The sequence below is a fragment of the Rhinolophus hipposideros genome (genome assembly GCF_964194185.1).
Source record: "Rhinolophus hipposideros genome assembly, chromosome: 21".
NCBI lineage: Eukaryota > Metazoa > Chordata > Mammalia > Chiroptera > Rhinolophidae > Rhinolophus > Rhinolophus hipposideros.
This window is the reverse complement of record NC_138067.1, coordinates 35,634,539-35,763,949: the sequence shown is the minus strand read 5'-3', so window position 1 is coordinate 35,763,949 and position 129,411 is coordinate 35,634,539. Positions and strand designations below refer to the sequence as shown.

Sequence of the window (129,411 nt, the reverse complement as noted above, 5' to 3'; positions counted from 1 at the left end):
TAATGGATGAGAAAACTGAAGCTCAGAAAAGAGGCGATTTTCCCAAGGGCACCCAGAGAGGAAGTAGCAGAGCCAAGTTTTCTCCCAAGTCTGAAGTTTTAACCATTTTAATTTCCTGTCTTCCTAAAACATGAAAAGCTCCCAGGTATTGGGCACTTACCATATATAAGATATGTGTTAAGTACTTTTCATTCACGTTCTTATTTAATTCTTATAGCTTTGTGAAGTAGGCAGTATTATCATGTTCATTTTACAGAAAGGAAAATAAAACTCAAAGGGGCAAAGCATGGCTGGGTTTAACTTTCTGTCACTAAAGTTTCTCATCAGGTTCCTGAATGATAAAACCAGGATTGAAGTACAAAGTTAATAAAATATGGTATATTCACCCAGTGCAAAGGTAGGTATCCAGCAGTGAAAATGAGATAGAGTTACATTTATCAACCAAACTGCATCTGAAAAACATAATGTTAAGTGAAAAAAGTCAACCCACAAAATGATAGCTAGTGTGAAACCATTTATGAAAATCGTAAAAATATGCAAAGTAATATTATGTTTGTAGGTACATCCATCTGCAATAAAAGTATAAAAACATGGATGGGAAAAAAAAATCCTTCACTAATTTGAGGATTGTGTTACCTCTAGAGAGGGAAGAAAATAGGATCAAGAAAGGGATGACCAGATCTTCAACTCTATTTGTAATATTTTAGTTCTTAAAACAAGTCTGAAGCAAATAGGTCAAAATGTTAAGATGGATAAAATTGGGGGATGTGTACACTAGGCTTTGTTAGTATGGTTTCTCATCTTTTTATGTATGTTTGAAATATTTCATAACAAAATATTTGAAAGCAACAGTAATAAAGACACCTTAATTTTAACCTGCCCAAAGCTACTCAGCCATGAGGGAATTCTGTGGCTGACACAGCACTCTTCAGGCTACCTCTTAAACACAGTCCTTTCTGATGGCCTGGTTCACATCATTACAAAGCCCAACAACGAGGACACTGTGGAGGCAGCCCGAGAACTTCAACAGATGAAATGTCCTTAGATGCTTCTGAGAACAGAACACACCGCCCTTGATTACTATCCTCCAATTAAGACCTCCCCCTGCATTTTTGGACACCCAACAGATGAACGTATGACATTCCTGGGTGCTCTCCTCCCCAAAACCAGTGACAACCCAAACAAGCAAAAAGCCCTCAGTCCTCTCTCACTAACAGACCTTTCACATTCTTCAGGGAAACCTGTCTCCCCGCCCCCTATTTGGTGACTTGAGGTAATGTTTCTCAGTGTCCCCTACTGCAACTGACCTCTTTCACGTCTATCCTTCTACCAGCCTCTCCATCACTTGGATACTTAGTCACTTCCCAGGACCTCTGAAAGCCCCCCCTTTTTTTTATGTTAAACCGGATCATGCCATCTTTCCACTCTTGAACCTTCGATGATTTCCAATTACTTCTACAATAAAACTCTATAGACTTTACCATGGGCCTGATCTCCTACCTCCCTTGACTACTTCGCTCACTTTGGTCCAGATACCCAGACTCCTTGGGGCTCCTCAAACAGGTGAAGCTTGCTCCCTTTGCTTGCCTGACTCATTCCTCCTTCCCTGTTCCCTCACTTCATTCAGGTCTCCTGCGATGATACCTTCTCAGTGAGGCCTTCCAGTCTGACCATCCTACCTAAAGCATTGCCTGCCCTTTTAATCTTCCGACCCTGCTTTATTTTTTGTTAAAGTATTTATCATTATCAGAAATATCTCTCTTAATTTGTTATCTTTATAGTATACTAGAGATGCACTTTCCAGTACAGTAGCCACGAGCCACATGTGACTATCCAGCACCTGAAATGTGACTAACCATAACTTAGATATGGGGCAAATGTAAAACTCACAAATCACATTTTAAAGATATTACCAAAAAAAAAAAAAAAAAGAAAAGAAAAGAAGCATAGAAATATCTCACTAATATTTTTTATATTACATGTTTAAATAATATTTTGGCTATATTGGGTTAAATAAAATATATCAAAATTTAAATTAATTCATCTTCTTTTCTTTTTTTTTCTTCTTTTTTTCTTTTTTAACATTTTTTATCAGGGAATGTTGGGGAACAATGTGTTTCTCCAGGATCCATCAGCTCCAAGTCAAATTGTTGTTTTTTAATCTAGTTGTGAAGGGTGCAGCTCACTGGCCCACGTGGGAATAGAATCGGCGACATTGGTGTTATGAGCACTGCGCTCTAACCAACTGGCCGCCTTTTTTCTTTCTCATAATTTGACTACTGAAAAATTTTAAATTACATATGTGGCTCACATTCTATTTCTGTTAGGTAGAACTGGTCTAGAACGTCAGTTCTATGAAGATGAGTGTGGGGACAAAGCCCCAAAAAACAGTTTCCAGGCTCTCGGCCTCACATAGAAAGGTGCTGGCTCGGGTAGTAAATGGCCATCAGCTGTGGCTAGTTGGCCGTCAGCTGTAACCCGTAAGCCATTGGCCACTAATATAACGGCTGTGGCTACGCTAGCAGAAAGAATGGGGGCTAGCAAGAAGATGGTGGCTGGCAAGCGCGGACTGCTGTTAGGCAGATTATGTAGATCCTGCTTCCTGTGTCTCCAGCCCAGCCGCCAGCGAGAATATATTGGTTTGACTCCCCTATCTATGGCTCCATGGGTGTTCCTTTTTGGCCTCACCGTGTCCTGCGTTCTAATGGGGGGAGCGGGAGCAGAGACCCCGCCGGACGCCCCGCATGACAAATGGCGCAGCGAGCAGGGTCCCCTGCACGACACATGGTGTAGTCGGCAGGATACGGTGCTGGCCAGAGCTCTCCGAAGGGCAGTGGAGCAGTTTGTGCGTATGAAAGCTCAGTCTGAGGAAGACCAGGAGGAGCAGCTGCCGAAGAGCTCGATCCCCGTGGAGGGGTGGAAAAATGTGGACGGTTCCCCAACCAGCAGAGGCCGGAGAAAGCGAAGGTTGTTGCCGCCCTGTGGGCTGGGAACTGCTTGCTGACGCAGCCTGGATGCGGGACTTGTCCCAGGAGGAAACGCTTGCTGAGTCCTCCTTGGGAGATGAGGGTGAGGTCAAGGTCATCCCTCACCCCCAGGACAGCCCTGGCGAATGACTATGGACTATGGGGAATTGCCTTCCATCCCTAATTTAATGGATGCTTGACTGTTTGGGAACATACCACCATGTAGTGGGGACTGGCGGATGTTTGCTTTTGTGTCTTGACTGGCCGCCATTGATAATATGTAAGCACCTTGATGTGAGCCGCTGTTGTTCCAGCACAGTACCCCGAGAGGCCCAGAGAGAGAGTGGCAGTGCCCTGAGAGGCCCTGGCTGTGTCCAGGAAGTCTGGCTGTGTCCAGAGAGAGTGGCAGTGCCCTTAGAGCCCTGGCTGTGTCCAGGAAGTCTGGCTGTGCCCAGAAGTACTGTGGTGGTGCCCTGAGAAACTCTGGCTGTGCCCGGGGAGACAGGTGGTACTCTAAGAAGCCCAGGAAGTCTGGCTGTGCCCAGAAGTACTGGTGGTGCCCTGAGAAACCTTGGCTGTGCTGGGAGGGATTGGTGGTACCCTAAGAAGCCAAGGAAGTCTGGCTGTGCCCAGAAGTACTGGGGTGGTGCCCTGAGAAACCCTGGCTGTGCCCGGGGAGACTGGTGGTACCCTAAGAAGCCCAGGATGTCTGGCTGTGCCCAGAAGTACTGGTGGTGCCCTGAGAAACCCTGGCTGTGCTCAGAGAGCCTGGCTGTGTCCAGGATATTGCATTCACCTCCATGCTCCTCGCACAGGGACCCTCGCGGAAGTCACTTGTCGCGTAGATTGTGAGGCGAGACCCTGTAGGGGTGGAGTGTGGGGACAAAGCCCCCAAAAACAGTTTCCAGGCTCTCGGCCTCACAATAGAAAGGTGCTGGCTCGGGTAGTAAATGGCCATCAACTGTGATCAGATGGCCAGCAGCTGTGGCTAGTTGGCCGTCAGCTGTAACCCGTAAGCCATTGGCCACTAATATAACTGCCGTGGCTACGCTAGCAAAAAAGGAGTGGGGGCTAGCAAGAAGATGGTGGCTGGCAAGCGTGGACTGCTGTTAGGCAGATTATGTAGATCCTGCTTCCTGTGTGCTCCGTGGGTGTTCCTTTTGGCCTCACCATGTCCTGCGTTCTTATGGGGTGAGCGGGAGCAGAGACCCCGCCTGACGCCCCACATGACAAATGGCGCAGCGAGCAGGGTCCCCTGCACGACAATGAGAACTCTTGTTTCCCACTGTATCCCCAGCACATAGTGCCTGGCTCAGAGCAGGCACTCCATAAACATTTGTGAACTGAATGAAGAACCAGTCCCCTTGTCCATGCCTAAGCCTACATAGGGCATTCACAATCAAGCCTCCATCAGAGAGTGCCAAACAATAACTTCCCTTCACACATTACTTCGAAGAGCCCCCTCTTTCAAGGCATAACACAATCCTGGCCCTACAACAAGGGCTCCAACATCTCCCATAGCATGACCTCCTTTTATACGATTCTCCAACTGGCAAAGGAACCCTATCTTAAACCAACCCCAGCACCTTTCACATTCCTGATATAATGTGTGGGTCACACAGTCTCTGTGACAGTCTCAGCCAGAAGCCCTCCCCAACCATGACAAACCTTACCCTACACACAACACCCCCCATTACTCATTCCCAAAGTAGCATCAGGGATCAACGTCCCTCCAGCCCTGGTGACCTGATGAAAAGATCCCTCAGGACTTCCATTTGTTACAGATCCCCCTTACAGCTTATTCTCAGGATAGCCCTCTTCACTAATTCCTAACAGAGCACCTGGGGTCCCTCCTTTACGGAAGCAGGATCCAGGGAGAGTAACTTTAAACTCCTTAAATGATCTCTGATTGTTATTATTCAGAGAGTAGCTGGAGCAAGCTGACTGGATTGAGAGGCCAAGTCTCATTTACTGTACAACTTAGTGTCCCATTACCAGGCCACCTTGTTATTTCTTATAAATCAAATTGTCTGCACAACCATAGTGCCCTGGATATGTTTTTTGTATAATTCATTCAATGTAAACCTTTAAACCATGGCACATTTGTAACGCATTTTACTTTGGCATTGATTCTCATTGTTTCTTGAGAATCCTCTCGAGAGGTTTATTGAGAAACCTCCCAAAGTCTCTCTTGACAGCAAAGAAGCTTTATCCAGCTCCCTCTCTGCAAAGACCCTGCCTAGGTATAAACCCTCCTCCCCTAAAGGCCCAAACTTACAGTTGTTACATCTTCAGAGGAGAAGTCAATTTCCAGTTCCAACTTGCCTTCACATACCAGCGCTAACTCCTCTTCGGGGTCCCTCAGCTAAATGTCTTGGGTGGGACTCCCAACTTTGAGCTTCATGGTCTGGGTCCACCGGCTTCTTGTCAAGAAGGCCGCCTCAGCATCCAGCGGTTGCGCACCACACTTCCCTTCTTTCCTTGTGCACTTCCAGTCTGAGCTAACCTGTGCGAGCTCCCTGGCTCTGGAGTTCCCTCTTACTCTTTCTTATCCACTTCCAGTGAAGACCCCTGCTGGCCCCTGGTACATTGCTGGCCCATTATCGCACCTGTTTTGGTTGGGCATCTGCACAGAAAAACATCTTCAGGCCTCAGTCATGGACTGCCTCCCACTTTCTAGTGATGCAGGCCTTGAAGGGCGCATGAACACTGAGAGACCGTAGAAAAGGCAGGCAATCTGAGACGCAGTTTGGGGAACACTGGGGCTTGGGCTTGAAGTGGGAGCCTGTGAATTCCCAAACTCTGAGACAGCCCTGAGCTGCTCAGGACCCAGAAGGCAGACAGGAAGATTTGAAGAGGAGTTTAAATAAAAACAGTAAAATTTCTCTTTTTAAATCAATTGCATGATGAGAAGATAATACTGAATATGTTGGGGGTAAATGAAATATATTATTAATGTAAATTTTATCTGTTTCTTTTTACTTCTTTTGATGTGGCTATTAGAAAATTTTAAATGGGGGTGGCTGGTTGGCTCAGTGGGTTAGAGCGCAGCGCCCATAACACCAAGGTCGCGGGTTTGATTCCCACCTGGGCCAGTGAGCTGCACCCTCCACAACTAGATTGAAAACAATGACTTCACTTGGAGCTGATGGGTCCTGGAAAAATACTATTCCCCAATAAAAACTAAAAAAAAAATTTTTTAATGGCTTACATTTTTGTTGGACAGCACTGGGGTTGATAGAAGGATACATTGCAAAGCTCTTAGCCCAGTGATTGACACATAATAAATATCTGATAAATTCTCCAAACATGCTTTTACAGATTGCTTCCCTGTGAAAAACTTTCTGCTGGTTATTGAGGATTCAGCTGTAAATAAAATAGAACTGCTCTGTGGCACTCAGCTCTGAGTGGGGAGATACAAAATAGGTAAGTGAACACAGAAAGACAGCACTTTCAGATTCATGATAAATTAGTACTGTAAAAGAAATAAAACAGGATCAGTGGAACAGCAGGTATTTGCAGTGTATCTTTAATTAAGAGATACACCTGGGAGCGCCTCTCTGAGCTGGTAGCATTTGAACTGAGACCTAAATGGCTAACAGAGGAAGCTGACCCTGGAGGGCCTGGAGATAGAGGTTCCAGGCAGAAGGAACAGCATTTGCAAAAGTCTTGAGGCAGGAATGAGGCTTCTATAAATGAGGAATAGAAAAGAGCTCTTGTGTTCGGGAAAACTGTTGTAGAAAATGAACCTGCAGAGGTGAAAGTGTGGTAGTATTTTACAAAGGCCTGGAGGACTCTGGTCATTGATAGTTGAAGTGTGACAGGAAATTTTTGCAGCTGTTTCCATCCAGTTCTTGCAGAGAATTAAGCCCTAACATTCAAAGGGATCCATTGCATGTAATGGATTAGGTCATCTCCCATTGTATTAGAGAATGGTGTTAGCTAGTATCATCCTTTGGAAAAGGGAGAAAACAGTCCCTCACACCATCCTCTGCAGGGCTTAATTCTCTCCCAAGACCCTAAGAGGATATTTAGCAAGAGATTTGAAAGAGATCATGTTGACTGCAGAGTGGAGAGTGGATGGGATGGGGCCAACGGGCGTGAGTGGAAACATGGAGATCAGTGAGGAGTCCTTCACAGTGACCCAGATAAGAGATGGCAGTGGCTTCCACTGGGGCTGCTGTAGCTGGATAGTGAGAAGTGAGTATGTATTTTGGAAGCTGGAACCAATTGGAATCAATGGATCAGATAGACTGGGAGAGGAAAAGGAAAGAGAAGGAGTCAAAGATAACTACTGAGTTTTGGGTCTGAGCAACTGGTGGATGTCAGTGCTATGTATGGTGACTTGAATTCTAGTCCCAATGCTGCTGGGTGACCCTGGACAAAAAGGTGACTTCCTTGCTGCTGAACCTCAGTTTCCTCATCAGCAAGATGGGGATTGCCATGGAGATTTGGTGAGATCATGCATGAAAAACATAGGCCTGGCCATAGTAAGCACTTAAACTCCTATTATTATCATTGCAATCGTTCCTGCACAACTAGCATACTGAAGTAGGTAAAATCATGGGCTCTGAAACCAGTCAGACCTGAGCTGAGTCCCTGCATTCTTATGTAACATTGGCAAGGTCAATTTACATCTCTGAGACTCAGGTTCCTCTTCTATAAAAAGGGTTAATGAGAATGCCTTCCATCCAGACATGGTTGTGAGGATTCAGTGAAATTTTGAATGTGAAGTGCTCAGCACTCAACAAAGTTCATAGTAAACAGAGTCTAAAAGCTAGAGTAATTGAGTCTTCCTCTGTCTGTGTATTTGGGGAGCAGAATTATTATGTATAATAAGGCTTTGTATTTTATTATGAAACAATACTTGCTCATTGGAAAAATGTAAACAGTACAGAATTTTGTAAAATAGAAGATGAAAGTTGGCCTACCTTGCCTTCCCCTAACTCCCTAAGTAACCCTTGTTGACTGTCGAATACCTTTCAGAATTTCACATATGCCTTTCTGTGTGCACGCATGTTAGTCTCTTCTTAGGGAAGCCGTGTAAGATAATGACTGAGAGTTCAGATTCCAGAGTCAGACAGACCCAGGTTCTAATCCTACCCTGCCACTTATTTGCCATGATACACTGGGCAAGTTATTTAACACTCACTCTAAGTCTCAATTTCCCTTTTAGTAAAAAGAAAAGTCATGACAGTACCAACACTGTGTTTTGGTAAAGAGTCACTGAATAGTGTGTGCAGAGGGATTAGCCCTGTGTCCACATGCCAAAGGTCTCAGGACACTTAGCTGCTATTAATATTATACACTCGTGTATACCTATTTTAACATTATGGACAATACTGTTTTCTTTATGCTCTTCTGCAACTGTTTTTGTAGCTTAATATGATGTCTTGAGCCTCTTTTCACACTAAGACTTCTCTTTGTTTGATGAAGGATTAAGGAGGTGGACCCCTTGCCAACTCCTCATCCCTAAGTTTCTTCTACTTCTGAGAGATTCCTGGCTGCATATGAGTAACAGAGGCCACACAGCCTCGGTGGTGCCTGGGCCGCCCAGGCCTTGCAGGTAGGTAATAACCTTATCTACCCACGAGGTGGCAGGCAGATTCCAAGAGAGGACAGAAAGTAGCACAAGGAAAGTGTGAGGCCCTTTATAGCCCTTTTTCTCTGTGACCTGTGCCCTTGGGACTTGGCGTGATTTCTGAGGTCACATTTTGTTTCCTTCAAGGGGGCCATGTACTCTGCTTTCACTTTTCATTTGGGAGGCCTCAGGCAGATTTCAGACCAAGCTCATCTTAGATCCTAAAATCTGAAGTTATTATTGTATAAAACCTGCTGTCTAGCGTATTTTGTAACTGGCTTTGTGCTTTGTGATTATATTGATTATATTACAGTTTTCCCTTTTTATTCCTTTTTTTTTTTTTTTGAGAGAGAGTTTACTGGTTATGGTAGATAATTATTTTCATCCCACCACTCATAGACTGCTTTTCAGTTCTGGGACTTATTCCCTCTCCTTCCAGAATCTAAACCCCCTCCCAGTACTAACCTCTTCTCTATGCTCTATTAATTCGGACAGTCCCACTTTTCTTTTTCTGCTCCAACCATGTCACAAAATTTAGACATCCTCTTTGCTCAAAGGCCCCTGTGTTACTTACCCACATCTGTACCTGTTTTCCTTTTTATGAGAGAGTGGGTCTTGGATTCTTGAGGACTACTTCCTCGAGAAATGACAAGTTTAAAAGTCCCATTTGCAGAGGAAGTGATGGGAGGGGCCAGGTAAATGGCAGTGGCATGGGATAAAAGGTCAGGAACAAGGTTGGTGATTGCGTTGGCACAGGATAGTTCTTGGCAAGGATCATAACTGTATTAGTGCCAACAGTAATTATTTTCCCATTTTGCCCATGTCTGTTGTCAGGATCAAATGAGATAAGATCCTGAAACCACTTTGTAACATGTAAAGCACTTTATGACTTGTTAAGTATCATTAGTGAACAAAATCACCCACATCCCATCTATGCTGTGGCAGGAAGGGCACTGGATGGAAAATTAGGACACCTGAGTCTCTTACCAGCTTGTTGATAGTGAGTAGCAAGTTTCCTTTGCCGTCAGATTGATTTACCTGTTGAATACCTACCTTTGCGAAGAATGGTTCTGTGTGCTGGGTATGTATAGGTGAACAAAATAGGCAAGTTATCCTGGAACCCACATTTAAGAGAGGAAGACAGACAATAAACAAGTAAACAAATAAATAATAATAATGAAGAAGTACTTGAGGCTAATGATGGTGGATTGAATACACCCATCTCCTTTTGGAAGCTGGAAAGCAGATGTAAGAGTGGTAACTGGTAACTGACTTGGCAGACCTATGAAAGTTGAATCTTGAGCCAGTAGTAGGAAAAGCCGAGATTCAATCAAATTTCTACTGCAGAGTCCACATAAGGCTCATGATGCAACAAGCACCTCTGGAAATGGAGGTGAAGGGCAAGCTAACATAAGGAAGATTGGTTAAAAGTTTATTTGAAAGGAATCCCCAGATCCCTTCCCCAATTTCGTGACGCAAGGCAACTGCTTCTCACCCAGGAAATGACTGGAAATGACAGGAGTTTTGTTTTCTGGAGAGGATAGCAGAGGGTCTTTGTAATGTGGGATACCAAACAGAATTGGAAGAGGGAGCAGTGTGATATAAATAGCAGATTCAAGAAATGCTGGATGTTGAGATTCCCTCCCCGCCAGCAATTTTTTCCATTTGACTCCTAAATTTCTAGCAGTCCAACTTTCACCCTCCAGGCAGGAGAACAGACGAGTTTTTTCTGGGAAATTTGATTAGCCCAAGAAGAAAAACCCTAATTATTGACATTGAAAGTTCTCCTAACTAAATGACCCAGAGGAATCACCCTTCAGTGAAGCCTAATTCATGTGTTCACAGCTTCCATTCATTATTTAGTACCTATGAAAGACAGCCTCCAAGATGGCTGCAGTGATCCCACCGCCTTGTATTCATGCGCTTGTATAATTCACTCTTTTTGAGAATGGGCTGAGCAAAAACGATGGAAGGTCACTTTGAAGATTAGGTTTATAAAAAGTCTGCCTTCCATCTTGTTCTCTCTTGCCTTCTTGCTTGCTTGCTCTGGTGGGAGCCAGCTGCCCTATGGAGAGGCCTACATGGGAAGGAACTGAGGGAGGCCTCCAGCCTACAGCCTGCGAGGAACCAAGGCCCTCAGTTCAACAGCCCTCAAAGAACTGAATCCTGCCAGCAATTGCATTTTTATTGTGAATATTTTCAAACATCAAAAGTAGAGGGAATAGTACAATAGAACCTAATTTATCCATCACCCAGATTCAACAGTTATCGAGATTTTTCCATATTTCCATTCCTTTCCTTTTCCTTTTCTGCCTTTAAAGCGAACTCTAGACATCATGTCATATTACCTTTATATACTTTTTATATATCTAAAAAAAAAAATTAGTCCCCTTCCTTCTCTTCAAGGTGAGCAACCAAGGATTACCAGATATCTGATCACAACTTCTAACATAAAGGATAGAGACCAAAAAAGGCAACAAAAAAGGCAACTCGGAGTAGGGAGGTGAGCATTCTTCAAAGAGATCAGAGTGGATATGACAACCGTAAAACAAGATTAAGAATAAAAAAAAGTGCTTGGAAATGAAAGGTGAGACACAAAGGAAAAATTAAATGGAAGGGCTGGAATATACGCTTGAGGAAATCTCACAGAAAGTAGAGCAAATGGATGGAGAGATGGAGAATGAGAGAAAAGGGAAAATTAGTTGGCCTGTCTAGGAGGTCCACTGTCTAGGAGTTCCAGAAAGAGAGAAGAGAGAAAAGGAAGGCAAGGAAATAATTACAACATGTTTTAAGAGAACTTCCCCAAACTGAAGAGTATTATTTTTCAGATTGATAGTCCATTGAGTGCCTAGCACAATGGATGAAATTTTACAATACTTGTGAGAAAGGTAAGGATCCTTCAAGCTTCCAGTGAGAAAAATATAGGCCACATACAAGGAATCAGAAATCAGAATATCTTGGGAATTTTCAACAAGCTAGAAGGCAATGTGGCAATCCCTTGAAAATTCTGAAGGATAATGATTTCCAGTCTAGAATTTCACACATTAACTGATACTGGGCTATTTATATAGCCTTTATATAAATATATTTATATAGCTATTTATATAGCCCAGTATCAGTTAAACATGAAGGTAGAATAAAGACGTTTTCTGACATGCAGAGTCTTGAAACATTTACTTTCTTTTTTTTGAAGTTTAGTGGGGTGACAATTAGTAAAGTTACATAGATTTCAGGTGTACAATTCTGTATTACATCATCTATGTATCACATTGTGTGTTCACCACCCAGAGTCAGTTCTCCTTCCATCACCATATATTTGATCCTCCTTACCCTCATCTACCACCCCTCTCCCCATTTACCCTCTGGTAACCACTAAACTATTGTCTGTGTCTATGAATTTTGTTTCTTCAATTGTTTGTCTTGTTCTTTTGTTGTTTTCAGTTTTATCTACCACATATCAGTGAAATCATATGGTTCTTAACTTTTTCTGTCTGACTTATTTCGCTCAGCATCATACTCTCAAGATCCAGCCATGTTGTTGCAAATGGTACTATTTCGTCTCATGGCAGAATTGCATTCCATTATGTATATATACCACAACTTCTTTATCCAATCATCTGTTGAAGGACACTTTGGTTGTTTCCATGTCTTAGCCACCATAAATAAAGCTGCAATGAACATTGGAGCACATATATCTTTATGAATAAATGTTTTCAGATTTTTTGGGTAGACACCCAGGAGAGAGATGAAACATTTACTTTCTAAAGAAGCTGCTAGAGGACATAAACCAAGGAAGAGAAATAAGAGCAGAAAAGCAAAAAGCCTCTCAAGAGCGTCCAGAGGCCAGCTGAATGCCTGGCATAAACTGCCACCTGTCCAGACTGGAGCAGGTCAAGAAGTAGTGGGAGAGATTTCTTCAGGAAGATGAAATCTGTATCCTACTAATATCTCTGAAGGTCTGGAGAGGAAATAAGACAATTGGCAAAGAGTTTGGGGAGGAATTAGTGGTAAGTATGTAGAAAATAAGCTAATGAAAAATAAGGTGATTATTAATTCTGGGGTAGGAGGAAAATTGTTCAGGGTAGAAAAAGTAATCATAGTTCACTATATAGAGCCCCTCTATTTACATAGCCACAATAATGCAAATATTGAGTATTGTTCTGACACAATTATGATATGAGTATATTATGAAGATACAGAGTGGGAAGGGTATGTGTGTTTATGTATTAGGGAGAGCTAAATCCTCATCTGCCATAGGGGAAAGTAACAGATAAAACCTGATATTGAAAAATGAAGGAGTACAGTAAAATAAGGAAGTTTCTTAAAGACGTGAAAGGATAAATATTTCGTTGAAAAGAGGTGAAAGCAGTTGTCTCCAGGAAGGGATAAATGACTGTAATTGGGCCAGAGGGTGAGGGATGCTGTTTTTCACAGCAAACCATTTGATTAATTAAACGAGGTGCAAGTATAACATTTATGAAAATAACAAGTAAGACAAAAATGATATCAGATAGTAATAAATGCAGTAAAGTCAGTGATTCAGGATAATGTGATTGCGTCAGAAGGAGGCAATTTGGGAGTAGGTTGAGGAGAAAGCCCTATGAGCAGATGAACTTTAAGTCACAGGTAGCCTGAAAGATGAGAATGTGGGGGAGGAGGGTTCCAGAAGAAGGGACCACCTAGTGCGCAGTGTCTCAGGCAAGAAGGAGCTTAGCAAGTTGTCGATAGCACAGAGGAGGGATGACGTGAGAAGGAGAGAGATGTAGGGGGAGATGGATGAGCCTGGGCAGGTGGACAAGTGTTAGATCATGTAGGGCCTTGCTGACTGGCCATGGAGAAGGCTTGAGATTTCATTCCTTGGGCCATGAGAAATATTTGGAGGCCTCTCAGCAGAAGAATGGAATCACAGTTCAAACAGATTGCCATCATGAATGTGTATAAACATCGGCAATGTGCTTGATACTGTTCTAAGTGTGTTATATGTACAGTATTGAGCTCATTTAATCCTCCTACTAGCAGGATGATGGAGGTGCGTTAGCCACCCCCACCCCCAGTTTTTTTTTTTTTTTCAGTGAGAAAATTAAAGCCCAGAGAAGTGAGTTGCAGCATGTAAGTCCAGATTCAGGTCCAGTCAGTACGCCGTGCTGCCTCCCTGGAGACCCCTCTGGCTGGTCCAGTGGAGGAGCAGGACTCGGTATGGTGATTGTCAACCCTCCAGGGTTCCCAAAACCCTGGAGAGCGGTAATGAAATAAAATGCCCAAATGCACTGGCATTTTTAGAAGCTTCTCAGGTGGCTCTGGAGTGCAGCCAGGGCTGAGAATCATCGGCTTGGAGGCTTTCTACGATTCCCCAGAGCGCCACGATTCTGTCCTCACACCGCCACTTCCGTTCCAGGCCAGTGGACACAGGGACAGCATGGGAGGGCTGCTGGTGACATCTCAGGCTTTTCTCAGAGCCCAGGCATCCCGCCTCTTCCCAGCCATGACATCTTGCCAGAACCTAGCTCCTCACTGGTCTCCTTCCTGCTCTCAGCACTCAGGTGTCTTGTTTCCCCTTTGCTTCCTTTCTTTCCTTAGAACTTCAAACGTCAGTCTCTACCTCCCTCAACAACTTTCTATATTAAACAACTGCACATTGCACGAATCACGTTTCCTGCCCTCCTTTTTCTGACATGTGGTAACAGATAGAGAGCGTGAGAGAGTGTGCACCTAGTTTTGAGAGGGAGTCTGGGGTCCTGGACTGGGAGTTAGAAGATCATCTCGATGAGGACTGGCACATGTCACTTTACATCTCTGAGCCTCTGCTTTTCTTGTTGTTAAGTAGGGAGAAGTTATGTGCTGTGCTTCTTATAACAAACCTTTAAGACCGCCTATGATTTGACCCCTGTTTGCTCTTCCCAGCAGTCATTAAGACCCAGTAGCCCTGGCCTTTCTCTTCCTGGTGCAAACTCAGCTTATTCAAGCCTCGTACTTGCCTTGAACCCTTTGCTGGAACATCCCCCCACTTTTTAGCATGCATGTTTCCTTTTTGTCTCTCTGGTAACAGCTCAAATGCCACATTTGAGAGGCCTTTTCAAGCCACTTATTCCAAAGTAACTGCCTACTCCCCCCACCTCAAGGTCATTTTTCACCCCTGTCTCTGCTTACTTGTGTTCACAACCCTTAGCACCACTTCAAAGTGTCTGTTTATTGATCTCCTTGTCTGCCTCTCTCACTGGATGTGAGCTGCATGAGAGCAGGGACCGTGCTGGGTCTTGAACACCTAGAACAGGGCCCAACACATAGTAGGCCTCAATAAACATTTGTGGATGCATGAATGCCTACATCTATGGATAGTTGAATGACGTAATGTCTGCTCTGGCACTTCCGAAACTCTCGACTGCTATAAACATGTATGGGTTTCTATCTAAAACCTCTAGATTTGGGAGCTGTATATTTACTTTCCTAACACTGTTTTCTTGAGGCTGATCATAGCTGGGCTGACATATGGCAGGGGACAACATTCAGGGAAAGGGAGCCTGAGATTATGATAGCGTTGTGGATAGCCCCTTCTTGGGGAAGCTGCCGGTGTACATCTGACCATGGCTGGCGTTTGCAGCATTGGCTCCCTACCCCCACCACTTGACCTCAGATTTTCTACTTTTCCAAATATTCAAAACGTTGCCAAGTGGGTCACTGGACTATTGCTTCTGAGGGCTCAGAGATCTTTGACCCAATTTCCTGGTTGATTGTGTAATTTGTAGATGAGAAATGTCCTCATTTCCTGTGACTAGAGAAAAAAGAATGAAAAGAAAAAAATGGGGTAAAAGTATCTAACCACATGAGGTAGAGAAAGCTGAAAAAAAAAAAAAGAAAAACAGAACTAACAGAAAACTGGAGCTAAGGGGTGGGGAAGTTTAAGGGAGTAGAGTTGGAATCTTGGCTGTGTGCTTTCCTTCAGATCCTCTCTGGGCTGGCTCGCCCCTGCCTTCTCTTACCACAGTGATCGCCACAAAACCACACTACCTCTGAGCTCTGGTCAGGTGAAAATTTCTGATGAAGGGGCAAAACAGCATTTTTTATAGAAAGGGGAAGTGAAATAGTCAATGCCAGGTTCCCTTTTCCTAGGTCAGGCTGAGCCAGCTCCCTCCACTCCTGTTGCCTGGTAGCAGCTCTAGGCTGCTGTCTGTGTTATTCATTAACCAGGCTCTAATATTTCTGTTTACCCATCCATCATCCTGCAGGGGATTCAGAGGAGTCCTGCAGTCTAACCAACCACCCAGATCCTCTTGGATCAGGCCCAGCCAGCTAGTGTTTATTGTGCCAGTGGCTTATACTCTATGTAGCCAGGGAGAGAAATTTTTCTCAAGTAGGATGTGATCTGTCTGCCAGTTCAGCATATGTGCTGGGAGTGCAGCTGGTGATGTTCTTGAGCTGAATTGCAAGAACTGATTATTAGCATCTCTTGAAAACCCCTGTTCAATGTCTTCACATTGGCAGAAATTGGTCTTGGTGGAATGTGTGTGCCACACAAATCAGCAAGTGTGACTACTCATGGCCTTCTGTAACCTCCACCCTCCGTGCTCCCCACCATCCTTCCCATCCCAGGAACTGGTTGTGAAACATTTTCTAGCACATCACTGGTGACATCTATTATCAAGTAGATGCATAACTTGTAAAGCCTCCTCCTTGCTATTTTGTCCTTAAATGGCCAATTCTAATAAAAAAGGAAACAGCCCCCACTTTCAGGGAACTACCAGACTGATGAAAACCCTGCATGTTTGCTAGAGTACTTTACGGTTTCTTAACTGTCATGTACATTATCTCATTAACCTAACAACCATCCCCTTCAGTGATAAGCACAGATGCCAGAGTGATTGTCTTAAAATGGAAATTAGATCATTCCACTCTCTTGCTTAAAACTCTTGAGTAGCATCCAAAGCTCTTGGAATAAATTCAAACTCCATCTGTGGCCTAAAAAACTTTGCATAGTCTGGTTTTTGATGACCTCCTTGACTTCATCTTCTATTGCTCTCTCTCCCCAGTTCACAGTATTCCAGCCCAGTGGTTCTCAAAAGTGTCGTCTCTGAACCACCAGCATCAGTGTCACTCAGGATTATTAGAAATACAAATTCTTGAGGATTTCTTGTCAAGATGGCAGAGTAGGTAAATGCTGTGCTTACCTCCTCCCACAAACACATTAAAATTACAACCAAATTATGGAACAATCAACCTGGAGAACCATCTGGAGACTAGTTGAACAGAAGTCCTATAACTAAGGATATAAAGAGGAAACCATGATGAGACTAGTAGGAGGAGTGGAGATGTGAAACACGCTTGTGCCACACCCACATATGGTGGTTGAGAATTAGGAGGGATATCTCAGCTGCGGAGGTAGCCCTGAAAAGTGAGGGGTCCCAGTCACACACCAGGCTCCCCAGCCAAGAGCACCAGTGCTGGGAAGAGGAGTTCCCACAACATCTCACTGTGAAAATCATCAGGGATTCTGTCTGTCCATCTGGGTGAGATGGAAGACTGCTGGAAACCCAGGCATTCTCTTAAAGGGCCCATGCACAGATTCACTTGCTCACAGGCACTCACCCTGGGCTCCAGTGGATGTACAGTGGCTCAGGAGGCACCACAGACATACAGGGAGAGACTCAAAGGTGAGGCTAGCTTAAGGGCAAGGGTTGGAGGGACAGCCACCTTTGTCCCTCTGTTGAGCCCTCATCCCGTGTAGCTGGTGGGTGGGTACCATCTTTCCTGTGTTGAGTCCTCTTGCCACATCAAATCGGAATCTGCATTGGCATGGTGAACTCCATTCACTCTACCCTGGTCACTCTCTGGGACCCTGCCCTACTCGCTCACCACAGGAGGCTCTTTCAGTGACAGGCAGTAGGCATTGGCCCGTGCTGCAATATTTCTTGGAGAATTCTTGGGGGTGGTCTGTAGGCCCCAGGCAGATGGCAGCTGGCCTTGGTGTGCTCTGTGCCTTTTGCTGAATGGACTCAAGCTCAGCACTGGCACCAAATCGGAATCTGCAGTAACCTGGTGAACACCACTGTCCCCACCCTGGTGACTTCCTGAGACCCTACCTCACCCAGCTCTTTCAGCGGCTGACTCTTATGGACAGCCAGCAGGCAGCAACCAGCAACAGGCCTCAGAGTGCCTTGAGCCTTTTGCTGAGCTGCCCCCGGAACTACCGCAGCTGCAGGAGAGGGAAGAACTCAGACTGCTAGAGCTCCGCTTATGGCCCACAGGGCTGAGGGGGCAGCATATAACACAGCTGAACAGCCAGCAGCCAGCAGCAGGCCTCAGAGTGCCCTGAGCCTTTTGCTGAGCTGCCCCAGGCCCAGTACTGTTGGCAGTACTGGGCAGAGACCTCGGAGCAAAGACTGAGGGAAGAAGGCTGAAAACAGTGGTTTAAGCCCTCACTGCCGAGCAGAGAATGGAAGCCTTAGGCACTAAGACTAGCCGCCCCCTCCCTACTCTCCCAGAGCTCACCCCGCTCCCACCTGCCCAGTGCTAGAAGCGGAACAGTAGCAGTGTCAGATCAAAAGAACAGGATATTTGCTGTTCTGAGAACTATGGACCGCAGACACAGATTGGCAGCCCAACTAGTTCCGGCAAAGGGGAGGGAGCTGTGGAAGCAGGACCGCCTGTGGTGGTGGTCGATGCCATTGCTCTGGGCCACCTCTCACAACTCACCTCGCACCTGGCCCCACCTATCTGGGCAGATCCCTGCAGGAGTAAACAGAACTGCTGAAACATATGGGTTCTGAATCTGGTGCAGGAAGAGCTTTGGAACTTCAAAAGCTCTCCTCATACCCACAAGGACACTGCGCCCTGTGACCCAGGCAAACTATTAACAGAGGAGAAGCCCGTCTCCCAGGGAATCCCCCCATTGTGTGAGAAGCTGGAATAGTGCAGAGAAAACATAGCAGTACCGTGTGAGAGAGAAAAAAAAGGCTGCAGTCAGAGAGAAAATAAAACATTCTACCAACAAGTACTGGAAAACAAAAGAAAGACCACTTCCTATCAACCTGTTGCAGAAGCCACTCCTGTAGATGTCTAGGAAGAGAAATAATAAATCAGTAATTGCCATGAATAACCAAGGCAACAAGACAGCTCAGAAAGAAAGTGAAAAGTCTCCAGAAAAGGAACTTAAAGATATGGAAATATGTGACTTAAATGACAGAGAATTCAAGATTGCAGTTCTGAAAAAACTCAACGAGACGCAAGAAAACACAGAAAGGCTGTTTAATGAACTAAGAAACACAATCAAAGAACAACATGAGCATTTTACGAAAGAGATTGAAATTTTATAAAAGAACCAAATAGAATTTCTGGAGATTAAGAACTCAATAGAAGGAAAAAAAAAAAAAGAACTCAATAGAAGAAATTAAGAATGAAATAACCAGCTTAGGTAGTAGAGTTGACCAGATGGAGGAAAGAATCAGTGATATCGAAGATAGAAACCTGGAAATTACACAGATGGAAGAAGAAAGAGACTTGAGACTTAAAAGAAATGAAAGAACTCTACAAGAACTTTCTGATTCCATCAGAAAGAGCAATATAAGGATAATGGGCATACCAGAAGGAGAAGAATAAGAGAAGGGAACGGAGAATATATTCAAACAAATTGTTGATGAGAACTTCCCAAACTTTTGGACAGAACTGGATCCTCGAATCGAATAAGCAAATAGAACACCTAATTACCTCAATCCCAACAGGCCTTCTCCAAGGCACATTGTATTGAAGCTGTCTAAAATCAACGACAAAAAAAGAATCCTCAAGGCAGCCAGGGAGAAGAAGATGGTAACCTACAAAGGAAAGCCCATTAGATTATCATTAGATTTTTCAGCAGAAACTCTACAAGCCAGGAGGGAGTGGAACCAGATATTCAAACTATTGAAAGAGAGAAATTATGAGCCAAGAGTAATATATCCAGCAAAGATAGCCTTTAGATATGAAGGAGGAAAAAAGACCTTTCCAGACATACAGAAGCTGAGGGAATTTTCTAATACACGACCTGCATTACAAGAAATACGAAAGGAGGCTATTCGATCACCATCAACAGGGACAATTTGTGGCAACCAAAACATAAAAAGGGGAGAGTAAAGGCCTGAACCGGAATATGGGAATGGAGAAAGTAAGCGTGCTGAAGAAAATGGAATACTCTAAATATCAAACTTTCTTTTACTTAAACTTAAGGGTAACGACTCAAAAAAAATCCAGAACTGAAATATATACTGTAACAAAAGAAGAAACAGAGGGAAACATCATAGAATACCACCACACAGAAATTATAGACAACAACGAAAAGACAAAGAAACAATGGAGACACAGTTTTACCAGAAAACTAAAGATAGAATGACAGGAAATCCTCACATATCAATAATCACCCTAAATGTAAATGGACTGAACTCACCAATAAAAAGGCACAGAGTAGCAGATTGGATAAAAAAAACTAAACCCAACCACATGCTATCTCCAAGAGACACATCTCAGCTACAAGGACAAGAATAGACTCAAAGTGAAAGGGTGGAAATTGACACTCCACGCAAATGATACCCAGAGAAAATCAGGTGTAGCCATAATGATATCAGATGAAACAGACTCCAGGGTGAAAAAGATAACAAGAGACAAAGATGGACATTTCATAATGGTAAAGGGGACTATACAACAAGAAGACATAACAGTCATCAATATTTATGCCCCCAATCAGGGAACACCGAAATATACCAAGCAACTACTAACAGAACTAAAGGGAGAAATTGACCAAAACACAATTATACTAGGGGACTTAAATGCATCATTGACAGCTATGGATAGATCATCCAAACAGAAGATAAATAACGAAATAGCAGCCTTAAATGACACATTAGATGAAATGGACATAATTGACATATATAGAGCACTTCATCCTAAAACATCAGACTATACATTCTTTTCTAGTGTACATGGAACATTCTCAAGGATAGACCATATATTGGGACATAAAATCAGCCTCAGCAAATTTAAGAAGATTGAAATCATACCAAGCATATTCTCGGATCACAAGGCTTTGAAATTGGATATCAACTGCAAAAAGAAAGCAGGAAAAAACACAAATACATGGAGATTAAACAACATACTTTTAAAGAACGACTGGGTCAAAGAAGAAATTAGAGGAGAGATCAAAAGATACATAGAAACAAATGACAATGAAAATACATCCTACCAAAATTTTTGGGATGCAGCGAAAGTAGTTTTAAGAGGGAAATTTATATCATTACAGACCTATCTCAAGAAACAAGAAAAATTCCAAATAAATAACCTCATGTTACACCTTAAAGAACTAGAAAAAGAAAAACAAGTGAAACCCAAGGTCAGCAGAAGAAAGGAAATAACAAAAATTAGAGCAGAACTAAATGAAATAGAGAACAAAAAGACAATAGAAAAAATTAATGTGACAAAGAGCTGGTTCTTTGAAAAGATTAACAAAATTGACAAACCCTCGGCTAGACTCACTAAGATAAAAAGAGAGAAGACACTAATTAACAAAATCAGAAATGAAAAAGGGGAAGTTATCACGGACACAACAGAAATACAAAGGATCATCCAAGAATACTATGAAGGACTATATGCCACCAAAATCAATAACCTAGAAGAAATGGACAAGTTCTTAGAAACATATAGCCTTCCAAAGCTGAACCACGAAGAACTGGAAAATCTAAAGAAACCGATCACCAGTAACAAAACTGAATCAGTCATCCAAAACCTTTCCAAAAGCAGAAGTCCGGGACCAGATGGCTTCACTAGTGAATTCTACCAAACCTTCAAAGAGGATCTAATACCAATCCTGCTCAAACTCTTCCAAAAAATTGAGGAAGAGACAGTACTCCCTAACTCATTTTATGAGGCCAACATTACCCTGATACCAAAACCTGGTAAGGACAACACAAAAAAAGAAAACTGCAGACCAATATCTGTGATGAATACAGATGCAAAAATCCTAAACAAAATTCTAGCAAATCAAACACAACAATGCATTAAAAAGATTATTCATCACGATCAAGTGGGGTTCATCCCCGGGGCACAAGGATGGTTCAACATCCGCAAATCCATCAATGTGATACATCATATAAACAAAATAAAGGACAAAAATCATATGATTATATCAATTGATGCAGAAAAAGCATTTGACAAGATACAACATCCATTTATGATTAAAACACTTAATAAAATAGGTATAGAAGGAAAATACCTTAACATAATAAAGACCATATATGACAAGCCCTCAGCTAACCTCATAATTAATGGTGAAAAACTGAAGCCCTTTGCTCTACGTTCAGGAACACGACAGGACTGTCCCCTATCACCTCTGCTTTTCAACATAGTGTTGGAAGTCCTTGCCAGAGCAATCAGGCAAGAGAAAGAAATAAAATGCATCCAAATTGGGAATGAAGAAGTTAAATTATCACTCTTTGCAGATGACATGATGCTATATATAGAAAACCCTAAAGACTCCACCAAAGAGCTATTAGAAACAATCAACGAATACAGTAAAGTTGCTGACTACAAAATCAACGTACAAAAGTCCATTGCATTCCTATATACTAACAATGAAATCTCAGAAAAAGAAATACAAAAAACAATTCCCTTTGCAATTGCAGCAAAAAGAATAAAATACCTAGGAATAAACTTAACCAAGGATGTGAAGGACCTATATGCTGAAAACTATAAGACATTTTTGAAAGAAATTGAAGAAGACACAAAGAAATGGAAAGACATTCTGTGCTCATGGATTGGAAGAATCAACATAGTTAAAATGGCCATATTACCCAAAGCAATATACAGATTTAATGCAATCCCCATCAAAATCCCAATGGCATTTTTTAAAGAAATAGGACAAAAAATCATCAGATTTGTTTGGAACCACAAAAGACCCCGAATAGCCAAAGCAATCTTAAGAAAAAAGAACAATACTGGAGGTATCGCACTCCCTGACTTTAGCTTGTACTACAGGGCTACAATAATCAAAACAGCATGGTATTGGCAGAAAAACAGACACATAGACCAATGGAATAGAATTGAGAACCCAGAAATAAAACCACATAAATATGGACAGATAATTTTTGACAAAGAAGCTAAAAACATACAATGGAGGAAAGACAGCCTCTTCAATGAATGGTGCTGGGAGAATTGGATACCCACATGCAAAAGAATGAAACTGGACTGTTATCTGTCACCATGTACCAAAATTAATTCAAAATGGATCAAAGACTTATGCATAAGACCTGACACAATAAACTGCATAGAAGAAAACATAGGTACTAAACTTATGGACCTTGGGTTCAAAGAGCATTTTATGAATTTGACTCCAAAGGCAATAGAAGTAAAAGCTAAAATAAACGAATGGAACTATATGAAATTTAAAAGTTTCTGCACAGCAAAAGAAACCATCGACAAAATAAAGAGGCAACCAACTGAATGGGAGAAGACTTTTGCAAACAGTGCCTCCAATAAGGGGCTAATATCCAAAATATAAAAGGAACTCATGAAGCTCAACAACAAAAAAACAAACAACCCAATTGAAAAATGAACAGAGGACCTGAAGAGACATTTCTCCAGGGATATACAAATGGCAAATAGACATATGAAAAAATGCTCAACATCACTAATCATCAGAGAAATGCAAATAAAAACCACAATGAGATATCACCTCACCCCAGTCAGAATGGCTATCATCAACAAGACAAATAGTAACATGTGTTGGAGAGGCTGTGGAGAAAAAGGAACCCTCATACACTGTTGGTGGGAATGCAGACTGGTGCAGCCATTATGGAAGGCAGTGTGGAAGTTCCTCAAAATATTACAAATAGAATTACCATATGACCCAGCAATCCCTCTCTTGGGTATCTACCCCAAAAATCTGAAAACATTTATACATAAAGACACGTGTGCTCCAATGTTCATTGTAGCTTTGTTTACGGTGGCCAAGACATGGAAACCACCAAAATGTCCTTCGATAGATGAATGGATAAAGAAGTTGTGGTATATATACACAATGGAATACTATTTGGCGTTAAGGAAAGATGATACAGGAACATTTGTGACAACATGGTTGGATCTTGAGAGTATAATGCTAAGCGAAGCAAGTCAGACAGAAAAAGCAGAGAACCCTATGATTTCACTGATATGTGGTATATAAACCAAAAACAACAAAAGAACAAGACAAACAAATCAGAAACAAAAACTCATAGACACAGACAATAGTTTAGTGGTTACCAGAGGGAAGGGGTGGGAGTTGGAAAATGAGGGTAAGGGGGATCAAATATATGGTGATGGAAGGAGAACTGACTCTGGGTGGTGAACACACAATGGGATTTATAGATGATGTAATACAGAATTGTACACCTGAAACCTATGTAATTTTACTAAAAATTGTAACCCCAATAAATTTAAAAAAAGAGAATATCTTGAGTATCTATTTATACAAGATCCTGTATTATGTATTACAGGAAAAATTTTAAAGTATTTGGCATGGTCCTTGTCCCTAAAGAGAAATGATTGTTCAAAAAAGTTTGTATTAATAAAAACAAATGCGTGAAATATATAAAAAAAATACAAAAGATCAATGAAAACAAGAGCTGGTGCTTTGAAAAGATAAAATTGATAAACCTTGAACCAGACTCTTCAAGAAAGAAAGAGAGAGGACCCAAATAAATCAGAAATGAAAGAGGAGGAGTGACAACTAACACCACAGATACACAAAGAATAATAGCAAAGTTTTACTACTTATTATGTATTATAGTACTTGTGTCGTCACCAAACACCATTTCAAAACAGCTAATGAAGTATCATGAATTGTTCAAAATAAAAACTTAATCTTTGTAAAATAAGAAATACAAACTCTTATGTCTCATCCCAGAACTACTGATTCTGAAACTGTGGGGAGGGAAGACAGCAGTTCCTGCTTCTAGAATGCTCTTCCTATGGCACTTGGTATGGCTACTCCTTCTCATTATTCAGGTCTCAGCTGAACATCACTGACTCATGAGAATATTCTAAGTCCTCTCAACCTTCCCTTATATTTTCTCCCATATTCCTATTTTAGTCTGTTTGTAAAAACCATTTGCCACATTCTGAAATCACCTTGATTCTTTATTTGTTTACTTGTTTGTTAACTATTTTTTCCTACTAGAATGGAAGCCTCAAGAAGACAAATTCCTTGTCTCTTATACATGCTGCATCCCCAGCCCCTAGAAAAGTATCTGATTATAGTAAGTAATCAATACATATTTGTCGAACAAATGAATTACTAATTTCCCAGTGAAGTAATGGGCTATGTAACAAGTAACTTGATGAAGACTAAATGTTTGTTAGTGAGTAACTAAAGTTCTACCCTGAAAGTCTCAGACCAGGTCCAGAGATTTTTCTGGCACTTTCCTGATTAGCAAGAGCAGCCATTTCCCTAAAACCCTGGCAATCTCAAGTTGGAAGGGATTTGTCAGTTACTGGTTCAGCCCTTACCAGATGTGTGAGTTTCCTCAGTGTTCTAAGTTGGATGCTTTCTATCTTCTACTTTAATATTCCTGGAGACTGGGGAGTGATAACCTTGTTGAGGTAGTCAATTCCATTTTCAACAACCCTGACTGTTTAAGATGTAACTCCCTACCCCTTTTGCCTATGACCCTTGATCTTCCCTATGGGGCTACATAGACTGAGTCTTCCATAAAATGGACCTTATCTTGTTTCAGGCACATATTCAGCATTTTCTTACTTGCTTCTCTTCTCCTGTGTCATTCAAGAAAGTAGGTATACCGGAGTCAGAAAGACCTAGATTCAAATTCCCTCTCACTTATTGACCTTGGAAAGTTCCCTTCATCATCTCAGGCTCCTTTAGAACAGTGCCTGGCAGTTAATGTTGTTGTTGTTTTATTATTATTAGGTTTTATATCCCCAAAACATTTTGGTTAATTTTTCTGATTAATTTGAGTTATGTCCTTTGATTCCTTGAGCTAATGTCCTTTACTTTGCTCAGTACTAAACATGCTACTGAATAGGCCTCAGTGGAGTGAGACTATCAACTTGTTTAGACTCTGTTTCTCTTAATACCACCCAAAATCAAATTAGCTTTTTTGGAAGGTATAATACGTCATAGACACATAGTATGACTACAGTCAGCTGAAAATCCCAGATTTCCCCCCCTCATATATTACTGTCAAACCATCCTCTACAGTTGGCTATCTAATACATTATTTCCATCATTTTAAGTTTCTTCTTACTATATTTCCTTAAGTAGGGATATGTATGTGTGGTGCAGTTGCGATCTTAGAGCTAAATACTACTCTATAATTTCTGAGCAGTTTTATATATATGCAATCTCATCCTCAGAATGACTGTGAGGCTTGCATGATCCTCATTATTATGATATGGAAATGGAGGCTGGAGGTTGTGACTTGCTCAAGGTCATCCAGCTAGCAAGCAGAACCAACACAACAGTCAAGGCTCTTATGACACCAGTCCAGTGTTGTTTTGAGGAAGGAAAACAGAGAAAAGGTGCTCTCTGTTGGGTAGAAATAACAAGGGAAGTCTTTCTGGAGAAAGTAAATATCGAGTGGGGTTTTATCAGAAGGGAAAAAGCAAGCAATCTTGCTTTTGAGGGTGCGTGTGATTGAGGTGAGGGGGACTTAAAAGCAGGAAAGGTCTCTCTGAAGAGTAATTGCTTGGACAAATTCGGCCCCTGAGATATGCCAGTGATTCCTGACCAGAGCTGCCTATCACAATCACCTGGGGAGCTTTTCAAAGTTTACCTGCTGCTCCCATCCCAAGATTCTGAGTCAGTAGATTAGAGGTGGCCACCTGTATTATTTTTATACCTCTCCGTGGAACTCTGATGTATAGTCTCTGTTGCAAATCACTAGGTGAGGACCTAGAGGGCCCGTTACCTAGAAAGAGGTGTAGGAGTCCTTATTGTGGAGAAACGAGTTGGGCAGCTGGAATTGGGAAGGGAGAGAGGATACAAAGCAGGCAATGGAATGATATGATATGAGTTCCTGAGAGGAAAACTTTTGATGATAAGAAAAGTCTGCAGGTTTCTAAGCAGGAGAGTAGCATGTTTCAAGCCCCCTGTGATACACTGACAACTTTGAGGCAGACCTCACCCCACATGCTCTTTCTAAACCCAGTCTCTATTCATCAATCTAAATGGGATTACATCAGTACCCTTATTTAATCCACTCTGGTTACATCTTTACCTTAAAATGTTTCTGTGGTTTCAGATACATCACCTTTCCCCCTTTGCTGCCGAGTCTGGTTCTTCATCCCATTTTTGCCCTCCCCGTACTTACAGAAATGTTAACAAACATTGTGGTCACTCACTTCAGAGTTTTGTAATCTTTATTTTCAATCTGCCAGACCAGGCAGTCTTTTCCTGTACTAGTCAGTGTTGAGCTCTAACTGATGGGTTCCAAGCTGTGTCCTGACCTGTGTGGGGTGCTATGGAGGGAGAAGACAAGACCCAGACTTCAGGCAGCTCCCAGTTTAATGAGGGAGACAAAATACACACGTGAAGACGACTGAAGCATACTTACAAAGCAGCAGGCCAGATCAGTACAGTGCAAACCCAGATCATTAGAGGCCTAAGCCCACAGCCCCTCCTCCTAGTCCCCTTGGCTCAGAATCTTCCCGAGTCTTCTTTGACCTCATGTAGTATTTCTCTTCCATCTCTTTCCTGTTGGCTTATTTTCAGCATGAACTGCTAGACCGGTGTCTAGGTGTTGCTTCAAAGCTTATGGCAAGATTGCTTTAGGCCTCTCTCTGTCAGCGTGGTCGTCCCCAGCTACAGACCACCTCACAAGGACTTGAATTTGTATTAGCTACATTGCTTCTGAAATTCAGTCTGCTAGTGCTTCTCAATGCCTAGCCGTTTCTTCTATTGCCTCTGAGCTATGTTCCTTTGGGAAGGAAAATCCAGTCAGGAAGGGATACCAAGCTGGTGAGAGAGATTTTTACAGTCCCACTAGTGGTGTGGGTCTGAGGATTCCTAAGACCCTCACGTTCCCCCTCTCCTAGCCTGTTCAACTCATACACAGCCCTGAGGGCCTCCGAAGGTGCAGGAGCCTCCCTAGTCTGTGGTGAAGTCAGAACTCGCTGCTCCCTCTGCTTGACTCACACCCCTGTCTCCATTTGTCCTCTCCCCGGTCTCTCTGCCTCTGCGTCCCAGCAGGGAGGAGCCATGATGCCGCAGTATCTGAAGCCCTTTCCAAAAGGCTCTACGCACATCCGAAGAAGAGAAATAGAAAAGCAGGGGGTCCAGACTGGCGTTGAGGGAACTGAATACCACAGCTTCTGCTCGCCACTGGGGGCTTTTTTTCATGTAAAACCCCACCAAGTGGGATACATTATAAGGCCCGAAGCACACCAGGAAATTAAGGAGCGTCACGACAGCCAGCCCCACAGCCCGGCGCCGCCTCTGGACCCCCACATGGGGCTGGGTGAGCATGATCCACACGAAGCGCCAGTAGCAGAAGATGGTGATGGCCATGGGGATGAAGAAGAGGACGAGGCACAGCTCCAGCCGCACAGGAAGCACCACGTTCAGCTGCTGTTCGGTGAAATTCTCATAGCAGGTAATTTCATTCGAATTTGTGGCCTGCTGGGTTGAGTTCAAGTACTGAACGATGATCACGATGGTGCAGTGACCAAAGGACATGATCCAGGCGATCACAGCAGCGATCACTCCATACAAAGGCCGGCGGGACAGCTTGTACTGCACGGGGAAGGCGACTCCCAGGTAGCGCTCGATGCTGATGCCGGCCAGGAGCCACGTGCTGCAGTAGATGCTGCTGTAAAAGCCGAAGCCCGTGAGGGCACAGACTATCTCAGGCAGATACCAGCGGAAGTCAGACGCAGCCTCAGCGATCTTGAAGGGCAGCAGCAGCAGCAGCAGGAGGTCTGCCAGCGTGAGGCTGAGCAGAAGGATGTGGACGGGTGCGGGGTGGGGCTGGCGGACCCGCCCCAGGAAAGCGCGAAGGGCCAGGAGGTTGGCAGGGAGACCGGTGAGGAAGATAACAACATAGGCTGTGAGGATCAAGGAACTCTTCGAGCTGGACATGACTGTTCTGGAAGAGGATTACGAGAGGGCAGGGTCAGGAGGACCTACTCACAGCCTACCGATCCACCTCCGGCTCAGGATGACATTCTCCCTGCACTCTTCCCTTCCCAGGCCAGGGCTTTCTGTTGCCACCACTGCTTGTTCACACCACCTGCCAGAACTGCCCAGAGCAATTATTGACTTTGCCTGGGGCGGGATATTAACTAGGAGTTATTACGTTTGCCATCATGTGTCTCTGGGGGAGACCAACCCTTGGTGTCCCCAGGGAATTCCCCCTCCAGTGTCTCCAGCCTTTCTCCTCACAGATACAGGAAGTTAACTGTTAGCTGTTTCCATCTTTCCTTAAGTCCCTTCCTCAGTCAGACACCTGCAGAGAGAAACGGCAAGCCTCCGCGAACCGAGAACTTGTGCTGTGAGAAGCAGGCCCCTGGCTCCCCACAGGACCCCACCACACATCCAGGAAGCAGGTGCCCAGACCCCCCACCCCATCTCCCTACCTTGTTTCCTCTCCTTTTGTAGAACACCTTTTCTTCTCCGATCTAATACCAGACTCTGGGGCTGTATTAAAAAGGGGAAGCCAGTGAAGTGTGGGAGTGGGGGCAGTGGGGAGGAAGAGTGAGCCAGCACTATTCTTTGGGGCTGGTCCCCCAAAAGGCTTTTGAGAATATTCAGAAAAACCCACAGGCAGTCACTGGCTCCTGAACCTAATTCTTAACGGGCTATTTCCACTTAGTTTGTAACCCTCACCACCCACACAATCTGTCCCCTCCATCCTCTTCCCAGGCTTGATATCCTGATCTGTGTTTCCTTGCCCCCCACACTGGCTCCTGTCTCCAGGTATGATCCTTCCATTCAGTTTCTCACAGACTTTCTCCAGCCCCGCAACACCTGTCCCTCCAATTCTGATCCTGGCATCACTTCCCAGAGCACAAGCACAAAGCTAGCTGCCTTGCCTTGTTGTCTTCGTTCCAGATAGATGGCTTCTTGGGATTAGTCCTGAAGTCTGAAAGCTTCTGGGAAAGAGGAACGGAGTTTCAGCCACTGCGACTGCCTATTTCACACAGGAAAATATTGTAAGGAACCTGGCTGGTAGAAAGCTTTTATATCAGCACAAGTCATGTGACCAGAGAGAGGAAGGTCAGTAACTGAGCACAGTCTCCTCTTCAACCTAAAGAAAAAGGCGCCAGCATCTTTCTTCTCATCCTAGAAATCCTGACTTCCAGACCCCGATTTTCTGTCCCTCGTTCCTGAATTTCTTTTCAGTCCCAGGCATTTTTCCCATTTCCTAAGTCCGATTCTCTTCTCTTTTCTAGGCGATTTCTTCTGTAATTCTACTCATTCTTAGAAAAGAGGATTCCTTCTTCCTTCTATTCTTCATTTTTTTTCCTTCCTATATGGTCTCCTGCCCTCTGCCCCCAGTAAGTTTCTTTTACCCTCTCAGTTGAAACAGATTGGTTTCTCCTAGCCTCGGTCTTGTTTTGGTAGAAGTAGCGTGGATTTAGAGTCAAGCACAAGTAGGCTCAAATCCAAGTCCCTTCACGGTGACTTCGGAGAAGATCAGTTTTCTGAACTTTGGTTTCCTTTTCAGTCAAGTGAGGATGGGAATACCTACATCCCAGGGTTTCTGTGAGGAGTCAGTGAGATAGCATATATTAAGCATATGGGCCAGTGCTTAGCTCTTCGTGGATGCCCATAAATGGAAATGGTCCCTCCTCTAAAGCCTGATGGACAACTTCAGAGAGAGTGAGCCACTTGGTAAAATATCTGTTTATTCCCTCTCCCTGTGAACTGGGCCCAACCTCTGAGCCCTATGAAGCTCCAAGTTAGAAGCTCCTCATAATCCTGTTAAAACACACACCTGAGGAAACAAAGTCGAAACATGTTTTCCTCTGTTTTGTCATCTGGTCATCCCTGTTCACAGAATCTCCATTCTTTCTTAAGGACATACCTATTTCCTATTGCTTGCTCATTTTTTCATTCGTTTATTCATTCATTCATTCATTCATTCACTCATTTCCTAAAACCCCAGTGTCCAGGTATCTTAATGTTTAGCTTTTGTTTCTCTTCAGCTCTATTCTCCTCTAGAACCTGTCTTTTTATTTATTTTCTTCCTCAGTGCACACTTGCACTTCCCAGATAAATAGGGGAACTAAGGATGAGACCATTCTCTGTTGCTTGCTACCAAATGTATTTGTGTCATTTTGCTTTTATGATTTTCTGTGAATATGCACAAGGATCTGGATTTAACTGTCAACTGGAAACTTACCAGGAAGCAGAGATTGAGGAATAAGACTGCTTCTTTAGTCCTGCCTGTTCTTCCCCCACCTTGTGCCTTTCTCATATCATGATTGTGTGTAACCTATGTTGAAAGTCCCCCAATGAACCCCCTTTTCCATGTTCATGGTTGTTATGAAGATAATGTAATAAAGAAATCTTTTGGACTCATGATTCACGATACCCACCTACCATGTTTCCCCCAAAATAAGACCTAGCCGGACAATCAGCTCTAATGAGTCTTTTGTAGCAAAAACTAATATAAGAAAGAACCAGTCTTATTTTACTGTAAGACCAAGTATAATATAATATAATACCCAGTCTTATTTTACTATAATATAATATAAGACCAAGTCTTATACTAATTTTTGCTCCAAAAGATGCATTAGAACTGATTGTCTGGCTAGGTCTTATTTTCGGGGAAACACGGTATGTTGCAAGAAAAGGAAATGCAACCTCTCAGGTTGAATTCAAGGGCTGAGCATTCACAGAAGTAGTGTCTTTCACAATCTCTTCCAAGTTCAGTTTTTTTTCCATCATTATTATAACCCAGCTTGTTATACTAGGAAGTTGGACCCGTTATCTAAAGTTATGTAGAATCACTTTCTCCACTTCCGTATTTCTCAGTCACCCCTCAGGCCGCTCTAATCTTGGTTACATCCCTATTTTTCCATAAGCTCTGTTCTTCCTAAGGTTAGCAGTGACCTGTATGTTACTAAACTTAGTGGACATTTTCTTATTATTTTATTAGCATTCAATACAGTTTCCACACTCATCTTGAATTCTTCCCATGAATTCTGATGTGTTATGCTGTTCTGGTTTCCATTCCTTTTCTTTGGTTGCATCTTAATTTCCTTTCCTAGCTCACCTTTCCCTCCTTACTTATTCTTTAATTGTTGGAGTTCCTTAAAACTTGGTTCTAGATTCTTTACTGTCTTCATCCTTTGCTCTCTCCCTAGACTACTGCATCCATTTCTACAATGTCAATTACCATCTTCAAAACACCCAGGTTTGAATCTCCATCTTGGGCTTCCGTGAGCTTTCACATCCATATGGCCACCTGGGAGACTTGGGTGTCTCCCAGGCATCTCAAATTCAGTGTGTCCAGAACTGAGATTAGACTTTCTCCACCAAACTGGACCTTCTTCCAGCATTCTCTGTGTTGGGGAATAGGATCTCATCCCATTCCATCCCCTGAGCCATAACCTTAGAGTCAAACTTAATGCCATCTTCTTCCTGATTCCCTGAGTGCAACCCAACATATTTCTCAAATAGTTGTGGAATCCGTTCATCTCTCTCCATCTCTATCATCCCATCTCAGTGAAAGCCACCATCATCTATTACCAGGATTTTGACAGGGGCCATGACTGGCTCCCTCACAGCCACTCGTTCCCCTGATAGTTAGTTCTCCATACTGTAGTCAGTGGGATCTTTTTAAAAATGTCAAGCCAGTTATACCACTCTTTTGCTTAAAACTCTTTCAGAGGTTTCTTATTGCTTTTAAGATAAATATCAAAAGCTATAGCAAGGCCTGCATTGCATGGCCCATGCCAACTTCCAGCCTTAACTCACGTCACTCTTCTTTCTCCTTGCTCTCTAAGCAAGACCACCTGTGAATGTGCCACCTTTCCTTCTGCCGGGGCCCTTGAACAAGCCTCTGCCTGAAATGCTTTTTATTTCTCATTACCCACTCCAACCTGCCCACTTAATCCCAAGTCTTCTTTCAGATATCCACTTCTTCCTTTAGAAAACCTTGCCTGACTTCCTAGATTCCGCTAGAATCCTTTATTGTATATTCTCATAGCATCTTTTCTGTTGCCGAATAGTATTGTTTTTATGGATATTTTATATTTTATTTATCCATTCACCTGTTGATAGACATTATTTTTTCCTTCAGGTTTTGGCTTGTGTCAGTAAAGCTGCTATGTACATTGTTGTTTAGGTCTTTGTGTGAATATGTGTTTTTAGTTGTGTTGGGCAAATACCTAGTGCAAATACCTAGGCGTATACTGGCTAGGTTGTATGGTAAACTTTTTGTTTAACTTTTTAAGAAACTCCCAGTTTTCCAAGAGGGCTGTCCCATTCATCTTTATTCCCACTAGCAATTGTGAGCATTCCCACTGCTCCACATTATCACCAACACTTGGTATTTGTTAGTCTTAAGTTTTAGGCATTCTAATTAGTGTGTCATGACATCTCATTGTGGCTTTAATTTGCATTTCCCTGATGACTATTGATATTGAGCATCTTTTCAAATACAGTAGTACCTCGGTTTTCGAATGTCTCCGTTGACGAACATTTAGATTTACGAACGCCGTAAACCCGGAAGTAAATGCTTCGGTTTTTGAACACGGCTCAAAAGCCGAACATGTTATGTGTCTTCTGCTGAGTGCAAGATCCTGAGGCCTAGCTGTCCGCTGTTTTTGAACGTTTCAGAATTCGTACGGTCTTCCAGAACGGATTACATTCGAAAACCGAGGTAGCACTGTACTTATTGGCCTTTTGTGTATCTTCCTTTGTGCAGTGTCTGTTCAAGTCTTTTGCCTATTTTTTAAAATTTGGATTATTTTCATATTATTACATTTTGAGAGTTCTTAATTATGTTCTGGGTCATCTGTTAGACATATGTATTACTAATATTTTCTCCTGCTCTATGACCTGCCTTTTCATTTACTTAATTGTTCTTGAAGAACAAAAAATTTAAATTTTGATAAAGTTTAATTTATTTAGTTTTTCTCTTATGGTTTGTGTTTTTATGTCCTGAGAAACCTTTGCCTACCTATCCAATTCCAGACTTAACTTTCCCTGTTGAATTGCCTTGACTCCTGTACTAAAAAAGAATTGATTGTAAATGGATCTATTTCTTGAATAGATTTTCTGCTTTAGTGATCTTTATGTCTTTCCTTTCACCATTTCTACACAGCCTTTATTACTGTAGTTTTATAATAAGTCTTGAAATCAGGGAGTGTAAGTTCTCCAACCTTGTTCTTCTTTTTAAAAATTTCTTTGGCTTTTCTAGATCATTCGCATTTTCATATAAATCAATTTCTACAAAAAAAGCCTGCTGGAATTTTGATTGGGATTGTGTTGAATCCATAGATCAATTTGGGACCATTCAATACTGGAACAATTTTGAGACTCCTGATCTATAAACATAATATATTTCTCCATTTATTTAGGAGTTTAATTTCTCTCAGCAGTGCTTTCCAGTGTTCAGTGTAGAGTTTTTCCCATCTTTTCTTAAATTGATTCCTAAGTATTTTTGGTGCTATTGCAGAATTAATTGTATTTTTAAAAATTTGTTTTCTTATTATTTATTGCTTGCATAGCATCTTAGACTATTCTCTTCATAGCACATAGCTCAGTTTATTACAGCACATTTATTTGTGCAAGGATTTGCTTCATGTCCATTTCCCTTACACGAGTATCCATGAGGGCAGGGAACATAGCTATTTTGCTCACCATTGTATTCTCAGGGCCTGGCATAGAGCCTGACATATATTAGACACTCGATAATTGTTTCCTGGTTGACATGTGGATGGCTAAGTGGAAGAATTGGAATGGAGAGAAGTCAATTTTCAAAAGCTCAGACATATTTGTCTTCAGATGCCTCATTTTATCTTATTCCAGGACCATCATAAGAAATCCCAGCCAGTGAACACTTGAGAGCTCTGTTGTACATTAAGGCACTCCCAGTACTTTTGCTGGAAGCCACGGGAATCTTTCCTCAGGGTGAGTATTAATAATTCAGGCAAACATACCTTTATTATATAGATACTGCTTAGCAACTATGAGGAACGTGTAGATATAAAATATTCAAAGTGAAAGGAATGCAGGATTTCACCAGTAGCAGCTCTAATGATAAAAAAGAGCTGTCGTTTCATTCATTTATTCAACAAACATGTATACACTTCCTAGGATGTGGCGGGATCTGTGCCAAGTACTGGGGATTATCAGGGTAAAAAAAAAAAAAAGCAAGCTGTGGTCTGGCATTCATAGAGGGTAGTTACATTCTAATGGAAGGAGATAGACAATAACAAGTAAATATGAATACAGGAGTAATTACATAAACGTTATGGAGGAAATGAAACAGGGTGATGATAGGGAGAGTGGTCAGGGAGTGGCAGGGGCTTCTTTGATCAGAGGGATCTGAAAAGTCGTTTCCGAGGTTACTGTTGAGCTGACGTCTGAGAGGTTGAGCTGAATTCTGAGAAGGAGCTGTGTGAAGTTCTGGCAGAGGAGTGGTCGAGGCAGAGGAACTAGCAAGTTCAAGGCAGAAAGCACCGTTGTGTTTGGGGTACAGACAGGCCAGTGTGATGAGAGCGCAGTGAACCAGAACGGTTTACGAGACTGTGGCAGAGCCTTATTGATTACAGTAAGGAGTTGGAATTCCATTTGTAAGCAGTGGGAAATCACTTAAGGGCCATGAGAGGAGAGCGACATAATGAGATTTTTGATTTGAGAACATTGTGCTGGTTGCTGTGTGAAGAATGGTCTCCAGAGGGAGTACGTTGGGAGCAGAGAGATCCACTGGCAGTGCATCCAGCGGAGGTCTGACGGTGGCAGATCCAGGAGAATGGGGGGGGAGGGGATCAGTTGTGATTTGGGATACATAACTTTAAATCAATAACAATAAATGAAGGACTGCAGGGTGACAGAGAGAAATAGAACTCTCCCGGGGAAGGAGAGGGCAGATGATTCTACACCAGGGCATCCAAACAGACGGAGATTTCCTTGCTCTCCTATACCAGTACAGTCACCCTACTTCCACTTGTGTATTACCCTTTTGGAGGCCTCGCCGTGACCCGATGAAGGTGTGAAGTGACAGTTGATGACCTTCCCCGTTGGCATCTCCTCAATTCGTTGCCACTCGTCCAGCTTTCCCCGGTCATTCCAATAGCGGTACCCTATAATTCTGCAGCCTTTACATACCCATCCCCAGGGCGGGTGCACTACAAGAGAGGAGAAATAAGAAAGAGCAGCACAGGACTAGCGTCTTGGAAGTCCTCTTCAGGCCCTGTCTCTGTTGGCCTCTGTAGTGGGACTGTAGGTGTTTGCCACCCATTGCTGGTAACCATAACACACCCTCCTTGTGCAGAGACCTCTCCTTCCTTCACTCTCTGTCTACCTGCTTATTGCCCATCAGATTCCATTGCTGGCCAATAATACCAGTTGTGGTGGCTGATACCTTTTGTGGTCCCCCCAAAAGATATCCACGTCCTAACTCCTGGAACCTGTGAATGTTACTTTACATGGCAAATAAGGACTTCACAGAGGTGAGTAAAAATTTTACGATGAGGAGATTATCCTGGATTATCTGGATGGGCTCTAAATGTAATCACAATGTTTTTATAAAAAGGAGGCAGAGGGAGATTTCAGACGGAAGAGGAGAAGGAAATGTGATCTCAGAGGCAGAGATTGGAGTGACGTGGCCACAAGCCAAGGAATACCAGCCGCCACCAGGAGCTGGAAGAGGCAAGGGAGGGGTTTCCTCTACAGTCTCTACAAGTAGCATGGTCCTGCCCACACCTTGATTTTAGCCCAGTGATACTGGTTTTGGACTTCAGCCCTCCAGAACTGTGACAGAATAAGTTTCTGTTGTGTTAAGCCACTAAATTTGTGGCAATCTGTTAGAGCACACATAGAAAACCAGTTCAACAACCAACATTTACTGCCCATTCTGATTCTATGTAACAGGCACTGGGCTAAAGAGCTTTACAAAGATGATCTAGGTTTTAATCCTTAAAACATTCTGTGGGGTTGGCACACTCGTCCCATCTGACAGATGAGAAAAGCGAGGGGTAGAGGGGTTAAGTGATTTACCTGAAGTCACACAGCTGGTAAATGGAAGAGCTGACCTCTGAACTTGGGACCCAGGCGGTCTGGCTCTGGAGTCATGGTGTTTACCACCGCACTACCCTCCCCACTGTACTGGATGGTGCAGGTTAGACTCAACTTCCCCAGCAGCCCCCAGAAGTCCTGTAGATGCCACACAGGAAGATATAAGGGCACAGGCTAGGTTGTCATGTCATCTGCTTCCCACAGGGAGTGTCTGCATTGTCACCAGGCTTCTTGGCAGTGGCCTTCACTCTCTCCCTGAAACCAAGAAGGAAGAAATGAACTTCAACCCCAGTTTCCCAGGATCCAGGCAACTCTCAGCCTTTCACATGTTCTAGTTCCTGCTCTAACCCCAGATCCCAGATGTTGTGATCTTTCACTGGTCTCTCCTGCCCTCCTTGTCTCTAAACATTTTGGATACACAGGGAATAGAGGGAAGGTATCATTTACTGTTTCTCGCTACTAAATTTACTGTGTCATATATCATTTATGAGCATGAATGTTTTGTAAGAATCCGGATTTGATCGTGAAACAGGAATAAGAACTTGGAAGAAGACTCTTCTTTTATTACTGGAATCTTGAAGAGGTTGTCTGACCTTTTCCTTCCTCGCTGGCCCCCTTCTCCATCTGCTGTCCATGCAGAGCTGACCTTTAGACCAGGAACAGGACTTAAAAAAGAACACAGAAAGCCCCATCCCATAGTCCCCTCAGCCACACACACAGCTTCCAAGCCAGACCACCGGGGAGTGTTCAGGGGCTCAGGCCACCCTTCAAAAAATGCAGGAGGCAGCTGGTAACCTTGGACTGCCTTTCAGTGTTGACCTTGAGCAAAGGAGAACAGACAGGAGACTCTCTGGAAGTGGAAGTGGTACAGACTCCCTTAGTAAGGATGGATATGCTTGCAGTCAGGTGCAAAAGGTGAGCTTACTGGGGCAAAACTGTATGTGTTCTGTGTTCCTTTTCCCAGCCCAGACTTCCCTCTGCTTTCCTCCCTTTACCTGCTTCTGTCACATATGTGACTTTCCCCACTAGTTGTGGCATCACCGAAGTTACCGGAGTTCCTGTCTGATTTTCAGACTCTTAGTAAACTTAAATTTGACCGTCAAGCCTCAAGAGGTGTGTGGGATTATCAGAAACTCCTGGGTGCGGGTCATGGTAGTTCATGTGGTTTGCAATTCTTGGGTATTTTCCAGGAGAGCGGAAAGCCCTCTTTTTCTTAGTACAAATTGTAGAAAATACAGTCTGTGTTTATCAAAAGCCGGAACTGGTTAAAAAATAGATTGGGAAATAGTGGTGCAGTTGATGTAATACTTTACTACCAGCTCTCAGAAAAGTTTATATGAACCAAGGTCCTTTGCATGCTGAGTCATCCTCCCCTAGCTCCTTCCATTGCCAGAAGAGTTCAGCTCCCATAATGAGCTGGTAGCTTTCATGGGCTCAGGCCACGGGGGGACAGGAGCTTGCAGATGGAGGCTCCATTTGGAGATGTCTCAGAAGTACCCCTTTTGATGCCTCAGGCCCTTGCTATGCCATGATATGAAGCCACAGCAAATTAGCACCTTTGAGTCTCCTTCTGTCTCAAGAAGTCTTTGCCACATATAAAGCTAAAGCCTTCATATCTCAATTGAGGATTGCCCAATGGGCCTGGAAACCCAAATCACAGAGGCTTAAACACATTCTTTTTCTCAGGTCACGGGAAGGAAATAGGGAGTCGAAGACTCATATCGCAGCTCAGGAGCAGTCCTCGACAACCCACGGTCCTTCTAACTTTTCTGCTCCACCTTCTCTATATTTTGGATTTTTGTTTCATGATCTTAAGAAGCATCTATGTTCTGAGCAGAAAAACAGGAGAGAATAGAGAGCAAAGGACACATGAGGGCCAGATCTATTCTTTAAAAATTTTTTTCAATAGGCTTCATTTTGTAGATCACTTTTAGGTTCACAAAAAAAAATGAGAAGCAGCCACAGACGTTTCCCATATACCCGACACACGCACAGACTCCTCCACTATCAACACCCCCACCAGAGTGCTATGTTTTTTATATTTAATGAACCTACATTGACACATCATCATCACCCAAATCTGTGCTTTTTAAAAACATTTTTATTGGGGAACAGTGTGTTTTTCCAGGACCCATCAGCTCCATGTCAAGCTGTTGTTTTCAATCTAGTTTTGGAGGGTGCAGCTCAGCTCCACATCAAGTCATTGTTTTTTGTTGTTTTTCTTTTAATTAAAATTTATTGGGGTGACAATTGTCAGTGAAATTACATAGATTTCAGGTGTACAATTCTGTATTACATCGTCTATAAATCCCATTGTGTGTTCACCACCCAGAGTCAGTTCTCCTTCCATCACCATATATTTGATCCCCCTTACCCTCATCATTCCCCTTTCCCTCTGGTAACCACTAAACTATTGTCTGTGTCTATGGGTTTTTGTTTCTCATTGGTTTGTCTTGTTCTTTTGTTGTTTTGGGTTTATATACCGCATATCAGTGAAATCATAGGGTTCTTTGCTTTTTATCCATAAAGACATGTGTGCTCCAATGTTCATTGCAGCTTTATTTACAGTGGCCAAGACATGGAAACAACCAAAATGTCCTTCGATAGATGTCACGTCCAGCGCAACACGGGCAGTGAGGGTGCGAGAAGGGGCAGCTTGGGTTAAGTTTTTAAGAACGAAACAAACAGAGACTTAATGCAGTTAAATCTCTCCGAAGGCCAGGGGTCTCTCACTCTCAGAGGACTGGATCCCAGAATAAGGCGGACTGAAGGTTTTTATTGATAGGTATACAAATACAAGAAAGTAACATTGTTTCTTACATGGTTTGTGAGACTCATACATCATAGCAGAAAAATGTTTATTCCACTCACCCTTTGTCTGTAAACAGCCGAAGCACAAGGTCCCATGATGTCCTACCTAAGGTATTGTGGGGACAAAGCCCCAAAAAGCAGTTTCCAGGCTCTCGGCCTCACATAGAAAGGTGCTGGCTCAGGTAGTAAATGGCCATCAACTGTGATCAGATGGCCAGCAGCTGTGGCTAGTTGGCCGTCAGCTGTAACCCGTAAGCCATTGGCCACTAATATAACTGCTGTGGCTATGCTAGCAGAAAAATGGGGGCTAGCAAGAGCGGATTGCAGAGAGGCGGATGCCACCGGTGAGAATATAATGATATGACTCCCCTACTTATGGCTCCGTAGGTGTTCCTTTTTGGCCTCACCATGTCCTGCATTCTTATGTGGGGATCGAGAGCAGAGACCCTGCCTGACACGCTGCGTGACAGGTATGTACCTTCTCAGGGTCAAGTCTTTCATATTGTAACAGCTCCGTTGAGATAAGTGGAGAGAACTGATCTTTGTTGTCCTCATGACTTCTCTCACAAACAGGTGCGAGGGAAAAGCCAGAGCCGGCAACAGACTTTCCCAGGCAGGGGAAAGGGGAGGCAAGGCCCCTTCCCATATTTTTCTAAGGCAGCTCATTGGGGGTCCCCACTCGGTTCTGCCTGGCTTAGGTTGTATCTCCCGTGAGATATCTTACCCCTCTTTGGCTACAAACCATCTTTTGGGGACCAAACAGAGAGACATAAGGTGTAAACACAAGGATGGAACAGAGTCCCAGAAAGCCACAGTTCCAGAGACTCTTCTTTCCTTAAGGAAAGACACGGGGGACAGTTGGCTAGGCTGTTGTATGACTACGGATAGATGAATGGATAAAGAAGTTGTGGTATATATACACAATGGAATAAGAAAAGATGAAATAGGACCATTTGTGACAACATGGATGGATCTTGAGAATATAATGCTCAGCGAAATAAGTCAGACAGAAAAAGCAAGTCATTGTTTTTAATTTAGTGGAAGGTGCAGCTCACTGGCCCATGTGGGAATCGAACTGGTGACCTTGGTGTTATGAGCACTGTGCTCTAACCACTGAGTCAACCGGCCACCCCCCCCCCTTTTTTTTTTTTAATCCAGAAGACAATAGCTTTTCTAGAGGTCCTACCCAGCAGACTTCTGCTTATTTCTCAGTAGCTAGCACTGTATCTCATGACAACTCCTGGCTGCAAGGGCATCTGGGAAAATGATTAACTGGGCACTTTTTCAATCTGACAAAATTGGGTGAAGAACGGGAGCGTACCAAAATCATACAATTCTTGAATAGCAAATAAAATACGGGGAGGAAAATTACTTCTAAGACTAAAATATCTATGGTGGCCGTAAAAGGGGTAGGGTTTTAGAAAGAATTTTTATAAATTACTTTTATCGAAGTGTAACATATATACAATAAAGTGTACTATTTTAGGGGTACAGCTGATGAATGTTAACATATGTATATATTTGTGTAACCACCATGTAGATCAAGATATAAACCATTTTTAATGCCCAGAAGGCTCCTTTGTGCCCCCGTCAGTTAGCAACCCTCCCTCCCCAAGGTAATCACTATTCCAACTCCTACCACTTAGAGAGGGATATTAATCATTATAAATGCTGGAAGAAAACAAATGATGGGCCTCAGGGTTTTTTGAGAATTACTTTGGGGAACTTATTCAATAGTGTTTGGGGATTTTGTTGGGTGTCCGATGGACATGTGTCCTGTTTGGGAGACCACCTCAGGGATGCTGTGGATGCCTGGTCATGGCATTGTACACCAGAGACTGGACATTAATGAATGCCAACTATAATTTTACGTGTATAATGTGATGGCTCGGTGTGAGGTCGGGGTGGTGGTGGATGGGGGGAGGGGGATTCACGGTGTGAGGGATGTAAAAATAAAATAAAATAAAACTATAAAAACAAAAACAAATGATGGATGAAGAGGAACAAAAGGGAAGAAGAATAAGGCCAAATTAATGGTTGTTTTTGTGATATTGTTGTTCTCCTATGCCTCTTAAGTTATTCTAATTCCACTTTTAAAACCTTCTATTTAAAACGTCATCAAAATGGAAGATAGAAATTTCAGTTTGCTCCATATGAAGTTGATATAAGAGTGCTGAAACTCCAATCAGTTAGTATTGGATTCCACTGCACGTAATAGAACAACCCCACGTAATAGTGGTGTAAATAAGATCAAATTTTATTTCTCTGTCATGCAAAAGCAGCCTGGAGATATGTAGCCCAGGATTGTCTTTGGCAGCCCCAGGTAGACTTCAAGACTCGTCCTTCTCTGGCTCTCTACCAATCCTAGGGTGGCCTTTTTTCTCATAGGCCAACATAGAACCTGAAGCTCCAGCCATCACATTTGTACTCCTGGCAGCAGAATAGAGAAAGGGAAAAAGAACATTTTACCCCTTCTCAATTTAGTAAACTTCTTAGAAGTCCACACAGCACTCCTGCTAATAACTCACTGGGAAGAACTTAACCAAATAACCACACCTAGTTTCAAAGAAGGCTGAGAAGCAGCCTTTTACCTGCGTGCATTGTGCTGTTAGAAATCATGCTTTTTCACTAAGTGGAGAAACTGGCAATCTCTTCCAAATTGCACTTTTGTGGCTTTTGCAGATGAGCTCCTTCTCCCCCAATTCTGCAGCCTTTACATGGCACCCCAAAGGCCTAGTGTATGCCCAGGGAAGAGTCTGTCTCTGCTTACACCATCTGATCTGGTCATCTCAGGGAAAACCTTTGCAGATGGGAAAGAACAGCGCATTGCGCCACTCTGGTTCTGCTGTCTGGTTCTGTGACCCCTGCCGTCCCTCCAGGGGTTGGGTGAATAGAATTCAAACTAAGGTCTGATAGCAGCGGTCAGTTTTATCTTCGGGACACAGAATTAGATGTGAACATTCTGTTAGCACCCCAGTCAACTGTCACTGGGAAACATTTAGATGACTTTTATTTGAAGTTTCTTTAACACAAGTGTCCTTTGTTTTTCTATTAAATTGAGAAGGAGTGAAATGTTCTTTTTCCCTTTCTCTATTCTGCTGCTAGGAGTACAACTCAACCACAGCACTGTGGGCTAGGAGCCAGGTGCCTGGCCACCTCACAGGGTGGATGGAGGGAGTGCACTGGTTGTCCAGGAAAGCCACACTGCTGTCCCTCAGTGATGGTCCAGCCAACAGCTACGGGCTCCAGAAGATGCTACTGGAAGCAGAGGCAAGACTAGACTTTGAGCAGAGGCCTTTGAAATGGGCCATGGCCATGGCCCTAGCTGCCTTGAAAGGGTGGAAGTAGCAGGTCTGGCAGCACTGGGCTAAGGATGTGGATGAGGCCATGCCATGCTTGTCATAGATGAAGAGAATTCTAGAAGCTTCTTTGAAACATCTGTTAGTGCCTTCTTTCCCACTTCCTATCGAATGATTAGTGAAGTTCCTTGATGGAGTTAAGAGTCTACTTGTCAGATTTCCCGTTCTGTGTCTAAGGGAAGGGCTGACTCCTTGCTTGCCCCAATTCCCCTCCTAGACGCTTCAGACTTTCCATGCCTACTCTTCCTGGATAAGAAGTGTTCTTACAAGGATTTTGAAGTTTCAGAAGTGCCCTCCTGCCACATAAAGATGAGGAGATAACAAACATGATTGTCTGTGAGTTGTACCGTGCCAGATTCTGCCTTATTCTCCCAGAGGCCTCTTGGGCTCTCCTGAGAAGGGTGAACTTGGTTTGAGGGAAGAGACGAGTTTGATGGCTCTTTTCTGAGTAAGATTATGCCATGGGCAGTTTAGGATAACAACCTGAGCAGAGAGAGTGTTTCCTGTCCTGAGGTCCCAGCCGAATTCTTTAGACTGACTGTGCCAGCCAGACACAGGGCTGGGGTCAGCCCGGCTTGAGCCACAGAACGTGAGAATGGGAAAGGGTGACTTCTGAAGGCACCAAAGGAGGGAGTTCTATGTCAGGACCTGCTATTGTCCTGTCCTGTGCAAGTTCCAGTCTGCACTGCGATGTTTCCCCTTCTTGCTCCCTTTAGAAAGTGTAATGGAATACTCCTAACTGAGAGTGATATTAAACAGCTTACCTTGTATCTGCTCATTTCTCTGTTTACTTAAACTCACAAACCCTGGTCCTTTCAAAATTACCAGGAACCACTCACTGATTTGTATTTCTTGCCTCTGCTTGCCACATACCAATGTGTCTCAACACATCTTTTGAGAACTGCAGTGTTAGAGGACCAGACGAGTGGAGAGATGTTCCTGGCCTGGCTAGGGATGGACCGATTCGCCTGGGGCTCCTGTCTGGCCTGGCACCTCTGTAAGCGTCTACCTGCATTTATGTTCAAACCCTACCTGCTTTTCTTCACTGCTGCCACCCGTCAGGTTGTTCCCAAGAATGACACCCTCTACTTAGTCCTCCACAAGTCCCAGTGTCCTCTGGTGTGCGCCCCAGCACCCCTCTTCCCCAGACACAAATAGTGGTCAGAGTTTTCCCACAGTGCTCCCAGAGAAAGTCTCCAGGCTTCTGGGAGGGGTGCAGGCCTACAAACACCTCCATGGCTGTTCGCTCTAGTGCCACAGAGCGCCCCCATCCATAGAGTCACTCATCAGAGAGGAGAAGAGGACTCGATGAGCTCTTCGGAGGCAGTGGGTACTCTTTGCTTCTCCCCAGATCTCTGCCCCTGTGAATCTAATTATCTCTCTCAGCATCCAAGTTCTGACTGTTCTCTGAGGCTTCTCTTTACCTCCGTAATCCATGCAACCCATGCTTTGGAGGATCCTTTCCGATCATTGCTATTTACTCTTCAGTTGTTTTTTACCCTTTCCTTCCATTCTTTCTTCACCTCCCTTCCTCTCCACCCCCACCCCAGACTAGGCAATTTCATCAAGTTCCTGTTCCCTTCCCAGCATGAATCAGTCAAAGCAGGTTAATCTCTCCAGTTTTGCATCACATGTCATTCCTCAGCCAGCAGAGTACCTTTCATAGAAATTGGGGATACTGACTTTCAAGTTCAGGGGCTCCAGCCAGCCCAGAAAAAATGTTCTGAGTCCAGATGGCTCCACAAAGCTCATTGCTCGAGGGAACCAGGCTCAGCTCTTGTGCCCACACATCCTCTCTTCCCCTGTCCTGGTCTCTGTGCCACCTCCTCTCTCCTTCCCAGTGTCCTTTCTCTGAGCGTTGTGGGCCCAGGATAGCCCTAGCCTCCTCAGACGCACCTAAAAGTCTCTTGGACTAGGAGCTGAGGGCAAGGTGACAATCAGATCAGCTGTTTCATGTCTCTGTGAATGAATGGGGATAGAGCATCGAACAAGACAGATATGGTCCTTGCCTTCATGGAGTTTACATCCCAGTGGGGGCAGGAAGAATAGACCAGTATCTACAAGAATATAGAGGATAACTGATCGTCCTTGCACATTCTATGACAGAAGTAAACTAAGCCGATGTAATGGAGTAACCTGGGATGGGCGGTGGGTGCTTTACCTGAGGGGCAGGGAAGTACTCCCTGAAGGGGTAACACTTGAGCAGAGGCCTGAAGGGGCTCTCTATGTAGAGAGCTGGGGGATGAGCACTCTGGACAGACCAGGCCCTTTGTGCAGAGGACAACACAAAGCCTTGTGTGATGCAGGAACTGAAAGGAAGCCAGTGTGGCTGGGGCAAAATGAGCATGAGGGAAAGTGAGGGGAAATGAGGTCAGAGACATGACCGTGGGGAGGGAAAGCTCACGTAGGGTTCCACAGTCCAAGGCAAGGATTGGACTTTAGTCTCAAAGTAATAGGAAGCCATTGAAGGGTTTTTGGCAGAGAAGTGAAATGATCTGATCTGTGGTTGTTGAAGACCCCTCTGCTTACCTATTGGAGTGCAAGGGTGTCTTGCTCCACTGTCTATCAGAGCTTCATTCCTCCCCAGTAGTTAGGAGAGCCGAAGGATTCAGGAAGCCCTGCAAGCACCTGGCATCTGTCCCTCCATTCTCTGTCCAGGCTTTACTTTTTGTCGCCCCCAGAGAGACCCACTTCCTGGGTTAGTAGGACCATACAGGAAGAGACTGCTTTTTGTCTCTTGACTAACTTCATTTGCTTCATTTCACTTCTATTATTTTCTATAGATGTTTGTAACATTCTGTATTTGAGTGAACAATACAAACTCCCTGGCAAGGAAATATTGAGAAGGAAGAATGCTGTTTTTCTCCTTGAGTCTACTCTTGCCACTTTCGCCCACACAGAAGGGACCACAGGCTGTGACTATCACTGAGGAACCTCGATTCTGGAGCCGAGGTCGAGCCGCAAGTGGTCCCCATGACCTGAGACCCCTGCTGGTACCTCCTTTCTGTCCCTGGTCACCTAGGGACATTCCTGTTCTGCTCCTCTCCAGGTGTTCAAGCCTGGATCAGCAGGAAGAGGAGGGAGAGTTTCTGACCTGGGAGGGCCAAACTGGGGCAAAGCCAAGTTCTTCCTGCTTTCCGGCAGCTGGCCTCTCTTCCTTCCTTCCCCCTTTTATAGCCCTCCAGGCTGATATGGTAGAGAAGTGCCACACTTCCATGACACCCCCACCCCCAACCCCATCCAGTGTTTTCCTGGGGTCACTGGGGAATCGTACTGAAGACAGACTCTCCTCTGGCCTGCAGAGTCTTAAGAAACTTTTATATAGGCCAGTGTTTATTTCCCAGTCCTGGCTGACCGCCCCCTTTAACATCTCTGAAAAGCAGAGAGTGGTGGGACATTTGGGGAGGGAGGGTGTGGGATGGTAGGAAGTCAACACTTTGAAAGAGCCTATTTAATGTAATTTTATATTTGAAAAACAAAACCCAAAACAATTGTTTTCATGATACGGACCAATGAACGTTAGCTTTTGGTGTATTTTCACTAAAGATTAGGAGGTACTGAGAAGGCAAGATGGCATCTCAAGCCCAACTCAGAGGAGGGAGCTGTCTCCAGGGTTTCTTTAGGTGAAGCGCCAAGCTCCTGTCCACGATTCCACCCCAGCTCAGCACCCCCTTTGTCACCATCACCATCCATGACCTGTATGGGAATGTACGGGGAGCTTAGGACTCAGGTTTTAGAGTCATTCTCAAATTCGGTTCCCATCCCATTGCTAGCTATGTGTTCTCTGACAAGTTACCTAACTTATGGTTAACCCACCAACCCCCTAATTTCAGGGGTTAAGAGCATGGACTCTGGAGCTAGCCATGTGGGTTGGAATCCTGGCTCTGCTACTTTGTGTGACTTTGGGTGGGGTTACTCATCCTCTCCAGGCCTCAGTATGTTCATTTGAAAAATGGGGTTGCTGTGAGGATTGAAATGAATACAATAGACGCATGCATGCGTGTGTGTGTACACGTGAACCTATGTGTATAAATGTATGTATGTGTGTGCATGCCTGGCACATAGCAAGCACTTATAAGCACCGGCTGTTACTATTATTTTAGTTTTGTTTAGGATAAGACCATATGTGAGAAAAATAAGTTAATTAAAAAAATCCATAAGTAAATCATAATGCAGGTGCTATATGGACATAGCAAAAGTTGAGATACTGCTATTTGGTAACTGAAGTGAAACTCTAGGCAAGACCACAGCATTCTGTCTTGTACTTTATATCACACTGGTTCCTACAGGCTTTTTTGGATCTTACCTTGCTGCTACTTTTCTTTTTTCTTTTTAAATTTTTTATATTGGGGAACAGTGTTTTTCCAGGACCCATCAGCTCCAGGTCAAGTCGTTGTTTTCAATCTAGTTGTGGAGGGTACAGCTCACTGAGCCCACGTGGGACTCGAACTGGTGACCTTGGTGTTATGAGCACTGCGCTCCAACCACTGAGCCAACTGGCCGCCTGCTACTTCTTTTCTTTACTGGATTTTCTGTGCGTGCCTCATGAAAAACCAGCTCCTTAGGTCTCTGTTGAATTCTTCTAGCCCTCTACTCCTCCACCTGAAGAGGAATTCTTCTCATAAGGATTCCAGAGTCCCATAACCGCTCTTCCCTCTAAGAGGGGAAGAAACCCTATTAGGTCATAGATCAGTGGTTCTCAAAGCGCGGCCCCTGGACCTGCAGCCTCAACATCACCTGGAAACTTGTTGGAAATACATGTTCTTGACTTCCTAGCCCAGACCTGCTGCATGAGAAGCTCTGGGGCTGAGGCCTATCCATTTGTGTTTTAAGCAGCGCTTCAGGAGATTTTGGTACACGCTAAGCTCCGAGAGCCACTGTAACAGAGGAAGAGGGATCTGGTAGTTGTCTTGGGGTTGTTCAACTTCACAGTCCTGTTCTAGACACCCTGTCCTCTGTGAAACTAAAGCTCCGTTTTGTGAAGATAGGGACCAGAGGCAGAAGGGGAGCCAGCTGACCACTCTGAATGCCTTTTGGCTTGGTTCCTTCCTGAACCTTCCAAAGAGAGAGCTCAGGGATGTTAGCCAAGCATTTGGGGAGGTACCCTGGATTCCCACGTGGGCTCCGTCTGATCAGCTAGGGCATCTCGGGAAGTCACTTAACCTCTCTGAGCTTCATTGTGGGTTGTAGCCCTCAGTGAATAGAGCAGGATTGTTTGGAGGAATAAATGAGGTAATATGTGAAAACACTTTTCACAGCTGCAAATGGTAAATTGTTTTAAATTGTAACCAGACAACTAAACTCTTTACAGGAGCAATTATCATCTTTTTTCCCAGTGGACACACGGGATAAATTACACTTATATGCTGGACAGACACTCGAAGCCTTCCAGCTGCAACTTCTCCCATCCCTCTCCTGCTCTAAAGAGAAAATGTCCACAGCCTGAGTCGAATGTCCCAGTGGGCAAATGACATGTGGCTGTGATCTTCTCTCTCTCCCACTCTAGCCCATGGCAGCTCGGTAGTCTCTCCGTCAGCATCTCTGGCTCTGCTCTCTTTCTGTGACCTTTCTCCTCCCTGGTTCTGTCTGCCCCTTGGAACTGAACCTCTTGCCTTGTCCCCAACAGTGTGACCCTCTCCTGATTCCTTCTAGTCCATGCCACCAACAAACCTTTCTCAGAGCACAGGCAGCCATCTGGCAACCTTGCTTTATTTTGATTTTTCTATTGGGAGAGCGGGTGGTCGTCTGCAAAAGTAAGTCTTCGGGCTCCTTAATAAAAGGGCAGAGTTGAGGCTGCTTCTGCCTCATCTGGCTCTGCCCCAGGACCAGGCTTTTACGAAGATTGCCGTGTCATCAGCAGAAATTCAACAGTCGATTACTTCTCTATCTTTCCTTAAAAAGCCCTTCTTTGGTGACTGTGGGGACAAAGCCCCAAAAAACAGTTTCCAGGCTCTCGGCCTCACAATAGAAAGGTGCTGGCTCGGGTAGTAAATGGCCATCAACTGTGATCAGATGGCCATCAGCTGTGGCTAGTTGGCCGTCAGCTGTAACCCGTAAGCCATTGGCCACTAATATAACGGCTGTGGCTACGCTAGCAGAAAGAATGGGGGCTAGCAAGAAGATGGTGGCTGGCAAGCGCGCACTGCTGTTAGGCAGATTATATAGATCCTGCTTCCTGTGTCTCCAGCCCAGCCGCCAGCGAGAACATATTGGTTTGACTCCCCTATCTATGGCTCCATGGGTGTTCCTTTTTGGCCTTACTGTGTCCTGCGTTCTTGGGCGGGGAGTGGGAGCAGAGACGCCGCCGGACGCCCTGCATGACAAATGGCGCAGCGAGCAGGGTCCCCTGCATGACACATGGCATAGTTGGCAGGATACGGTGCTGGCGAGAGCTCTCCGAAGGGCAGTGGAGCAGTTTGTGCGTATGAAAGCTCAGTCTGAGGAAGACCAGGAGGAGCAGCTGCCGGAGAGCTCGATCCCTGTGAAGGGGTGGAAAGATGCGGACGGTTCCCCAACCAGCAGAGGCCAGAGAAAGCGAAGGTTGTTGCCGCCCTGTGGGCTGGGAACTGCTTGCTGACGCAGCCCAGATGCGGGACTTTTAGTCCCAGGAGGAAACGCTTGCTGAGTCCTCCTTGGGAGATGAGGGTGAGGTCAAGGTCATCTCTCACCCCCAGGACAGCTCTGGAGAATGACTATGGACTATGGGGAATTGCCTTCCATCCCTAATTTAATGGACGCTTGACTGTTTGGGAACATACCACCATGTAGTGGGACTGGCGGATGTTTGCTTTTGTGTCTTGACTGGCCGCCATTGATAATATGTAAGCACCTTGATGTGAGCCGCTGTTGTTCCAGCACAGTACCTCGAGAGGCCCAGAGAGAGAGTGGCAGTGCCCTGAGAGCCCTGGCTGTGTCCAGGCAATCTGGCTGTGTCCAGAGAGTGGCAGTGCCCTGAGAGGCCCTGGCTGTGTCCAGGAGGTCTGGCTGTGTCTAGAGAGAGTGGCTGTGCCCTGAGAGGCCCTGGCTGTGTCCAGGAAGTCTGGCTGTGCCCAGAAGTACTGTGGTGGTGCCCTGAGAAAACCTGGCTGTGCCCGGGGAGACTGGTGGTACCCTAAGAAGCCCAGGAAGTCTGGCTGTGCCCAGAAGTACTGTAGTGGTACCCTGAGAAAACCTGGCTGTGCCCGGGGAAACAGGTGGTACCCTAAGAAGCCCAGGATGTCTGGTTGTGTCCAGAAGTACGTGTGGTGCCCTGAGAAACCCTGACTGTGCTCAGAGAGCCTGGCTGTGTCCAGGATATTGCATTCACCTCCAGGCTCCTCGCACAGGGACCCTCGCGGAAGACACTTGTCGCGTAGATTGTGAGGCGAGAGCGAGACCCTGTAGTGGTGGAGTGTGGGGACAAAGCCCCAAAAAACAGTTTCCAGGCTCTCGGCCTCACATAAAAAGGTGCTGGCTCAGGTAGTAAATGGCCATCAACTGTGATCAGATGGCCATCAGCTGTGGCTAGTTGGCCGTCAGCTGTAACCCGTAAGCCATTGGCCACTAATATAACGGCTGTGGCTACGCTAGCAGAAAGAATGGGGGCTAGCAAGAAGATGGTGGTTGGCAAGCGCGCACTGCTGTTAGGCAGATTATATAGATCCTGCTTCCTGTGTCTCCAGCCCAGCCGCCAGCGAGAACATATTGGTTTGACTCCCCTATCTATGGCTCCATGGGTGTTCCTTTTTGGCCTCACCGTGTTCTGCGTTCTTGGGCGGTGAGTGGGAGCAGAGACGCCGCTGGATGCCCTGCATGACAAATGGCGCAGCGAGCAGGGTCCCCTGCACGACACATGGTGTAGTTGGCAGGATACGGTGCTGGCGAGAGCTCTCCGAAGGGCAGTGGAGCAGTTTGTGCGTATGAAAGCTCAGTCTGAGGAAGACCAGGAGGAGCAGCTGCCGGAGAGCTCGATCCCCGTGGAGGGGTGGAAAGAAGTAGATGGTTCCCCAACCAGCAGAGGCCGGAGAAAGCGAAGGTTGTTGCCGCCCTGTGGGCTGGGAACTGCTTGCTGACGCAGCCTGGATGCCGGACTTGTCCCAGGAGGAAACGCTTGCTGAGTCCTCCTTGGGAGATGAGGGTGAGGTCAAGGTCATCCCTCACCCCCAGGACAGCCCTGGCGAATGACTATGGACTATGGGGAATTGCCTTCCATCCCTAATTTAATGGACGCTTGACTGTTTGGAAACATACCACCATGTAGTGGGACTGGCGGATGTTTGCCTTTGTGTCTTCACTGGCCGCCATTGATACTATGTAAGCACCTTGATGTGAGCCGCTGTTGTTCCAGCACAGTACCCCGAGAGGCCCAGAGAGAGAGTGGCAGTGCCCTGAGAGGCCCTGGCTGTGTCCAGGAAGTCTGGCTGTGCCCGGAGAGCGTGGCAGTGCCCTGAGAGGCCCTGGCTGTGTCCAGGAAGTCTGGCTGTGCCCAGAAGTACTGTGGTGGTGCCCTGAAAAAACCTGGCTGTGCCCGGGGAAACAGGTGGTACCCTAAGAAGCCCAGGATGTCTGGCTGTGCCCAGAAGTACTGGTGGTGCCCTGAGAAACTCTGGCTGTGCTCAGAGAGCCTGGCTGTGTCCAGGATATTGCATTCACCTCCAGGCTCCTCGCACAGGGACCCTCGCGGAAGACACTTGTCGCGTAGATTGTGAGGCGAGACCCTGTAGTGGTGGAGTGTGGGGACAAAGCCCCAAAAAACAGTTTCCAGGCTCTCGGCCTCACATGGAAAGTTGCTGGCTCAGGTAGTAAATGGCCATCAACTGTGATCAGATGGCCATCAGCTGTGGCTAGTTGGCCGTCAGCTGTAACCCATAAGCCATTGGCCACTAATATAACGGCTGTGGCTACGCTAGCAGAAAGAATGGGGGCTAGCAAGAAGATGGTGGCTAGCAAGCGCGGACTGCTGTTAGGCAGATTATATAGATCCTGCTTCCTGTGTCTCCAGCCCAGCCGCCAGCGAGAACATATTGGTTTGACTTCCCTATTTATGGCTCCATGGGTGTTCCTTTTTGGCCTTACTGTGTCCGGCGTTCTTGGGCGGGGAGTGGGAGCAAAAACCCTTCTGGACGCCCTGCATGACAAATGGCGCAGCGAGCAGGGTCCCCTGCACGACAGTGACTCCACCTAAAAGAGTCCTCCTTTCTTCTTTATTACTGTCCTCTGTTTTGAGTTCTTCTTCCTTCTTTCCCCAAGTCCGAAATTGTTCTATTTACTTACCTTTTGTTTGTTAATAGTTCCTGGTGACTGGGAGGTGAAGCTCAGGTCACACTCTTGGTTTTTTATTGCCCCGGTAAACTTTTTGTTGCATCTAATCATTAGAAATGCACATACAGACATCTCTTCAGGTTAAATAAGTTTTTTTAAATTTATTTTTTTAATTTGCTCTCTCTCACCACCCCTTGGCCCAGAAATAGGGGGGAGAAGCCACACTTACATTTATCAAAACCACTTTATTAACTATCGCAGGTCTTTTATTGGTTTAGTCATGTATTGGTCACCTAACGTGCATCTCGTTCCTGGGGAGCCCCGATGCTAGTACTGAAGGTGTGTTCCAGTATTCCTCAACTCCACTGTGCTTCCAGAACGTAAACTTCACAAGAGCTGGTAGCTTCTCTGTCTTGTTCACTGTTATGTTCCCCATGCCTTGAGCAAGGCCTGACATAGAGCAAGTACTCAATAAATACAGTTGAATGAAGGTAAGAAAGACAGGCAAATAATGATGCAGGCAGGTGTCCATCTCTGGAGAAGGATGTGAATTTTTGTCTTCCTGAAGTCCTGCAACCAGAGCCTTTTGGGAGGGCTAGCCCAGTGGGTTAGAGCATCTGAAACATTTAGGATAGGAACTTCTGTTAGAGCATTTGAAACTTTTAGGACAGTAACTTCTCTATGTTTTCTGTTCCCCCAGGACCCAGGCAGAAGCGCCAGCAGACCCAGTTCCCCTCCTAGGGCCCTGGCATTTAGCTCTTTAGTGTTCCTTGCACCACACCCAGCTGCTGTTGGACAAAATTCTGTTCTGTTGTTCCTGAGTCCCACACACTGGCTCCTGATTTTTGAGGAAGCTGGTGGAATAAAAGGAGCCCTGGACCTGAAAGACTAACAAAGGTTTGTGTCCAGGTGTGACCCCTTTGTGGCTGTGTACCTCTGAGGAACACAGCCTCTCTGGACCCCAGAGTCCTCCCTTATGAAGATGGCATAAGAAGCCAACCTCACAGTGTCACTCAAGTGTGATACTGCACGGGAAAGCACTTGTAAAACTGCAGAACACACTTCGTCTGATTTTACTTCTTGTTGCTGGCCAGGAATGCAAAGGCAGTTACCTGCATGCCCAGAGCTGCGTGCCTTTCTCAGCCCTTGGACTGGGGCTAACCCTTGCATGTCAGAATACAAGTAAATCAGTGAAGTTATTATATAGATAGCCTTGAATCTAGTTTATTTGAAAAATATCATGAGATATAATTTAGGAACACCTATTCTTTATTATTAGTGACAAGTTATTTACCAACTATATTAATGTCATGACTCTAGGTGACAGAAACTTGCCCCAGCTGATTAAGCAAAAATGGAAATTCATTGGGGATGGTATTGAACAGTTTCGGGGCAAGGTGACTTCAGGAATGGCCATATTCAGGTGCTTCAATTAAACTTAAATGAAGCTTTGCTCAAATGAACTCCAGATTTCTGCTCACAGGAGATCACCATACAGCAAACAGGCTGGCACAGAGCTGAGGACTGTTTAATCACTGGCCAGTTGAATACCAGGGCATTTCTCTACTCTGACAAGGAAGACCAGTTCTGCTTGGTGTCTCCCATCTCAGCTTGTTTAATCCCTCCACCAGTTTCTTTCTTGAGTCTCCATTCAGTTTTCTTGATCTTTTATTATCTTGGCTTCACTCCTCCACTGGGAATGATCCTCACCTTATTTCCCAGCTGGGTGACCCTGTGGTCACTTGGGCCTCACATCCCTTCCCTTTTCTGGGGCAGATTTTAGGGTGCCTTCTTCCAGGACGTGCTCACTAATTTGGGTATCTAGCCTCATCTTGTTCCCAAGCAGACAGCTCTCGGAGATCAGCCTAAATGGATATTTACCAACTTGTGGAATAAGGTGCAGAGACACAGACACTTCTGCCATCTCAGGGTCTTCCATGAGCCGAGAACATTGATACTTGAACTTGCTGTGTGTCAAAAAGAGGAAGGTCAAGAATTGAGCTCTTTCTCAGGCCACTTAGCCCTCTGTGTTTCTCCCAAAACTGTTCCCATAAATCTAATTGATCTCTAGATCTCCAGCCATAATTAGTCTTTCAGATATTGTTCTGCTTTCATAATTCAGGTTTCCTCTTCTACGTCATTCCCTGGCTGATTCTTCCAAATGAACTTGGATACTACCAGTGTTCTCATGTACTCCCATCTCTGCCTTTGGTCACACGTCTTGCTCAGCCAGTTTTCCCTAGTCAGGATCCAGTTGAATTGGGTATTCTTCAGCCCTGCCTTGCAAAACCTCTCTGGAATCCCTAAACACATGAGCTCCTAAGAAGATAGTGGGGCCACATGTTAAAATGTCCACAGAGGGTCAGGGGTCCTCACATAGCCCATCACTGTCTGAAGGCAGCTCTGATCCTGTCACCCAGTGTCCCATCCCCTGCCTCTGCACTATCTCTGCCCCTTCTCACCTCTTCTCTGCTTAAACCAGATAGAGCCAAGGTGGCTCCAGTTTCCATGGAAGCCATCTGACACAGACACATGTGACACAGACAGACAGATTATGCTTTATCTCTCCACAGGAACTGTGTCTTGTCTTGACCCACGGTATACGGCCCAGAGTCAACAGACACTGTGTTCTCATCCCCACGAACCAAGACAGGATCCCAGTACCTTATTTTCCCTTCACTCCGTTGTCAGGCTATGCTCTCCTCTATGACCAAGATTTTCTAAGCTTCTAGACACCGTTTCTCGCTGGCATATGTGCACTTCTATATACAAATGGGGGAGAAACCTTTCTCTGCTGTGTTTAATTGTATCATTTCCCCATTATGCTTTCCTTGAATCTTCACAACAATGTGGATTTGGTTAAGAAAGGTGAGGAATGGGGAGATGGACTACTCCTTTACCCCTCGAGTCCTAAGGAGGGTGTTTGTCCCCGTGTCCCATCATTGTCTTTGTATATGTCCAGCACATGTGCCAATCCACCGGGTCACATCAAGGGTTTCAGGCCTCCTTTGCACTCCTTTTCCTATTGGCGGGTAGTACATGCCAGGCCTGTTCCCTCCCATTCATCACCTTGTGTCGGCAACAGGGCCAGGGTTGGGAGAAGAGCTAGTGGGAAGGTGGGGCTTCTGGATTGTGAGCCTTTTTTTTTTTTTTTAATTTTTTTTAGAAAGAGCTGGATTTATGTTCACTTTGAAGAGTAGCTTGGCAGCTTCTGCTGAATCTGAAAATGCACATACCATGTCACTCAGGATTTCCCTCCTTGGAGGAACTTTCCCACATGTGTACAAAGAGACATGCATCAGGATGTTGTTCAAAGCAGCATTATTATGCTGGTGAAAATGGGAGATTATTGAAATGTCTGTAAATAGCAGAATGGAAAAAAGTAGAACGGTTTAATAATGTGAGGGAATATTATTCAGCAGACAAAAGAAATGAATGCGATGTGTAAGCTTCAGTGATGAATATCAAAAAGGTAGATATCAAATACATAATTTTGGGTGGAAAGTAGTTGGTTACAGAATGACTTATACCATATGATATTTATGGGCATTTGAAAAAAATACAAAAGAATACTAAATGGAGCTTATGGCCTTGAGTGCAAAGTATGTTTCATGGACAGGACACGGACCAGTCCATGGACAGGAAAGACACACTTGAATTCCAAAATAATGTTGCCTCTGGCAAAGAAGAGGAAATCCAGTCAGGGAAAAATATAATGGGAACATCAACTTTAAAAATCTCAAGAAATGTGACCGTTGATAAGCATCCTTTCTGCATGATGGGTACATGCATATTTGTTGTTTTGAAGTTTCCATACTTAAAGTTTTCATCCAAATTTTTAAAATAGTGGAGGAAGACTTACAACCGAGATAGCTTGTGAAATGACATATCTCTTGGCTGTAAGTGATCGAAAACCCGATTCAAATTGGTTTACGCCGAAAGTGGGAGAATTTTTGGTTTTCAGCTGTGAAAAGCCGAGTATATCTGCTTTGAAGGGACATCAAATTCCTGGACTTGGTGTTCCTGGACTTGTTGTTTTGCAGTTCTGCCTTCCTTCAAGATGACTTCAGCCTGTCTCCTCAAAGTGGCCTCCAAAGCTATGGCCAGCATTCATTTCAGGTTCAGTCCCGTAGAAGAGAGGTCCTTTCTTCTAAAGGGTTAGAAAGGAAGGACTGGGCTAGCTGTCCTTGGCCTGGATTGAGTCACATGCCTGTGTGGGAACCATCACTGTGGTCAGAGAGGAAGTAGGCTGATGGCCCCAGTTCTGGGTCACACATCTACCCCAGGAGCATGAAGTGGGGAGTGAGGTCATGCTCATCAAACCACATCACAGAGGGGTCGGCAGTGTGCTGTCAGAAGGTCAAAGCAACACATGCGCACTTCTGATTGCCAGCTCATTTTGGAGAAGGGATTGCAGAGCACGTCAAGGAAAAGCTAAAATCTTTAAGTGCACTGATCAGTTATGTCTTCCCTGCCTCCCTCTTATCACTCTGCACCCTATCCCAGTAGTGGGGCTCCATCATGGGAGTGGTATTGTCAATGCCAGAGCTAGGCTCTTAGTAGACTTCCTGTAAGCCATCCATTCACTGCCCAAGTTGGGGTGGGGTCATAGCCTCTGCCAAGTGAGCCGGTTAGAATCTCAGGGGGTATATTGCAAGTATGATGGAGCGGATGGATTGAAAATGCCTGTTTAATATAATGTTATCTTTGTCAAACAATACTTGTTTAATGTATTACAGACAATCAGCAACTTGTTGTCAAAAAGGCATGCATTCAAAGATCCTGACGTGTTGATTGGGGGTGTGGTATCTGGAGCCCAGTTTAAGGAGAAAGCTGTCAGGGAAGTTCATAAACAAGTGACTTGACTTCAAGTCCAAGTGCTTTCCAGTGGAAGCTTACCCTCCCCACCATGAACCTGAGAACCACAGAGAGCTGAGGGAACTTTGCTAATGGTATCCTCAAGCCTTCCTTGTTTCCCCTTAACACAATGTTCCAGGAGCCATTTATTTGCCAGCAGGTACAACACTTGAATTGAACTAGTTTATATGAACCAGGCATTATCAAGTACTCGAGCAGCAAACATGGGGCTTTCACTGGGACTTTGTGAAGCTCCCCTTCCAAAAGAAAACACACTGGGTCACACATATGGGTCACACATAAAAGTTATATGTTCGTAACTTTTGCCCTGACAAGCTTTCTTTAATCTTTGCTGATAAGAGTCATATGTACAGTTCTTTTTCGGATAACATATGTACGGATGACATAGAGCAAATATAATTAATATTGAGCTTTCCCCCTTCGTCAATTCATACAATTTCTAAGCTCAGAAATCCTACCTATAGTTTGGATCAACATACCACCACCTAAATGTAGGTGAAGTAATCCTGCCCCATGAAACAAAAAGAAAAAGCCCAGTTCAATAATCTTTAGAACAAGAATCCTGACTAGCATAAAATGATGAGCATACTGACCTGAGCAGAGCAATTATATCTTGTTCATCTACACTGCTTTTGTTTCTCTTTATATCATGGTGCAATAGTTCCGGTTTTTACGTGATACTTAATACATCAAAAAGCTTTATAGACGATGTAATACAGAATTGTACACCTGAAATCTATGTAAATTTACTAACAATTGTCACCCCAATAAAATTAATTAAAAAAAAAAAAAGCTGTGCATTTGACCATTCAGACTTTAAACTCACATCTCTGGATGTTTAAGCAGCGTTTAACTTTAACTACAAAATTTTGAATCATGAAACGCTTATACACCATGTATGAAATGTTTCATATACGTACAATTGCATCCAACAGGCTAAGCATAATTTATCATCTCACTAGATGGGCAGCTCTCAAACTTACTGATTTTAGGGCACTTTATATTCTTAAAATTTACTGAGGGCCCCAAAGAGCTTTTTTATGTTTATATAGGTTATAGATATTGACATTTACCATGTTAGAAATTAAAACAGAAAAATTTTAAAATATGTATTAATTTATTTTAAAATAATCATAAAATTGTAACATGTTAATATGAACAAATTTTCATGAAAATAAGTATATTTCAAAAAAACTAGTGAGAAAAGTGGCATTGTTTTCCATTTTTGTAAATCTCTTTAATGTCTGGCTTAATAGAAGGCAGATAATGTATTCTCATATCTACTCTGCATTCAGTCTGTTGTGATACCACATGTCAGATAGCCTCTGAAAAACTCCACTGTACTTTCATTCATGAGAGAATGAGTGCTAAAAAGCAATTAGCATCTTAATATCATTATGAAAATAGTTTTGAACTCACAGATCCTTGAAAGGGTTTCTGCCCCCTCTCCTTCACTCCTCCAGGGATCTTCAACACACTTTGAAAACTGCTCGGCAGGATTCACATAGGAGGTCTGACAAGTTCGTGAACTTTGTTGCAATGATGTTGCTAACCTTTTTTGATATCAGAGGGATTATTCATTATAAATTTGTACCAACTGGACAAACAGTTAACCAAGTTTACTATTTGGAAGTGCTGAAAAGGCTGCATGAAAAAGTTAGACAAAAACTACCTGAACTTTTCACCAGCAATTCATGGTTCGTGCATCACGACAATGCACCAGCTCACACGGCACTGTCTGTGAGGGAGTTTTTCACCAGTAAACAAATAACTGTATTGGAACACCCTCCCTACTCACCTGATCTGGCCCCCAATGACTTCTTTCTTTACCCAAAGATCAAGAAGATATTTGAAAGGAAGACATTTTGATGACATTCAGGACATCAAGGATAATATGATGACAGCTCTGATGGCCATTCCAGAAAAAGAGTTCCAAAATTGCTTTGAAGGGTGGACTAGGCGCTGGTGTCGGTGTATAGCTTCCCAAGGGGAGTACTTCAAAGGTGACCGTAGTGATATTCAGCAATAAGGTGTGTAGCGCTTTTTCTAAGATGAGTTTATGAACTTAATTGTCCGACCTCATAGTTAGATGTCATCTGCATTGATTTTTCCTTGATGTGTGGTTTTTAACGGAATATTCTCTGACTGCAGTTTAATTTAGTTAGAAGAAATAACAAAAGGATCAAGAAAAATCCATATGTTTGAAAATTAAGAAATATTTCTAAACTCAACTGTCAAAGAAAAAGAAATTATGTGGAAATTAGAGCCAACTTAGAACTCAAAATAATGAAAATTCTGCAAATCAAAACTCGTAGCATCTCACTAAAACTGCTCTTAGGGGAAAATGTATAGCCTTACATACTTATGTTAGCAAGAAAAAGGCAAGAAATTAATGAGCATCCAACTTTAAAAAGTTACAAAAAGAACAACTGAAAATGTAACCGGAGGCCAAACAAGTCCAGGGATGGTGCTGCCTGCGCTACTCAGCCCATAGACCGACACAGGAGCTGGGCCATAGAATAAATGTTTATTATCAGAGCACCGGTGGTCTGAGAAGGCAGCAGGTTAACACCTCCAAAAACTGCCTTATATTCTCAAACTGGCTGGCGGTATTTAGGGAAAATCAGAGCATTCTCCCAGAGGCTGCATGACGTCCGGGAGGTTGTTCTCCTATCATGATGCCCTCCTCTGTCGTCGTATCTCTTGTGGCCCAGCATTCTGTCCGGGAACAGTGGCGGAGTAACCTGGGAAAATGCTAAGCGATAGAGTTTGTAATTAGCAAGCATCACAAGGTGATCGTCTCAGATAAGGAGCCAGGGACAGGGCATCCCGGAGGCATTCTGAGCTCAGCCACAGGGGGTGTGAAGCCCACTTGGATGGGGGCAGGGCACCCCAGAGCATTCTGAGTACAGGGGGCCCGGCTGGGCCCTGCTTCAGGACTCAACAAAGTAGAAGGAAGGAAACAATAAGATAAAATTAGATATTAATGAACTAGAAAACAAAGATAAACGACAGAGAAGATATTGGTTTCTTGAAAAGACAAATTAACAGACCTCTGGCAAGACTAATCAAGGAAAAAAGAAGACACAAATGAAGGATGCTGGGGATTGAAAAATAGGACAGAACTACTAAAAAATATCCTGACTCGAGTTTCTTCACACCAGCACTGACTCCTCTCTCAAGGACTGCTTCTTATCTTGCATGTTTTATAGACCTGAGCCAGCAACTGCTTTGATTGGGCTGCTGGTCCTTCAAGTTCACACGCAGGATTCTGTCTGGCTTTTCAGACTATTGCCTGTGCTGGATGTTCAGACTCAGCATGTGGAAACACCACTCCCTTCCTGAATCAGAGCCAAAGAGAGAGCAAAGAGCTTTATAGAAGATAAGTGAATGCTACTATTTAATAGATACTGAGCGGAAATGATAAAGAATTCCAAGATAACAGGGCTTATGGTTTACCATGAAGCAGTACCCACCACAAATAAGGCAACGTCATAAACTACAGGGGAAAAACTGAAAACATTCACCCAAATGGATGCGTTGGATTTGAGATGCTCACTGCTCTTCCCTGTTTCTTAAACTAGACATAAGAGTCCTCACCCCAGTTCTGTTTCATTGTTTCCCTTTTTGAGCCCTCTTCCACAAAAGAAGTAACACCAAGTTGGCAAATTGTAGTCTCCTGTGAAGATGACATTGGCCATCCCTAACGAAGCTACCAATCCTTTCTCTGCAGCCGGCTCTCCAACTCTTCTCCTCCAGCACCCTGACAGTAAGGCACCTGAGCTCTGCAAGTCTCTGTAGCCTTTTATCAAAGGTTTTGTGGACAGCTGAGGAGGAAAAATAGAAAAATCCAAAGGTCAGTGCAAACACTGAGAGCCCTAAGCAACATGGCACACACCCTCCAGCTTTGACTTCCCTGGAAGAACCCACCACATGAGACATATTGTAGGGCCCCAAACTAACCAGGAAATTGAAGAGGGTCACAGTGGCCAACCCCACCGTGCACCAGTGTTTGTAGGTCCCCACTTGGGACCAGGAGAGCATGATATGCGCAAAGTGCCAGCAGTAGGTGACTACTGTGGGGCTGTGAGACACAGCTCCAGCCGCACAGGAAGCACCAGGCCCAGCTGTTCTTGGGTGGAATTCTCACAGCAGACACGGTGGCATCACTCATTGTTGGTTGGTCAGTATTGGACAATGATCACAATGCTATAGTGACCAAAGGACATGATCCAGGTGATCACAGCAGCGATCACTCCATACAAAGGCCGGCGGGACAGCTTGTACTGCACGGGGAAGGCCACTCCCAGGTAGCGCTGGATGCTGATGCCGGCCAGGAGCCACGTGCTGCAGTAGATGCTGCTGTAAAAGCTGAAGCCCGTGAGGGCACAGACTATCTCAGGCAGATACCAGCGGAAGTCAGACGCAGCCTCAGCGATCTTGAAGGGCAGCAGCAGCAGCAGGAGGAGGTCTGCCAGCGTGAGGCTGAGCAGAAGGATGTGGACGGGTGCGGGGTGGGGCTGGCGGACCCGCCCCAGGAAAGCGCGAAGGGCCAGGAGGTTGGCAGGGAGACCAATGAAAAAAGAAATGTAGATGAAGAGAAATCCCAGGCTTTGGGACTTGGGGCCCTGAAGAAAGAAAGGATGGGGGCAGTATCCTCTCTGACCATGGTTTTCCCAGCCCTAAACCAGGGTGAATGCATTCTTAGCTTCATTACATCTCCTCTCCTTGCTTCACCGAGTGATTATTGCTAACCCTTCAAACCTAGTACTGTTCTGCTTCCTGCGTGTCATGGAGGAAAACCTCCTTGCTTCCCAACCAAATTACTTCTTTAGCACCTTCCTCCTTTCCATTTCCACCCTATGAGAGAGAGAGAAAGAGAGAAAGAAGGAAATATAGTCTCCTAAGAATTTTGATGTCTCAGCAGCTCCCACAGAGAAGTTCTGAGGTCTCCAAGTTCCCACTAGAAAGGGCACTTTGTGAGGGCAGTGACATCATCTGTCTTGTTCATCATTGTGTCCCCGGCACCTAGAATTGTGCCTGACACTTAGTAGAAGTGCTCAACGACTATCTGAATGGCTATATAGACTGCAGAAGGATACAGTCAGCTTCATCATAAAGAGGGAGGAAGCCTGAGACTGTCTCTTGAGTTTCTCCAAATTCTACTCAGCCTAGTTGTGGCTTTTTTTCTCTCTCCTCATCTTTGCATGTTTTCTTTTTCTTTGCTCTCTTTAAGTCATTGGGCTTGAACACAATTTTCTCAGCTCCACCTATAAAAATGGGAATTTGAGTAAGCCCGAGGGAAAAGCAGGTTAAGCCCAAAGTGAGTCCCAGATGCCCAGTTTCTTGATTCCATGCTGAACCATCCAAAGAAAACCTGTAGGTTTGGATGGGGTAATGGAAGGGTCCTGACCTCGGCCAGGTAACCAGGATTACATTCCCCGCCATGCCTCAGATCAGTCATGTGACTCTGGGAAAAAATCACTCTAACTCCTCTCTGCCTCAGCTTGTTTTCCTCTGCACCACAAATAACCAGTGATTTCACCAGAACTCCCACAATCCCCGGTATGCTGCCTGCAAATTCACCAAAAAGGATTTATTCGGGAAAAAGAAAGGATTGCAACCCAGTGTATGCAGACATGGCAAGCCACATGCACGCTCAGGCCTGCGTGTCAAGATGGAGGGGTATATAGAAGGGAAAAGGAAGTTAGAACCATAGAGCTTTATTATAAACATGGAGTTCTTCCTGTAGTGTTCTTGCATGTAGGGTTCTTGTGATTATGTAGAGCGTGAGAACTTCCCCAAATCCTAGTTCCACCTGATTATAGGCTCTTCCAACTGATTATGTTTGTTTCAAGTTCCAATTAGTCTTTATCAACCCTTCTTCTCCCCCTGAAGAAAGCATATGTACGTGAGATTTTTGTCAATCAAGAGTCACATTTAATCTCTTCTAACTTATCATTAATGTAGATGTTTAAAATAAAGCTTTAAGTCCTTAACCTGTTACTGGTAACGGATTAGTGGTACCCATCTGTGCAGCTCATTTCCGAATTGGAGGATCTCAGAGTAGAGGACCAGATGAACAGGAAGGTATCCACCTAGTTGGGACTGAGCTTGCCTTTTATTTTCCTCTTGCTCTTACCTGCACCATCTCTGCGTTGCCTTGTCCTGGCCCCTTTCCTATTTCTGTGACCTCTTCCCCCTCCTCTTGGATAGTTAATCCCATATTATGCTCCCTCTTCATAAGTTTATCTACATGCATTTCTTCTATCTGATCTCTTCTTAGGGTCGTGATCCCAATAGCCTCTGCCCTGAGAACAAGCAAAGCTGGGTGCCTTGCCTTTTCCTAGAGGCAGACAGATGGCTTTTCAAATATGTCAGGTCTCAGAAGCAGATGAAACCTTGTCCAACTGGGCCACCTTTTCCTCTCCCACGAACAACAGACTTTTTTATACCTGGAAGAGTACATGGTCAAAAAGAGGAAGAGGAAGGTCAATAGTTGAGCTCGTTACAAGGAAGCTTGACCCTGGGTCCCTTCCACCAAATTCTGTCCCCACCAAACTTATTTTTCCCAGAATCCAGATCATAACTGTTGTTTTGGGCTTCTTCCTCCTTCTGCATTCCAAATCATCTATTCTTTTTCTTTTTCCACGGATAGTTATTTCAAACAATTTTGCACATGCATTCACTTCCTGCTCCCTCTGCTCTTTCTTTTGTTCTTCCCCCATCTTTTCTCTCAAGGCCCCTGACCTGGTCAATTTCCCATCCTCTTTCTCCAGCTGAAACTGGTTAGTATCTGAAGTACAGTTTTTCAGCTTTTGAACGTAATCCGTCCTGAAAGACTGTTCAAGTTCTGAAACATTCGAAAACCGAGGTACTACTGTATTGCCTGGCTTCCGTTGTCCCATCTGGTCCCTTCTTACAAATGTGTTTTCTTGAACTCAGACTATCCTGAGTTGCTTCCAGGGCAAGTTGGATTCTTTTTCTTCCGACTCATTCCCTCTCCCCGTGGACCATGTCCTGTCTGAGTCCAACCCTCTCTTATCGCTGTTGGTCTCTCACCAACCTGCATAGGGGCTACACCACTTCGAGGTTGACACATAAAGATTTGGACACTCACTGAGGATGCTTTGTCTCTCCTAAGGGAATGTGTGTGTCTTTCCATTGGCTGCCTGACCCTGCCAACAGAGACCCTTGTTCTTTCCCCTGACCCAGGAAGAGTGACCCTCATCACAATTTCTCCAGCAGAAAGGATCTCTTCTCAGTTAGCTCATCACTCCCCACCTTGGTGCCCAAGTGGTTTCTCTACATTCTTGTAGGCTGGTCCTCCCTAACCCACAGAGTGCCTGTCCTAAAATGGGCACTCAGGAAGGGTTTTGATGCTTGATATACATGGGATGAAAGCAACATAATAATCTTTTGTTCTCTACCAAGTTAATTTGTGTCATTTTACTGTCTGCATTTGATTGAGCAATAGAACTTACTGGAAAGGCAAAAATTGCTGGATAGGGCTGCTCATATTATCTTAAAATGTTAGGGGAGTGGCCTATTTTCTCCATCACTATCTCCAGCCCTGCAGAGCTGATTCTCAGGTCAGGAACAAAGCTGCAGAATCCTCTCTCCTAGCAGTTTCCAGGACCGTGGACAGTTTCCAAAACTTCAGGAGTCTCTCAATAAGCCCTCGTTCAGCTTGGAAAAGGACAGTTCCTCCTGGGGTGACCCCACTTCTTTTCATAGGGTGCTAGTGTTGAGTCTAGGTAAGATCGGCTCTTCTGGAAGTAACTTATTTTGAAGTTTGTCCCTAGAAAACAAACCTAGCATAGTCCCTTGCATAGAATAGGCACCTGAATATGTGAAATTAAAGGATGAAAGTTGGAGGTGCGTGTCAGAGCTTGCTAGCTGATGATATAAGCAAAGGGTAGGTCGGAACCTGTGCTTGTTGCCTTCTTTCTTTTATTTTTATTCTGTCAGCCAAATTCTGGTATTGGGACATTCTTGGTGCTGAGGTCCTGGGATCACAGGGGTAGAAAGGGGAATTCAGACGAAGTTGTTTTACAGAATAATAAGGCTGCATTGACCTCACACCCAGCTGTATCATGGGAGTGGGCAGTGCAACATCTCAACTAAGTCAAGCTTCAGATTGATTAGCACTAATTATGTATGTGGGTTTCATCTCCACAATGTCACACCTTTCACTGTCACTCTACTCTTCCCATTCCTCAAATGCCCTGAGCCCTTATTCTGGGACATGAGTGAATAAGACAGACAGTAAACAAGTGAATAAACCAACCAGGTCATTTCAAGTGAAGGAAGGAAGTAACAAGGGAAATCAAGAGAGAGACTGGCATTGGGCTCTTTTTAGAGATAGCTGTCAAAGGCCTGGGCTGAGAAGGGATATTTGAACTGATGAGAAGGCGCCAGCCCTGGGAAGAGTATTCAAGGTGGAGGGAACAGCAAGTAGCAAAGGCCTGTGGTGGCAACAAGCTCCCTGTGTTGGAGGAACAAAAAGGAGGCCAGTGTGGCTGCGTAGAAGACAGACCGAGCTGTTCAGGCCGTGGGGCGAGGACACAGGAGCGAGCTTGAGAGTGCTGACTTTAGTCTGCCGTTGGCTGACCTGGGTGATGGTTGTCTCATCTGTTGATCTTATCTTCCTCTCCTGATCTTTGACACTTCCTGATTAGCTGTTGTAGCCGGTCAGAATCTGAGAGCCCCTTACTGGTTCAGAGCCCTCCTGATATCATGACAACACAGAGCCACAGCTGTCCTCTTCAGCGTCTAGCAACAAGAGATGGGGTGAAGGCCAGATAGGGGGACACTAAAAACGGAATGAAGAGGAAACACTTAAAGATGGTAGGGAACAGAGGTGTGCAGCCATCCATCCAGCAGCCTTCACTGACAGGGAAAGCAAAGAGAAAGGAAGAACGTGGGCCCCACCAGGGAACTGGGTCCAAGGTCGTCACTGTTCTCACTTGCCTTTTAGCTGGGCTCACTGCACTTTACCACGCAAACAGTCTAAGATCAAGAAACCTCACCTGTTAGGAAATTGAGGTTTTCCCGATGCCTCCGCTCCACCAGCTGCTGCCTCTCCAGGCCCTCACGTCCAGCATCTCAGGAGTGGGACCCCAGGTGATACAGATTTTGCTTCCCCATCCTTCCATTTGCTCAGGCTCCAAACTTGAGAGATATCTGTGACTTTTCTCTTTCTCTGCCATTTACTCCACTGGCGAATCATTTCTAGTCTGTCTTCAAAATAGATCCCAAATCCAACCACGTCTCATTACATCTACTGCTACCAACCCGCCGTTCAGGCCATCATCGCCATCTCTCACCTGCATTCCTTAGCAATCTATCCGGTCCCCCTGCTTCTGTTGTTTCCCCCTTCAATCTGTTCACACAGCAGCCAGAATGATCCGTTAGAGGACAAATAGGTCCCATCCCTCCACTATTCAAAGTCCCATAGTTTCCCCTTCTCTCTTGTCAAAGCCACAGTCCTGACCGTGGCCTCCGAGTTCCACTTGTGTCAGCTTCCTGCCCCCCTCACTCTCTCACCTCCTCTTCTGCTCATCTCTCTGCCTCTGTTCCTTGGGATACTTCTCGGGGGGTGCCATTTGATGATATCTTTCAAAATTAAAAATCCCATCCATCAACTTGACATCTATTTTATTGTGCAGTTATCCTATCCCACGCGCACAAAGAAGTATGTTCATCACAGAGTTTTCTGTTTGTTCTTCGATAATAAAAGATTGGGAACACCTCATCTCCATCAATAAAGGGTCTGGTTGAATAAAAACTATGGGGCATCCAGCAGTAGAGATACTCCGCATCTGTTTCAAAGAATGAGGCAGATTTACCTATGCCAATGTAGACCGAACTCCGAAATGTGCCGTTAAATGAAACAGGAAGGTATAAGAAGAATGAGTTAGTTGTAAGAGTCGAGGGCCCACATGTTTACACCTTAGTGAGTACTTGGAGAGCGGTCCCCACTGGACAGCATTCACTGGTGCTGGGCCATCAGTGGTGAACAGACCATGCTTCATGGAGCTGATCTTCAGCTGTTGCCCTTTCACAGCAAGACAGGCAATAGACTGAGATACGGACACATAACATCAAACCGGGGTGGGGGGGGGATGCTAAGAATGAGGACAGAGACTGGAAAAGCAGACTAAGGGGCCCAAAGTGAGGGCAGTCCGAGACGGCCTCGCAGAGGAGGTGATGTTTGAGCAGAAACCTGCAAGAAAGAAGAGCATGAGGTGTGAGACTGTCGGGGGCAGGTAAGCAAGGAACAGCAAGCCCTGAGATGAGCCACAGTGTGTGCAAGGAGATCAGGGAAGCCAAAATGGCTGCGAGGGGACTGAAGGAAGGGAGAGCCATGGAAATGAGGTCAGGACTGTCAGCAGGACCCAAATTGCGTGGGGCCCTGTGGCTGTGTCAGGATGTGGAGATATCCGGAGTATGGTGGGCAGAGGTGTGCTGTAATCTGCTTTAGGTTTCTAGAGAATTCCTCTGGATGCTGGGTGAGAAACAGATTGGGGGAAGGGATACCCAGGAAACTGTTAGCAGTTGTTTGTCTTTGGGAAGGGGAACTGGGTATTGGGGTGGAAGTGAAACTTACCTTTCTCTGTATAGCCTTTTATACTGTTAAAAAAAAAAGTTTTCTGAGTGTGTGATCTTGCTCAAAAAATAAAAGCAAGAAAAAATATTCACAGCTAACATATATTGAGCATCTCTTATGAGCTATGCTGCTCGTGAACACCTAGCATTAAGGTGAGATAGTTAGTGGAAGTGGCAAGCAGCACACATCCCAGCCACAGCATTTTCTGGGTGAGTGGATAGGACCAACGTAGACAGAAAAAAGAAAAAGGGCAGAGCTACCAGCTTCACAGCTGGTGAATCTCTGAGCCACACTCCCATCCGTACTTGGCATTGTTCCGCTTCTGGGTCTTTGCCGGCTAAATGGATATCGAGCAATGTCTCTTTGCTATTTAACACTGTCCCATTTTTCTGATTACTAATGGGTTGAGCATCTCTCAGTAGAATGAAGGCTTTCTCAGATGATAGTCATTGTGCTGGAGAGTATCTCAGTGATGGCTCTTAAGTACAGCAACAGAGGTTACCTCTCTGGCTAATTTAGGGATTATATGATAAAAATGTTAGATGCCTCAGAGATTCGCCAGGAAGGCTGGAGAACAAGGCTTGCGGAATAAAGGAAGCTGTGCAGCCAGGACCACATTAAAAGTCATGCCACTACTCCAGTCTAATGAGGACATGGGAGGCCATCTGCCCAAACACACACACATACACACACACACACACACACACGGAACACTGGGCCCTACAGCCACATTCTACTTGCCACAGTTACTGTCACCACTGCCACCAGAAGTGATTCTCCACTGTCCCTCTTTCTTGTACCATTTTGTAGTCTCAGATTTAGAATTTTGGCAGTTACACCTGATTGCCTAAACATGGAGGGATGCAGAGAAAACAAGGTCCTAGCATTATCAGCTTCTCTAACAGGAGCTGGGTTCTGCTGCCCACCAAGATTCAGAATTCATACTTGGACAGTTCCCTAAACATGGGAAAGAGTTCAGATGCTAGGCAACCAAAGGATGACCAATGTCCTTACAGCAGGGCCTCTCAGAGGCCAGAAGGGCCCAGACCACTTCCGTTTCTTGAGGGTCCCAGTATATGAAAGAAAAAAAAAAGTGATGACATGCTAAAATAGGATTATAACAGTAGACCAGCTTTTTTAACACACAATAAGAAATGTAATTGTACTGTTCTCAAAATAGTGTTAGGATTTTATTTGCTTATTTTTTGACAGAATTCATTAAAGTGTAGAGCCAGAAATGAGCCATGCGTTTAAAGTTGGGTCCTGTCAAGACATTTCTGCGACTGGATGTTTAACCTTATCTGGTAATCACATCCAAAGAGTAATTGTGAGACCTGGGCCAGATGCCCTCCGGGCCAGCACTGTGTGGGGCCCTGGCATGGGCAGATGGGCTAGGGCTGCCATGCTCTGATCTGCTCTCGGGCAGCAGCCCCTCTCCACGTAGGCAATCTGGTCATTCAAGAACCAAGAGCTGCCCTGGAGGTCATGTCGTGCAGACACTGAAAGCCAAAGAGGAAGATCGTTGCACCCTGAGGTCACAGAGAATCAAATATAATCATGTTATTGAATGAGCTGGACTTAATAAGATTCAAGTAAACCCTAACTTTATTCTTCCCCTGCACCCCTTCTTTGTGCAGCTTGCATGGCTCCTTTGCTGCCATGGCCTCTTCAGGAACCCTTAGATAAAAAAAGTCCAGTCCAGTTTAACAATCACATAACTCCAGGCCAGTGTAGTATCAAAATTCCCAATTCTATCCCAAGTAGAGCTTCTCCCTCCCAGCTCTGCAATGCCTCGGGCTTGCAGCCTGCAGAGGAGGGACGGGCTGCTGAGATTTCTCTTTTTGGGGCTCAATTTCATCTCCTCTCCCACTTCTTAGCTGTTATTTTGGACCCACCTACGGCCCTGCCCTATGGGCAGAGAAGCAGTGTGAGGGGCAGTGACTATCTAGCTGGCCTGGTACAGTTATGACCTGAAGCCAATGCCTTCTGGTCAAGACAGACATCTAGTGCTGCTTATTCTCCTGTGGGGACCTCTCATGGGGGTTCTCAGACCTTGGAGTACCTCCTTTGCTTGGCCACATTCCACCCACACTCAGCCCCTGGACGTCCGCTGTGTGGGATTGCATTGCTCCTGTAGGCTGACCCTTGGGTGGGATCATTTATAAAATGATGTTAGGCTGACTTCTCAGTAAAGGGCCCTCATTTGATCCAAGGGAGCCACACACCTTTGTGCCATTGTTGGTCGACCAGCAGCTCACTCCCAATGTAGCTTTCTTTCTCCTTTTGCTCTGCCAGGCCCAGCGAGCCTCTCCCAGCAAGTATCTGATACCAGCCCTGTGTCTTCTAAATTTCAGGGGCAGGGTCAGCCCTGCCCGTGGTTATCTTGGAGTGCCTCTCTTGTGAATCTTACCCGAGAGCGAGAGGCTCTCCTTGTCTTCCCACCAGGGTCAAAACACAATGCACTCAGAGCTCTCTAGAACCGTCCTCAATGTCTACCTCTCCCACTTCCCAGCTCCTTGTATTTGGCGTAGAGGGGGTCTCAAGCAAGTGCTGACACAACTAGTTTGCAGAGTCTTCACGAATGGTCTAACCCCTCCATTATGTTAGGCTGTGGTATGTTGATTGTTCTTGGTGGAAGCTGAAACAGCAAAGGCCCACTTTTTATACCCTGTATTCATTTCACACATATGACCCTCCATGCTGTCATCTGTAAAGAAAGCAGAATGATGCCAACCCCTTGAAATTATTTTACCAGTTAAAAAGAGGTCATCCATGGGGAAAATCTTTGCCAAATTGCAAAGCACTCCACCAGCTCTGCTGTCGTTCTTACCTGACAGACAACCTCACAGGCTAGTGCTACGGTCTCCATCTTTGTCAGCCACGCTATGCTAGAGAAATGACACCCCCATGTGTGACCCGGCCCTCAGGGAGACCAGTTTTGAGCAATCCCTAGTGCACCAGTTATAACTTCACCTCTACTCCCGCACTGAAGAATGTTTGTGAGCCAGGCTCTCCACACTACAGGGACAGCCTTGGCTCTGCACCATTGTTTTCCAAGTTACCATTTAATGTAATGTAATAAAATATTGTTTATTGCATTTAAAAAAAAATTCCTCTCTCTAGCTATTATGATAGAAGTTTCCTCCCAAAAGTGTATGACACTGTATCTCAAAAGCTGTTGTCGTGCATCTCAAAGGCTCACAGGAGCCCTCTAATTTGGAGGGAAATCCCGTGCTTTTTGAGTGTCTGGGGACCAGTCTGGGGAAAGACTGATGGAGAAGTGCCAGAAATCGGATCATGTTTTGAACTCAATGTAGATGATACCATTTGGCCGGCTCACAGGACACGGGTCAGACAGGACTCTGTCTGGGTGTGATTAGTCACCTTTGGGGTACATTTTTGATCTTATATCGGTGAGAGAAATGGCAGTGTCCAAGGCCATGTGCTGGCCCCACATGGTGGGTAATGAGACCCTCCCACACATACCTCAGGTGCATTTGCCCTTTTTTAAAAAAAAGATTTTTATTAAAATATAGCTAACACACAATATTACATTAATTTCAGGTGTATACCAGTTATTAACCTTTATATACCTAAAGAAGTGATCACCATAAGTCCAGCAACCACCTGACAATGTACAACATTGTGACAATATTATTGACTATATTCCTATGCTGTACATTACATCCCCCCATGACTTATTTGTTTTATACCTGGAAATTTGCACCTTTTATTCCCCTTCACCTTTCCCCGCCTCTTTAATTTTTCAATTACAGTTGACATTCAATATTATTTTATATTAATTTCAAGTGTACAGTATAGTGACTAGACATTTGTATAATTTAAGAAATGATCCCCCTGACTAGTGTAGTACTCACCTGGCAAGATACATAGTTTTTACCATATTATCGACTATATTCCTACACTTGACATCCCCATGACTATTTTGTTACTATCAGCTTGTACTTCTTAATTCCTTCCTCTTTTTCACTCACCTCCAATTCCCCTCCCATCTGGTAACTATGGATATGTTCTCTGTGTCTATGAGTTTGTTTCTGTTTTGTTTATTTTGTTCTTTAGATTCCACATACTTGTATAAGCGAAATCACATTGCATCTGTCTTTCTCTGTCTGACATACTCCACTCAGTACAGTACCTTCCATGTCCATCCATGCCACCACAGATGGCAAGAATCCATTCACTTTCCTGGCCAAGCAATATTCCATTGTATATATGTACCACCTCCTCTTTATCCATTTTTCCATCGACAGACACCCAGGCTGCCGCCACATCCTGGCCATTGTAAACAACACTGCAATGGACATATGGATGCACATGTCCCCTCGAAGTAGCATTTGGGTTTCTTCAGATAAATACCCTGAATTGAGATTACAGGTCCTTCTTTGTCTCTTGTTATAGCTTTTGTTTTAAAGTCTATTTTGTCTTGTATAAGTATTGCTACCCCAGCTTTTTTTTGTTTCTTTTTTTATTTCCATTTCATAAAATATCTTTTCCCATCCCTTTACTTTCTGTATGTGTGTGTGTCTTTCAATCAGAAGAGAGTCTCTTGTAGGCAGTTTATGTAAGGGTCTTGTTTTCTTATCCATTCAGCCCTCCTATGTCTTTTGAGTGGAGCATTTAATCCATTTACATTAAAAGTAATTGTTGACAGTTACTTGTTTACTGGCTAAAAACTCCCTCGCAGACAGTGCTGTGTGAATCTCAAAGACATTATGCTAAGTGAAAGAAGCCAGTCTCAAAAGGTTAAAGACTGTGTGATTCCGTTTATGTGACTTTCCTTGAAAAGATAAAAGTGACACGACAGCGGATCTGTGGTTGGCAGTGGTTAGGGGTGAGGGAAAGATGTGACCATAATGGCCCTTTATCTTGATTGTGGAGGTGACAGGAACGTATGTGTGTTAAAATTCACAGAACTGTACATGTGAAACGTGTACCACTGAAAAAGTTACGTTTTACTGTGTGGTCACTTTAAAAATAAAAAAGAATTACATCTTAAAAAAAGAAAAAAGAAAAACAACAACAACAACAACAACAAAACAAATGCCTGGGTTTCTGGCCTGGGCAGATAGATAGATGGCGTTGAGATTTACAGAGGTGGACAGGGCTAGGAGGTGGGGACAAATGTGGGGGAGGAAGTGAACTTGGTTTGAACTTGTGAACTTGCCATGTCTCGGTACACAGCTGAATACACAAGAGTCTGAGGCTGGAGATAGATATTTGGGTGTCATCAGTGATCAAAGCTACTGGATTGGATTGGAACACCTGGGGAGATGGTGGTGTAGAACAATTAATTAATTAGTTAATTAATTATTTTAAAAAGAGAATGACATTGGAGAGAAAAGCTGAAAACAGGGTGAGCCAGCGAGGTAAAGTGTGGAGGAAACAGTATGTGCAGAGGTTGGGAGTGTGGCCTGCTTGAAGCCAGCAGAGTGATGCCAGTGAGGTAGGATGGTCCCCGAGGAACCTGCAGAGAGAAGCAGGATCGGATGACACAGGGCCTGGCAGGCCATGAGGAGGGGATCAGAATGGGAAGCCATTGAATGGTTTTATTCAGGGTAGTGGCATGATCCAGTTTATGTTCTTCAAAGCTCCCTCTGGCTGTGGTGTGAACTGAAATTTTTATAAATAAAAGGAGAGCTTGCAGCCGAGACTGCCAGTTAGCTGATACTCGACCTTAAAAAGGATCCCATCCAGTAGATTTGTTTTTCGTCTTGTAATGCAGTCTCAACTAGTCAGCTTTCAAAAGCCCCTATCTGAATGAGGGGAGTCCCAACATCTTGGTGCCAGAGCTACTGACTGAAACCATAAGAAATCTCCTTAGGTCAGCCGTAATAGGTAAGGTAAACACCAAGATTTCATAGCTCCTACAAAACAAATAGTCAGAGTTCTAAAATTCCAGGATCACAAAATATTTTAAAATAAGAAAAGATGTCATTGGGTAGGTTCTAGTAGGATGTAGGTTCAAAAAGAAACACCCACGGAGCCATAGATAGGGGAATCATACTGCAATAGTCTCACTGGTGGCTGGGTTGGAGACACAGGAAACAGGAGCCACACTATCTGCAACCTGCCGTCCACTTCTCTCTGCCAACCAACCTCACTTGCTAGCTGCAATCCCCCATGTTAACTACAATCTGCTCTTTTTAGCTCAGCCACCATCTTCTTGCTAGCCCCCCATTTCCTGCTAGTGTAGCCACGGCAATTATATTAGTGGCCAATGGCTCACTGGTTACAGCTGACGGCCAATCTCAGTTGATGGCCATTTACTACCTGAGCCAGCACCTTTCTACGAGAGGCCGAGAGCCTGGAAACTGCATTCCTGGCTCTGTCCCCAAAAGAGGTAAATATGTGAGGAGCTGCCCTCTCCCTTCCTGGTTTGGAAGCTTTTCTGTGAGGATGTGACACTTGGAGCTGCAGCAGCCATTTTAGGGCCACGAGGCCACAAAGTTGAAGGAGAAAGCTAACAAACTAAGGGTGGCAGAGAAGAAGGATGAAAGGCTCTTGACCCTGATGACCTTATAGAGCTGGAGCCCCCAGCTCCAAACTCATTGTTAATAAACATTGCTATGGTTGACTTGCTGTTCACTAGATGCTCTCTGACTTGTAGCCAAAAGTGTCTTAACTGGAATGAATAAGCCTATGCCATATCTTTGCATGTAAATTAAGCCTCAATAAAAAAGTTGATTAGAAAAAGTCATGTCACCTCACCTCTGTGCCCATATTACAGGTGTATATAAAGTTGTCAATAAGTCTTCCCAAGTTTCAACAAGCCACGCAGGTCTCTGCTTTTGCTGTGCTACTCTGCAGAAGGTGTGACTGCTATGGGACAGCCCAAGTTACACAAAAGGGCAGAAACCGTGACACAAACAGGTGATAAATGGCAACCAGCTCTTATCCTGGTGAGGAAGAACTGCAGGAAGTAGTAAGGACTGTGGCCAACCGGAGAGGGCATGGTTCATCTAAATGTTAACTCCTGTTTCCAAGGAGCCTGTGGACTCATTGCTGCCATACCTTCTAGTTTTTCCAGTTCAAAGTCCAGCTGTTACTGCTGTTTGGAAATCTTATGTCCTGACAACCAATTCAAAATGTTTAAGTACTCTGTGCGGTGAAAACAAAACCGGACTGAGCATTGTGGCCTGGCTTCCAGGCTTGCAGTTTGGGGCCTCTCCAGCAGTGGAGGCTGAGGAGGTTCAGATGTTGGGGAAGCGTGGGGGAGGAAGCAAGAGGAAGTGTCCAGTGCAGCTCACAGATACCTTTGACCAGATCTAACGGCAAACAGCTGCAGAGACCTGCTCACTTTCTAACATCATCCTTACCAGTCCCTTGTTCTCGTTTTGAAGTCCATGCCACCCCAGCAGCCCTTCTCTGAGAGCCGTCTCCCTCACTCAGAAGACAGGTCTCTGAAGAACACAACCAGGCAGAGCAGAGTAGCTTCTAGTATTCTCCAACTCCAGGTCCCTCTCTCTCAACCCTTCCAAAGGGTCACACTCATAAACATATATAGTAGTATATTTGTTATATTAAAATTTCATGGGCAGGGAGGGAAAGGAGCTGAGTAGGAAAAAAGATCTAAAAAGGCTTCTCAGGGGCAATGATACAAAACTGAGAAACAGTGCTTTAGCTAATATTGAGTATCTTTTGGTGTCCACTGTGAGTTATTATAGGTGCCCAATTGTTGACTCTCAGTTGCAGCTAGAATTGAGTTCCTCCGACCTCTGTTTTGGGAGCTCCAACCTAGTTTGACCCCTTCTCGCACCCCTAGGACTTCCAGTCTTGACTGTGATCTCCTCACACTTGCTGGGAGACACACCTGCTTGCTCTGCCAAACGGCGAGATAGTGAGATGCTCCATTGCTCACACATGCACGCCCACGCCATCTCTCTCCTAATCTCCTTTCCTTGCTTCCATGGGCACAGCAGTCCCAGAACACACCCATTCTCCGAACACCCCTTTCCCTTGGCTTCCGAGAGATATGGAAAACGCCATCACACTCCCCTCACTGCCACTCGGACAATTGCCTCAGGCTCTAGTGACTTTTCATCCTCCCCACACCGAGCCTTTTGCTTATACAGACTGATAGGGGTAGGGGAATGGGGGATGCTGCATGATGTTTGGGGGCAGCTTAGCCAGTTAAGCCGCCTCTTATTCCCCTTTATAAACCCTGGGGGAGGGGTGTGTCCTGGGGCTGTTGTGCCCATGGAAGCAAGGAAAGGAGATTGGTCCTCCATAGCTCTTTTTAGAATGTGGGGTTTTCAATTCCCCTCAGCCTTGGGTCCTTGTTATCAGTTCTGAAGTCACAGGACTCACCTTTGTTCCATTTGTTCCCATGTCACCTTTGGTTCCTTTCTGAGCCATGTAGACCCATGTTCACATGGATGGATGCTTAGCAACCACCAGGCCTGAGTGCCTTGGGACAGACAGATGAGCCATGGGACAGACAGACAACTCATGCCTCTATCTATGCATAGAGATGAGATTTCTCTCCCTCCATCGGAGACCAGATCCCCCACCAGGAAGAAAGCAGATGCTAAGACAGCATTGAAATCCCTGAAGTTCTGGGCCCAGCCATCTGCACACACAATAAGTGTTTTTGAGCTGAAGCTGCCTGAGTGCAAACAGGTGCCAGCATTTCTCTGGTTGCCTTGCTGGGAGAGGAGGTTCTGACCAACTGTTTCTCATGTACCATCCATCAATAGAAAAGAAAAAATTGCTAAATGATCACATCTTGATAAAAAAAAAATAGCTCTTAAGAACGTACACCTGTCGAAGTCAACCGCACTGACTAGCTTAATTTACTTTTTTGAGAAGGTTTCTTTACTGGGAAGAGGCTATATCAATACAGATAGTCGATCTGCTTTGCATGTGGTTCTGTTTCTCACTATGACTTGACATATTTGTCCTGGCCAGGCTGCCTTACTGACTCTGGAAATTGGACTGGGGCAGTCATTGTGACTAACACACAGCTGGAAACAACAACAGAGTGGGTGTGGGTATGGGTATGGGTTTCAGAGTCAGCTACCGTGTTTCCCCCAAAATAACACCAGGTCTTGTATTAATTTTTGCTCCAAAAGATACATTAGGGCATATTTTCAGGAGGTGTCTTATTTTTTCATGTACAACAATCTACATTTATTCAAATACAGTTATGTCATCTTCTTCTGGAACATCATCATAACGTACTAAATGTGTCCATCTGGCTGACGATCTTAATTGGGGCTTATTTTTGGGGTGGGTCTTATTTTTGGGGAAACACGGTAATTCCAGCTTCCTGTCTTGCTTAATCACTCACTGGCCATAGGCTGTCGGGTAAGAGAGTTTACCGCTCCCAGCCCATTCCCACATCTGTAAAATAGAAATAGTAATATTACCTGCCGCATGGTTATTGAGAAGTTTGAAGAAGACAGCATGTCAGGCCAAGTCCTGAAGATGGGTGAGCTATTATTTTTATTCCTCCAACCCAAAACTTCTCCCAGCATCCAGGCATCTCACTGTTTAGCCCTTTTCCTTCAGAGTCTAGGTGTTTTATCCTTCCATCCACCAATTCCATACCTGACCCACACACACACCGTAAGAAAGTAGAATAAGGAAAGACCATTCTCTTTTGCTTGCTATCAGATTTATTTAGGTAATTTCTGTTCTGTCATTTTCTCACAAATGTCCCTGAAAATCTGAATTTATTAAACAATGGAAACTTTCTGGAAAAGCTCACGTGACAGCAGGATGTTCCCTGTGCCTGGAGTCCTGTGTCCCCTACCCCCGATCTACCAGGTCAGCAGCTCGGAAGGGTAGATTCTCCTTCTGTCTGGTCCCAAGTCACTGGGAACTCCCCTCAAACTCTGGACACTGCTCTCAACTCCTTCCTCTCAGTAAAGCACAGGAGCTGGCCTGCTGCCACGGGGAGCTCATTTTTCTCCAGAGCTCTCTCTCACCTTGACTACTTCCCAGAGCCTAAGCTAGAGCATGTGGGGGGATGGGAAGGGAGGACAGTGGGGTGAAGTCAAGAGTTGGGCTTGGTGAGCATATGCTTCGGAAGGCTGGGTGCCTGCTCTGCTCCGGCTGCATCAATCCCCAGCCTGCCGCTCCCAGGTCCTGCCTGACTTCAGCTAGGAACTGCCCTGTGGGTGATACGTCTTTCATTCCAGGCCTCTTGGCCGCCCACTCCACAGCCCTCCTAGAGTCACTACCTGTTCTCTAGGTCAGACAGCTCCTGAAGCTGCCCCTCACCTCCACTCTTCTCCTGAAGTTCCACACTGCCCTCCTGCCTCCACGGGCCTCGGGCCCCAGTCAGCTTCCGCAGCAGCCCCTGAAATTCAGCTTGGAACCCAGATGATGAGAAGTAGTAGACCAGGGGGTCAACACAGGAATTCAGGGTACTGAGGGGCAGCACATAACTTCTCCACGTCGGGCTTTCACCCTGAATGTAGCCCACGACATGGGACACGTTGTAGGGCCCAAAGAAGACAAGGAAGTTGAACAGCGTGGCTGCTATAAGCCCTGCCACTCTCTTCCGCCGGTGACGGCTGGCTCCCTTACTGAGCAAGTATATCAGGCGGCCGTAGCAGTAGCTGGTGATGAGCAGAGGCACCCCAAAAAGCACCACAGCTAGCTCCAGCCGGACAGGCAAGAGAACAGCCAGCTGGTCCTTCTGGAATTCCAGGTAGCAGGTACCCTTGCTGTAGGAGGAGTTCCTTGAGAGTTCAGTAATGTAGACCACACTGCAGTGTGTACCAGCCAGGAGCCAGCAGGCTCCGCTGCCCAGGCCAGCCTGTACCAGCCTTGGCCGGGTCTTGTACCACAGTGGGTAGGCCACGCTCAGGAAGCGCTCGATGCTCACAGCTGCCAGGAAAAGGGAAGTGAGATAGATGGTAGTAAAGAAGAGGAATCTGGAGAAGGGGCAGAAGATGAAGGGCAGGGGCCAGCGCATGCCACTGGCCGCCTCCACCATGCGGAATGGCAGGAAGAGCAGCAGGAGCAGGTCCGAGAGGGTCAGGTTCAGCAAGAGTATGTCCACGGCCACCGGGCGGCGCTGCAGCTTGTTGATGAAGATCACCAGAGCCACGAGGTTGAGGGGGAGCCCCACCAGGAAGGTGAAGAGGTACACGGAGAAGAAGAGCCAGTGATTGCCGGGGAAGGCGGACTCGTTCAGGCTTGTGTCCATGATGATAGCCACTGGTGGGAGAGAGAGAGAGATGGCAGTGTGGGTGGGGAGCTTGCACCAGCATCATCTCAGCTACTCACAAGGAACACCATCACCACCACCCCCTCACACCCCCGGACGCTTCCTCCCCCAGGGTCAACCTGCCTGTCTCCTGTGCCTTCCCCCAGTAAAGCAAGCGCCAAGCTGCTCCTTCACACCAAGCTGCTCCGCAGGGCCTTGTGCTCACCTGCTTATTCGAGAACCCAAGTACTCTGCCATGCAGCACCTTACCAGCTTCTCCAGAACAAGTGTGGTTCGCTATTTATCTGACAGAACTGATAAAGAGCTGGCAGTGCCCATGATGTCACTCACTGCTGAGCAGGACCACAAAAGGTGACTTTAGCTCTGTTTACAGAGCTGCATCGTATACAAAATGAGGAGCAAATTTCACAACTACAGGCCTTGTTCCTGGGGCAGCCTCAGATGGCACGCCCTAACCAGCTCCCAGCCAACTTCATCTTTCCCTCCCTCATCCTCCATTTGCATTTTATCTGCTCTTCTAGGTTGGCACCTGTCCAGTTTGCCTTGTAAGGGAGGCAAGTAGCGACCCTGTGCAGGAGAGTGGGGCTCTGGAGCAGAGAGGCTTGGGTTCAATGCCAGCTCTGTCACTTGTTAACCCTGATGTGGGGCAAGTGACTTAAATGCTCTGACTCTCTGCTTTCTCATCTGTAGAACACGGATGATCACAATATTAGTCTCATAGAGTGGTTGTGGAGATTAAAGCATTAATACATGTCAGATGCTTCACATGGAGCCTGGCATGTTGCAGTGAACACTTAACAGACGTGAGCTGCCATCGTCCCCGTCACTGGTGTGGGCTTGTCTCTGGCGTGATGGTAATAATAATGATAGTAATAATAATAATGGTGGCAATGATGATACCCTGTCGTGGGCACATAATCCACAGCAGATACTCTGCTTCTCAGGGCATCACCATTATGTCTTGAAATCCTTATACCGCACAGGGCAGAAAGGACTCGTTCCAGGTTATACAACTTGTTAAGTATCACCGCCAGCATTCAAACATAAGTTCTGTCCAGCGTCAGAGAGTATTTATTTATTCACTCAAATATTTATTGAACACAATGAGATACCATTTCATTCACATCCCACTGGAATGGCTACAAGCAAAAAAAAGAAATCAGATAATTCCAAGTGTTGGTGAAGACATGAAGAAATGGGAATTCTCACACATTGATAGTGAGAATATACAATGGGGTGGAGTCAGTTTGGAAAGCAGTTTGATAGCTTCTTTAAAAAGTAAACAGAAATTTACCATGTGACCCAATTCCACTATAGGTATCTACCTTAAGAGAAATAAAACGTAAGTTCACACATTGCTAAAGGTTCTGATAGTGTTAGTCGTAGTAGCCAAAAAGTGGAAACATCACCTGGTGGTCATCTGTTAGTGACTGGATAAACCAGGGGGCATGTTCACACGACGGAACACCATTTGGCAATACAAAGGAATGAAGTACGCATTTGCACTGTAACATGGATGAACTTCAAAAACATTACGCTAAGTGAGACAAGCGAGACGTAAGAGACCATGTATTGTATGCTTTCATTTATACAAAATGTCCAGAACAGGCACATTTATAGACAGAAAGTAGATTCCTGGTTGCCTGAGGACTGGGAGTGGAAATGGCATTAACTGTAAATGAGCCTGAAGAATCTTACTGGGGTGATGAAAATGTTCTAAATTGGATTATAGTGATAGTGGCGTACCTCAGTAAATTTACTACAAATCATTGAATTAATTGTACCTGGGTGAATTTTATGATATGTAAATTTTATCTCAAATAAGTTGTTAAAAGTACATCAGTGACCAAAGCAAAGTTTTTGCTGTCACGGTGCTTACATTTGGTGGTGGGGGGTTAGGGGATTGAGTGATGAAAGGATAATAAAGACATCAATAAGACAGAGGCAGAGAACCACTGGAGGAAACACTGCAGGCAGAAGGAATGGCAGGTGCATAGGCTTGACCTTTGGGGGAACCGGTAGAAGATTTAGGGCTCGAGGGACAAGGGTCAGGAGAGGATGCTGGGGATGGATCATGTAAGGCCCCAAGGGCCCCAAGGAGGAACCGAAATCTCCCCTGTGCCACGTGGAGGTGGCACAAGTAACTGGAAGAAGGGGCCCAGCAGCTGCTGCTCCAAAGCAAGGGGAGAGAAAGTAGTGCCTGGCATTATGGGAGTGGCAGTGGGCCGCCCTGGCTGGAGTTGGAGCTTTTACGGAAATCCTCTGGTGTCACCGCTGCACAGGGAACAAACTTGTTTCTGGCTCCTGCAAAGCTTCAGAGAGACTTAACGTCTCTGGCCTGTTTCCCTATTTATAAAACAGGTAATAAAACTTTCTCTGGAGCGCTATGGTGAGCATTCACTTATTCAGCAAACATTTACTGAGAGCCTGCTTAACTATGTGCCAGGCTCTCTTCTAGGGGCTCAGGATATATCAGCAAATAAAACAAAATTCCTTGCTCTCGTAAACATTGAAGCATGAAAAGAAAAAACTTGTATAAACCAGCCTACGCACGCTGGGCACGTAGCAACCATGTTTGGCGCTCCTATATATTCATGGCATTATTGTCATTAGAGGAGCGAGTCTGCTTCCTACTCCTGGCCTCGTCAGAGCAGAAGTTCAGCTGTCTGTCTCCCTCTGCCTGCTGTCTTCCGTGTTCAGGGTGCCACCATTCACCTTTGAAAAGTGGACCCCAAGGATAAGCATTAACTTGATACCCCAAGTTTTCCAAATGTCCCCTGACCCTTGGGGGTCCTGCCTAGAAGGATCACATCCTTCATCTACCCCTTTCTTGTTGTAGAGCCCTGGGCAAATTTCTTCTCCCAGCAAAATGAAGATGATAATGATACCTGGCCTCAGAACTCATGCAGCACCTCTGTGCAGATTAGGGAAAGGTACCCCCTCCAGGAGAGTGGAGACCTACTGTGCACCAAGGTGCTCTGTTTGAGGAGTGAGTGGTGTCTTTGTTCAAATTAAAATAAGATGTTGCTTCCCCTGGATGGAGGCTGCCCCATGCCAGGCACATGGCTTGGTGAGCAAAGCACAGGTTAGAATGTAGTCAATGTTTGCCCCTCTGCCTGGGATCCTTGTGCAGTGAACAACCTACCCATCTGTACAGCAGCTGCATGGCTAAATCGAAGGATTGTGTGAAGATTAAATGAGACAACACTTGTAAAGCACTTGACATGGTGACTGTCACATATTAGTGTCTCTATATTTGTTTGTGACTATTTCTGGTGTTGCAAGTATTTTCCCTCCCCCTGCTGAAGCATTTTTTCCTGCCAACTTCCTGTTCACAGTTCTAATGCTGCCCCCTTGTGAGTTCCAAATGGTATCACAGGGTCATTATTTTGCGTCCTGCCTCCTCTCTCAATCAGAAATTGTTCTTTCTTAGGAAATGATTTTGGAGCGGCATCCCCCAAAGTGTATCATCAGAGTGGCAGTTCCTCTAGATTAGAAGCAAACTTCCCTCCTCTTTCCCCACAGTAAAAGGCCTCTGTTCGTAGCCCACTGCCGATGATGGGCAGGAAAGGACCAAGGCGAGAAGAGACAGAGGTGAGAAGTCATGCTGTTGTGTGCAGAGGCAAACTTACCTATCTCCTGCGACCCAGCTCCTGGTCTCCATTCTTCCCTCCGACTGGGATGCAGTCTTGCCAGGCTCAGTTCTTCCCGTAAGTGACTCCAGGGGTGCCCCCCGGCAAGGCTACTCAGCAGCTTATTTGGAGCAGCCCCCAGGGGCCTGGTGAAGCAGCTGGCCTCTCCTGCTGCGTGTCCCTTCCCCCCAGCAGTGACGACTACTTTTGGGATGTACCCCCTTTTGTTCTTGCCACACATGATGTCCCTCGGCCAGGCCCCACTCCCAAGTAGCCAGTCACCAATGGGTTGAGCACCACGCTCCAAGCACCTGTGAGGAGCCCCAGCTTCCGCCAGCTGCCTCCCATGTTGGGGTGCAGGAAGCCAGCCACATTGGAAGCATTGTAGGGTCCCAAGCAAAGCAGCAGCGTCAGCAGAGCCCCGCCAGCCACCCAGGCCGCTCTTAGCTTTCGTCTGTGGCTCAGGCCGGAACCGGCCAATGCCCGGAGGCAGCCTACATAGCAGAAGGCTGTGATGATTAGGGGCAGAAAGAAGAGCAGGAGAGAGAGACTGAGGCGAGCAGGGCCGGCTGAGGCTGGGTCCCAGGCCTCCAGGCAGACAGGAGAGCCGTTGACTGGAGTGTTGATGCCCAGGGAGCTGGTGGTATTGTCCATCCAGCCTCCCGGAGCCTCCAGCCCAAAGACCAGCCCCAGGTGACAGAGGACAAGGGCCCATATGGCCACACACACGCCCCAGGAATAGCAGGGCCTCCGGGCGGCTTGGTAGCCCAAGGGGAAGGCAGCTCCTAAGTAGCGGCCAGCACTCAGGGCGGCCAGGAAGCCACCGCCTGCATAGAGTGGAGCAAAGTGGACCAAGGCAAAGGCAGGGCAGAGTGGGGCCGGCAGGGTCCAGGCCCCTGTGGCCAGGGCCTCCACCGCCTTCAGGGGCAGGGAGGCTGCCAGCAGGAGGTCGGAGCAGCCCAGGTGCAGAGCATAGACAAGGCTGGGGGTGAGGCGGAGCCGGGCGTGGGTCACGGCGCCCCCGATGGCCAGGGCGTTGAGTGGGAAGCCCAGCGCAAAGGCAGACACATAGAGGGCAAAGGAGAGCTGCGGGGGTAGGTCCATGGGGCCTGGTGGCTTCTTCAGCTCCTGCGTTCCTGTGGGACTGGAGAGGGGAGCTCCTGGAGTCACAAACTGGTTTCAGTTCTGCTCAGGGTATTTGAAGCCATCTGGAGACAGAGGCGCAAGGAGGAAGGTTAGCAGTGGAGCCTAGATTAGAAGAGAGACAGCTAGCCCCCAGTGTTTTGCTTTCTTTCTGAGGTATCACCTCTTAAAATGAAGAGGGTGATCATGGAGTAACAGGAGAAGACGGAACAAAAGTGTGTGAGTCCCCAGATTTTTGAGACTCTGGGAAGAGAAGGGGTAGAGAGAATTCAAAACAGAGTTGGGCTCCACAGTAGGTGTTTTTCTTAAGAAAAGGAGTTAGATTTCTGCTTTCACTCCCTTCCTCCCAATACCCCTAAGTGGAGAGCCTGCCCAGCAATGGAGGGTTGGTGGAAACTCCTAGCCAAGGGAAAGAGAAGTTGGGGTTTGGGTAGGGTGGAGGGCGTGGCAAAGAACAGGTGAAGGGGGTCCCTAGGGGAGAGCCCAAGAGAAGCCAGGTCCCGTCGTGTCACTAGGAATGACCTTAGCCGACTTCAGGGGCACCCTAAGCAGTGGAACTGGGGTTCTAGGGAATAACTGTTGGTGGAGAGAGAAGCCACAGGGAGAGGGACTCACCTCTTGGCGCTGCCGCTGCCAGATGTCTCTGAGGGAGGGTGGGCTGAGGGAGGGTGCCCCGGATGGGCAGAGAGCTGGAAAGGTGAGAAGGGCGGGGTGGCAAGACCATTAGCCTGAGGCACTAGCAGCCTGGGTGAGCAGCTAATGGGGCATCTCTTGCTGGAGCGGAGGCCAGATGGAAGGAGGTAAGGGTCCAAGATGAAGTGAACACAGGAAGGGGAGAGGACAGAAATGTTGGCTTTTTCTAGGTAGAGTGAGGAGTGCATAGCCAGCACGTTCGAGGAGCAGGGTTGGTGGGGTACACCCAGAGCGCAGCTCCATCTCCCACCCAGCCTCTTCAAACCTGCTCTGGGGGCCAAGTCTTCTGTACTCCTGGAGGAGCTCCTGGGCGGGCCCCAGGCCGCCGGTCAGTTCAATCATTCACGCTGTCTCCATTTGGTCATTCATATGTGGAATAAAGAAATAACTTCTGAGGTGTGGCCTGTGCCTTCCCCGACATGCGCAGGCGTGGGCACGTGTGTTTCGAGGAAAGCACTCCTCCATTCTCCCTCTCCTTTCCCCTCTGGCTTGATGACACTTGCTTCTGACCCCTCCAGTGTTGGCAGGAGCGGGAGGAGGAAAGACAAGGAACAAGCCAGGTCTCATTTGGCTGCACCGGAGTAACCGGGCGCTGGTCTCCACTCTGCTTCTCTGGGCTAAGTGGATGTCAAAGGGAACTCCTCCCTGGCCACTTGTAGGGACACTGGCTGGCACTCACTAAGTCACAGTGTGTGCCTCAGCTGGCAACTTAGCTTTCTTCTCTCAGCCTCTGGGAATTCGGCCATTTACCTCCTGTTAGGGCGACGTTGCCCTTCCAGGAAGACCTCCTCAGTGAGATTTCAAGTGGCCCGAGCCTGTCTCTGTGGTTTGCTGTCTCTCGATCTCTGCGTGTGTGTCTCCCTGTCTGTCTGTCTCTTTCTCTGCTCCTCAGACTGACAACACAGATTCTTTTTTTTTTTTTTTCTTATGTATTCCAATCTATTTGTTCTTTTTTTTTTTTTTTTTTATTAATTTATTTATTTATTAGTTTCAGGTGTACAAAACAAGGCAATACTTAGACGTTCATCATTTATATCCCTCATACTGTGAACCCCCCTCCCCCCATCCACTATCCCTCCGACCTCACACTGAACCATCACATTATATATATAAAATTATAGTTGGCATTCATTAATGTTTAGCTTCTGATGTACAATGCCATGATCAGGTATCCACAGTATCCCTGAGGTGGTCTCCCAAATAGGACGCATGTCCATCGGATACCCAACAAAATCTTTACAACATTATAGAATACCTTCCCCAAATTAATTTTCAAAAGAAAAACCCTGAGGCCATCTTGTGGTTACCAGCTGCTTCCAAATCCCTTCACCTTTCCCCTTATCCCCAACCCCCTCCCACACACCCATCTAACCACTCTCGGTTTTTTCTCTGCGTCCCCAAAACTGACTCTGATTAGTTCATTCACATAGTCTTTTCTTTAGATTCCATATATAAGTGAGATCATATGGTACTTGTCTTTCTCTTTCTGACTTATTTCACTTAACATAATGTTCTCTAGATCCATCCATGTTGCTGCAAATGATAAGATTTCTTTCTTCTTTATGGCTGCGTAATACTCCATTGTATAAATGTACCACAGCTTCTTAATCCAGTCATCTACCGATGGGCATTTTGGTTGTTTCCATATCTTGGCTATTGTGTAAAGTGCTGCAATAAACATAGGAGTGCATACAGATTTTTGAATTGGAGTTTTGGATTTCTCCGGGTAGATGCCTAGGAGTGGAATTACTGGATCATAGGGTAGTTCCATTTTCAGATTCCTGAGATACCTCCATACTGTTTTCCATAGTGGCTGCACTAATCTGCAGTCCCACCAACAGTGCACTAGCGTTCCCTTTTCTCCACATCCGCGCCAGCATTTGTTGTTTGTTGATTTATTGATAATAGCCATTTTGACTGGAGTGAGGTGGTATCTCATTGTGGTTTTTATTTGCATTTCTCTGATGGTTAGTGAGGTTGAGCATTTCTTCATATGTCTTCTTGCCTTCTGTATGTCCTTCTTAGAGAAATGTCTCCCCAAGTCCTCTGCCCATTTTTTAATTGGGTTGTTTGTTTTTTTGGAGTTGAGTTGAGTAAGTTTTTTATAGATTTGTGATATTAATCCCTTATCAGATATACCATTGGCAAATATCTTTTCCCATACAGTAGGATCCCTTTTTGTTTTATTGATGGTTTCCTTTGCTGTGAAAAAACTTTTTAGTTTGATGTAATCCCACATGTTTATTTTTTCTCTTACTTCGCTCGCGCGCGGGGATATATCAGTGAAAATCTTACTCCGGGTAATGTCCATGAAGTTTCTTCCTATATTTTCTTCTAGATATTTTATGGTTTCAGATCTTACATTTAAGTCTTTAAGCCATTTTGAATTTGTTTTTGTATATGGTGTAAGGAGGTGGTCCAGCTTCATTTTCTTGCATGTGTCCGTCCAGGTTTCCCAACACCACTTATTGAACAGACTATCTTTACCCCATCGTACATTCTTGCTTCCATTGTCGTAGATTAGATGGGCATATAGGCATGGATTTATGTCTGGACTCTCTATTCTGTTCCATTGATCTATGTATCTATTTTTATGCCAGTACCATGTTGTTTTGATTACTGTAGCCTTGTAGTATAGTTTGAAATCAGGTATCGTTATACCTCCCACTTTGTTCTTATTTCTCAAGATTGCTGAGGCTATCCGGGGTCTTTTATGGTCCCATATAAATTTTAGGATTATATGTTCTATTTCTGTGAAAAACGTCGTTGGTAGTTTGATAGGAATTGCGTTGAATATGTATATTGCCTTAGGCAGTATGGACATTTTAATTATATTAATTCTTCCTATCCATGAACATGGAATGTGTTTCCATCTATTTATGTCTTCTTTCATTTCTTTCTTCAGTGTTGTATAATTTTCTGAGTACAGATCCTTTACATCTTTGGTTAGATTTATTCCCAGATATTTTATAGTCTTTGGAGCAATTGTAAATGGAATTGTTTTTTTAATTTCTCCTTCTGCTATTTTATCATTGGTATATACAAATGCAACTGATTTCCGAATATTAATTTTATATCCTGCTACTTTACTAAATTCATCTATCAGTTCTAATAGTTTCTTGGTGGAGTCTTTAGGGTTCTCTATATATAGTATCATATCATCTGCATATAATGATAATTTTACTTCCTCCTTACCAATTTGGATGCCTTTTATTTCTTTCTCTTGTCTGATTGCTGTGGCTAGAACTTCCAGCACTATGGACAACACAGATTCTTGACTTCAGTTTTCTTGGGTTTGTGTGTCAGTCACCAAGCCACTATGCCCCTCCCAAATTCCAAGTCAGGTGAATAAGTAAATAAGCTTCTTTGGTTTTCTGGGAGTGCTTCTCACCAGGCTGCAGGTGGGGCAGCTTATCAACAGCTCCCTCTAAATAAATCATTTAATTTCCTTTTTCTACCTCAGTCACTAAATTGATTCCTGGACACCTCCCTTCCAAGTCCCACATGGGGGGTCCAGCACCTCCCTCAGAATATAAAAGAACTTGCCCCGTGCTGTTTAGTATTTTCTCTTTGGGAAACACTGAGAAACAGACAGAAGGGAGGGAAAAATCAAGAGGAGAGCCATTTCACCTGTAAGAAGCATTTGGAGGAGAGCAAAACTGGGAGTGAAGGGAGACATCATATCTTCAAGATCTCTGCTCCAGCCCCGCCCACCTGGTGGTTCAGGTCTCTGGACACGGGCACCTCCTCAGAGGGCCTTCCTTGTGCCCTCTATCCAAACAGGCCCCTCCCCTGCACCAGTCTCTGTGTACATCTTGGCGTTGTGTTTATTCAGAGCACTCACAGCTTGCAAAATCAGATTTGCTAGCTCCTTTGCTAGAATGTTGGTCGCTGTGGGCCAAGATTTCTGTCTGCTTTGTCCACTGCTTGCTGCACACATAGTAGGGGCTCAGACAGTCGAATGAATGGTCAGTTGTCTGGGTCCTAGGAGGACGGTGAGATCTGGGGCTGAGGGGAGGGCTGCTGGCCCTAGAGGACCCTGGCCACCCGCTGTGCACGCCTCAGCGGTGCCTGTTGATGGCCACATCTCTCGGTCAATTGATCATGAAATAGGTTTACATCAGCAGCAGGGCTCAGGGACAGGATGAGAAGGCATCTGCAGGTTGCCAGGGAGATTGTGCCAGGCCTTATCAGGCTCAGGGCTGCCTTTAGCTCCTTCAAGGGGACCCTGCTCTAAAACCCTTTGGGCACCCCAGACTAGAGAATCCCCAAATTAGGACTATGTCATATCTTGTCATACCCCAACAACTGGCTCTGTGCTGGATGCATTGACAAGTACTCGGTAAATGTTTGCTGAGTGAATAGCTGAATGACAATGGACCTCATCTTCAATATAGAAGTCCTCACCCCAAGCCCTTTCCCTCTCATTTAAGCAGTTCTTGACGTCTCCCCTTCCTCCAGAAAAGCTGTAGTGCTCTCCTAGGAAATCAAACTGGGGACAAAGTAGATTGATGAGAAATCAGTGCCACACTCTGAGTAATTCTGAGGATGACCAGAACCTCCTCCTCTCTTAGAGAGCATTCTGATAGTGAGCAAAGGGGAGAGGAAAGTGGCACTTTGGAAGCACCCACCACAGGAATTTTACAGTCCTCTTCTTGCTGATTGATTAACCACACGTTCCTGCCCCTAAGAAGAATGGACCTTAGCCCATTGACAGAACAGGAGAGAGCTCAAACGTGAAAAGTGGAGGAGAAGCTGCGCAGAGCGAACTGGAAAGTTAGAATTAATGAACATAATAGGAAACTGGTGGGGGTGATGGTGGAAGGTAGAAAAGCTATGAGGTTTCTTAAGACCGTTGGCCTTTGAGCAATTCTTAGGTAGCTGTGGATTGTGAAAGAACTTGGCAGGGTCCCTTGTGAGAATAGTTGTAATGAATTGGCTTCCCCTTTTTACATTCTTTGAGAGATGCAAGTAAGATGGGAATTTGTGTTGTAGGGACTTTTGGCTATTGCGTAAGGCTTCTTATAACCTGACTCTAGCCTCTGTAGGATTGTACATCACTACCAATCTTAAACCAGCTGCACAGTAGGTAGTGGCCTCGCCATTTTACAGAGAAAAGAAACTGAAGCTCAGATAAGCTCGTGAACTTTGCCCACGATCACTGGGCTCGTTAAGTAGAAGAGTTAGAATCAGATTCAGACCCCAGTGCACTCTTTGCAACAAGATAACGGACTCTCCAATCTGCTGATTTGGTGCTTTCTTCACATCCGCATCATACTCTGATTCTGCAGACTGTAAATAGCTCACTGGTTCTTTGAAGTGATCTCTTAGCCATTTTTATTGTGCTGCTCTGTGTTTGTTACATGTTTGTCCACACTGGTGCATGTCTCCGACCACGAGCCCCAGGTTGGGGCCGTAGCAAAGTGATCTTCTCCGCAGAATGTCTCGCTGATACGTCAGGAGAAACCAGCGCCAGACCTTGCCTCTTTCTACCTCATTTCTGTCCCTTTCCTGGGTTTTGCCCCAAAGGCAGAAAGTAAGCCTAAGATTAGTGGGTGGGGCTCTCAGAGGGGGGGGGGTACTGTGGGGGGAGTCAAGGAGATGGGGAGGGAAAGAAGAAACACTAGCAACAAGCTGATCCCAGCAGAGACACAGCCAGCTGGGGGTGGGATTATGGAAGGGGTGGGTGGTGGCAGATGGCTGGGGAGTGGCAGGGGGATTTGTACAGTGCAGGCTAAGTGTTTACATGAGTTTCTGGGTGGGGAGGAGAATGGCAATGAACCAAAGGCAGGCCTTTTGGATGGTTGGGGTTACCAGTGCTGAGAAGAAAGTCTGTCTCTGGGCCATGCCCAAAGTTTTCTGAACTGACTGGGGGTGCAATAAATGAGTGTGTGTGTGTGTGTGTGTGTGTGTGTGTGTGTGTGTGTGTAGGGGGAGGCTGTGTAATTTCTCGGCTGAGCAGCAGGAGCTGGGAAAGCTCCATGACCTCCCTGGCCCCTGCAGCCCCTAGGCACCTCCGCCTTTGCTGGTTTGGCCCATCAGTGCTTGAGGGTCACATATTCCACTGTGTCCTGGACCAGAGGCCGCTCCCCAACCCCCAAATGAATCAGCTCCGAGTAATGTATCCCTTCGTCTTCTGGAACAGCTGGAGTCACGTTCTCATAGTCGCCCTGAGAAAGCCACACTGTGATGAGTTTGGCCTCATGGTCACCAGCCTCCCAGCCTCTGCTTTCTCTGCCCACTCTCTCCTTGACTCCACCGGGGGTTCAAGAGCCCAAGCAGGAGTCCTCTGGTCCAGAAACTGGTTGCCGTCGGCATCAGACTGGGAGGTGCCTGCCCTGGTTCCAGCCACACTCGTGCCGGAGCAATGTCCCACCGCCCAGCCTTTGAAACCCTGAGTCTACCCAAGTCCCCCCATCTGGGACTCCCAGCTGAGCCAGGCCCTCCATCTCCCCACTTTCATAGCCCTACCCTCTTACCGTTTGAGGCTTCTGCACCACAGAGTAAGTGACTGTATTGTCCCTGTGTAGGGAAGGTCTCTGTTCCCTTGCATCTCTGAGAGGGAAAGTAGATAGAGGACCACAAATGAAACATTTCTCATGAGCTCTCCTTCTTGAAACTCTTCGAGACCCCAGGAGCACCCAGCCTCTCAGTCCCTTATGTATTGTGTCTGACGCTCACAAGACGAATGAATGTGTCAAATGAGTGGTTGGATAGATGGATAGGCCACAGTCTTAACTTTGGTGAGAGAGGCTGGCTTGAAGTGAATGTCCAATTCTTGAGACATTCACTTACCTGGCAGTGGTGGTGGAGGTGGGGGTTAGGGGGTGTTTGGGAGCTGGAATGAGGAAATGGGTATATGGCTGTGCCTGGCATGGGCCTAGCACAAAGATGGCAAGTGGGACATCAGTTTTTCCTCTCATGATTCAGGTGTCACCCTCCCGGTACCCTCAGTACCCAATCCTTGGCGTGTCAGTCTCGCCGACAGGAAAGCGCAAGGCCGCATAGCTGACAGTATCCTCTATCACCGGATTGTAGCAGCCGAGGGCATGGGAACCTTCAGCAAGGGGAACCCTTCGAACCTGGGAGAGAGACAAGGTTTTAGCTCTCATCCCTCCTTTCCCCACCCTGGTCCCCTTCCCTTGGCCTCTGACACCCCAGGCCTCCCCACAGTACGCGTTATCACCCCGTTTCACTTTGTTCGTTGCCTGGCTTCAAGATCTGCCCTGCACTTCATCTTTCTCCCATCCTACCTTTTGGTTCCTCACAAAGAAGCTCTGCCCATTGGAATTTTCCTGAAGTTCCTGCTGGCTCTGAATCCTCTTCCAGCTAAGAAATAAAGACCTGCTCTGTGAGTATCAAGGGAATGGGAGCAGGAGCCTGTGCAATTGGCAGGCTGGGGCCTACAGGACCCAGTAACTGGAGTCACTTCCTGGAAAGGGTCAGGGAGAGCTGAGGAGGAGGAGAGGAAGGACGAGGACAATGGGAGGAGCTCACCTTCGCTGAAGCCTGACTCCCCAGAATGCCAGCAGCACGGCAACTAGGCAAAGTATCACTCCCAGGGCCACTCGCCTGCCGATGGTCTCTGGGCTGTCTGATGGAGAAAGAAGGACCATCAGTCGATGACATTGCCTCAGTCAGATACCAGCCTGCTCTGTCCTGAGGCATTTATTTGCCTCGTGGGATCCTCAACTTCTCTCTGCAGAACCCTGTGCTTTTTTGTCTGCGCAATTTCTGCACCAGTGGGGATGTGATGCTGAGAAAGAGGGAGAAACCAGTCCCTGCTCTCTGGACCTGCCATTAGGAGGAAACAGCTAGCTAGCTCTTTCTCATGAGGAGCTCTTGCTTTGTGACAGGCATGACACACATAGAGCATGCAACCCTCATACATGGGTGCAGTTTTGGCCATGCTATCAGAACTTCCAATCACTGTGCTTTGACCAGCAATTCCATGTAGGAGTTTATCCTACATGGAATTGCTCAGGGATGCCCTGAGCAAGAGACTGCATGCGTCTTGAGGACAGCATGTCGTAGATAAGTTTTGCAGCATTCAAGCCCGGAATACAACGCAGCCCTTAGGAAAAGAGGCAGGTCTCCAGGGTGTCTGCAAAGTGGAGACCCAGGGAACATGTTTTTATACAATAAGTTACTTTTCCAAATAACACTCTCAGGCTCTTTCCCTTTAGTGTCCAGCTTTGCAGGCGATGATCCTCTAAATTTAAAACCATGGCTCCCATCATAAATCTGAAAAATGTATAATAAATAAATGACATATCTTTACTGTGTTTCCAGACTCTTTCTCTGTGCATACTCTCCAAGTGGTGATAGCACATGGAAAAAAAAGAAAGTTCAAGGCAAAGTGTGAGCCCTGCCATCATTTGCATAACGAAGAAGAGTGTGTAGACATAGATGTTATGCATGTACAGAATTCTCTGGAAGGAGATGTAAACGTTTGGCTGCCAACAGTGAAGACCTTGATGGAGGGGGTAGAGTTCTCAGGGAGCGAGAAAGGAGAAGTATCTTTCTTTGCACTATTTACCTTTCCATGCTGTTTTCATTTTTTTTTCAACATGTGCTTACATAGTCTTTTTTTTATTAAAAAAACACATAACCACTTAAATATCTAAAGATAAAAACAAGGGTGAGACAGAGAAAGAGAGAGACAGAGAGGGAGCCAGTAGGTGCTCAGGATGTGTGGAAGGTGGGGGCAGCCCGAGCGGGAGTCCTCCTGTAGAGTCAGGAGAGGCTGGGTGGAAAGGAGGGAAGACCAGTGAGCTGTGTGGGGTAGAAGTGTGCCTTGAGCACACAGGCTGGCCTGGCCTGGCAGGACTGGGAGGGAGGGAAGAATGGGTAAGTGATCAGCAATGCACAGCCTTGGAAGAAAGCCACAGGAATGGCCGAGGCCAGAGAAGAAGAGGGAAGGGACCTTACAGTAGACAGTGAGGGTGCTGGGGGGCGATTGGCCCACACCCAGTCGGTTGACCCCCTGGCACCGATAGGCTCCTGAGTGCTGGATCTTCACAGAATTCAATATCAGCATCTGATGATAATGTTGGAGGTTTTGGTTATTCCAGTCAAACCAGGTGTACTGGGAAATGGGAGGGTTGGCATCACTCTCACATGTCAGGACTGCTTTCTTCCCCTCCATCACACTGTCTTTCGGGCTAATGGACACCCGTAACTTCCTAGGTGCATCTGTAAGAAGAAGCGAAATCAGGATCCAGGTAGCCAGTCACCTGCCCTTCTCTGCTCCCCGCCTCCAGCTCCAGCTCCAGCCACTCACACAGCACTTGGAGCGTCCAGGCCTCCGACATGCTTTGTCCTATGGAATTGTTGACCAAGCAGTTGTAATTTCCAGCATCTTCTGGAGAGACTGAGTCAAAGCTCAGTTGTTTTCCTTCTCCCAGAAAGATTCCATTTTTCTTCCAGAAGAAGCGGACGTCTGTGGGGTAGCTACTTGAGAAGTTACACTGGAGGAGCACCCGGTGCCCAGAGTGAATCTCACGATGGGGACTGGCTGGCAGGACCTTGACACCTCTGGGGGCATCTGGAGAGCAAGGGCCTCAGGCTGACTTCTTGGGTCCTGTCCCTTTTTTTGAACCCAGGACTTCCTCTCCCTTATGCCCTGAGGCCTGACTATCATCCCTCAGTTCACTGTGAAGATTCTGGTCCAGGCTCCAGTCTCCATGCCCTTAGAGCCCTATATCCCACCTGGGCCACCTCCCAGATCCCCTTCCCGGGTCACTCACACTGGACATGCAGGTCGACAGGGGAAGCCCAGGAACACCATGGGTTACAGGCCGCACAGGTGAATGGCTTGGCGTTCCAGGCAACTTTCTGAATCATCAGCACCCCAGGTGCTAACTCATTCCAGGAGCCTTGGGGTTTCCATTCATATCGGGTAACACTGGGGTTACTGGAAGTGTAGTGACAGGACAAGGTGACATTATCTCCTTCGCGAATTGGTGTGAGGTTTTGAATCACTGTGGTTACCTCCTTGGGGGAATCTGGGAGACAATCAGAAAAATGGGTGAGGAAAATTAGCTGTCCCTAATTCCTGTACTTCCTTGCTTCCTCTTTCCCCCATTTGTTGCTGTACCCACACAGTTCCTGAATTAACCATGCATCTGTGTGAGAACAGAAACGCTGCCCCGCCCATTTGGCTTGGCTGTGGTTAGACGCAGAATGATACAGCAGTTAAGAGCGCGGCTTGGGCAGAGCACCCATGGTACTGTTTGTGGATCTCCATAAGGATCTAGGGCACAGAGCTGCGCCCCTCTAGTGCAGGTGGTAATAACAATTTTTAAAAAACAAAAAGCACAGCTCTGGAAGCAGACTGCCAGACCCTGCCACTTAGAGCTGTGTGACCACTGCCTGCAGGCCTCAGTTTATTCATCTGTCAACTGGGGTCCTAAGAGTACTTAACCTTGTAGAATTGTTGCCAGGATGAAATGAGATGATGTCCTTCGAGCAGTGTGGCATGTAGTAAACACCCCATAAACGTTGCTGCTGCTATATATCTGACTGCCTAGATATTTGGGATTTGGGCATTCCCACCAGCATATTTGGCCCAGGCTATGACGTCATAGGGTCTAAGGATCAAAACTATGGATTCTCTTTGTCCTGGGCTTGACTAAGTGACAAGATTCACTACGTTAAACAGAGTCTGAGGATGGAGAGGTAATGAGACATTTTGCCCCAGTTCTCGAAAACTTCCGGAACCCTTCTGGGACTCAGCCACTGCTTCATGATGCTAAGTCTCTGTGTCCCTCATGGGGCCCTGGCATCATGCAGTTTATTCATTCAACAAACACCTACTGAGCATCTGCCCTGAGCCAGGCCCTGCTCTGGTGCTAAGAATATAACCGTGAACAACTTCAGAACACCTGCTCCGAGAAGCTTACATGTCAGGAGCCCATGGCTTCTCCTGCATCCCATTCAGGACCCAGGAATCTCCTGTACTCATCTACCTTCCTCCTCCGCCCACTTCCATCTTTTCCCTCTAGAACCCAGAGGCTCTGTGACTACTCACATTGGACATCCAACTCAGCTTCCTGGCCAACGTATCCACGACCAAGACTGTTTACTGCCCAGCAGGAATAATTCCCAGCATGCTTGAGGAGGACCTTTGAGATCTGGAAGGTCATGCTTGTCTTTCTCGGCACTTCAATCCTATTGTGAAACCACGTGTAATTTGTTGGAGGAGGGTTGGCTGGTGATATACAAGTCAGCACTACTGTACCTCCCTCCTTAGCTGGTGAGGGGGAGATCTGAACCTTGGAAGGTTCCGGAGCATCTGGAAAAAGGGGTAGAGGCAAGTTGGGGGAAGGTGAGCAGAGGCCTCCATGGCTCACCTCTCAAGGGGCTTGGTGCCCCTCACGCTAACGCCCTGCCTGCCCCTCCCCAGTTCCCAGGAGGCTCACAGCGCACTTGGAGAGCCACTTCTTGCGACGTTTCTGAGCCTATGTCATTGTAGGCCTTACAGTAGTAGAATCCACTCATCTCCTTGGTCACATTGGACAGAGTTAGCGTGAGCCTCTTCTGTGCCCTCTGCAGCAACCCGGGCTCTCTCAGTGGGGTCCGATCCTTGAGCCAGTGTATATTCGTCGGCTCTGGGTTGCTGCTGCTGATTTGGCATGTCATGGTCACAGACTCCCCCTTGGTCACAATGGTGTTTCTAGGATGGACCTCAATCATCAACTTTGGGGTGTCTGGAGGAGCAGAGGGACAGTGGGGGAGGGGACAGGGGATTCTCAGAGGATGTAAAGCCATAAGAAATTGCTGGGCTTTTCTTCTCAGAAAGCAGCAGCTTAGCCCTAGCGTGTGGGTGTCTGCAGCCACTCATTGTTACCCTTGTCAACAAGCATGGGCTGGGGACTGTCACAGCCTCCTAACTCCTCTCTCTGCTTCCCCCACTCCCCAAGTCCCTGAAGGTCTGTTCTCCACTAGCAGCCAGCAGCATTTCTAATCATGTCACTCAGACCTTGTCACTCCCCTGCTTGAAACCATTCAACGGAGTCCACACTTAGAATAAAATCCAAAACCCTGACCTGCAGTCAATGAGCTCCAGCTCCCGGTCCCAACTCGGCTTTCCTTTACTTAGGTTGGGCCCCTCAGACACGGTGCTGGGGCTCTCTGACCTGACTGTCACAAACACCTCAAGGCCTTTGTCCTTGCTCTTTCCTCTCCCTGGAAACTTCTTGAAAATGTCCACCTGCCTCAGTCAGAGTCTCAGCTCAAGTTTACCTGCCTCACAGAAGTCTCCATCCCTCACTCCCTCTGTCCCAGCCCTGCTTTATTTTTTCTTAATACACTTAGCACTACCTACAGTTACGTTCTCCAGCTCCCTGTTGATCTATTTATTATTTGTTTCTCCCACTGCAATACTAGCTCCATGTGGCCAAGAACTTCGCTCACCGCTGTCTCCTCAGCAGCCGTAACAAGGCCTGGCACCTAGTAGGTTCTCAATAAATATTTATTGAATGAATGAATAAGGCACAAATAATGATGTAAAAAAAAAATTCCTCCTCCTGTTCCTCCAAAGGGGAACAAAAATACCTAACCAGATGATCCCCAATCATGTCATGGCTTGAGGCTAGATTCAATTATTTTATTCTGTTAGACCAAAGCACATGCTAAAATGAATCTGTTTCCTGACACACCAGGGCCGACTACAGAGATGGTGGAAGAGGAAACACAGCTTTGCCTGAACCATTCCCAGCTGTGGGGACACATAAACTGGTTATGCTTCCTTCCTGCTGCAGGCTCCTGCTGCCCTGGGTGCTCTGAGGGGTTGGGGAGAAGGGGCCAAGTCCCTTGTCCTTCCCACAGGAGCAGTAGGGAGACTTACGCTTCACGTCCAGCTGCACCGTATCCTGAGAGAGTAGCAGCCCCCCTGGTATGTCATTCCAGAGCTGGCAGGTCAGATTCTTGCCATGGTGGAACCACAGTGGCTCGAATGTGAGCTCGCTCTGGGTGGAGACAGCCTCGGTGGTCAGGGAAGTCGAGGTAACAGAGGTATATTGCAGTAACCCATTCAGGGACCACTTCAATTTGATCTCGTACCCAGGGCAGGAGAAATTCAGCGAGCAGGTCACACTGACTTCCCTGGACTCCCTGATTTCTGGAGGGAGTTGAATGTGAGGCGGAGGGGCCGTCTCTGTAAAAGAATAGGGACCAGCTGCTTCCAAATTCACATAGTCTTTTCTTTAGATTCCATATATAAGTGAGATCATATGGTACTTGTCTTTCTCTTTCTGACTTATTTCATTTATCATAATGTTCTCTAGATCCATCCATGTTGCTGCAAATGATAAGATTTCTTTCCTCTTTATGGCTGCGTAATACTCCATTGTATAAATGTACCACAGCTTCTTAACCACAAGATGGCCTCAGGGTTTTTTTGAAAATTAATTTGGGGAAGGTATTCTATAATGTTGTAAAGATTTTGTTGGGTATCCGATGGACATGCGTCCTATTTGGGAGACCACCTCAGGGATACTGTGGATACCAGATCATGGCATTGTACACCAGAAGCTAAACATTAATGAATGCCAACTATAATTTTATATATATAATGTGATGGTTCAGTGTGAGGTCGAAGGGATAGTGGATGGGGGGAGGGGGGTTCACAGTATGAGGGATATAAATGATGAACGTCTAAGTATTACCTTGTTTTGTACACCTGAAACTAATAAATAAATTAATTAATTAAAAAAAAAGAAAAAAAGAATAGGGACCATGCTGGCAGCCAGGGAGACTGAGGATTGCCTGTGCCCCCGCCTCTTACACCTGGCTTTCGATACCCTGCCCTAAATAACCCTTCAAGAGCGCCATGCCAGTCCATCCACCTCTCTCCAGGCCTTCTTTTCTCTGCTCTGAACCACTTTTTTTTTTTTAATTGACTCACCCAACTAAACACCCTAGGTCTAGGCTGTTAACAATATATTGTAAAACATTATATCAAATTTAAGTAACTTTTAAAAAAAAGGAATACAAGTAAACCTCCTGCAAAATCTTCTCATCTCTACATCTTAAATGTTTTCCATGTTGTCTTACAGTTCTTGTTCCTGTGTACACACATTTCACAGTTTAATTACAGTGCGCATTCGGTTTTACATTCTGCTACCATACTAGAGAACACATTGTTATTATGTCACACTTGACATACTGCAGGAATCTCCTTACTATATCCCTAGACCCAGCCTTCTGGCCTCTTCAATTGGCCCAACATAGTATCATCCACCCACTTACTGGTATCTAAATAACGTATATGCACTATTGCCTCACTCAAAGCCTCCAGTGGCTCTAATGGTCAGTCATGCAAGAATCAGGCAAATCTGTATTCAAATCCCAGATTCTCTACTTAAAAGTGTGTAATTTGAGGAAAGTAGCTCAGTTTTTTCTCCAGTATAAAATGGGGATCTTAATACATCACTTGAAGAATTATTATGAAAAGTAGTGACGCTTATCAGTGCTCAAAGAAGGGACCATAAGAATATCCGTACGATGTTTTAGAGTTTCCAAATGTGTGCCTTCGGTACCTCCGCTCTCACAACCCACATCTCACCACAAACTTCTGCTAATTGATGGCCTGCTCAGAACCACTTTTGCTCAGCTGAAGCACCTTCTGAAAGGGCTTGGGAGTGCTGAGCCTCCTTGGGAATTACGTTTCAGATTTGTACTTATTTTATTCTCACTCCCGAATGATTGCCTTCTAAATGTGTTCAACATCCTCCCCATCACCCCTAAGCGAATTTCACCAGTTTAGTTCAACATGCATTTCTTAGCTTTGATGACAAGCCTGCATTATTTAATGGTCTCACTATTGGAGCCCATTAAACAGTCTTTTAGGGGGTTCCTTTAGTAGAGCAGGCCTGTGGGCAGACAGTCCCAGCTCTCTCGGGGCTGGGCCACCCTCGGACTACAGGGTCTGAAGCCACATCTCTCACCCCACACATAGGGCTGCTTAGAACCACCCACCGAAGAAAGAGGCTATGGAACGGAGTGAGCACACGGCCTGTGTTTGATCCACCCCCTATACATGTGCCATTGAGCCTTGAAGGGCCAGTTAGAATTAATCACCAACTTTAACACATTGTGAGACTTCACTTGAAAATCTAACATTTTATCTTCTCTTGAAAAATCAGGTCACTTGGAACCCAGGTTCCAGAATGGGCAGGAGCTGAGTGGCAGGTGGGATGCTGAAGGAGAGACAAATGCTCACGCTCCAGTTGGCCACAGCCCCATTGTGTTGTGCTGCCCAAGTCCCTCGATGGCACCTCGTGCCTGGCCTCTGCAGGCAACCTGGTTTTCAGCCCCTGTGTTTCCCACCTCCCTCCTTGCCTCTGCCCATCCCCCAGAGCCTTACCAGAGATGTTGAGGACTATTTTCTCCATCCATTTGTCATCTGCCGATGTCATCCTCAGCCCCAGCACACCGTTGTCTTGGGCTTGCACAGGTTGGATAGATAGGGTGCAGTTGGATTTTATGTCTCCTAGGAATTTTACACTTTCCTGGTGAAACAGCTCCTCTGTCTTTGTCTTGTTGTAGAGGATTTTCCCACGGTATTTCTTGGCCTCCTTGTCATACGTATAATTGTGGTACACAACGAGGGTGTGCATGGTATTTCCATTTCCTGCGATTCTGTATTGGCAGGGAATCCAGACGCAGGCTCCCTCCCAGGCGTAGAGGGTCTTGGGGTGTTTAAACACCCAATGTGAGTCAGAGAAAGCCAAGTATTCTGGAACCCACCACAGTGATCAGAAAGCATTATTGAAGGGCATAGAGAGCGTTCAAGGAATAAAGAATCCCCTCTGAAGATAGAGGGAGACACACAAAGAGAGGAAGACACAAAGAGAGAAGCATATATACACGTGTCCACTGCCTCTCCCTACGCTACCCCACGTTTCCTCTTCTCTGACCCAGCTCTTTCTTCCTCCTCCAGTTCCACAGTCATCCCAGAAGCCAAGTGCCAACCCAGGCCACAGTCCTTACCTAGGAGCAGGAGTGAGGGGCCGAGGAGATGCATGGTATTTGTCTAGGCGGGAGCCTGGTGCAGGAAGAGTTTGTCTTTGAGTCATTTGGTTGCTTACTTCTTCCAGATGGCTTTTCTTGCTCACCCACTGAGCTCTGACCTCTTTTCCCTAATCCTAGGAGGCCCATGTGTGGTTGCATGGTGGGCTGTGGAATTCTGGATGCACATAGGGCCTTCTCTGGGTATGACATTACTCTCCCGTTGGCTTGAAAACCCTGTTGTTCTAGCCTCTCTCTCTTCCCAGCACTCCTTCCTTTTTTCCATCCATCCATCCATCCATCCATCCATCCATCCATCCATCCATAATTGTATAAACTTCCTATCCAGCTCTCAGGCTTTGAGTAGTACCAGACAACTGAATGTCTTGAATACCAAGCACTGGGTAACTTGGAGCAATTAGTGAAGGGTTTTATATAGGAGAGAGACATGGCCAAACTTTGACTTTAAAGACCAGGAAAAAAAATAACTTTAAAACCAATAATTAAGTATGATATCAAGAGAACATTTAGAGGGGTCTGGAAGGACTTAGGAGAATGAGGTCCAAGGGTCCCTCTTGGATGCCCCCAGGGGCTGGGTAAGAAACATAAATCAACCAGGTGAGGACAAAGATCCTGGATCATACCTTGTGTAAAGGTGATGACTATCTCAGTTCTAGCCAATTGCTGCCAAGTGGGAATGTGGGTTCAGCATTTCCTGATCTCCCACTGTTTTAAGAGAAGAAGCCAGATTGTCATGTGCAATGTCCTGCTCTAAAAGAAAAACAAATTTGGTGAGGGTCAAACAAAACCTGTCTGTGAACTAGAGGCAGTCCAAAGCCTGCCAACGTGCAACCTCTGTCTCTCTCTTTCTGCAGAGAGCTGGCCCAATGCCTTACTAGACATTTACAAAGTTACATTTACATAGAGTTAAATTTAAGTCCCAATTTGCATGGCTCTGCCCTCAGTGCCAGTCCCCCGGGAGCCAGGCAGGATGTGTCTACAGAGTGTGTCTCCGGTCTCAACCCAGACCTGTCCCCTCCCATCTGCCCAGTCAACATTTCCCACGCATGGCATCGCTGCCACCCCCGCACCCCCACTGGCTGTTTATCTCCTGAGGCTGTGTGTCTCCTGCCAAAGGCTGTTGGATACCCAGTACCCGATATACCGAAAGCTAAGCTACTTGCTGAAAGCAGGAAGGAGTCTATCCCCAGGAGTAGTGGCTGTGCTGGCCTGGCCCAGGCAGGGCAATAGGGGTGAGGTGTCTGAACTGAGGCTAATAGTGTTACACACAAAAAAAGTCTTCAAGATCACATCCATTTGAGAGGAGCTGGGTTAAAAAAAAAAGTTAAATAAGAGTCTTTACTGCAGGTCTTTCCAAACCCTTTAAACAAGTGTGTGTACATCATACATCTCCCAGCATGGGGATTACAGTATAGTACATTGCCCACACTTCTGTAGCCATGGGAACTGTTTTACGTTTTCCATGCACAACTTGGCTGGGTTGCAGGGTCAGTGTTCTAAGGGATGCACTTTGAATCCCCCCTGGTTTTCCACAAAGGCTATGGCAAGGGCCAGATTCTATGCCCGTGGCAAAGACTAGCCTCCTATATCGGGGCCATTGTGCCCCTCTGCCAGCGGCCACCAGCCTCACCTTCACTGGGGACTGGCTTAAGAGCCCCAGGACAAGTGGGAGAGTAGAGCTTCGCAGAGCAGGGCGGCCTGCTTACCATAAGGAGCGCCAGGCAGTCTCTGTGTCACAAGAAGTGGACTCCAGGTCTGGAACTGCAAGGCTCCTGAGGCACAGTGGAGTGTGGAGGCTGAGGACAGCAGGCATTAGGCATGAAGTGTCAAGACAAGGCCTGCTGTCCAGCCCTGTGGTCTGCTCAACACAGGCCTGTTGAGGGCCTCACAGGACCTCAGAGGTGGCCTCTGTGAGTCCATTCTTTCCTCCTGGGCATCCAGTGACCCACTCAACTCTCAGAAGATTTGCCAAGCCCGGCAGGGATGCTCAAAGACGAGACATGTTGCAACATAACAAGAGAGAGGGAAGGGAGGTCCCCACTGTGCTCCTAGCCCCAAGAATTGTGCCTGGCATGTAGCAGCTGCTCCATACTTGTTTGTTGAATGCCAAAGAGAATAAAAGAGTTTTTACCTGTTTCCTGGTGTCTTCCCTCTTCAGAGACCCTGGCAGCATCTAAGAGTGAAAGGGGAAGCACAGCGAAGACTCTAGTAACTGATTTTCACCCTCCTTGGCCACGCCCTCTGCCTCTCTGTGGCTCTGGGGGTGACCAAGAAGCATGGCGATCTGGGGATGAGGCCAAATAGGCAACAAGGGGGATGTGGGTTTAGAGTCAAATTGGAAGGAACCCTCGAGTATCTATCGCCAGTTTTTTGTTTCAGTGTATGGAATCTCTAAAGCAGATGAATTTCAGAGCCGGCTCCTCCACGACTTCCCCTCCGTCCAGCTCTCAGGAAATGCTAATGACTGAATACAAGCCGATTAGAACGCCAGCCTAATGAAAAAGAAACAAGTCAACTTGAAAGGATTTGTCGTTTAGCTACACTATCCAATTAACTCTTCTCATTCCCGTTACTTTCTCTCCATAGGCTTGAAAGGTAGGGGATCTGATCACTGACATTGATGCTTCAGCAGCCCCCAAGGGTTGAGGAGAGAACACGCAGATAGCAGGAAGGAAAAAGATAACTTATGTGAAGTGTGACTGAATGGGCAAGTCTTGAAACTAAAACCTCACCACTTTTATCAGGTTCCTAGTCTGTGAGTGTTTGAGACCAGAACTAGACAACAGGCAAAGCCATGCAAATCCTACAGATGATAAGGGAAGTTCTGAGAAATCTTCACTCTGGCACCTCTACACTCTACTGACTGCCAGGCATTGAGAAGGAAATAGAAAGAGTGAAGGACTCTCAACAGGCAGTGATGTTCTGGAAGGTTCTAGGTACTTTCACTGTAGCATCTTTGCCACAAGCATTTTTGCCACAAATGTTTTCACTGCATAACTAAGTGGCTTTAAGGCAATTTTGCCATTAAAAAAAATAAAATCATGAAAAATAAAAGAGGGATGTTAAAACGGACATAACCAAATTAAAAAGATTTTATTGGGAGATACAAGATATTTGAATACATTTAAAATGTATGGGGGAAAAAAAATAAAATGTATGGGGGAAAAAAATGAAACGTGTGTAGACTTACAGCACTACTGTGCAAATAACTGATTTTATTTTGCACTTAATTATACCTAAGCAGTTATCTTTGTCCTATGGGATATGTGGGTTCAACTCTGTGCCCTTAAAGAGGGTTCTTGGCCTCTTTCTTTCCTTCTAATGGAGTGTGTTTCGAAGTAAGAAACCAAATTTTGGTACAAATCATCACCTGAAAGAAATGCTATTTTAAAACCAGTGCTACATCTGCTTGTCACTGTATAGACCACTATGAGGGTTAGCTAAGATTTATTTAGAATACTAAAATGGGAGTAACTATGAAAACTTTGTCGATGAAGAAATGAAACCAAACAAACATATGTTAAAAAAAACCCAAACTGTCAACCAGTTATTTTTATTTTTTTACAGTAGTTAATTCAACTACTGTAGTTTAGTAAACAGAGAAATGAAACCAAAGAACCAAACAAACAAACAAAAAAACCAAACTGTCAACCACTGATTTTATCTTTTTTTTTTTTTTTTAATGGCAGAATTGCTTTACAGTCATTTAGTTATGTGGCAAAAAAAAGCTTGGGGCAAAGATGTCTACTACAAAGATGGTAGAGCAAAAAATACCAGACATGTTTCTGGGAAGATGGAGTAGGTGTATTTTTCCCTGTTTCTCCAGTTACGTATAAGTAAAAACCTGGACATTGTAAAACAAGCAAAAGAAGACATTGAGAGGTGGAGAGAAGGCACAAAGGTTAGGGACCTCAGGACCTGAGGAATGATATGGTGGTGAATTTCCTGGATTTTCTCTTTGCCTCATATATCCCAGATTGAATTCTGGAGAGGACAGCAACTGGAAATGCTAATGGGCAAAGACAAACAAACAAAAAAAAGTACCAGCAAAATCCTGCTCTTCTAGCCAAAGAACCAGGACAGGGGCAGCCTAGATTGACAGAAATCTTTCAGGCAATAACTGCTCTATTCCATTCAAATACCACAGAAATACTTGAAGCCTCACCCCCACCCCTGACAGTAAATGTTGAGGAGGGTGCCTAGACTTCTATAACAAACAACCTCAGGCTACTCCCTTATACTCTGAGTGGTGCTAGAGAAGGCTGAGTATGGAGCTGGGCCCTCCATCCCCACTGGGCTCATCCTCTTTACAGTGTTTTTGGGGACCACATGGGGAGTTGAACATCCACCCCCACCCAATGGTAATGAGACATTTCTCCCCTCCTCACTGAAATGATATGAAAGGAAGTCTAGTGGACAGTCAGGACTTCCATCATCACTCAGTGGTAACAAGCCCACCTCTTACAGTGGAATCTTTGTGGAAGCCATGTGGATGGCTGGAATAAAGTACTCCTCCCAACGAGGGTGGTAACAGTGGGTGCCGAATGAGGAAATGAACTCCCATATCTGCCCAAGAAAAACAAGCAAACTTCACCCCCAGGTGTCACAGGAGGATTCCTATCAGATGAAGAACAACTAACAGAATTTTTAACCAACAGAGGCCTTCCATAAAAGAATGGCTAAAATGAATTCTCTAAACAGAACAGAAATGATTTTTTTTTTAAAAAAGAGAATCTTATAACATCAGAAAAGAAGAAAGAAGATGGAAAGAGCAAGTCAGTGGATAAATACAATAGGCTTTTCTTCTTGAATTTTCTAAATTATGTTTGACAGTCAAAGAAAAACCTATTCTACTGTGTAGCTGTTCTCAGTGTATGTAGAGGAAATACTTGAGATAATTATATTATAAATGGGAGAAGATAAAGAGATGTAAAGAGTGGTTAGTTTTCTACACTTTACTTGGACTGGTATATGTTGAAACCAGTAGACTTTGATAAGTTATGTATAATATAATACCTACAGCAACCACTAAAAAAGCTGTACAAAGTGGTATACTCAAAAACACTATAGATGAATCAAAATATAAGTTTAAAAAATTGTTCCAGGAACCCACAGGAAGGCAGGAAAAACGAAAAAAAATTAAAAATAGAGAACACAAAAAATAAAGTGGCAGACTTAAGCCTTAGCATTAGGTAATTACATTAAATGTCAATGGTCCAAATACAAAATGAAAATACATAAATTGACAGAGTGGATTAAAAACAACATGACCCAATTATATGCTATCTATACAAAAATTACCCCAAATATATAACTATATAGGTAAGTTGAAAATAAAATAATGTAAAAGGATATATCATCCGAACATTAGTCAAAAGAAAATAGGAATGGCTATATTAATAACAGATAAAGTGGGCTGCAGAGAAAGGAAAATTACTGATGCCAGAGAGGGATATTATATAATAAGAAAAGGATCGATCCACCAAGAAGACATAGCAATTCGAAATATGTAAGCACCAAACAACAGAACTGCAAAATATGTTAAGCAAAGACCAAGAATGGAGAAATAGGCAAATTCACAATTATAGTTGGAAACTTCAACACTTCTCCCTCAGCAATTAATAAAACAACTAGACAGAAAATGAACAAGGATATATAAAAACTGAACAAAACCATCAACAAACATGACCTAATGCCATTCATAGAAGACTCCACCCAACAACAGCATAATACATATTCTTTCCAAGCACCTATGGAACATATAGCAAGATAAACCAAATTTAAGAACATTAAACAAGTCTCAAAATTTGAAATAACTTGAATTAATTTAAATCATACGCAATATACTCTCCAACCACAATGGAATCAAACTAGAAATTAATAACACAAATATAACAGGAAAATCCTCAAACATTTGGAAACTAAGCAACACACTTTTAAATAATCTGTGGGTCAAAGAGATAATCTCAAGAGAAATAAAAATACATTAAATTAAAAGAAAATGAAAATAGAACTTATCAAATTTTGTGGCACAGGCTAAAGCCCAAGAGGGAAATTTATAGTAGTGAGTGCTTGCATTAAAAGAAAAAAAGTCTTGAATCAATAATATAAGATTCCATCTTCAGAAACTAGAAAAATAAGAGAAAAAAAACTCCAAAGCAAGCATAAGGTAAGAAATAATAAATATAAAAGCAGAAATCAATGAAACGAAAAATGAAAATAATAGAGAAAATAAAACATCTGGTTCACTGAAAAGGTCAACAAATTTGACACACTTCTAGCAAGACCAACAAATAAAAAAAAGAGAGAGGACAAATTGTGAATATCAAGAATGAAACAAAGCATAACACTACAGACCCTGCACGCAACAAAAGATAATAAGAGAATACTATGAACAACTCTACCCACATAAATTCGACAATTTAGATTAAATGGATAAATTCCTCAAAAAGTGCAAACTACCATAACTCATCTAATACGAATTAGATAATTTAAATAGCCCTGTAACTACTAAGGTAATTTAAAACCTGAAAAAGAAAACTCCAGACCCATGTAGTTTCACTGGAGAAATCCACCTAACATTTAATAAGAATTAACACCAATTTTACATAATCTCTTCCAGAAAATAGTAGAGGGAATGCTTCCTAACTCATTCTATGAAGCTAGTATTACCATGAAGCCAAATGAAAAACAAAACATAACAAAGATGGTACAAAAAAAACCCTGACAAATATTCCTCATGTACATAGATGCAAAAATCCTTAACAAAATATTAACAAATAGAATTCAGCTATATATAAAAAGAATTATACACTATGACCAAGTGTATTATTCCAGGAATGTAGGGCTGGTTCAATATTTGAAAATCAACTAATGTAATCTCATATAATAGGATAGAGAAGAAGAAGAAAAAAATCACATGATTATATAAGTTGTTGCAGAAACGGCATTTGACAATATTCAACACCTATTCATGATTAAAGAAAAAAAAATACTCTCTGAAAATAGAGAGGAAATTCCTCAATTTGATAACTTACAACTAACCTACAAAAAACTGTCGCACTAAAAGACTAAATACTTTCTCTCCCAGGTTGAAAACAAGGCAAAGATGTCCACTAAACCACTCCTACCCAACATAGCACTGGAAGTTCTAGACAGCACAATAAAGTAAGGAAAGGCCATAAAATGCATATAGAGCTGAAAGGAAGAAATAAAGCCACCCGTATCTATAGATAACATAATGGTCTCTGCAGAAAATCCCAAGGAACCTACAAAAAAAATTCTAAAACTAATGAGTTCAGAATGCAAAATCATGACAAAAATTAGTCACATTTTTTGTACTAAAAATGAACATATGGAAACTGAAATTTAAAATACAATTCCATTTATCATGGCTTAACGAAATAAACGTTTAGGTGTAATAAATCTAACAAAATATATATAACACTTTTAGTATACTGAAAACTGTAAAACACTGCTGAAAAAAAAAAAACCTAAATAAATACCATGTTTATGAATTGGAAGACTAAACATAGTAAAGATGTCAATTCCCCCCAAATTGATAGATAAATTCAATACAATTACTATCAGAATTCTAGCAATAATTTTTTTGTAGATATGGACAAGAGTATTCTAAAGTTATGAAGGAAGACGAAAGAAACTAGATCAGAAAATATTTCTGAAAAAGAAGAATAAAAGGGGAGAGGAATCATTCTACCTGATTTCAAGGCATATTATGAAGTAATATACAGTAACCTAAAACTGTGTGGGATTGATGGGAGTATAAACATATAGATCAATTGAAAATACTAGAGAACCCAGAAATAGCCCCACGCAAGTATGGCCAACTAAGTTTCGATGGAAGAAGGATAATCTTCTCAACAAATGGTGGCAGAGCAACTGGCTATCCATAGGCAAAATACAAACCTTAGCCTAAACCTCTTAATACAAAAATTAACTCAAACTGGATCATAGATTTACATGTGAAAGATCAAACTATAAACTTTAGAGGGTAACATGGGAGAAAAATCTTTGGGATGTAGGGCCTGATAAAGAGTTTTTAGACCTGAGACCAAACGTATGACCTCTAAAAATCAATAAATTGGACTTCATTGAAATTAGTTTGTTTGTTTTTTTCCTCTCTGTGAAAAATCTTGTTAAGAGAATGAAAAAACAAACTACAGACTGGGAGAAAATATTTGCAAACCACATATCTGACAAAGGACTCATTTTACAATGAACATATAAAGAACTCTCAACACTCAATATTAAATTAAAAAATCAGACAATCCAATTAGAAGATGGGCACAAGACATGAAGAGACACTTCATGGAAGAGGATATACAGATGGCAAATAAGCATAAGCAAAGATATTCAACATCACTAGTCATTAGTGAAAAGCAAATCAAAACCATGATATCACTGCATACCTATTAGAACAGATAAAATAAAAATAATGACAATACCAAATGCTGGTGAGGATGCAGTGAAACTGGATCATTCATACATTACTGATGGGAATGAAAAAAATGGTACAACCACTCTGGAAAATCATTTGTGAGTTGCTTGAAAACTAACAAAGTATATGTACCATATGACTTGGCAATTTGCACTGCTAGTTATCCCCAAGAAATGAAAACTTACATCCACACAAAAACCTGTGCACAAGTGTTCATAACAGCTTTATTTGTAATAGCCCAGAACTGTAAACAACCAACATATCCCTCATTAACCAATAGTGATAGACCCATACCATGGGGTGCTACAGAGCAATAACAAGGAACAAAGTATTGATACACACAACTTGGATGATTCTGAAGGTTGTTATGCTGAGTAAAAAAAATCTAATCTCAGAGGGTCACACACCATATGATTCCTCTTATGTAACATTTTTGAAATAACAAAATGATAGAGATGGAGAACAGATTATTGGTTGCCAGAGGTTAGGGATGGTGGGGGAAAAGGAAATGGATGTGACTACAGGGAGATCTTTGTGGTAACAGAATGGTTCTGTATCTTGATTACAATAGTGCTTACATACACCTAGGCATGTAATAAAAGGACTTAGAACTATACACACGTGGGACCAATGCCAAATTTCTGGTTTTGATTCTGCACTATAATTATATAAAAAGTAATCATCAGGAGAAACTGAGTGAAGGGCACACCAGACTTTTCTTTGCAATTTTCTGTGAATCTATAATTATTTAAAAAACAAAAACAAAACAAAACAGCATTCTCAGTGGGGCTTCAGGCTAGGGGACAGGGTCCCAAAGGTTTTTGGTGGGGAACACGCTGGGGACTTAAATCCCTGCACATTACCTAAAAGGAGTGTCTGAGGCCTCTTCCGGCACAGCTCCAGGCATTGTTCACGGTGCTGTAACAGGAGGAAATTGGACAGTAGGTTCATGGATATGCCTTAATTTTTGGAGGCCAAGGGTTGCACAGAGAAGGCAAGGGTGGAGGAGCAGAACTCCTGAGAACAGAAACTTTGGTGCCTTACTCTTCCTTCCAAAGAGGTAGATGGTCTCCATTTTGGGTGACTTGACTGTCATTACCCCACCCCTGCCACGGAAGCAGTGGAGCCAGGCAACTAGGTGCCACTGAGAGGTCTGGGCTGTCACTCCCTGCCTGGCTGTGTAACCCTCTGAGCCCCCTGCCCAGGTCTGTAAGACAAGGATAATGACAGTGCCTTCCTCACAGGGTTGGTGAGGTCACACAAGTGATACACTAAGCCACATGTACAGCATATGACAAACATGTGGTCAACAGACCTGGGTTCAAAGCCCATTCCTACCATTTGTCAGTTGTGATCTCCCTCAGTTTCCCCTCTAAGGGTGATGCTGATATGGGCAGTACTGACTTGATGGGAGAGCCGTGAGAAATCATAAGCACCTAAAGCACTTTCATGGTGGCTGTCATGGCATGAGTGCTCTGTAAAAGTGAGCTATCACTTACTGTCAGTTATGCACACTGTCAAATACTCTGCTTGACCAACGCTCCATGGTGACCTCGAGTCACACACCTCTGGCTACTCGGCCCTCGCTTGAGCTTAACAGAGAGGCCCTCCGAGACCAAGCTGTTGTTCTCCTCCCACTCCTCAGGGAAGTTGGGATCCCAGGCAGACCAAGCTCTGGGGTTGGGAAGGGGGTCTTCTGCTTGGCTTCCACCCAGCCTGTGAGCTGAGATTGTTACTTCCTGTCCAGGAAGCAGGCCCAAGTTGAGAGTGAGGAGGGTGGGGAAGAAGGAGGCTTGGAGCTTTGGCATAGCAGTGCTTTGAGTCCCGGACCCCAGGCCAAGAGAGAAGACTTTGGAGTAGCCAGCGCAGACCGGGAGCCCTTTGATCATTGAGAATGATGGAGCTGCCTGGCCCAGCACAGTCTTCACGACAGGGAGGGTCATCGTAGCTAGGAGCAACCTGGGAGGTTGATGGGAGGGGAGGGACCAGAGGTCTGCGTTGTCCTGACCCTGGCCTGTTGCCTGTATGTTTTCCCCTCTGTGCAGTGTGGCTTATCCTCCCAACAGATGGGACGTGAGACCCGCTCATCTCCATTCCAGCGCGGGGAGATTACATCCTGTGCATGTCTTGCCATATCTCTGAGTCACTGTGTCATGGGTTATGACACTTCTTCAGCTTAGGATTTCCCAAGGCACTTGGCCAGAGAAGAGCACGCTGGTGTTCACTGAACGTGTTCCTTCCACTTTCTTCAGCACTTAGAAAGTAGCTAATCATCTTGGACTCTGCTCTTTCCTTCCCCTCCAGCATTAGCAAACCCCATGAGTTCCTCCTCCAAAACAGGCCCTGATCCTTTCCCCTCTCATCATCATCATCACCTCCACTTCCTCCCTTTTGGACAACTGCCGTGGCCTCCTAAGCCCTCTGCCTCCACCTCCTGACCAGCTGTGGCTATTGTCCACACAGCTGCCAGCAAGGGGCTTTGAAACCTCAATCCCTTCCGCAACACTCCTCTGTGTATAATTCTCCAGTGGCTCCCCAATTCGTGCAGAGTCAAAGCCCAAGTCCGGACAGTGGCCTACAAGGCCCTCTGTGTTCAGACTCCCTTGGGCAACCGTTTCAGCTCCATCACTCCACTCCAGGCATGCTGCTTTCCTTCTTGTTCCATGAACATAACAAGTACATCCCCACCACGGCCTTTGCACCTGACCTTGGCTTTCCCTGGACCCACATTCCCCAGAAATCGACAAAGTTCCCTCCCTCCCTTCTCATCTCTACTCAAATGACCTCTTTCTACAACGGCAGCCTTGCACAGCACACTCTGTCCAATCTGACCAACAGTTGTTTATCTGATCATCTCTTCCGCAGTGTCAGCTCTGTGAGGTCAGTGTTTCTTCTTGGTCACTGCAGTGTCCCTAGAGCCCGGCATAAGCCTGGCACACAGTAGGTGCTCAGTAAATATGTGTCAATGGAACAGAGGAATCCGGGGGTGGAGGGTTCCAGGAGCTGGGTGGGGTGTGACACCTGAATTCTGGTCCTGCATGTGTGTCATCACTATTAATCTCTTCTAAGAGATAGTCTATGTCTCAGAGAATTTCGTTGTTTCCCAAACTTTAGAGTTTTGCCTATGACCTTCAGGACTTTTCTCCTGTCTGTGCACCCCCTAAACTATTTTTATTTCATACATTTTTTTAAATCAATTCACTTGATCAATTTTTTTTTAAAAAAAAACAGCCTCATCCTAAGCTTTTATAAAAAAAAAAAATCACCCGTTTGGTATCCTGGTTTCCTTTTCTTCTGACACATGTTAAATGAAACGTAAAAAGAACAGTCACTCCCCACCCCTCCTCGGATCACCTGGCTGGCTGTCACAGTGCTCAGGTGGCTCTTTGGGCAGCACAGGGTTACTCGAGTCCCTCATTATTGACATTGCTCTGGACCTCAGGGCAAAGTCCTTAGGGGCATTCCTACCAGGCCAGACCTGCTGGAGCCAGGGTCTGTTGTCAGAGGACAGGTGTGTCAGGGTGGGGGCCCCTGCCGTGTGCAGATCTGGTAGGAACTTGCATTGAGGCTGCCGTGAAGCCCCGACTGTTCCCCAACCTCGTTCAGCTCCTGGGATTCCGCCAAACACATTCCTACTTGGGGCCGTCATGCAGGGTGTTCCCATGACTTTCCTTCCACAGAGACCCCTGACCCTTAAGACCTTCAGGCATACTTCCGTTCTATGCTCTAAAAGCCCTCCTTGTACTTCCCTTGGCAGCAGGCAGGAGTGGCAGTCAGGCTGAGGTGACTTATTTAATGTCCTTCTCCCTGCAAGACTGCCAGCTGCAGGAGGAAAGGGCTTGGGCAGGCCCCAGGGCAGGGGCCCCATCCCCACTGCTCACCTCCTGCTACCACCGCACCTCTTCCTTTCTCCTGCATGGGGACAAAGCAGCCTCATCACCTTCCTTCCCACATGGTTTGGTTATTCCTGCCTCTAAACCTTGATTTTGGCCTCTCTTGTATCCCCTGCCTTCTTTGAAAACCAGGGGAGAGGCTCCTTCCTCAGGAATAAGCTGAATTTGCCCCAGCTCGGCAGCTTTCTTTTTACTGCTCCCTCAGCACTTACCTTTGGGCCCTCAGGGCTCCTGTGGCTTCTTGCTTAGATGGCAGTGCAATGGTTAGAGCATAGGTTGCAGAGCCAAGGCTCTGGGTTCAAATCTACACTGCACAGTTACCAGCTGGGGCACCGGAAGAAGTGATTTAACCTCTCTATGCCTTGGCTCCTTCAGGTTCTCAAACATCAGCTCATTGGAAGGAAGTACCTGGAGGCCCCATGAAAACCAGAGTGCTGGGCCCCTCCCCAGAGTTTTTGATTCCTGTAGTCTGGGGTGGGGGCTGGAATGTACCTTCCTGACAAGTGCCCAGGTGATGTTCTTGCAGCTGGTGCAGGGACCCCCACTTTGAGGACCCTGGTCAGAGTTGTTAGGGAAGGTAAATGGAGAGGAATTAATGTAAATCAAGTAGAATCACACAACACGGAGTAAGTGCTCCACAGCTATTTGTTATTAACACTTGTACCAGAGGGTCCAGCCCTCTTTAAATCCCTGACAGGTATTGTAGAAAAAGAAGAACTGAGTTCAGAGCCTGGCCACACCATTTCTTAGCTCTGGGACCCTGGCAAAATCGCCTAGCTTCTCTGAGCCCCAGTGTACTCATCTTCGCGGGGTTGTCCTAGGGGTTCCTTCCCAGGATAGCCTGAGCTTCCTGAAGGGGCTCAACACACAGCTGGCACCTGAGGAATGTTTCTGGAACCAAATGGAGTGAAGTTTGAAGACAAGCTGCAGAGTGCAGCATGACTGTGAAGGACGGCAGTCAAATCAACACAGGCTCGTGAAACATTGAAATCTGGGGTCCCCCCAACCGACCTGTAGGGCACAGGAGGGAATGTGTGAGTGAGTGAAGCCAGCCAGGTGTGGGAAAACAGAGAAAGGTGGCGACTGTGGCAAACAGGGAGCCCGTGCCCCTCCAGAAGGGGCAGCCACCACCTCTTTCAATAAGTCACAGCTGTGGGCAAGCGTCAGGCCAGCGCTGTCAGTCGCTGTGACTGTGGCAGAGGCAGAAATAAAGTGTTGTTCTGTGAGTGGGAACAACCAAATGGCAGTTGGCCTGGGCTCAGGGCTAGAATCCCTGGGCCCTTGCCCGCACACAGGGCCCAGCACAGGGCAGGAGGGGGTGGCAGGCTCCCCTAGGACGGGTCAGAAATCATCAGGATCTAGACAGCTGTTTGGCTTTGGGGCATTTATTTCATGTCCCTTCAAAACGGACCCTGGGGCCAGGTGTGGGCAGGAGACCAGGCAGGGGGTAGCAATAAATAACACGGACAGACGGAGCTCCCCTCCAGACAGATGAGGTTAAAGAAGGTTAGAGGGGAGCCGCATTGTAGGGGTGTGGTGCTGGCGGGGCTGGGGGCAGCTGAGAAGGAGGGAGAAACCAGGACCCCAGGACCTCACTGTCACCTGCCCCATCCCTTTCCTGCCCCAGCCCCGACTACTTTTGGGAGGAAGGAAGCCCGCAGCTAGTGGGGGCCAGCGAGGGTCCTAGGGGGTTGTGGCCACATAGGCTGCCCCCAGCTCCCTCACTTGACACGGATTTCAGCATACTCGGCCAGCTCCTCCGTCAGGGTGTAGCTGTCCTTTGTGGGTCGTTTTCCCAGGTCCGAGTGAGAATAGCTCAGGTCCAGCTCTGGGGGCTCCCCCCGAAGGCCCAGCAGCCTCCTCTCAGATCCCAGGCGCCTCTCACTCTACGAAGGAAAGCAACCCATTAGAAGGGTCCCGTTCCACCATTTCCACATGCAAAGGCTGGAGTCACTTGCACTCCCACAGCTTCACAGTTGAGTCCCTAAGCTCCGTGTGAATCTCCTTTCTCAAGTGCCACCAGCCCAGCCAGCCCTACCATGCCCAGGTTCCACTCTGGGGCCTTTGCCCACGTGGATCTCCCTTCGCAACACCCTGCTCATTGCTACACCTGAAAATTGCCCACGAATTTAATGTCTCCAAGAAGCCTTCTTCAACATAGGAACTTGGGAGACCCACAATTCAGTCCATAACACTTTCCCAGATTCAAGCCACCTGGATCCCACCTTTCCAAATGTTTGTACATGCCTGCCTCTGTAAGTTCTTCCCCTGTGTTTGGGTCTGGTGTGGTCCCCCTTAACCTGGGCGATCCTGCAGCTGCAACTTTGGCTTACCCCTCCTGCTTACCAACCCCACCCCCCACCCCTACACGGGCCTTTGGACACACACACAGGACAGTGGCCACAGACAACAGAGGGAGCAGCAATGGGACAGAATAGGCAAGGCCAAGAGCGCTGGGCAGGGCAGACTTAACAGGGAGCTATCCTGGATGCCTGACCAGACGCACACACATGCATGCCAGCCCCAAGGCCCGCGAAGGGCCCAGAGGCGAGCACACTGAGGCCCCCGGAACCTACCTCCTGGGGTGCTCATTCCAGGGTAGAGACCTCTCTGGACTATTGGAGAAGGAAATGCAGTCATAGACCCAAGTGGGGAGGAGGAGGGCTTCCCTTGGGCCTGAGCCCTCAGCCCCCTTCACAGCCTCTGCCCCATCACCCCTCCCAGCCCAGGCCTCAGCCGGTCCTCCACACTTCCTCCCTTTCCCTTTTGAGGGGTCTGGCCTCCTCTATGCCCCTTGGCTGCCCAGGTCCCCCCCACCCCAGGCTCTCCGTGGCCCTGACATCCATGTTCTCCAACTAGCCTGGAGCTCTGACCCTCACCTCATACTTTTCCGGTGCCCCAGAGATGCGGAAGTCGCTGCTGAACAGGACTGGGGGGTTGTCCCCTGCCGAGAAGCCAGGACTCTCTGTCACGTTCTTTCTGCAGGGCACGACATGGCAGCCCCTGTGGGACTCCCAGGACTCCCTCTCCCCTCCCTTTCTGCACCCTCATCTACTTTAAGAGTTTGGCCGAGGAACCCCAGAGTTGTTCCCACCCATCTCTCCAATGTGGGGCAGATGGGCTCTTCGAATGACCAGCCTTTTCCTGTCCACCCCTGCCCATCCCTCCCCTGCTTTGTGGCTCAGGATGAGCCACCTAGACACTGGTCTCTGCCACTTTTCAGGATCCCAGCCTGGCTTCTCTGGGTTTTCTTCATATGCTCTGGGTCTGTCTGTCCCTCTTGCTTCCAGGATGTGGGGCAGGGAGAGTAATTCATTTTCAGGAAAGCCACAAAGAATTAAAACAACAGCATGGTTGTGGCAGGTGGCTGTGATTTGGGGCTGGGGAGAGGTTTTTGTTGCCACAGACGTGTGTAATCACTGGGGCTTCTGGAACCAACTGTGACTGACACTAGCTGCAAGCCAGGGGCAGATGGCTTTCCCCATCACACCTCCTGGAGGGCAGGAGGTCATAGCAGAGCGCGTGGGGAAATAGGTAATGACTGGTGGAAAGCGTGTGGCCCAGCGTTGGCACATGCTGCCCCACAGTGGCTCTTATTAGCAGGAGGCCTCTCTCTTCCATCCAGCTGAACATTCTCAGAGCAGAATCCACCCTCCCACACACATACAGGGCTGTCCTCCCTTGCCCACCCTTCAGTCTCCCTCCCCACACTTGGAGACTCCCCACGCCCCAGGTCAGCCCTGGCAGGGCACTCACTTTCTGCGTGTCTGAGTAATGTAGCAGACGATGGCAATTAGGATGGCAAAGGCGACCACAGCTCCCACGGGCCCGATCTTTGCCCACATCAGGCGGTCTGAGAACAGAAAAGACGCAGGTGCCCTCAGGGCTGCTGGTGGGAATGAGGACACCTGGATTCTTAACAGACGCGCTGGGGCAGGAGTGATAGTACCTGCACAGCTGGCACATCCTCGCACTGACATACTAGCCCAGAGGGCCTGGGGAGGGGCCAGTGCAGTATAGGCAAACTCAGGGCAGCCTCTCCTTACTGACCAGAAGGGTCTCTTTACTACCTGATCAACTTGCATGGCCTGACCCATGCTCGGTGGCTGATGGTCAGTCAGCCTTGGGCAAGGGAGCCTGGATTCAAGAGGAGTCCCCTCTGTCTCTGTGGCTCCCATGCCCAGGCCACACGACTCACGGGCTCCCTGGAAGGGCAGCTCCAGGCTCTTGGTGCCGTAGAGGTTGCGGGAGGTGCAGATGACCCGTGGCGGGGCCTGCGATTGGCCCCGCAGCGTGAGGATGCTGGTGAGCAGAAGGCCACTGCGCTCCGAGTACACAAACTCCCGCTCTGTCTCGTTCACGGTCACGTTGCGTGAAGGCAGCTCGAAGGCCACGGAGGGCTCCGGATTGGATTTCACCACGCACAGGCACTGAACTGTGTCTCGGGCTGCTGCACAGTGGGACTCCAGAAGGATCACAGGAGCAACTGCATGGGCAAAATCAAGACTGAGTGAGCTGAAAACAGCCCCAGGCTAGGACTCCTTGGCTGAGAGCCAAGAGCGGGGTGGTAGCTATCTTGGAGATGAGCTACATTTTCTTCTTACATCCTCTCTACCTCTGTTCACCTTAAATAATCAGATCGTGCTCAAATCCTCCCTCCAACTGCTCTGTGTCACTTAGAACACAATCCAACTTATTTGTGAAGCCCTGCGGGACCCAGCCACATTCTGATCTCCTTTTTTTCACCCAAAGACTCATGCCTTGGCAGTCACACTGGCCTCCTTGCTGTTTCTCAAGTTTATGGAGCTCTGCCCCACCTTAGGGCTTTGTGTTTCTCATTCAGCCTAGAACACTCCCTGGAGATACCTTCCTAACACCTCTCCTCACTCCATGATGGTTCCACGCAGACTACTCGGACTCTCACTCTTTCTCTGACCACCCCACGTAAACGGCACCTCACTTCACTCTGTGTCCCACTCGGTTTTCTCCCCAGCACTCACCCCTACCCATGTTGTATATTGATATGGCTGGTCTCTCTTCTCCATCAAGATAGGCTCTTGTTCTGTCTCCACTCTGTCCCCCACACTTAAAATGTGCATTTCACATAGCAGAGCTCTGGGAAGACTTGTGGGGTGAACTATGGAATTCTGCTGGCTCCCCTTTCTGGCCATCTTGTAGATGACCCTACTTACTCCCCAGAGCCCCTTTGCATCTTGACCCTCCCTCCATCATAGGAGTCCCCATTGCCACTACCATGTTTCCCCAAAAATAAGACCTAGCCGCACCATCAGCTCTAATGTGTCTTTTGGGGCAAAATTTAACTTCAGATCCGGTCTTATTTTAATATAATATAACATAACATAACATAATATAATAATATAATATAATATAATACAATACAGGGTCTTATATTAATTTTTGCTCCAAAAGACGCATTAGAGCTGATGGTCCGGCTAGGTCTTATTTTGGGGGAAACATGGTAGCACCAAACACCACCCTCCGCCTAAGATCATTTGGTTGAGCTTTGCTTTGCTGCCATTTGTGTTCTAAAAACTGGTACAAGTAGGATCTTTTTCTTTTATTTTCTACAATATGAAATTATAGTACATTGAATGTTGCTTTTTAAAACTATATTCTCTCTTCCTCCTGGAGGGTCCAGCACTCCCCTTTGCTCACTCTAGACTGAGCTCTGGTTCTCAGTTCTGACCAAAACCCACATATGCACAGGCAATCCACCCTCAGCCCACCTAACCCACTTATTTTCAATTTCCCACAAAAAAGAATATGCGGATGACAGTGATGGAACAGGGAGTCATGTGACCAGATGTACTTGCAATAGATATGATTCTAATCTAAACCTCACTGTGTACACGTATCTAAGTCTAGCAATTTACAAGTTATATACCCCAAATTCTGTTTAGGCAGACATGCACCATGCTTGCTGTAGTGATAACAAATGAACACACCACAGAGTAAATCAATAATGACAAACCTGAATTGAGAGCGATTAAATTTCTTTAAAACCCTTTCATTCAAGACTACACTGCTGCTGCTCGGGGAACAACGTCTGCCCTAGATGCTGTGAGAATGCAGACACCCTGCCTGCTTGTGCTCAGCGTCTGTCACGGCAGCTTTACAGGCAGCCTGGGAGACCTATGAAACCCTGATTGACACTAGACACCCCAAGTGCTGCCATCTACCGGTTAACGGCCCCCATCAGGCCTTCAGCTTCTTTGGGTCTCCAAGATGGAGTCCTCATCTGTGCAAACAGGAGTAATGGTCCTTAACCAGCAAGGGTTTATGGGGACTCGGAAGATAGGAACATGAGGGCGCTGTAAAGTCTTAAATTAACATCCACCCAAGGAGTTAAGATTAGATACATAGAACCGTTCCAGCAGAGGGAGCACATGAGCAAAGCCTTGGCAGCAGAATGCTGGGTGGATATGCAGCCTGGCGTCCAAAGGAAAGGTGAGTGGGGAATGAGGAGGATATCTAAGACTTACGGGACACACAGGACATGTCAGGTGCTGTGGGCACGCACCATAATTTCCTTAGTCTTTACACCATCTTTGGAGTAAACATACTGTTATCACACCCGTTTTTCAGAGGAGAGAATTTAGGTTCAGCAAAAGTGAAGTCACTTGTCTGGGATCATGCAGCAAGACAGAGACAGAGCTAATGTTTTCACCCAGGTTGGTTCAGCTTTGTCAGGTACTTGACCCCTGTAACACCTCAGTTTCCTTCTCTTAAACTGGGGTGAAGGACAGTCCCCTCCCCTCATCATATTGTTGTGAGAACTAAACAGGTCAATGCATACAAAGGGCTCAGACTGGTCCCCTGCATGTCACAAGCACTGTGTAAGGGCGAGAGCCTCCTGCATTGTCCACGCCATGCTGGGCCCTAGGGTTGGCAGGTAGACAGGGAACCCCGCACCGGGGACACTCACCATTGTCAGTGAGCACTAAAGCCAGGTGCTAGGTAGGGGACATAGACTTCAGGGACAGAAGAGAGCTGAGGGACAGCTCTGCCCAGCAGCCTGAGGCTGTACTCCCAGGAGGGAAGCACTGTGACACAGGCCTTGGTGAAGCATGAAGGGCTCAGCAGGTAAGGCTGGGGCGTGGGTCACAGCTGCTCCTCAACTCCAGTGGATTGAAGGTCTTGCACTCCAAGTCTGTTTGTTTGTTTGTCTTCAAAAGAAACTAGATTAAGTGAGTCCTTGGGTGCCAAGGGCTGTGGGGGAGGTCAAGCAGCCAGAGGTTTAACAGCTGGGGCAGCCAGAAGAATCCTGGCGCTGCCAACCTTCCTACTAGCTGCACGGCTGGGGAATTCTGACCTTCATTGCTCCTCACTTAAGGGATAATGATAACACATACCTGCTTCACAGGGTGGCCACAAGGGCTCAGCAAAATAACATCTACAGAGGAGGTTATCCTGACCCAGAGTAGGCCCTTAATGGCGGTTTGCTGCCACCACTCTTATTGTGCAGGCAGAGTGGGGTCTGTGACTGACAACGTGCGTGAGACGGTGTTGTGGGTATGTTCAGGGCCTGCCATCAGATTCTCAGAGGCTCTGACTCTTAAAGTTAAGGACCATAGGCTTGGGGTGTGACAGGGAAAAGGCTGCAGCAGAATGGGGACGCTGGGCCCAGGAGGGTGCGTATGGAGTACTGCACAACCCATATGCCATGATCACATAAGGTGCTGTGAGTGACAGATCAGAAGGAATGACGAATGCTCCTGGTGTGGGGTTCCCTGTCTTACCAAAGATGAAAGGTTAGTGGAAGAGTGGACGGCCATGGCTTTGCCATGGAAGATGGCACTCCAGGAATAATCTGGAGCTACCACGTGCTGATTATCACCATATCTAGAGTATAGAGTATAGACTGTGCTCCATACCTCCTGGCAAACTTGTGTGGTGGGGACAATTGTAGGTGGAGTATGGAGTAATTGAAGCTGGAAATAGTGAAGTTTGGGGACTAGTGTCGGATGTCAGGTCGGAGCTGAGGAGGAAGCAGGGGCCGTGGACGTAGGGAGGTGACATGCCAGAGGGGGTTGCTGGAGCGGGGGGAGTCAAAACTGTGACTTGGGAACTATGACCCAGAATGGCGGCCGGGGTGTGGGTGGGAGTGTTGGTGGTGCTGTCCATAGAAAGGAGGTCAGGAGAGGTGCTGGCTGGCAGTGGAATGAGGAGTCTCATTTCCAAGGCAGTTACCTTTTTATGTGCGTCCATCTCATCTCTTTGGCTATAGTCTGTCTGTTAATAAGCTTAGTGTCCTCTTGGTACTATCCCCCGCCTTCCACAGAGCCACACAGCCCTTTGCACATAACAGCTGTTTGATCACTGTATTCTGATGTAAGAATGCAGAATGAGGTCAACTTTGGGTAGTACAGAAGAATGTAACCAGACCACCTGGATTTGAAACTCAAATTCTGCCATTTTCTAGCTGTGTGACCTTGGGCAATTGGCATAACCTCTCTGGGTCTGTTTCTTTCTCTGGAAACTCGGGACAGTAATAGAAGCTCCCTCATAGGATGTCATGAGGATGAAATGAGTGGATCCCTGTACAGCACTTCCAACAGTGCCTGATACCTAACGACGACCACAAGGCTTAGACGTCGTGGTTATTATTTTAGTTAATGCAAAGGGGAGTGGCCACAGGATCCAGAATCTCCTTGGTCAAAAGTACACCCCAGGATATGGGGGCACAGTGTTCTCACGTGGGACTTGTATTTTCTTGCTGTGGATTCTGCTTCCCTGCCTTTCCCATCCTTGTCTGCTGGTGCAAAGCTAACCCTTGCTTGAGATGCACCTCCCAGGAACCCAGATGTCCCCCACTGAATTATCTACCTCAGAATGGAAGGGGGACACAAGTTCAGGCAGCCCTCAGCAGGGGAAGAGGAGAGGAGGGGGAGTACTCACACTCCACGGATAGGTTGAAGGCGGTAGCCCTCTGGCCATATTGGTTCTCAGCCACACACCAGTACTCGCCATCATCCTCGGGGGTGACAGCAGGCAGCTCCAACTGCAGCTCATTCTCATAGATGACTGTAGCCAGGATCTGCTTCTCCTTGAAGATGGTGAGAATAGGATCCGGGTTGCTCTGTGTGGAGCACAAGATGGAGACCGTCTCCCCCTCCACAGCTACCACTGTCCCGTTCACTGTCGGCTTCCAAGGTGCATCTGGGAGGCAGGACGGGGGTTGGGGGGGCAATGGTCAGAAGCCAGAAGGTGCCTCTTCTGCCAACCAACTCCCACCCCTAAATGTGACCTCAGACACCTCAATCCAAGCACACGAGCTCAGGATGGCTCAGGTGACTCCAGGCCTGGCTGTTCTGTTTACAAGAACAGAGGCTCTGCAACCATAGTGCTTGTTTTTGAATCCTGGCCCCACCCCTTCCCAGGTATGTGTGGGCCCATTTCTTAACCTCTCTGGACCGCATTTTTCTTATCTGGAAAATAGGCTTGATAATAATCCCAAGTTCATAGAGGTCACTGAGAACCGAAGTGACAGGCATTGTTTTAGCCTGAATAAGGTAGATGAAGATCCCTGCACATGTGCCTAGGTGCTGTGTAGGGAAATAAACACTGGGGGTGCCAAAAAAATGTATACAAGGAGACACTTTGGTCAACGCTGCTCAAGCAGTAGTTTGCCATAATCAGAAGTGTCTGGATGCTGATGGTAACCACTTTGAGCACCTCTTGTAATTGCAGTAGTTAAACGTGACTTGTATTCCTCTTTTGTTGTCGGTATATATTGAGTATTACAATTTTAATAGTTTTCCTTTCTTAAAATGTGTATACATTTTTTGGCACCCTCTGTTTATTATTGGCAAGATAAGTACTTTGGAGAAAAATAAAGGAAGGGTGGGAAATGAGGGTGGTTCCAGTTTTAACTAGGATGGTGAGAGAAGGCTTCAGTGAAAGGAGGAGGTGGGAGGAGCCAGCCTCTGTGTACGCCTGGGGGAAGGAAGAGCATTTGTGTAAAGCACTCAGAAACTGCTGAGTAAATGTTGGCTGTGGCTGTCATTATTATTATCCCCAGCCCTGGCATTTTGCCTCAATAAGTATTTGTGAATGAATAAATGAATGAATGACCTCTCCTGGGTTCCTAGCTAAGAATCTTGTCTGACCAGCCCCCTTGCTGGGTGAGGCCTTGGGTCCCATCAACCCTCCCGTTTAGAACTGCAATGGGACTGCATTTATAAAAATGCAGATTCCCAGGGCCAGGCCCAGATCTTCTCCCAGAATAGCCAGGGCTGCCCCAGGAAATGGAATATAACCAGCTTTCCTGGGTGACAGGGCCCGCATCTGTCTTCTCCTCTTGTCCTAGGGATGCGATTGGTGCAGAGTAGGTGCACCAGATACTTGTGCAAAGAATGAAGGAACCGGCAAGCCTCCACTCCATCTTCCCCTCTGCCTCGGTTCTGGCCCCGACTGGCCCAACGCCCTGGGTGAGGCCCCTTTCCCCTAATCTCCTCGGCCAGGACAGTGACTGGCGAGTGTGCGCACTGGGCGGCCACTCACACATGACGCTGAGCCCCACGGTGCGGTTGTCCTGGCCATAGGCGTTCTCTGCCAAGCAGGCATAGACGCCGTCCTCCCCGGGGGTCACTTCGTCCAACTCCAGGAACAGGCTGTCGGCCACGGCCTCCTGGAGCACCGTGCCATCCCGCATCCAGGTCAGCAGCGGCGGGGGGTTGCTATCAGCCCCACAGAGCAGGCTGACGTGCGAGCCCTCGATGGCCTCCACCGAGGAGTTCATCTCCACAATCACTGGGGGGTCTGAGGCCGGCGACACCGCGGGGTCAGAGGGTTGATGCCGCAGGCCCCGCCCCTGGTCCTGATCCCTCCCGGCCCCGCCCCGACCCCGCCCCCCTGGCCCGCACCCAGGCTCACACTTGACGTCCAGGCTGGCGTAGCCTTCGAACTGCAGAGTGGTATTGGGGAAGGAGGCCTGGCAGCCCAGCCGGTGGCCATTGGCCTCCCTAGTGGGCACGAAGTGTAGCAGCGACACCTGCACCCAGGTGCCCTCGTCCTCCCGCAGCCGACCCAGCACAGCGGGCTCCCCTAGCCCATCGTGGCCCAGCCAGCTCAGCTCTGGGCGCAGCTCCGGGCAGTTGTCAGGCACCATGCAGCTGACCTCCACTTCCGTGCCTTCCACCACCTCCGGGGGGACCACGATGTTGGGGGTGTCTACATGAGGCAGGGAGAAGGAGGGTTGAGGAAGCAGACACCCCCACCTTGTCTGACTCCAATCCTGGTACCTGGTTCCCTCCCCTGGGATACAGAATTCCCTACAGCCTTCTCTCCTCCTGGTTACCCTTCACTCAGAAGCCCTGCATAAATCCAACTAGGGATGTAATAGGAATGAGAACAGCAATATAAGAGTCTGAATACTTGAGTGTTGAACTTGCCAGTCCTTCCAGCCATGCTAGCGGGTGGGAAATATTACTTTACTCATCCTGCAGTTGAGGCAACTGAGGCCACAGCTAGTTCCTGGTGAAACTGAGCTTCAAACCCTGTCACTCTGGCTTCATCATCTGTGCTCTTGACAGCATATTCCTTAAGAAACATCTCTCCTCCCTACTGGTTTGGTTTACCTTCCACTTGTGGGTGTGTGAGTGTGAGTGTGTGTTGGGGGGGGGGGCTTCTCTTTCTGCACCAGGGCTGTAATCGGGGTCCCCGTATACACTCGGTGCTGATGGGGAGCCTAAATCTAAGAGCTCCAGGCAGTAGGGCCTCTCAGAAAGTAGGCAGTGGGAATGCCTGAAATCAGGCAGTGGGCCTAATCTGCTTGCCAAATCTGGCCAAGAGCTGCATTTTATTTGGCCTACATTTAGGAATTAAAATATATATATATATGTATATATCTGAACCAGCAGTTGAAGTTTAAGCAATAGAAGATCATAGGAAAATACACAATTCTGGGTGTGTTTTTTTTTAAATTCAGACTGCCTGACAGCCGAGGCGCTGTATCTCACCCAACACCAGTCAGCCAGAGCTGGGAGCTGTGTGCCAGGCACGGCTCTAAGCACTCGACAACCTGTCACTCACTGCGCTTTAAGTGCTGCTCTTATCCTTGTTCTACAGCAGAGGAAACCAAAGCTCAAAGTTAAGTAACTTGCCTCTAGTTGCCCAGTGAACACAGGGATCCAGAGGGCGTACCCCTAACCCCTGAGCCCTGCTGCCTTCCCCCAGGTGTTTCTAGAAGAGTAAGAGCACCCCTTTTCCTCTGAGAGCAGCAAGTCTATTTGAGGCCCTGCTTTGCTCATTGCTGCCATCTGCCTGGTCCATGTGGGCAATGGGCTTTGCACCTCGCCCCCCCCCCCAACCAAACCGAGTCCCAGGGTCTGTGTCAGGGAGACCTCCCGGAGAAGTGCTGGTGAGGACTTCCTGCCTGCCCCACACTACCCCAGCCCACCCCCCCACCCCACCCCCCCGTGCAGCCTTGGGGCGACTCACTGATAATGTCCAGGACGCTGTGCTCCGAGAAGGTGTACTGGTTGTAGCCCCCTAGGTCCCCGCGGAAGTAGTACTTGCCGCCCAGCTCCGGGCTGAGGTTGCTGAGCAGCAGGGTGCAGTTGCGCAGGCCCAGGTCCCCCAGCAGGCGGCTGCGGCCCTGGAAACTCTCGTGGACAACTTGGGTACGAGACTTGAAGACAACTGGGGGGTAGTTTTTTGGGTAGGGGCTATTGAAGTACCAGACACCATGCACGACAGCAGGCCGCAGCTCGTCAGGGAAGTCGAAGCGGCACGGGATGGAGACACATGTGCCCTCGAAGGCCGAGATGGACGAGGGCATCCAGGCACCCCAGTGACCCCCTCGAGAGGCTGTGGGTGAGCAGGACTGCTGAGGCTGAGGGACATGTCCTGCTCTAATCACCCACCCACTACTCCCCTCACCTTCCACCGGTCTGAGGGGGAAACAACCCCCATCTGGGGCCAAGGCCCCAGGACCCCCCACCAGCCCCCGACCCATTACCTGCAATCATAATCCAAAACAGGGGAAGTGCTGTGAGGAAAATCATTTTGTACAGCGAGTGAGTGACAGCTGGAGAAGGGAGAGGAGGGAGTTAAAGACCAGGGGAGATAAAAAGAGGTGCTTCTATTAAAGCTTTAGGAGGGGGCCTGTTCTGACAGTAGCCGCTGCTGCTATTAATATTAATAATTACAAATATTTATATGGCACTGACCACGTACCAGGCCTCAGTGCTTTATTCTGCTATGTTAATTCATTTGATCTCTCTTTGAGATAGATGCAATCATTATCCTCATTTTATAGCTCAAGTCCAGAGAGGTTAAGTAACTTGCCCACGGCCACACAGCTGGGAAGTGACAACTAGGATTCAAGCCCTAGGTACCGGCTCCAGGTTTGCAGACGTAACCACCCAACTGTCCTGTCTCTCCATGACAGTGACATGCTGATCATGATCTTCATCACCACCGTGCCCCTGGGGATCCCCAGAAAGTAAGGACAAAAGCCAAAGCTGGACTAGCAGTAAGAAGAAGAGGGAGCAAAGAGGAAGGAACTCTGCCCCTCACCTGACTTGGGAATATCTTCTGGTCCCACTTGAAGTGGTCAGCCAGCCAACCTGGAAAAAGAGTCAGACAGGTGCCAGGGGGCAGGAGTGCCCTCTGCCCCACCCCCCCTTTCGGCATCTGCTATGAGTTGTGGTCTGTTGTAAGGCTTCCCATGGATGCTTGGGACACTCCCACACAGCCTGGGAGGTACTCTACATAGGGTCACCCCCCAAGCTGCCATCAAACTGTGGGAAAGGAAAGGGGAGTGCCAGAGCATTGGGGTCGGGGGACAGGCGGGGGGTGTGTGAGTGGGGTGAGGCCTGGGGGTGGCAGGCAGGGACCCAATGCCATCAATGACTGGGTTTCACAGCATCAGCATTCCCAACATGCCGCGTGAATTCCTGCCGCCCGCTCCCACCCCACAGACGATCCCTGCTGTCCCCACCCTCAAGAGAGGCCAGTGCCCAGTACAAAAGAGCCCTGTTCCCTCAGGGGGAGGGTACCACATCCTGGGGGGTCCTGGGTTAGGTGGGATGAGAGAAGAGTCGCACACTCCTGGCTGGGCTCTGCATGGAGCCAGGAAGGACCAGGGATTGAGAGGTAGGGAGCCCCTGGCAACCGCTGCTCTGTGGGTTGCCTCAGGGTTGGAGCCAGGGTTTCCAAGTGGCTGCCTTTCTCAGCCTTCATCACCCTCTTCCCACGGACACAGATGCATGCAGTCAGACACATGCAAATGCTGCTATGAAATGTGATAGATCTAAATTCAGCCAGAAGCGCAGGCTTGTACACTATACTCACGTGGACACGCGGTCAGGACCCTGCACACATAGACAGGCACTGAGACCCCTGTGCCCGCAGAATGTGCTGGCACACACAGTCACAGAAGCATACCTGCCTGCTTTCCCTCCTGTCCACCTCACACCTGCCCTGACATGGGCATGGCCTTCAGGCACATACGCATACCTGCCTGCGTGCCATGCTCAGACACACAGACCTGCCCACACACATGCTGAGGGACACAGGGCAGGCGCCACCCTCGCACCTGCAATGAGAAGGTACAGGACACAGATGCCGGGCCTGGGCAGACATGCGAGACAAGCACGTGGACCAAGCATTCTTAACGGGGGTGAAAACTGGTTATTGGGGTAGAAGCCAGAAAAGTCTTAGCTATGATAGTGATTTGTCAGTTGTGGTTCTCTCCAGGACCACAGTACGTACACATATGTACAGAATGTCTGTAGTAATCAAATTATTAGGGGGAATACGATTAGGAAAAATAGGTCTAAAAATTTCCCTTAGTGGGGTGTAATGAAAGAAAAAGGTTGGCAAACATTGATGTAAATTAAGAGCCACCCAGGCGAGGTGCATGTGCGCACACACACACCTAAACACACACACACACACACACACACGCACGCACGCACACACACACTCTGTGTTGCACCCAAGTGCTGGCACTTGCTCAGTCACAGCCCACTGCCCCCACCCCCTCCCAGAGGGCAGGATGCAGGTGTCTGATCACCTGGGCATCACTGTTCTCTCCTCCCACCACCAGGCTGCTTCCACCCCATCTGCCCCAAATTTGGGAGCCCAAGGGCAGCTGCTCATACAGAACCTCCACCAAGAGGGGTGCAGATGAAGGCCCTTGGCTCCCTTTCTCTGTGGTTTCTTCCCAAAGCCTGGACACTGTCCTGCCAGGGTCCCAGCCGATTGCCAAAGTCCTAAGGAACACCTTCCCCCATCCTAAATTAGTGGCAGTTCACAGTGACCATCCTCACCTTGCACCTGCTTCAGGTGCCCCTGCTCCACCCTCTCCTCCCAGCCCTCCAGCCATGTCCTCGGCACCTCTTGGCAGCGTACTCACCAAGATGCTCTTGTGTCTGCACCCTCTGGTCTTCGGCCCAGCTCACAGTCCCCTGGCCTCCCAGGGTCTAGGCCCCCACTTACTGGTCCCTCCCCTCCCCCACCACCGGGTGCCAGGGGCCGCCTGCCTCCAGGGCCCAGCTCCTCCCTGTCCCCGGGGGAGGGGGGCACAAAGGGGCCCTTGTCACCACTGCTCAACTGGGCAGCCTGATGCCTGGGTTCTACTAGCTCCTTCCTGGAGGGAATGGGGTGCGGCTGCCTTACTTGTTCCCCCCTCCTCCATCTCTGTGAACCCTGGTTCTGAGTCCCTGGGAGGGCGTTCTAATATTTCTCAACATCTCAGACTGAGAAACAGAAAGCGTTGTCCTCAGCTTCCAGGGAATCTTGGTGGCAACGAGAGGTCTAACCCGGGTCCCCAAAGGCAGCAGAGTCTAGTGTGGGTGGGAGGAGGAGACAGGACCTGCCACTCTCGGCTTCAGTGTCACGTAAACCCTCTCTTAGAGTCACTTCCCTGGGTCACATCTGGTGCCTGCACCCTGGTCTGTTTTCTTCTTGCCTTCGGAAATGACCTTAGGTATTAACTATCTCCTCTCGTGAGATCATGACCTCCAGAAGGACAAGGGCTTTGCCCGCTTATTGCTAATCTATCCTGCTTGTAGAACAGCTCCTGGCACAGAGCTAAGCTTCATAAATGCGAAGTGGACGCATGAAAGTGTCCGCCCAATACCCTGGACACCTTCCGGCCGGAGGCCTCTGCACCCGTTTCTTCCTCCTGGAAAGCTCCCCTATCCTATCCCACGTCCCACTCCGCCCTAGCCACAGCCTGCTCACCCTTTCAGCTCCCTGAGTGGATGCCCCTGCCTCTGGAATCCTGCCTGCCTTCTCACCAAGCCAAGCCCCTCCGTTTAAATGCTGCCCTGTCCTTCCACAGCCCTCAGCACGTCCGTCTGCTGACCTGCACCACTGGTGAGCTGCTTCCTTACTAGCCTGGAGCTTCCAGAAGGCAGCATGGCCACCTGCTTCTCTGTCTTGTTCACCCTGTGTCCCCTAGAACAGAGCCAGGTGCACAGAGAGTGTTCAGCAAGGGCTGTGTTGACTCTGAGCTGAGTGGGGACCCTTTGTGGGCAGATTCCACAGTGACTCTCCTGCCACCCCAACCCCTCCCATTGGGGATGATCTTTGCAAGGTCATGGCGGGGACCTAGTGGTGTGACTGAGTGTAGTGGTGGTTTGACCATGAGCTGTTCAGTCACACTGGGGCATCTCCTGTTCTCCTTTAGGCCAGAGTAGTGCAGAGGGAGAGAGGGAGGGTCCTTTCTCCCAAGGCAG

At 46.3% G+C, this 129,411-nt stretch overlaps 5 protein-coding genes and 1 pseudogene across 21 annotated transcripts; all 6 read right to left on the bottom strand.

Annotated features, from left to right (window-relative positions):
• Positions 1-26,897: 26,897 nt before the first annotated feature.
• On the bottom strand, positions 26,898-29,386 carry LOC308489405 (free fatty acid receptor 2-like). Its single transcript, XM_081030454.1, has 2 exons — positions 29,128-29,386; positions 26,898-28,637 (listed from the first exon to the last, which is right to left on the bottom strand). The coding sequence occupies exon 2, from the start codon at positions 28,628-28,630 to the stop codon at positions 27,641-27,643; it is 990 nt and encodes a 329-aa protein (XP_080886580.1). The 5' UTR covers positions 28,631-28,637; positions 29,128-29,386; the 3' UTR covers positions 26,898-27,640.
• Positions 29,387-35,665: 6,279 nt separating this feature from the next.
• On the bottom strand, positions 35,666-63,184 carry LOC308489858 (free fatty acid receptor 2-like; annotated as a pseudogene). The gene is made up of 4 exons: positions 63,176-63,184; positions 60,932-61,661; positions 36,763-36,883; positions 35,666-35,856 (listed from the first exon to the last, which is right to left on the bottom strand). The product of its transcript is annotated as a free fatty acid receptor 2-like (transcript).
• A 14,085-nt stretch (positions 63,185-77,269) lies between these two features.
• On the bottom strand, positions 77,270-82,506 carry LOC308490097 (free fatty acid receptor 3-like; the record flags this gene model as incomplete). 2 transcript variants are annotated; one of them, XM_081031892.1, is made up of 2 exons in its annotated part: positions 79,051-79,101; positions 77,270-78,835 (listed from the first exon to the last, which is right to left on the bottom strand). In XM_081031892.1, exon 2 carries the CDS (start codon positions 78,822-78,824, stop codon positions 77,847-77,849), a length of 978 nt encoding a protein of 325 aa, XP_080888018.1. In that variant the 5' UTR covers positions 78,825-78,835; positions 79,051-79,101. The 2 variants fall into 2 exon arrangements, with proteins under 2 accessions (XP_080888018.1, XP_080888019.1); XM_081031893.1 differs by lacking the exon at positions 79,051-79,101 and adding an exon at positions 82,478-82,506 and having other exon boundaries at positions 77,847-78,835.
• Positions 82,507-82,678: 172 nt separating this feature from the next.
• On the bottom strand, positions 82,679-83,581 carry FFAR1 (free fatty acid receptor 1; the record flags this gene model as incomplete). Its single annotated transcript, XM_081031891.1, has 1 exon — positions 82,679-83,581. One exon carries the CDS (start codon positions 83,579-83,581, stop codon positions 82,679-82,681), a length of 903 nt encoding a protein of 300 aa, XP_080888017.1.
• Positions 83,582-89,629: 6,048 nt separating this feature from the next.
• Positions 89,630-101,053, bottom strand: CD22 (CD22 molecule). Of its 2 annotated transcripts, XM_081032109.1 has the most exons (14): positions 100,972-101,053; positions 100,310-100,364; positions 99,684-100,055; positions 97,164-97,472; positions 95,737-96,024; positions 95,346-95,609; positions 94,063-94,320; positions 93,597-93,860; positions 93,245-93,508; positions 91,811-91,907; positions 91,567-91,642; positions 91,271-91,395; positions 90,793-90,868; positions 89,630-90,483 (listed from the first exon to the last, which is right to left on the bottom strand). In XM_081032109.1, exons 2-14 carry the CDS (start codon positions 100,341-100,343, stop codon positions 90,352-90,354), a joined length of 2,559 nt encoding a protein of 852 aa, XP_080888235.1. In that variant the 5' UTR covers positions 100,344-100,364; positions 100,972-101,053; the 3' UTR covers positions 89,630-90,351. The 2 variants fall into 2 exon arrangements, with proteins under 2 accessions (XP_080888235.1, XP_080888236.1); XM_081032110.1 differs by lacking the exon at positions 100,972-101,053 and having other exon boundaries at positions 100,310-100,393.
• A 12,274-nt stretch (positions 101,054-113,327) lies between these two features.
• MAG (myelin associated glycoprotein) lies at positions 113,328-128,149 on the bottom strand. 14 transcript variants are annotated; one of them, XM_081032721.1, is made up of 13 exons: positions 128,085-128,128; positions 127,836-127,952; positions 126,242-126,291; positions 125,682-125,750; positions 125,162-125,530; positions 123,596-123,892; positions 123,224-123,481; positions 121,619-121,879; positions 116,898-117,185; positions 116,456-116,552; positions 115,579-115,678; positions 114,446-114,585; positions 113,328-113,710 (listed from the first exon to the last, which is right to left on the bottom strand). In XM_081032721.1, exons 4-13 carry the CDS (start codon positions 125,725-125,727, stop codon positions 113,560-113,562), a joined length of 2,007 nt encoding a protein of 668 aa, XP_080888847.1. In that variant the 5' UTR covers positions 125,728-125,750; positions 126,242-126,291; positions 127,836-127,952; positions 128,085-128,128; the 3' UTR covers positions 113,328-113,559. The 14 variants fall into 14 exon arrangements, 13 of the variants coding, with proteins under 13 accessions (XP_080888847.1, XP_080888856.1, XP_080888859.1 ...); XR_013992211.1 differs by lacking the exon at positions 127,836-127,952 and adding an exon at positions 115,276-115,314 and having other exon boundaries at positions 113,329-113,710; positions 128,085-128,134; XM_081032730.1 differs by lacking the exons at positions 113,328-113,710; positions 127,836-127,952 and adding exons at positions 115,276-115,314; positions 127,019-127,262 and having other exon boundaries at positions 114,071-114,585; positions 128,085-128,137.
• Between the last annotated feature and the right edge of the window lie 1,262 nt (positions 128,150-129,411).

Excerpts from the sequence above, each read along its gene's own strand:
- CD22 (XM_081032109.1), bottom strand. The coding sequence starts at position 100,343 with ATGCATCTCCTCGGCCCCTCACTCCTGCTCCTAG. Across the intron at positions 94,321-95,345 it reads AGCTGAGTTGGATGTCCAAT|ATTCCCCCAAGGAGGTAACC; the intron begins GTGAGTAGTCAC and ends ATTGTCTCCCAG. Across the intron at positions 93,509-93,596 it reads CTGGACGCTCCAAGTGCTGT|ATGCACCTAGGAAGTTACGG; the intron begins GTGAGTGGCTGG and ends TTCTTCTTACAG.
- MAG (XM_081032721.1), bottom strand. The coding sequence starts at position 125,727 with ATGATTTTCCTCACAGCACTTCCCCTGTTTTGGATTATGATTGCAG. Across the intron at positions 123,893-125,161 it reads CAGCGTCCTGGACATTATCA|ACACCCCCAACATCGTGGTC; the intron begins GTGAGTCGCCCC and ends TGCCTCATGTAG. Across the intron at positions 114,586-115,578 it reads GGGCACCGGAAAAGTATGAG|AGTGAGAGGCGCCTGGGATC; the intron begins GTGAGGGTCAGA and ends TTTCCTTCGTAG.
- LOC308489405 (XM_081030454.1), bottom strand. The coding sequence starts at position 28,630 with ATGTCCAGCTCGAAGAGTTCCTTGATCCTCACAGCCTATGTTGTTATC.